General features: G+C 43.5%; 2 protein-coding genes across 2 annotated transcripts in view; one reads left to right on the top strand and one right to left on the bottom strand.

The window, feature by feature from the left end:
• Positions 1-41,890, bottom strand: part of PHR1 (photolyase 1) — a 47,659-nt gene extending 5,769 nt beyond the window's left edge. Inside the window, exons 1-6 of the mRNA XM_087388866.1 lie at positions 41,402-41,890; positions 34,203-34,546; positions 33,856-34,096; positions 23,235-23,392; positions 9,700-9,736; positions 9,535-9,593 (exon numbers count right to left, since the gene is read on the bottom strand). Of these exons, the coding sequence (XP_087244992.1) occupies positions 9,535-9,593; positions 9,700-9,736; positions 23,235-23,392; positions 33,856-34,096; positions 34,203-34,546; positions 41,402-41,875 (1,313 nt within the window). The 5' untranslated portion in view covers positions 41,876-41,890. The remainder of the gene's footprint in view (positions 1-9,534; positions 9,594-9,699; positions 9,737-23,234; positions 23,393-33,855; positions 34,097-34,202; positions 34,547-41,401) is intronic.
• Positions 41,891-66,444: 24,554 nt separating this feature from the next.
• LOC147891770 (Transducin/WD40 repeat-like superfamily protein) lies at positions 66,445-130,686 on the top strand. The gene is made up of 10 exons (XM_087388263.1): positions 66,445-66,919; positions 67,081-67,174; positions 74,521-74,581; positions 84,272-84,567; positions 96,898-97,037; positions 97,137-97,211; positions 121,849-121,939; positions 129,604-129,807; positions 129,889-129,933; positions 130,020-130,686. Exons 1-10 carry the CDS (start codon positions 66,695-66,697, stop codon positions 130,091-130,093), a joined length of 1,305 nt encoding a protein of 434 aa, XP_087244389.1. The 5' UTR covers positions 66,445-66,694; the 3' UTR covers positions 130,094-130,686.
• The last annotated feature ends 13,493 nt before the right edge of the window (positions 130,687-144,179 follow it).

Raw genomic sequence — 144,179 nt, 5'->3', positions numbered from 1 at the left:
CCAAGTTAGGAGGCCTACAAGAACTATGCGCACACAAGCGCGGTGTCCCAAAACCAAACCCTTTCAAAAAATAAATAAAATAAAATCTACCACAAAATTTCATTAGGCAGCTATTTTGACTGCAAAGAGTGCGTATGTTCAACCTACACTACATTCTTGCACATTCAAGCAGGTGACCAGCAAAAATGAGTAAAAACGACTTCAAAACAGGCTCAAAATTGTAAAAACAATACTCTTATGATACAGATTGCTTTTTTTTGTGTGTGCTGACAGTCTATTTCACGTTTGGCACTGAAATTTCACCTTTAAATGGAATTTGGCACATACATCAAGGTATTTCTATGCATTTGTGATACTTTTCAGGCCAGCCTATTCTTGCTGGAAATTCACAAGAAACCTTGGGGTCATAAACAAGGGGCTTTCATATTTTGTGCACTACTATACACATTTCAAAGCAGTTTGAAGCATTATTAAAGGACGTTTGCAATTCAAGGTGACATTTGCAGTTTTAGCAAGTGTGATAGTTTTCTTTTGGTGATTTCAGCAAATCCATACCCAGGTTTTCACCATTCGCGAAAATAATACTGTTATTTTCAGTTACTACAATACTGGACATTGGGGATAGCATTTTCCTGCAAGCATGACTTCAAAAAACATGTCTTGTGTAGACAAAAAGTTGAGTGGCGCTCAAATGTATCATGCGAGGAAAGTTCGTCATTCACAGGAAAGAGCTTGTGGAAGATTGTGGAAGGCACATCCACAAGGCACATCCACAAAGCCACTCATAGATGCCAAGAAAATACAAGCATTTTATGCAAAAAATGGACCGGATTCTTCCTCATTTCTCACATAATGAGAAAGGAGACTTTAGCATAAGCATGGAAAACATTGCAAGATAAATTTGAGCCAAACAATGCAAGCAAAGTATTGCATCTCGAAGAACAAATTCATTCTTTGAGGATGACAAAGGGAAATTCAGCTGACCAAGCTTGAGAACATCACCGAGAAATTGGCAATTATCGGTAATAAGATGAAGACCTTACTTTCAGAACAGCTCACGAAGGACCTTTTGCACAAGAGGATTGCGCACGCCAACCCCAAAAGCCTTTGCACACTGAAAAGGCTTAACACAGTGGATGCTTTTGATCCGGTACAGCCACATATCTCTTTTTGTCAAGGTTGTGTTTATGCAAAGATGCATAGGTTTCCTTTCCGAAGATATGTGAGGGAACACAGCAGCTCTTCTTCATCTTGTGCACACGGACTTGGTTGGGCATGATTGATCTAGCACTTCTTCATTATTTTCTCTGCATTGAGATATGCCAAGAGCCGGACAAGGTTTTTATTTCACTGAAGTATCCTCAAGGATTTTCAAATCAACAATCACAAGAAGGTGGTTACACTGATGCACGTTGGGACTAGACCGAGCAAGGAAGACACAACTCAACTGGTGGATACACGCAAGTATCAACAACTGGTGTGGAGTCTTCTCTTCCTGACCACCAACACCCGACCGGGCATTGCTTTCTTGGGTCGATTATTGAGCTAGTAGCCTGGTTCTCATCACAGCCGAGGAGGAAGACTCACCCGAAGGCTTCTTTGCAGATCTCAAGGGTACCACAATTTATGAGATCATGCACCACACATGAATAGACTTCTATGGGTATACTATGATTCAGATTCGGACCGAAACTGGGATGCTCAACATTCCACGTTTGCCTATTGTTTCTTGCTAAAGTCAAGAGCCATTTCATGGCTCAGGAGGAAGCAGCCAACACTCGCACTCTCATCCACCGAGGTAGAATACAGGACAGTGTGTTTGGCATCATGCAAATCTTTGTGGCTCCTAAAGACATGGAGGTTTTTCAGAAGAAAGCATTGGATATCTATAGCAACACTTAAAGTTGCATTGCAATTGCCAAAAACCCTACATTTTGTGCAAGTACAAAGCGCATTGATGTACAAGATCATTTCAGAAGGGTGCTGATTATAAATGAGGTGATCGGACTAGTTTCCTGCTGCACTAAGGAGAATGCCGCCACTTATTCACCAAGACTCATGGCCAGATAGAGCATATCGTTGGACGCATGGGTCTACACTCACAATAGAGTTAGTAAAAGCAGGTGTTGGATATCACTACCCATCTATGATAGAAGGACAAAAAACAGTAGATCAGGGTTGGTGGGGTAAATGGCAGGTATCTTTTTACAGGTGTAGCAGGCCTCAGTTTGACGCACAATGCTGGCACTTAGGGCTTCAGAATGCAGCAGTTTTTGAGCAGGGAAGAGGGCTGCATAAAGGCCCTAGTCTGGGCCTTTTATAGGCTGGAATAATGTCGACCATTCAGCCTTCTGGTCGGCTGGTAGATTGGCAGGCCAGATCAGACAGGCCCTGCACCCTTCTGGGTCAGCCAGATCAAACCAGGTTGGCCTGGTCTGTGCTTTAGGGCATTCGACTTAAGTTCTTTCACAAGGCACACAGGAGCCCAACAGAACCTTCAGTTCACCCTAGTAGTTCTCAGTTATAGGTAGCCCTCCATTGGCTGTAGCAATCCCAACAGAGGCTGGATGTTGTAGCTCATTTATGAGCATCTTTTAACCAACAGTTGTGGAATCTTTTACTGAATTCCTCGGGCATTCTTTGCTGCTGCTTTTCCTTTGCATGTTTCCAGGTGGTGGATCCTATCAGTGGGTACAATCTCAAGTGAGAACAAAAACAGTTCCACAGGATATTCCGCTGCATGAGTTTGCTACAGAACAGTAGACTCAATTTCTCTGACAAGATTTTTAGGCACAAGATCTACTTTATAAGATTCATCTTGGATCTTGACAATGATCTTGGAGCAGCAAAGAAGCAAAGTACAGTTGATCTATCAACGACTGAATCTGAATATAGAGGAGCAAGAGTGCAACTTGTAAAGCTATATGAGTAAGAAGAAGCACAAATGCGATTGGACTGCTGCAGAAAGGTCCAACTATGCAATATCCTGATAACCAGAGTTCTATGAGATAAGCAAAGAATGCAATAATCCATGCTCGAACTCAGCACAAGAAGTTCAACATCACAAAGTACATGAGAAACTTCTAAGCAATGACATAGATTTAGTATGTCAGCTGACAAAGGATGGAATGGCTGACATCCTAATCAAGCCTCTTGCAAGGGTACATGCAAGAGAAGTTTCTCAATATGATGGGCATAAAGCCAAATCTATTGTTCATCGAGAAAGCGTGTTGGGAATATGAGTGATCAGCTATGGATTAGTAGTGATCAGCTATAGATTAGTTCATTGGTTCACCCTTGAGTGATTAGTGGTTTGGATTATTCAAAGGTTTGATAGAGTAGTGGGTAGACCTTAGGTAGATACTAACCTCAACAATTGTGAGAAAAAAGCCTAAGCTCAACAATTGTGGGAAAAAAGCATCATAAAAGTTAGTATCTATTAAACATCCACCCTCAGTTTCAGAGTTTAAAGACGAACTAAAAGATTGCCAAAACTAAATGAGATCATTAGTGATATGCAGCCTATGACTAACCACGAACATTAGAGAACCTCAAACAATTACATTACATATTCATTCTCCACACGATTTATGCCACACCAAATTTCATGTCAACAGACACTAATGATATTGAACCATTTTAAGAAACAATTTTAAAGGTTCACCTTTAGAACCTTTCTTTGTAAGGGGATAAGAATGTTATGGCCCCAAAGGATGTAACCAAGTCCAACCAAAGGGTAGGTTAATAGCCTAGGTTAAAACTTGGCCTAGCACGAGGTAGTCGATAGAGCGAGCGGGAAAAAGCGAGTGAGGATTTGTTGAAGCAGTAGGAAAATCAAACAAGCAAAGAAAGAACGTAAGTGTCCCATAAAATAATTGCTTCAAGTAGAAAGTATTCAAAAGGGAGTTATGTGTCGCATTTCTTAAAATTGAGTAGTCCAAATTTGAGGACTTTTTTAACGTGACCCCATTTGGGTTTTGGCAATTACCTGGGGAGGTCACTCATAAACATGTAACATAGCACTTTAGTGCACTGAGGGGTATTTTTTTAATAAGGGGACTTACATTCCGTTTATGCGATGAGGGAATCTATAAAATAGCAACTTAACATAATTTATATATGTAGATTTATGGAGGGGTGTCACAATTTTAGGACTGAAAATGTAAATACGTATAGGGGTTTGACCAATTCGTGAGAAAACGCAAAAATCAAGAATAGAGGTAATTCTTAACACATGCTTTATGGGTTTATGAAGAGTGACTCCCCAAGTGCAATCAAAAGGTAGAGGATGTTAAATTTTGGCTTTTTTTTTTCCAAAATAGAAAGTGTCCTCTCACTCCCTATTATGGGAAACCTTGCTTTAAATTTGGTGCAACAAATCGGCAAAAAATTCATAAAATTCATATTCCGATGCACGCATTTTTTTAAATGGTGTAAAAAGGCATGATATTCATCTATTGTTAATTTAATTTGATATGTAACATTATGCCATTTGGATTTGACACTCGAAAGATGCAAGGATGTCAAAAACTCATCTTTTGGGCCAAAACAACCAAATTTTGACAACTTGCAAAGATACAAGGATGTGGAAATGTCATCTTTTGGGCCAAAACTGGGAGCGCGTTAAATTGCAAAGATATAGGGATGTGAAAATGTCAGCTTTTGGGCCAAAACAAGAAGCGCATTAATGCACTCCCAGTTTTGGCCCAAAAGATAATTTTTCACATTCCTGTATCTTTTGATTTACAAGTCGAAATGGGGTCATGTTACATATCAAATCAAATGGCAAGGCATTATTTAGATGATTATCATGTCTTTTTGCACCATCTAGTAAATTTTCATGCACTAAAAAATGAATTTCTGGTCACTTTGTTGCACTAGTTGGATTAGTGGGATGTAAGAGTGAATCATGGGGGAGGGATATTTTTTCATACAAAGAAACATGGGTTTTGTTCCAAGAATGAATAGAGTTAATAAAGCTTAAGCATTTACGTATGCATGGAATGTAGACTAATCCATTCAAGGAGTCCTTGGAAACACCCCACTTGTTTGGAGGGTTGCATTGAGGATCTCAATTACTATGGTGGAAAGAGAACTTGATTGCAATAGGGTTAAGTTTTGATACTAATAATGACTTGGAATGAAACATACCAACTCTCTTATGGGAAAGGTGAAATTAATGTTAGTAGCTTTAAAGTTATATGCATAATTAACAGTCTAGCATTGAGGAAACATATGCAATTTTGAATAAATCATATTTTTTTGCTACTCAAATAGGGGATTTATAAAATCTTTTATTGTTTTGTCTCACTCGCTTTCTTTGACTCGCTCGCTTTTTGGTTATACTATTCTAGCACAAGATGGGGTCTAGACACATACATCATGGCTTTCATAACAATGACATTTTTATTCTATGCACAAATAAGACCCATAGGATAGAACACATCCACAACACAGTATGTATGTATGAATCATCTATCTTGGAGTCCATTACCCGAGAACAATCTAAGTATGAACTAGACCCATTGGACTTTCTTCATTTGGTTTGCTCACTGCAACCTAGATGATGGACTAGTGGTAAATCTGTTTGTCAACTAGCCAAGTGGAGTGCCCCATGTAGGAGCAAATGATAGAAGTGATGTCCATATCTGGACATAACATGGCTAGATTTACAGAAATCAGTTGCACCTAGGGCCATGTAACCTGAACTTCAAGACAAGTAGAACGTGACGTACCTTTGGCAAAGTTACAGTAGTTTAGAGTTGAGACACCTAAGACACCCTATGCCTATATAAGTGTGAAACTCAGCTCATTAGGAGCATTGTTAGCAGTCGGGCACCTTGAGAATTCCCAGCTAGGAAGGAGCCCGCCGTCCAAGTCTATGATTCTCTAACGACCTCAATGGGAGATCACCCACTTAGGGTTTGCCGTACAGCTGGAGCAGCGCCTAGCAGTTTGTACAGTTCTAATTGTGCAGCCCCAGGCTTTGGAAGGTGGCAGCAAATATCTAGATGAATCCAAGGACATGTCCAAACTCATCCTCTGAAAACACAACATAGTGCAGCTTCAACCTCATGATAAGCACTCATAAGGTTGAAAACCATAACTCCATCACGCATAGCAGGGACTAGCTACTACGACATCCCCACTGACGTCATCAGCGCCCAACAGTGGGTGTAGACCATAGTATAAAATATGCTCTCACACATACAACTCTGTACCCACACATACTTGAGCATCCATTTATACAAAGTCTTCGTACTGAGTTTCAGTTGGCACTCCGAAGGTGAAGGGAAGACACAGCCACAACCAGCAAATTGTGGTTGGCTAGCAAAATTTGCATGCAAGTGCATGCTCAAGTAGAGGCTGATAGCGCTTGTGGCTTTGTGGTGACTATTTAGAAGCTGGAAGTGTCAAGGCTCTCTTTAGTTCGTGGCATTGGAAAGTAGTGGCAAAGTAAACAGTAAAAGTTATGGCTGCATACTTTGGGGGCTGATGGCCTAAAAAGGAAAGTGCATGTACTTATTTTTAGGGCTTTGGGCCCAAAAAGAAGGTTCTAGCAGTTGTGAATGCTCAAAGCCTTTACTGTTTCGTCTAGCCTTTGATTTATGTACATGTGTTGCATATTAATCTAAAACGTTGCCATGAGGACTAAACTGGGACTTGCATGCACGTTGTTGGATACTTTATGGCTACATGCATACATGCATGTAGGAATTTTGGCGTGCATGAGTGCTTGCGAGGTTGCATGTATGTTCTAGACCATCCATAGGTACTAGTACTTTTATTTCCCTTTTCCAACACCTAAAATGACTTCTAAAATACAAGTACTTTTCAAGAACTTTCAATCATAACGATTGCCTCTATACTTCAATGAGCCACGTGGCTTGCATGCCATCTCTTTCTAAATTGCACCGTCCCTATTTCAACACTCAGCTATTTTGTCTAGCTTCCTAGCCTCTTTGCCTCTCTTCAACCTCAATCAAGCCAGCTAGCTTTGTGCAAAGCTTTTGCCCTCTACTTTCTACTCGTCTATCCTTTGCTACCCCTTATTCATTAAACTTGCATTTGATTTCCAGCAGCCTCTTCCCCTTCTAAACCACATATTCTTCTCCTTTTTAAAAGGAGTAAGGTGCTACTGCATTTGTGCTCTCCTCTTTTTATCCTTTTTCTCACCCTTGGGATGCACCAGTGCTTTTATACAACAGGACTCTTTTAGAGAATGGACGCCACCTATGGATATTGTTTTCCATACTTTGAAAAGAGCAACTCTTCACGAAAGAGAGAAAATGTGAATTCTTGAAATAGGAACTCACATATCTTCGACACATCATCTCAGTGAATGGTATCCGTATTGTTGACCATCAGGAAGTCAACAAGCTATGTGAGTCCCTGACTTTGAGAACCATTACCAAGGTCAAATCCTTTTTTAAATTTTTGAATTTCTTCCAAAACTTAATCTAGAATTATGCTAAAATAGCATTACCCCTGTCAGACTTGTCTAAAAGGGTGGAAAAAGGAAAGTACAATAAGTACAAACCCATTGTGTGTGGACTAAGGAGTATGATGTGTATTTTAAGAAACTGGAGGTGTGGACCAGCTATGTATGCACTAGGATTGGTTGCATGAAGCCAACCTCCTTAAGAAAATCATGTTTGCTCCTATCGTTGGAGTCCATTGTGCCTGCTAAGATGGATTCATGCATGCATTGGGATTTCGGTTGGGTGATTCTTTCACCCGAAAAAGATTTCCTTTTTGGAAGAAAATTGAACTTTTCTTCATAAATTTGGCATCAACCTGTTGTAGAACTCCTCAGCCTGTTATATACCATGACCTGATCTATTTTGGAGAGGATTTTGTTTTTTGGCATTGTCTAGGTGATCGTTAGATTGTTCAAGTGTCAACCCAAGTCACAGAATAGCAAGCTCCTGTTTGGACTAATCAAAGAATTGATTCCGAGGCTTTAAAGCTTGTGAGAGGCCTTGGTTGGTTGCCCGTGAGCCTGCAGGCAAGCTCTTGTGCAAAAACAATTTGCATGGAGAACGTCCTAATGATTGTAATTGCAGGGCTGAGCCCTAGCAAATTGCGATCTATGGCAGAGATGTTTGCTGATTTGCATTATTGGAAGACAGCCATAAGCTGAGAAGGCATGCACCTAGTTTGATGTCAGATGCACTTTTCAAAGATGAATACATATCAGGCCTGGATAGGCTTTCCATGAACTCAAGAGCCCTTTTCTGGACATGTTTGCTCCAGCAAGAAGCAGTGCGATTTGGGGGCCTGGAGACCTTTTTTTTGCAGCAGTTTCTGCAAACGTCATTTGTCTCTCCAGCATTTTCAGTCCAGAGGGGTAGAATTGGAGTGCTATGGCTTATGACAGGCAATAAACGTGGAGTGTAAGCTTCAAGGAGACACACAACTTTTACCTTGCACAGAAAGCCACGATTGGCCATTTGCATGAAAATTGAGTGACGTTATTGGAGTACGACATCCAAAATTAGCAGTTGACTCAAATCTGGGGGAAGAAGTAAGCTTTAGAGGGAAATTACTATCTAGCACAAGCCTGCTAGTTTTCCAAATTTGTGAATCTGCAACTAGTGTTTTCCTTCCTCACCTGGGCCCATGAGTAGCTAAATTGCAATCATTTTCGTCCTCATTGCCTCCTGCTTGCAATGAATATTGTGATCAGCTTTTCTCTTGAACCATCATAGAGATTGAGGGCTGTGTTTTCTTCAGCTTTCCTCCATGGTTCTCTTGAACCTGCATAGATTGAACCATCATAGAGACTGAGCTGTGTATTCTTCAGCTTTCCTCCTTAGTTCTCTATCGTCTGCTTGCATTCCTATCTGCCTATTAGCCATGAGATGAATTCTTTTCGTTGAATGTGTTGTAAGTAATGATCCTAGCTGAGGTCTCTCCAAAGGAGAATCTCCAAGAGGAGTGTGGGCATTGGGGTATGCATGGGGTCCAAATGATTACAGACAACCCTTTAGTTGGTTGGAACAAGAAAGATAGATGACTGAACCTCTGCCAAGCTCTCTTTCGATTACAACGAGGACAACAAAGATAGTTCAGCCCATGTAAATGGACTTGGTTTCAAGGAACATATTTGACAATGTCATGACCTATAACTGTCCACCCACCACAAAAGAGACGAGCCCCAAAAAGAGCCTATATCTTCTACATATATTAGTATTCATCAGTAGTATTCAGCCTTTGAGATTGATTTATAAAAAAATAGCATGCAGTATTTGAGAAAAGGAAGTGGTTCTAATCTAGCCAAGATTGCTCAGCGCACTCCCAGAAACATCGAATGGGTACAGCAGCCTTTAAAGTGGCTACCATGTACATTCAGAAATTCCTTGAACTTCACTTCAATAATCTTTAAGAATGCTTTATGAGAAAATCAGCTATAAATAAAGCTTAATCTTGGCAGAATAAAACCTGCACATCATATGAATCCTCAACTCCACACAAGGAGATGGATTAAACAAGCGTAAAAAGCTGGATGTAACAAGTACAAAAACAATTTACCTCATAAATCCATGCATTTTTCCAAGATGAACCATCTCCAATTGGGCTGCATTCCAAAGCTTTGAAAAAGCCACAAATGTTAATGTGCTGCTTATCAATGTGAGACATAGATCATTGACATAAATTCTGTTTCTCATACCCTACAGAAATAGGCAAGAGCATTACTTCATCATGTGTTTTTCCCTTCTCCAGCTCCTCCTGCCTGGATAAATCATAAAGCATGTTTAATTTAAAAGAGAGCAAATACCACATTCTCTCATACAAAAATAGGACCATTCCAGCAAAATTCCAAACAAACACCTACTGAAACATTGCCAAACATTAAAAAACACAGTGATGGCAGGCATGACGAATATTATTAGACCACAACCTGAAAGCCTAAAACTGTCTCGACGTTAGTCCTGCCCCAGGAAAAAAAAGAAAAGAACCTTCTATTAGAAGCTTCGAGAAAATACAAATTCAGCAATCCAACGGATACCTTGATCCGTGGTGGCCGTTGGCCAGGTCTGCTGCCGCAGCAGGCTACCCAGATGTGCCATGATGTAATGCTAGAAATCATCTCCCTAGCGCTATCCTCCAGCGTGGCCTCAAGGATGTCTTGACTAATGACCTCTTGCCTGTCGATGAGATAGGCCAGTGAACTCAATGGAGAAAGAGTGCCTTCCCTTTGTCAACCATGCCACCAGTTCTCAGGTGAAAACCTGACAGATCCTCCTCACCTTGGCTAGTATCCTAAGAGAGCCCAACCAAATCCTACGGGCCAAGGGGCAGCTCCACAAGCACTGTATCATATCCACGTTGCATGCGAGTCCTAACTTGCATGGCAGCTTTAGAAGTACATGCATGCAACTCATGCATGACACACACTCTCCGCAAAAATAAAGGCACAAAGTAGAGAGCTTCTAGCAGTCCCAACCGACACTACAGCTTTGAAGGCACACAACCAAAAAAGAAGCACAAGGACTGCTCCAAAGGTATGTAGCCCAGAAAAACAGGTGAATGCAGCCTCTCTTTGCCACAAAATCAGGACAAAGCAGCAATTGGCTGTCCCAACTTCTTTCCTTTACCAGAACAGCACCAATTGAGACTGCACAGACCTGCATACAAGACCAATGCATGCCAGTATCATAAATTCCAAAGCTGTCGCCAAAAACATGCTCCAGACAGCAAATTGTTCATTGTTCCTGCAACAGCTCATAATATCTCAATATAAATCCTGGAGAAGGAGCTCAGCCCTTTGATGCTCTTGGACCATCTCCACCACCAAACATGCAGGTTGTCCAGATAGGCACTCAGGTGCTCCAAAGAGATGCAGAAGTCGCAAACAGCACGTTCTCTTGTTGCAGCGGAGTAAGGCTGGGTGTACCGTGCACCACCGAGTAAGAGCAGCTTATAGACAACTTCATTGATCTCTTCAAGGATCAAGACAAGACCACAAGGTGTTAAGATATTATATACACTTGACCCGTTCACACTATTGAGAATCTTAAGGGATCTCCAAGTAAACCCACTAGCTTTTCAGAGAGAACTTGAGGTGACCGCTTCTAATTAGCATGAAACCGCACTCTAACTTGAGCACGTTTTATGCTTTCCCTTGCAGATTGCAACATATCTTAACCAATCAGCAGCAGTGCCAACCTTGACATTCTGCAAACCAACTATCAGTGGGGCTTGGACTGTATCCATACATCAGCATGAATGGACTGAGTTGGGTGGCTGAATACTTTTTCTCAATAAGACAACCTCTCAGAGACATAAACTCTTAACATATCTTCCACAGTCCAATCGACACTTTCAGTCTCTCCATCCGTTTCAGAATAATCAGCCGAACTCATACTAAGCTGAGTGCCCAGTTTCATGAACACAAATCTCTAGAAATGCCCAGCATCTCTCTCTTTTTTGTAAAATGGTGCACATTGTGGGCTCTTGCTTTGAATGTGGTAAATTTGGGCATATGCAGTCTGAATGCCCGCAAGCGTTACTGAAGCCTCCCCCAGCGGCTGCACGTCCAAATGATAATACTTTGCCATAACCTGCTGTCGCACCATGCCCAGCATCTCTCTCACTAACTATTTCAGCTGATAAGGCATACAGGTTAAACAACTTTTCCACAAACAAGTGGGCAAGCTGAGTGGTGGAAAACTATCTTATAGGAATGAACCGTGGCAATTTGGTGAGTCAATCCACGATTACCTGAATTGCATCATGCCCAATAGAGGTTCGTGGTCATCCTACCACAAAATCCATGGTCTGCCATCTCTTTTCACGTATTTGAAAGGAGGCAACAACCCAACACATCTCAAGCTCTCAGCTTTATTGACTTAGCACTATTGAATTTCGAACATACAGTTCTACATCAACCTTAATCTTAGGCCAAAAGAAAGTTCTTTTGACTAGACATGACACTCCACCAAGATACAAAATCTCATATCTCTCACCCTCAAAACACAATCGTTACCCTTTCAGAAAAGCAAACCATTCCGAACTAAATATTCTCTAATTTTTCTACCAAGAGGAATTAGAACACAAAGATAGGAACACATGTGGTGTAGGCTAGCACATCACCACCCGACCAAAGATCTTTGCAAGGATCACCCCCAAGCTTGAGGTCAAGCACCCCAAACCAATGAACTCCAAATTTAGACCACACATCCTGTACCATGCAGCCAAAGTCAAGTTGAGTGAGTTTTGTGTGTGTCTTAGTCTAGTGTGTCCTACAGATGCCACGTATCATATTGGGAGATATCCCATATGCACTTTGGTATTCTAGTGTCTAGAGTCTAGATTATATGAGGGTGTACTTGTGTTGTGTGTCACATCATAGGAGTCAACATCCAGCTTTCTCAATGTAAGTCTTTCATTGATTTAGTACTTCCATTTCTCTTTCAATTGTTTCCAATTCCATCATCTGTATTCTTTGCCTTTCTTCTTCCTCTTCCTACCCTACCTACTCTCCCTACTCCTCTATCCTCCAACATATGGTATCAGAGCCAGCTCTCCTCTCTTCTTTCCTCCTTGCTTCTCCAAGGGAATGAGGTTGAGGGAGGCCAAGGAAGCTATTCTCCCTCTTTCCTTATAGAGAGTCTACCTTAGCCTCTTCATTTCCTTCTCCTCCTCGTCATACCTGGCCGCCACTTTGCTGCGCCCTCTCCTCCTTCATTGTGACCTCACCTCCCTCTTCCCCTCATGGACGCTCTTCACTTGGCTGCGCAAGCCTCTTCCTCACACTAGCTGTGAGTTTCGCTTCAATGGCTGTTGGCGCCAGTTGTGAGAAGAAGCCGCATTGGAAGCTGATTCATGAGTGCTGCGTGGAGCTGTAAGCATCCATTGGGGTCTGTTTTCACCCTGCTTGTGGCAATCCTGGCATGAGGAAGCTCGAACTACTATACTTCATGGAACTGGTCGCCATTTTAGCTCCTTGATTCAGTCTACTTGCTGAGTTGGCTTCACCAAAATCAGGGACAGAAATTCAGCACTAAGGTCTGCAATATTTCTCCTTTCCTACTTCATCTTTGCTGAAATGGAGTCTTCTAAGTCTAATATTATTACTAAGAAATTCTCTAGCAAGAACTTTCCCACAAGGCAAACCAAGCTGAGGCTTATTCTTATGAAGGAAGGCGCCTAGAATGTTGTTAGTGAAAAAAACAAAAAGCATTTAGTAGATGAGAAGAAAATTCTACAATGGGAAAATCTCAATGACAAAGCTCTTGCTCTTATTGGTTTGGGTTTGGCTGATCAAGTTATTCATCACTTAGATTTTTATTACATTGCACAAGAATTGTGGGACAAGCTGAAACGCTTGTTTGGTAACAAAATTATCAACTCCAAAGTATTTCTTAGACAAGAATTCTTTAAGCTTCAAATGAAGCATGAAGACTCTCTCAATGCTCATCACCCAACTTGCTGTGTTGAAGATCCCTGTTGGGGAAGAAGATCACGTTGTTGTCCTCCTTTCAGCATTGAGGATATTCCTAAATATCGTGACATTATTCCAGCACTTCGTGTGGCACGGGACATGAAATCTGATGAGATAGTTGCAATGCTCATTGATCATGATAGAAAACATAAGGATAACCATATCCATGAGAAGCATACATAATATTTTAAGAATAAATAATAAATTCAAGCCTCTCAAGTGTACGTATTGTAAGAAGCTTGGCCATACAGAGGATCGTTGTTTTCAGAAGCTTGCCAAGCAACAATCTAAGGACCATGCTAGCTTGGTTGCAGTTGCCAATAGTGAAGAAGAAGAAGAAGAAGACATCCTGACACCAACTCATACTCTCATTGCTGAAATCCGCCATCTCTCTCTCCTCAAGAGGTAGATGAGGATGATTAGTTTGCCTTCTAAATTTGTCCATGAGTCATAGGTACTCTTCCCTGGGTACTTTCCCAAAATTGATTGTAATAATCTCATGAGTGTTAGTCTTGTTGAGACAATAAAGGTTCTCAGCCTTGGATAGTCCTCCTAAAATAATGTATTGCTTTGTAATGTGTGGCTCCATGTCACTATTAGTCCCATTTTGGAGCCAAGAGAGGGATGTATTGTGGGAGCCTCTTTGTATTGGTCTTTGATGGGTTTTTAATCAAGCATGGCCGAGTTCTAGGATGGTGGTGTAGCTCTTACGACCTATGAGTTGGTCATGTAGCCATGCTAAGACATGAGCCTCTGGGTCATGTTGAGTCTCAAGCCATGAGAGTGCTTGGATCAACCTCTGAACATGCTTAGATTTTAACCTTTGAGTTACATGGGGTTCATAGATTAGTAGATTCCATCATTACCATGCTTTTTTTAATGGTTCCATTCTAGTAGTCCCTCACCTTTCCTTCATTGGGGAGTGTTAGGAAATGGAGTCAAGTTGAGTGAGTTTTATGTGTGTCTTAGTCTAGTGTGTCCTATGGATGCCACGTGTCATATTGCGAGATATCCCATATGCACTTTGGTATTCTAGTGTCTAGTGTCTAGATTATATGAGGCTGTACTTGTGTTGCAAGATAGTGATGAGGCTGCTCAACATGAGCAAATGCCTTCCACAGTGGGTGCATCCACTGGTGGTACATAGATCCTTACAACTCAGCCTCTCTCTCCTGCATCTCGAGAAGCGCAGATAGCATAGACACAATTCTTGGATACCCTTGCTTCTATGCTCCAAGGTGCTTTCCGCCAAATGGGACATGAGTTCAACCCGCAGCTTGCCACGGCCATGGCTATGCAAGATACGGCTCTTGCCCAAATGGGATAGCAGCTCGAGTAGCAGATTGGCCAGGCTATTTAGGACAAGGGCAAGCAGCCTGCACCCCAGTAAGGGGACCACTCAGACAGTCAAGATGTTTTCTGCTCCATGCAGGGGTTTTATAGTAGATGCCCGCCGTGCCTATGAGCATCAGTCTTCTAGACTGTTACATGTACCCCAGCATGGGGATTATTTGGACTTTGATGATGCATTCTCTGTGCCGTAGAGCACCTTCTTGCAAGATGTCAGACCATCTTTTGGCTCACAGTTTTCTGCATCTATGTAGGCTGAGACGTCTCTTTTGGGCCAATCCGATGGTATGTATTCGGTTAATGCTCCTTTCACCACACCAGCGAGTATACCTGGAGCTGGTTTTTAGGTCATTCCTCTTCTCAGCCCTTTGGCATGCATTCATTTCAGAGAGATGCATTTGGCAGAGAGACCCAGCCAGGGGTTCATGCATCTATCGCCCTGTCAGTGAGCACATACAGCCAGACGCAGCCAGTAAATCAGATGGCAGCAACCACTATGCAGCACAGGGTTAGTGGTGGGCTGCAGGCCATTTTTTATGAGATGCTGTCCAATTCCTTGCAGGCCCTACCTGAGACCATCAAACTTGAGATGTCTTTCTCCGATTATGTGAAACTCAAGCGTGATGATGCCCGCACTTCTGGAGGTTACGCAAACAAGAATTATGCAGCCAAGGATGTCAAGGACAAACTCACAGTGCATAAGTTCAAAGGGGACACTCGCACACCTAATAAGCTAGAGGAGTGGCTTACGAAGCAAGAAGATTATTTCCACTTCTACCCAAAGCAGGATGAGGACCGCATTATCTTTGCAGATATGCACATGCAAGACTATGCACATACTTGGTGGCATTAATAAGAGGGACTCGCCTCAGAGGCTAGCCACATGGAGGTAGTTCAAAGAGTTGATAATCACCACATTTGTATCCCCGCTCATACTCGAGCAATATCTGGCTGAGTTTTATGCATTGCAGTAGACCGGAACAGTCCAAGACTATTTGTAGCGCTTTTGGAGACTATCCTTGTTTGTGCAGGACATTTTAGAGAAGGGAAAGCTGCTGCGTTTTATCCAAGGGTTGCATCCTTCTTTGGCTGCGGATATGAGGGCACATAACCCTCAAACAATTGAGCGTGTAGCCCAATTGGCAGAGGTCTTTGAGCCCAAAATGCTAGCAAGTATAAGATGGCAGCGGGCGGGGCATACCAGAATGCAAATGAGGCTGAGAAGAAGCCTAAGGTGATTGATTGGAATGATAGGAAATCTATAGATAGCACCTTTTCCATGGTTTCCTACTGTTTGAGGGACTAAAATTCCCTATGCTAAGCCACACATGCCATCAGATGCGAAGCCAGGACCAAGCCTACTACTAGAAATGAAAAATCAGCAATTCAGCAGTAGGGCAATAATGGACAGCAGGAAGAAAGCAAACTTGTGCTTTAAGTGTGGCAAGAAATGGATCCCTTAGCATTGTGATGTGTGTAAGATGCGGAACACTGGCTCAGCCAAGCTTAGCATGATCATTGAACTCTTTGATGATGAAGATTTAGTTGATGCCACAAAGTCCTTGGATGCCTCTCATGATAAGATGGCAAGAACACATGATTCGGACAAGGCTTCTGACATCAGAGCCAAAGGGAACTGATTTTCCTTTTGATCCGGGTGGTGGTACTGATCATGATGTTCATGATATGCAATCACTTGACATTCAGCCCACTCCTGGCATGCGACGTCGTAGGCCTACATCTTTTCTTGTGGAGCATCAGGTTGCTATACCATGCCTTCACAGTTGCCCCCAAGGAGAGATGTTGATCATGCCATAGTCTTGGAGCCAGGTAGCAAGACAATTAATAAAGCCCCGTACCGTCTTTCACATAATCTCCTTCTTCAAAAGACAGATACCTCTTGCGTTCATCTACATACTTCTTCTGCTTGGCTTGGGCATCCTGCATATTCTTCTTAGCCAATTGCAAAAGGGCATCCATTCTTTCCAAGTCACTTCTTGCTTGCTGATTTTTCACAGCCACGTCTGAAATAAAAGGCGGCATCCCAACCTTGCATCCATATATTGCTTCAAAAGGGATCATGCCAATAAAAAGGTGTTTAGTATTGTTGTAACAAAATTCAACAAGAGCCAACCACTTACACCAAGACTTTTGTGTATCATGACAAAGGTGCCTCAAGCATTCCTCCACCCATTTGTTAAAGCATTCTGACTGTCCATCCATCTCAGGGTGGTAAGCAGTGCTAGTTGTGAGGAGTACCCACTGTTGAGAATAACCCCTGCCAAAAGCAACCCATAAATTTTACATCTTTGTCATTGACAATTTTCGGAGGGAAGCCATGATGCTTAAAAACATGCTCAATAAATTGCCAAGCAACCTATGATGCTGAATACCGGGTCTTAGTGGGTATGAAGTGAACCTGTTTTGTCATTCTATCCACCACCACATAAATGCTATCCCATCCCCTCTCTGTAGAAGGCAACCCTGTGATGAAATCCATAGCTATGTGAATCCATTTGCCTTCTAGAATAGGTAATGGCTGTAAAAGACCTGCGGGTAGCTGGCTGTCCACCTTACTCTGTTGGCAAGGCAAGCATTCAGTGACATATTGAACCACATCCCACCACATGCATTCCAGATGAAGCTCTGTTTGACCTTTTCATATGTCTTAGTGATACCCACATGTCCTGCCATAGGAGATGAGTGCATTTCGTGCAAAACCAGCAATCAATACTTGGGAGTCTGGCACAACATAAATTCAGTCCTTGCAGTACAACAGCCCATTATGCAGCTTAAATTCAGCATGCCCTTGGCTTGAAGGCTCCTGTAACTCCAAAAAAATGAAAGCTGCATTTGAATTCTGCATATATTCTTCCTCGATCCCATGAATCCACTCTTGCTAGATGGTGGAAATGGCAGATAAACTACAAGCCCACATTCTAGACAAGGCATCAGCAACCATATTTCTTTCCCTTGCTGTACTCAATGTTAACTTTAATCTTTCCACCGTACAGGTAGTGGTGCCATTTCTCGAAAGCATGTAGGATAGCTAACATTTCCTGATCATAAACATGATAGTTCAATTCCTTGACCTCAAATTTTCTACTCTCGAAAGCTATAACTCCATGCTCTTGTCTTAGAACAGCCCCCAGGCCTTTGCCACTTGCATCTGCCTCTACAATGAAGGGGCGTGAAAAATCCGGCATACAAGTACAGGTGCATTACTCAAGGCATCTTTGAGGTCCTCAAAACTAAGTTGTGCTTCTTGTGACCATTTGAAAGCATCCCTCAGTCTTGTTACTCAAGACGTCTTTGAGGTACTTACTCAAGTCAATGAGAGGGGCTGCCCTCTTGGCAAAATGTTCAATAAATCTCCTGTAAAAAGAAGCAAGACCCAAAAAGCCTCTGAGTTGGGTGGGATTCTATGGCTGTGGCCACTCCCTTATACATTTGACCTTGGCTAGATCCACCCGAATTCCATCCCTACTCACAATATGACCAAGATACTCAACCTCTTCTACCATGAAAGTGCACTTACTAGCTTATGCAACCTCAGAAGTTCCAGCACTTTCTTGACATGACTGATGTGTTCCTGCTTATCCTTGCTGTAAATGAGGATTCCATCAAAAAATACCAGCACAAATTTGTAATGAAGGGGCTGCAAAATCTTGTTCATGAGTGCTTGGAAAGTAGACTGTGCATTGGTCAATCCAAAAGGCATCACTTTGAACTCATATAAACCTCTCTCTGTGCGAAAGGCTGTCTTGTGCTCATCTCCTTGTTTCATTTTGATTTGATGGTAGGATGACATCAAATCAATCTTACTGAAAATTTGAGCACCCTTGAGTTCATCCAACAGGTCATCAATCCTGGGGATTGGAAATTTGTTCTTGTAGTGCCCTTATTCAAGTCTCTATAGTCAATGCACATGCGGTATGAGCCGTCTTTTTTCTTTACCAAGAGTACTGGGGATGTAAAAAGGAGAAGTGCTATGAGAGATAAATTTCTTCTCTAGCAATTATCACACCTATGTTGCCACTTCTTTCCGTTCTACCTTAGCATTTACGCCTCCATAAGAACCGTTATGCCTCGCTTAAAGGTAACACCAACACAAAGCTTGCTCACAGGTATTACGGTCCCTACAAGATCATCCGCAAAGTTGGAGAGGTGGCATATGAGTTGGAGCTTCCTAGTACCTCCAAGATTCATAATGTTTTCCAAGTGTCCTTACTGAAGCTGCTATGAGAGATAAAATTCTTCTCTAGCAATTCTCGCACCTGTGTTGCCACTTCTTGCCGTTCTACCTTAGCATTTACACCTCCATAAGAACCATTATGCCTCGCTGAAAGGTAACACCAACACGAAGCTTGCTCACAGGTATTACGGTCCCTAAAAGATCATCCGCAAAGTTGGAGAGGTGGCATGTGAGTTAGAGCTTCCCAGTACCTCCAAGATTCATAATGTTTTCCAAGTGTCCTTGCTGAAGCTGCATGTAGGACAGCATATCCAAGTTCTTTCTGAGCCACAACCTATGGATGAGGAGGGTCACATCCTCTATGTCCCGGGGTGCATCAAGTGGCGGGGACTCCTTGAGGATGAGAATTCATGGCAGCTAGAAAGCATTGTTCAAGAACCCCTATCTCCTATTGGGCTGATTAGTAGTTGTTGTTTGATGTAGATAGCCAGGATGTGAAATTTTGAGGGCAAAATTCTATGGGAAGGGATGGCTGTAATGAAGGGGGAAAGGGGCCAATTTAGAGGCCCTTTACAGGCCTTTCAGGCGGAATATGTGGAGAGACTATGTAAGTCCCCATCCACCCCCTATTGTACACTTTTGATGTCTATCTACTCTCCCACTACTTGCTCCCTATGCTCCCACTACCTGCTCCCTACACTCCACACCTTCTATCCTCCCAACTCTCTCTCTCTCCATCTCTCTCTACCCCTCATCCTTCTCTCTCTTTCTCTCTCTTTCCCCTTCTCCTCTCTTCTCCCCATTCTCTCTCTCCCTTCTGCTATTCTATTCTCCTTCCTCCAAATCTTCCCTACCCCTTTTCTACAGGTTGGCACCCACGATACCAGATCCTACCCAAGTAGAAAGTGGCCTAGGGTCACCCACCCAAAGCTGCAAAGTAGTCCTTTTTGTGCAAGCTAATGGTTTGTGGTCTCACTCCAGGCTCAGAGATTGGAAGCTCCTGCTTCGGAAAGGGCTTCTAAAAAACACCCCCTTGAGAGGACAAGGGCAGCCATCACATAGGTAGATTTTCATGGATGCGTCATTGATAGGGAGGGGTTCTCCCTTTATGAGGATCTTGGTGAGAATCCGTGACACGTATCACCCGGTGTCCCTCACGATAGCCCTCAAAGCAGGGAGGCGATAGCCCTCACTACACTTACTACGAGGGTACACTAGGCCGTGAGAAGTAGGCTGCAAGACAGCCCGTTTTTTCTTAGTGTCTTACAAATAGCTGGCTCTTTGTATTGTTTTTACATGTGTAATAGTTAACATTTTCTTAGGGGGCAAGGAGTGGGGGGGGCCTAAAATTAGGGCTAGGGAGCAACTAAAGAGAAACAAGAGAGACGACGTGTCAGAGGCATGATGGGCTCAATGCCTACTTCTGGACCCACAACATCATGAATGGAGCATCTGCCCCCAGCCAGCTAGCACACTGCAGTAATGTCCACCGCATGATCTGAGAGAGCTAGACCTCTGGCCCCACTCAGAGCACCGCTATGACTAGGCCTAATCCACGTCTGTGTAATGGCAAGAAACCCAACTGGTAGACAGCCGTGTCCCCATGAGTAATCCACAACTTCCTAGCCTTAGGGTCCCAACCACTCCTCCATGAAAGTGGAACATCTGATCCCTTGTCATGAGATCTTCTCCTCTCCTGTATAGCGGCAAGGAGACAACCACCCCAATAAATCCCCCCTTCTTGGGCTGCAAGATCACCACCATCACCTCCAAGGCGTGGAGGTACTCAAATGGAAAATCAAGTTGATTCCCGGGACCAAGCCTCCAGAACTTGCCTATGGAGGGACTATCCGGGACGAGGCCTCAAACTAGGCAAATGGGAAAATGGGACTCTACCTCCACCTGCTTTGTAGAAGCTGCCCCCTGCGTTGGGAGAGGGTCATGCTCTGACTGTGAGGAAGAAGCCTCAAGATGAGAGGAGGAAGCTTAGGCGCTTGAGAAGGTTAAGACTTCGGAAGAGGAGGGGGGGGGGGGGGGGGAGGTGTGTGTGTGTGTGTGCGCGTGTGTGTGGAGATGAAGAGGAGGAGGGGAGGCACAAGTGGTGAGGGTGGCTGTAGTGGGAGGGGCCAAGGGGGCACAGGAAGGCAGGGGGAGGTGGGGAGGATAGGGGGGCCGGGAGGTGGCGTAGTTATAGCCTCCCATAAGGCCTATTGTGGTGTAGAAGCCATCGGCCTACGATGAGGCCCACCGCAAAGCTATGGCCTTTGCCTCTAGTGGGTCCACTGGGAGGTCGAAGAATATCTCACCCTCGCGAGTCCAGGGACATCTCAAGGGAGAGCCATCTAGCCTCTCCCTCTGAGGTGGGAATGCTGCTACCTATTCTGCTCTGCAACCCGTTGTCTCAGTCTATTGCACCATCTACGGTTCTTTGCGGCCTTCTTACTAGGTTTCTTCCTCTCCACCCTAGTCCACGACCCCATATCAAGGCTCCACCCAAAGGGTTTGGGACTCCTGCTACAGTCTAGGAGGACAATGAGCTTTGACCACCCAAGGCTCTCTGTGCCGGTCCTATCTAGCTTGAAGGACAGCCCATTCCTACTCCCTAGGGCAAGCCTATGCCAAATGACCCATTTGTCTACATTAGAGAAATTGACCTAGTAATCCATAGACAATCCTCTGACAGAACTCTCCCCCATCAAGGGTCTCAATAAAAACCTCCTCATGAAGGGACAAACTCTCTACGATCACCCGGAGTTGAGGTGCCCCTTCATATGCGACAATAGAGGCTGCTAAAACTGGTGGGGACTCTTAACACTGTGCCAAAAGCGCATCCTATGGAAGGGAGGATGGGCTGGTACTCCCTCGGGATCCCCAGGAAGCAAAGTGTTACTAGGGAGCAACGTTCATGTCCATGTCCTTGACAGTAAACCCATGATACCAGGGGATGAAGTACACAAGGTGAGGGCCGAGAAAGAGGGTGCTCCACCAAGGCCTGGGTGGTGTCACAGGAACTCAGTGGGAGAAGAAAGACTCCTTTCCCGTGGATGGTAACCTCTTGGATGTAGTCATCCTCTAGTGTCAAACTCGCCTGGATCCAATCACGCACCTGGATCCTCATGAAAGTGAGTCCAACAATCTGCCCACCACTGCTCTGTCCTGAAGTAGCTGGACTGCATTCCGAATCTGCTGATTGTCTACTGGAGAAAGTAGAACATTAACAGCTTGGGGAGTCAAGGGTCCTGCCATGTGAGCCACTCTTGCAGGAAAAAAGGTCCTCCCATAGGCTTGCTGGAAAAGGGCAGCACAGCAAAAAGGAGATCGTAGCAGAGAACAGAAGGCTTGGGCCTTCCAAAACACTGCTGCCAAGCTGATAAAAGGCCAGGCTCATTAGAGCACTAGGCAGAGGGCTCCAAAATAAGCTTGGAAACTGAGGCTTCCCGTAAGCCAGATGCTTTGTGGCCTGTAGCAGCAGTCAAGTGCATGTAGTTGCACTTCTATCAGGTTGTCTTTTTTTACGCTTAGACGGCTCTGCACTTCCCTGACAACATAGGATCATTAGTGGAGCAATCCCCACACATCAGCTAAGATAACCAACATTGCCATTGGAAGTCTAAAAATATCTGGACAGCTGATAATGGAAAGAAAGAAACCAAGATCTCATAGGATAAACAAACCTAAAGAGTATAAATACAAAAAGAACTTATAAGTTCCACTCCGAATTCAACTCATGAGCAGTAGCAGCTCTTGAAGGAACAATCAAGAAAGAAGACTGTGCACCAGATCCTAAGATTAATAATATTGCCGCAGCCATCTATCTGTCCAGAAATGAGGTGATTACTACTTTCGACAGAGCCATCGCAAGCTACAAAGAGCTAATCATTGTACTTGTTGTAAACTCTTAAAACAGTGTCCCAATAACACCATTATCCAGTGTCATCTAGCTGGAGATGTCTGCCAGAATGCATACAGTTAAATTCCAACATGGATTCAAAAGTGCAAAAGTTGTTACAGTCATCTGTACAAAAAGACTCAAACCAGGAATAAAGAACTGCAGAAAAGACTCACAAATGTCAATCATCTTAACACTCCTCTGTATGAAATAAAGATAAATGCACTTGCAGCACATCCTTGTACAAAACAAACTTCTAAAATTGATTCTCCAGAACACTCAAAAGTTTATTTCAACCCAGCAGGCAGGCCCTGGTAATAATGTGAATAATGAGAAATCATTACACTCACACGTAAATATGCTCCCGCTTATCAGTGGCATGATCTAACAATGTTTTGCGTGCCCATTCATAAGCACCTTGAAGGCTGTCATAGTGAGGCTGATAGAAGCAAAAATTATCTGCCAGTTCTCTTCTTACAACCAACTCCTCCAAGAAAGCATCAATAGCCTGAACCACTCCCAAGCCAGTTCAGTTGAAGTTAAAACCTTCAAACAAGCAGGGCTCAAATGACAAATTAATGCAAAGCTTTAAACAACAATAATATGTATTATGTTGTCCCTGTCGGTAAACCCATGTGCTTTGGTTCAAGACAACCCTAGGTAATCATCCTCTTTAGTACAGATGTCATGAAAGATCCATACACAGTTCATGAAGGCACAAAAGAGTAGAGTATCCAAACGCACGCAAGACACCTTCAAAGTAACAAATGGGTTTTGGATTGACAATCCTCTCACCAAGTGAATATCTAATACCCATTTCTCTATAACGAGCTAGGCATTGATAACATACTGGCCCAATCTGCCGAAGTCTCCCCCGCCACCCACAAAAAAAGAGCATGTGCTTTCAGCAATCAACAACAAAATATGCTACATCCTATTTAGTACAGATACACGGATACAGACGTGGACAAATACACCATCTGCGCTCCAACATGTGCGCATGTGAGCGTGTGAGAAAGAGACGAGGAGATTAGTGTGGGACACTGAGAGGAAGCGCAAGTGAGCATGACAAAGCTTTCCCACTCTCTCAGTGGCCTTCATGCAGGCCTCCACGCCTACTTCGTTCCTTGCATCGGCTCTCCCAACAACTGTGCACACGTCACCCTCCTCTCAATGTGCACTTTTTCCTTCCTCCAGCAATTTGTGCGCGTGCGCATGTGTGTGTGTGTGTGTGTGTGCGCGTGCGTGTGTGTGTGTGTGTTTTCCTGAGACTGCATTCCAGGATGGGTCAACAGTTTCCTCAGGCATATATTTTCTTCAGAATGTCCCTTAAGCAGTCTTTACATGACAGTCTTGCTGCAAGGGATTTGGATGCTACTTGCCTTGAAGTGTTCTCTACTTGTTTTTGAGTTCTTCTATCGGGCTCTCTTTCGGAGTTCTTTGCTAGTGTGTGGGAGACTTCCCATATTGTAAATTTATGAGCATATAAATACAATGGATTTTACCAAAAAAAAAAAAAGTGTGTGTGTGTTTTCCTCAATATTGCAAATGCCTATATTGGAATTTGGGATAGATGTGTTATTGCTGCAAGTTGATATTGCCAAGGCTTTTGAAACGGTGCAATGGGATTTCATTTCACAGACTATGCATGCTTTGAGGTTTGGCACAAAAATGCAGAATGTTATTTACCAGCTGTACAATGACAATAAAGCTGCCAATATATTGTCTATGGTGGATATTTCTGAAAATTGGACTGTCTGTTGTTCGGTATGCCAGGGATGTCCACTTAGTGTGTTGTTGTATGCGATAACCACGCATCCAATGCTTCAATACATGGATCATGTGGCTACAGGCATGTTGCATGGATTGGAAATTCATGGAAGTTGCACCATGTTGCTCAAGCATATGCTGATGATTCTTTTTTTACTGCAAAGAGGGATCTTTTTTCCCTTATGCATGCTCTATCATTATATGGCTTGGTTGCTAATCTTCATGTGAATTTTCACAAGTCCAAGCTGTTACCATTGCATTCTAAAGACCGGCATAGGCTTTTATGGCCGGATTGTTCTGCCTATTCAATTAGTTCACCATCTTGTTTACCTTTGGACTGGAGGATTACTCATTGTCAACAAACTAATTGGGTACTTGTAAAATTGAGGAAAAAACTTGCATACTGGAAATGGGTAACTTGGACGTTGCATGTTTGCCTAAGAATAGTCCAATCTAATTTGGTAGCATACATTCAGTTTACTTGCCTTTAATCATGTTTGGCAAGGGAGATCTTATATGCTTTATGTCAGCACGATTCTGGAAACTTTTTGGTGTTCCAAACATGGCCGAAAAAGTTTGAGATTTCTTTCGGTGCAACGTCTCTATTTGCCAAAGATGCATGGGGGTTTAAATATTCTCATTATTACACCTGCATATCCTTGCTCATAAGGGCAAAATGATGCTGCAATTTATGCAAGATGATCAACCTTGGGCTGCCATGATGCGCTCTTTGCTTTTACAAATCACCACCTCTGCTTTTGGTTATTGGCAGCCAACTCAGTCGGATTTTCTATTTGGCTATATTGATGGCAAGAGCAAAGGTTGTCCTTTCGTCTCCAAAATGTTATTTGATTGGAAGCATACTTTCCCACTTGGAATGGCATGGCTGCAACTCTTTGCAAGGCAATTCCTTAAGGGCTACACTGGTCAAAGACCTTTGACCCTCCGTTGTCTTTACAAGAACCAAGGCAAGGAATCTGCTCTATGGCTAATGTGATTCATAATAATGTTACCATGCTATCTTTTCCTTTGGCTGCCAGACAACATGGTTTAGGGATGCATTATCACCCTCCGTGGCAAAACATTGCTCGCATGCTTCAGCGAGCTTCATAATAGGATTATAGATTGGACTCTTCATTCTCCAAGTTCATCGCCCCATCCTTTGAGGCTACCTCACATTACGGTACCTTCCTTGTATAAGGTTTTGTTGCTCCCGCCTTGGGTTTTTGAAAAGGCAAATCAACTCTAGCGCATGAATAGCCCGGCAAAGAGGTGGAGAAAGAGATTGCGGCAGCTTTGGAGATCCCTTTGACAGCAGGCTTTTTTGTGGCGGGTGATGCTATGGGTTTTTCCGTCTATGCAACTCTTGGCACACAGACATATTGCTCCGGCTGTTTGTCACAGACGCTTGGCTCCACAGGAATCTGTGCCTCTCCTTAGGCATTGCCCACACACCCGTGTTTTCTTGGATCTTCTTCGGTAGCATTTGAGAACTAGATTTCCCACTGCTACCTTTGGGAAGCATTTCTGGCTTGTTGGGATTCACCCACGCAGAGAAGGGTTTTAGTTGTTTTTCATTTGGATTCGTTACTGGGCACTTTGGACTCTATGGAAGAATAGAAATCATAGAGTCTTTGGTGATCCTACTTTTCAACTTTCCCTTTCTTCCAATGCTCTCTGCACAGCAATCTTTCTTTGATTGTATGTTGACTCATTACATAAACTATAATGTATACTTGTCATATAGTGAGATCTTCTGTTGATGTACTTTTGAGCCCTCCATTCAAGGGAAGCTACTGTGAAATATACTCATCAAAATCTTCACCACACAAAAAAAGTGTGTGTGTTTTCCTAGGATGTCATTTAGTAGGCAATTTTAATTATTTGGTAGATATGCCTCTAGGCCAAATTAAGATCAGTTCTTTTGTTGCTGTCGTTACTGGGCTTTGTGATCATTATATCATGCTCGAAGCATTCGAATGTACAAGCACTCTCAGTTTTGAGTAGTAGTTGTCTCGTTTTGAGACAGCTAAGAATGTATATTTTTCTAATGAACACTGCTTCTTACAAAAATAGTGTAAGTGTGAGTAAGTGAGAGAATGGAGCCAATATGAGACACACAACAAAGAGTGCAAGAGACAACCTATGTTAATTGAGCTCATAGAAGAGTGTGAGTGTGAGTGTGAGTGTATATGTGTGTGAGCGCATGTGCGAGAGAAGCTTGATATGGATTCCTATGAGCAGAAGGTTCTTGGTGGTCCCTCTGAAATCCTTCACATATTTGGTAAAGCTAAGAAGATGAAAGCTTCAAGTGTCTTGACCTCAAAACTTGGTAATCATTCCTATGATGATTCAGTGGTTCCGCACTTTGCAAACACCAAGGTTTCTCAGAAATTAAGCGTGCATGGGCAGACGCTCCACTGCCTTCTTTCTTCACTAATATTCTTGATTGCTTCCTGAGCAGGAAATTGTTTTGTTCTTCCTGGGTCACTGCATCCGATGTTGGTTCGTGGCTCAAAGCTATGTTATAGGGCAATTGTGTGTGTGGATGCTAAACATTTGATCGTGGGTTCTACATGGTTATCTTCACTGAGAGACAGTACAAGTATTTTGTTACTTGAAAAATCTCCACTGTTTCTTTGGTGCTTGATTGATGCATGTGTATTGATGGTCACCAACTAAGGATTACCAACAGATAATTCTCCATAAATGCCCAATATAGGTGGAGGTGCCAGATATCCCGCTTTATCTTGCTCAAAATTTAGGGAGGGTGGTTTGTCCAATGAGAGTTTTGGGAAACGCACATTGTTTCTGTGCCATGAAGTGTCACCGTGAATGTAACAATATGAATGGCATGGTTTCACAACATGCACATTTTACATCAAATAGGGGAGGTTCGCAGGTCCTTGTTTTTCTTGTGGAGATTTAGTGATATACCATATAAATGCCCTGCAGTTCCATTTCCAGCACTGGCCAATGCTATACCTGCTTCAGAAAATCCTGCTGCTACTAATGTCAACAATGTTCAACCATCCAAAGTGGTGAAGTCCTCTAAACTGCAACCTGTCAATGCTTACGGCCAAGTGTCTGTGTCCAAGGATAAAGACAAGGAGGCTTAGGAATTGAAATCTTGGCAAACCCCTAACAAATTCTTTAAATCTCCATCGGTAAACCAAAGAAATTGGACTGAAAATGTTTCTAGAAATTGGTCAGACACTTTTGCCTCATTCCCGGATGTGGTACGAAGTGTGGTGTAACGTGGGCTGCTGTATTGCATTGGCAATCACATCACATGTATGATGGTGTTGAAGCTGATGCATCTACCAATCATTTCCTCTGAATGAGATGCAAAATGATGCCATTTCAGAATCGTCTCATCCTTGTGCGATCGGATTGGCTCCATATGGACTTTTCACCCCTGTTTTCATGGACATCTCTGTTGTCAATATGTGTATACCACTCATACAGGAGCAGTCTCAGGCCATCCGGGTCCACGCTAATCTTATTCAGGGGCTCAGACAAGAGATCTCACAGCTCCGACAGGAGGTCACTACTATACGTACAGTCCCAAGGAGCACCCCAATTGTAGAGGCACAGATTGCGAGCATGCAATCTACTATCGAGGAGACGTCTAGATAGGTCGACGTAGCCAAACGGGAACTTGCAAGGGTAACCGTTTCGGCTACCTCCTAGAGCAACAGCAGAGAGCCAGCAAGGCTCTCAACATCAGAGTACGTGGGATTCCCCGCACTGAGGCTACCCCGATGGCAGATGCACACGCCTTCGTGACCACTACCCTAGGGGCGACTGAGCACAGGATTGAGAGAGCATGGCGGGTTGGGAGGGACCCCAACCGAGAGCAGCCCCGTATCATACAGTTCCATGATGCCCAGGCACGACTTTCAGCTTTACGTCGTAGGTCAGCCTTACGAGACCAGCCAACGATCTCCATGGACGAGGACCTCACTTCACTACAAGTTGAGGAGAGGTGTTTCCTATTGCAGCAGCGGGATCAGGCCCGCAAAGAGGCGAATTGGGCAGTAGTACGAGATGGACGACACGCTCCCGTCGGGCACCCACATAGGGAGGCGGGGTCTATGAGACCCAGACATCCGAGACCCTATCCTGTACCATCTCGAACTGTAATGGTACCTTATGGTCAGAACTAGGAAACTTCTCGAAATCCTATACAGGTCACGACATAGTCTTTTACAAAGAGACACATCACAGTCCAGAGCACCCACTACCAGTAGTCAGCAGGTATACATGGGAGTCTGCCTACAAAGATGAGACGAGGGATATAGGAGAGGTTCAAGGATCACGAGGAGTCGCAGTCCTTTACAGGTCCACACTTTTGGGGGCCATCTCATGGGAGCAAAGAGATCCACACTCCAGGTTTTCTATGGATCTGGATTCGACACATGGATAGCCGGGATTTGTTTATTGCAATTTGCTACTTCCCCCCCGAGACCTCCCACTTTGCCAGAGATATTCGAGGGGAGGATGAGACATCCCCATTTGCTACTCTCTATCAGTCCACTGTTGACTTCTCTAGCCGCAGGGAAGTCCTCCTAGTTGGGGACTTCAACACGAGAACAGGCGCTTGTCAGGCACCACTCCTCGACTTCAGGGATGATTCCACTCTACTGCCAGACATTGACCTTGAGGAGGCAGATATGCTACGAGTTTCCGCTGACAGACGAGGCTCGCTTACATCCTATGGGCAGGTCCTATTAGACCTCGGTAGGATGCATGATCTCATTAATTATAATGGTCTGGACAGATGGCTTGCATCAGGTGGTTTCACTTGCCTTCCACATGGGGGAGGCTTCAGTGTTGTGGACTACATCTTGGGATCCCCTGCCTTTACATCTCGCATCGCTGACTTTACCGTAGCACCTCTCCCTCCAGGGGCTGATCATACCTATCTCTTCTTTAGCATTTCTACCCCCCGCCGCACAGCACTTTCTACCCCGTTGAGTTCTTACTCCACCTACCATGATATACGCTTTGATCACGATCACTCACCTACTTACTCTGGCCGTCTATACATACTTCTCACATACATTGACTTTATACCCTTATTAGAGGACCGTGCTACCCTAGTCACTCGCTCACTACACGAGACTGCTCTTCACGCCTTCCCCCACACCACCCGCCCACCACCTCCTGGGACCGTACCCTGTAATAGCTGGTACGATAATGAGTGTAAGGCTTTACGCCGTCAGCTTAGATTCGAGACAAAAAACAGCCTTCCGAGCGAACCAAAGATGCTATGCGAGTACCATCATCTAGTACGCAAGAAGAAACTTGACTTCGTGCGTCGGAACGAGGAGGAGCTACTGAACATTCAACAAGAGCCCAAGTATCAGCAGCAGTCACGGATCTCTCCATCTATCACATCATTATCCACTGTGTATGAATATGTTTTTTGGAATGACCATTGATGCTCAGCCACTTCCATGCAAAAGACTCTTGCTGGTGAATAATGCCAATCTTTCACATTCTATGGTCGCTGCAACGATTGAGCCTTTGCAGATGCATGCTATGGTAGACACTGATACATTTTGTGACCCACATGCACCTTATTATGAGAGATTACGGACGTCACTTAATGAGTGTACAAAGATGTTTATTGGCTGATGCAAGTTTTTCAACAGCGAGTCACTCTCGAGAGCTCAATTTTTTGTTCAGAAGAATGATCAAAGGAAATTACTTAAATTGCAATTTAAGCTCGACAAAGACCCTAATGGATAAGGGTTGCTCTTCCAAGGCCTTTTCCAAAAGCCTTCATAGTTCTAGAAGAATGCATGCTCTTCGTAGGCTGAAAAAACCTGATGGTCAGTGGACTAAAAAATCTCTTGAGCTACAATCGCTTTCAGAGCCTCTTTGCTTCACCTGGTTCACCAAATCAGCAGGTCATTGATGTTCAGAATACTATACTTGATCTTGTAAATCCGATTCTCTCTGCTTCCTTAGCACAACTGGAGTCTTCTTTCACCATTAAGGAGTTGTGTTTTGCTTTGCACCCTCTAGGTAGATGGACATGTTGAAAATAGGAGGATAGAACCACTCTCACATCTGGAACCTTCAGCTCCAAGTATAGTCACAAAAACTTGATGAAACACTCACAGATAAAGAACTAGATAGACAGCAAAAGAGAGAGAGAAGCTCAGAGTATGTTCTTCCACAAACTGTGGGTAAACAAGGCTCAGTGTGAACACCAAACAAGCTCCTCAAGGGTGAGGCAAAACTCTGCTGATATCTCTCCTCAATGGACTCCAAGAGGCGCTGTCTGTAGGACTTTAGTGCTGGAGTGAATGAGGAAATGGGGGAGCAGAAGGGGCTTTTTATAGCCCACGACCAGGGCCTCAAAACCGACCAGGGCGACTTTTCCTGCTGTAGCAGCCCTAGAAACCGACCAGGAGTCAGCTCATATGGCCGACCGTGGCTGCCTGACTTCCGGTCTATATAAGGCCCTGGTGTAGGGCCTTTGCGGCCCTATGTGCCAGGTGCCTTTTGCTGCTGTGTATCCCTCCCCAGCCCCTATCATCTACTGCCTCTTGTCCCCTCAAATCAGGGGCTCACAAGTGGGGTCAGTGACTTCTAACAGGACATCCCCAGGTTGGGACAGTCTGAACGTGAAGTTTTTCTACCGTATTTGGATCTTCTAAAAAATCAGCTGTTGTTTATGACCAGTCACCCTTGGGTTTCTGGCTGTTTCCCTTCTTTCTGCTAGAAGGAAGGTTTGCTAAATCAGCTGCTAAAGAAGCGGTTATGTGACCGTTTATCATACTAGCACCGGATCACACTCATACCTATCATCTACAAATTGGTAGCCAAAATGGCTTAAACCCAGGGCAATATGACTTTTTGCACCACACCGACAAATCATGGATAACATTGCAAATGCTTATATGGGTATTGAGTATGCTAAATATGCAAACCAGGATATGCTTATTATGCAAATTGATATTGAAAAGGCTTTTGATAGAATCCATTGGGATTTGTAGCCTTGGTCATGGAAAGGATGAGATTGGGCAATGAAATAAAGAATGTTGCTATTGGCTCTGTAAGGATGGCCAAGCACAGTGCATCATCGAGAATGTTCTTTCCATGTTCTAGAAGATGGGTCATTCTGCTAGACAGGGTTGTCTTCCTAGTGCATCTCTTTATGCTATTGCAGTGCACCTTATGCTATTATACAGAGACAAATTGCTCGAGAATGGCAGCTTGCATGGCATCACTGTAGTTGGATCAAGAGATTTGGTCAATCTAGCATATACAACGACAACTCCTTCCCCAAAAACATCGCCAATAGATCTTCAAAACATCATGGATGCATTACAGTATATGGCTCGGCTGAAGGCTTTTTTGTGAATTTTGATAGATCCACCACTAGAAATCTTGTGACTAGCATACTGTGATTTCACCAGGACAGGTTTTCCCACTTGAAGAAATGCTGAGACTTAGAATATCCTATTGGTTGGCAAATTTCTATTAAGCAAGCGCTGCAATGGGTGCTTCAGAAACTCAGACCAAAAATCGACCACTGGAAGCTATCATAGAAGTATGGAAAATCTCTCCATCTTCACAAAAAGGAGTTGCCTCGCACTCCAAAGATGCAAAGGACTTTAACATACTTGATTCATCTACATCCCATTACTCGGAAAAGCACCCTTGATTTATAATTTTCACATCAACGACAACCTTGGACCATTATGTTTTCTCACTTGGTGACAGTCATGCGAACCATAGATTTTAGGCATTGGTCTATTTCTTCCACTGAAAAAGTTTCAGGAAGGTTCAGAAGATGAATCCCAAGGTGCCTGTATGTCACTAGGCTGATTCAGGACTGGCAAAGCGTTCTGGAATACTTACATTGGCATGAGAGGCAGCAACCAATCGGTAATTCCTTGCGGCTTGAAAGCATTCATTGGAGTAGGGTGTTTCCAAAGTCTCTAGCTGCTTTAGAGCCCCACCAATATTATTTCCTTGATGTGAATGGATTGAGGAGCATAGCTGATGCAGTTGATATGTATGGCATGCTACTCTCCTTCCCTCCTGAAGCGAGGCAGCAACATGGATTTGGTATGCATCATAGACATATTTGGAATACATTGGTGGACTTGCTTGCCCTGTTATAGCATATGCCTCCTCGTCAGAGCACTCCCAATCGGGGTTTTCCTAGCCTGCAGTTGCATTGCAGCACCCGATTGTAGAAGAAACTCTCGAACCAAGGAAACAGCTCCCCACAAATACGGTTTTGGCCCCTCTTGTCACTTGCTGCTGCTTTTTTGGGGGCAAAAAAGATATTTGTATTATACTAACATCAGATCTTCAGAACCTTCTGTTGACTTATATTTGCGTCAAACTGCTGAATGGTCACTTCCTTCTTGATTCCTCAACACTTTTACACATCAAAGTCCCAGGTCGAACATTTGGTCGAGCCTTATGGCTGTTTTCCATGGTGTTGCCACTAGATTATACACCCTTTCCTTACTTGGGGCAAGATTATGGGCTCTCTGGACCATCTATGTGGCCCAGAATCATCTTATTTCTCTTGACCATCTACACGGCCTAGAATCATCTTATTTCACATGCTGCTGATTTCTCTCATCTCACTTGCTTTAAGAGATCTCTTCTTCTATGTGTGTGTGTGTGTGTGTAATAAGAGACTATAATAAAATTGTTTTCCCTTAAAAAAAGAAACAAAAGAACACACGCACACACACACACAGATTCCTACTTTCTGTACATCAACCTTTGTGAGGGAAGTCACAAGATGTTCAGAAAGTGCTGCTAAATCGAGGTATACCAGGAGATCAACATCCAACCATATGTTTACCTGAAGTATAGAAAATTTCGAAATACAGAAGAAAACTGATTTAACACAAAACAGAAATCTTCCACAAGCTGTGCTTAGGGTGTATAATACATTCAAGCCCCTCTGAAGAAGCATTATCATCCAGGGAGAGCTAAATCCTGCAATGACCACAATGAGACTACATGATCCAAGAAGTATGTGACCACTCTGCAATAGTGTGGCAAACAAACATATAGTGCAGCACACGGATAGCTGGCATTGTATCAGTTTTTTTCATAGCCTATAATAGAAGGTCCTTTTTTCCTTTTAAAAAACATTTTTTCCTTTTAAAAAACAAGCAATAGCTACTGTCATCACATAGCTTGACAACAAACCTTTGTATGGGATTTTCTTAACTTGCGGCCCTCCAAAGCACAGCGCTGAGCAGAAATGTGTCCATAATGCAGATAAGGTGATAGGCCTGACAGACCTGACGGCTTTGAAGGATTATTGCGATCATCAGCATAATTCCTAATTCGAATTGTCAAAAACCCATTCTTTTTCCCAAGAAGCACCTCCATTGCAGCATCTTCTCCAGGCTCACACCATTGAATTTCTGGCACATCTGCGCCCTTCCTGTCACAACAAACAGAAATACACAGCAAATTTGAATATGTGTTGAATGGACAGAAAATATAGACTTTTTTTAAACAGAACCAAAAAAAAAAAGACTGAGGCTCACCGTGTGACATCATCTATGAGGGAATCCCAATCAATGGCTTGAGGCTGTTCAGACGTCCATGTTCTGTTAGGAAGCTCAATAGGTGGGTAGTCCACAAGATATTCTGGCAGCTGTCTGTGAATCTTGGTGCGTATCGTACGAGCACCATATTCTAGCTTTTCAGATGAAATCCAAACTGGTACCACGTTGTGGGCATCAACCTCGTAGACAGAAACTGAAGAGGTGACTCTTTCACAAACACCCTCCCGCCATATTCGACCAATTCTCAGGGGAGAAAAGTCCATGACAAGAACTGATGCACCACATCTTTCAAGAAATGCAGGAACAGTTTCCTCAGCTTTTCCCTGCATTCCACAGCAACATGGTGAGTAAGAGATAGTCTTAATTTTCCTCAACAAAAAGCAGCTCAGCATGATTGAATAAAGTGCATATCACAGTGAGATCAAGCAAAGCAAAAGCAGACTAAAGGGCATCTTTTCTTATGACTGGCAACATGCATGATCTGGGAGACAATACCATCAAGTGGTAGGAAAGCTTACACCTGAGGCATTAGCAACTCTCACCCAAGACCTTCGATAATGCATTATGTACCAACCAGTGATCTACTTCAACAGAAAAATGTCCCAACTTTGAGTTTAATTGTCAAAAGAGAAGCACCATGTTCTAACTCAAAGACGAGTAACACAGCTTTTGCCATCGCTTCCAAGATTTCTCCCCCACTGTTTGAACAAGCAAAGAAACAGCAGAAGAGAAACCAGGATGCAAGCTCTCTACATTAGTAACAATCCTAAATGCATCGGGAATGAAGCGCATCATTAGCATCCTAAGGTTACAATTACTTGTTCCTTAGCCAGAATCTACAAAATGGAAACATAACTGTTATCCCCATCATCAAGATAGATCCAAAAGGAAGAAATGGCTCTGATGTTAATAAGCTAGAGGAAGGGTCACATGCTCACAGATGGGCTGTAAATACATAGCCCATCTGGGGTATTTTGGTAAGCCGAATAGGGGAATTTGGACTGGCAACAGCAAGATTTTTGGGCCCAGAAAAGGACATTTTATTGGCCATATCAGGGGCTCACCAAGTAGGCAATCTGGCTGCCTGGAAGGTCAGTTGAGTGAGCACGTCTGCCAACTCCCAGCTGGCAGTTCCAGGGGGGCGACTGCCTACCCCCCACAAAAGGGTCGCATGCTGCGCTCTTCCAATAACCCCATTAAAGCCCTTCCAGAGGCATGCATATAGTGAAGAGAAGCATCAGTTTTTGTCTTCAACTTTGATCAGCACTTTGGCTGATACTTGTGACAGTCCATTGTACTTTCAACGCAGAGTCTAAAGAGCTTATTTGAGGTTCAGATTTGCTATACTTTCTGCTTTACTTGACAGATCTGCATTTGTTTTCTGTGAGGTGGGAGAGAGTTTCAAGGTCTTTTGCTCTTCCATATTCCACTGCGGACTATATATAAGGAAGGAGACACTCTTGTGAGGGTAGGCGCTTCCGCATAAGCCTGACCTCTGACAGGTATCAGAGCTTAATTGATCGTTCCAATTGAAGGGCTTGGTGATTGGGACTGGTTTCTAGGTTCCTAGGATAGTTTCTGTGTGTGGAGTCGCGCCCAGTCTCAATTCACCATGGTGAACACTAAGAAAACTCAAACAGGTCCAACCACGAAAGCAGCACTGGCAGCCAAGAAGACTACCACTACCAAAAGGAAGACCACGAAGCAGAAGGATCCTCCGGTGGTGCAGGAAAGAACAAAAGATGGTACGGTCCAAGAGATTCAACACTTGCTGGCTGCATTCAAGGCTGACATGGAAGCTGATTTTCAGAAGAGATTCTCAGCAATAACCGAGATGCTGCAAGGTTCGACAAGTAAGGAGCAAGCACATAATAAGGAGACAAGGAAACCGGCCCAAAAGGGGGTACGAAATCGGAGTGCTCTAACTTTTACTGGGGTTGAGAATATGCTACCAAATTATGAAGATGAAGAGCAGGGTGACGCACATCAGGGAGAAGAAGAAGATGAGTCAGAAAAGGATGAAGAACCAGCACAACCAAAGAAGAAGATAAAGCTTGGCGAAAAACACGTGCAGATGTCAAAATATAATGGTGACTCTAGGGCCAAGATTTTACTTGGCTGGATTCGGATCCTTGATACGTATCTTGCTCGTGAGGAGACTACAGAGCGGGCAAAGCTGAACTTTGCCTACTCAGTGGGTTTGCCCGTTTGTGGCACCAAAGAGGTCCAAGGAAGAACAACACGGACGTGGGAACAATTCAAGAAGCAGCTGAAAGAGCAATCACTATCACCAAACTTCGACACCGAGATCCTACTGGAATGGGACGATTTCTCCCAGTATGCCTGTGAATCTGTTCGTGAATACACTGATCGCTTTTGGACATTGTTGTTGAAAGTACAGACGATTGAAAAGAAGACCCCTGAAGAGCAAACTCGCAAGTTCCTGAGTGGATTATATGGAACCCTGCGTGGAGAGATTAAGTGCTTCAATCCAAAAACCCAGAAGGAGATCATTCCCCTAGCCAAACGCATTGAAGAAAAGAGAAAGGATGGTAGCCCATTTGGTACGGGAAGAGACCGACCAGAGGCCAGACGAAAGATATGGAGGCCACGGTGGCGAAAACCCAACTTCTCAAGGCATGGGGTCACATCTGTGACAAACCAGCCTTATTCTTGTTCGATCCAGGCTCTACCCATGATATCATCTCTCCCCAGATCGCGTCTTCATTAGGTATTTTTCCGAACTCCGAGGGAGGCCAAGGTGCTTCGGCCACCTTCAAAGATGCTCCAATGAATGTTATCACACCAGTGGGGAGTAAGCTAAGGATTCATCTTCAGAGCTATGTTGATCACATAGACTTCCACGTGGGAGACATTGCTGATGTGGATGTAATACATGGCATTATAGGATGCATCCTATTATTGACTACAGAAGGAAGACAGTCACAATTCAGCATAGGGAGCACCGGATCATCATTCCTGCTGTAGTTCCGTGTCACATGATTCCACTAGTCAGCCACATATAAGCTTGGAAGGTATTTAAAAATCCTGTCCATTCCTATTTTATTTTTGTTCGTGAGTTGGATAAGCTTGGGAATGAAGATGCCTTAACCGTTGAGCGAATAAAATTCCTAGAAGAATTCAAGGACAGCTTCCTCTAGGACTTACCGAAGACTCTTCCACCTGAGAGACCAGAAGACCTCCACATAGACTTGATTCTAGGTAGTTCACCGCCAAATAGACCGCCGTATAGAGTGAGCAAGACACAACAGGAGGATATCCAGAGATAGGTACAGGAGCTTCTAGATCATGCCTTGATTAGGCCCAGTAACTCACCTTTCTGCTCTCCAGTTCTTTTAGCTTTGAAGAAAGATGGGTCTTGGAGGATGTGTGTTGACTACAGGGCACTGAGCAAGATCACTATCAAAAACCATTTCCCCATCCCAAGGATAGATGACATCCTCGATAGCTTAAGAGGGGCCATATTTCTTAGCAGGATTGATCTTAAAAGTGGTTACCATCAAGTGTGAATTGCTCCTCAAGAATCCACAAGACTGCATTCATAACTACTCAGGGCCTCTATGAATATTTGGTAGTACCCTTCGGCTTAAGCAATGCACTAGCTATTTTTAACCGCATGAAGTGAGTTCTTCCTTCCAGAAATCAGATTTTTAAGATACATTGTTTATGAAGGAAAGATCAAGATGGATCCAGACAAATTGAAAGTTATTCAAGAGTGGCCTGACTTTAAGTCAGTCCATGGGGTGCGATCCTTCTTTTGGTTATGCTCCTACTACAGACGGTTCATCCATCACTTCTCCCTTACATGATTTAACAAAGAAAGGCATAATTTTCACTTGGGGTGACAAGGAGAAGTCATCCTTCCAGCTGCTAAAAGTGGCTCTTACGACAGCCCCCGCACTAATCATGCCAGATTTGCAAAAGTTTTTTGTGTTGCAAGCAGATGCTAGTGGTGGATGTATTGGAGCCAATCTTCTACAAGAAGGACATACTGTTGCCTATGAGAGTCGAAGACTTCGGGGATACTGAATTAAGGTATGATGTGTACGAGAAGGAGTTACTTGCAGTCATACATGCTCTGAAGATCTGGAAGCACTATCTCTTGGGAGTTGATTTCTTAATCCAGACCGATCTTCAAAGTGTCAGGTATTTCCTCACCCAGCCCATGGCGCAAGAAAAGCATATGCGATGGGCAAACTTTCTAGCTGCTTTCAACTTTCAAATTCAGCATACACCGGGGAAAGAATATGTGGTTGCCGATGCACTTTCACGGAGACCTCAGGTACATTCCATCACTACAGCACATCATGATGCACTTTCAGCCATGAAGGAACAGTACAAGGATGATCCCGACTTATCCAAGAGATGGGCTGAATTCATCTCTGTCACTGACAATTTCCTGAGGGAAACCATGATGCTTAAAGACATGTTCAATGAATTGCCAAGCAACATGCGATGCTGAATACCGGGTCTTAGTGGTATGAAATGGGCCTGTTTTGTCATTCTATCCACCACAACAAAGATGCTGTCCCATCGCCTCTCTGTAGAAGGCAATCCCAACTCTAGAATACTCAAACGCACTCCTGAAAACTGAGGTACTGATATTTGCATGACTACTGTGAGAGAAAGCATGAATACACTTGCCTCCTCTACTGTAGTGATAACTGCTGACGGTAAAAGCTATGCCACCCCCCTGAATCTGGAACTATGGATGTTTCTCTCAAAAACTAAGAGAAAACTGAAACTGTTGATGCATCCAAAAAGAGCTGGGAGGAGACTGGCACTATGTAGCACACCTCTATGGGATAGACTGCACTGGATGCTGCCCGAAGGAATGGAGGAACTGCTGAGCACCCCTCTAATGAATCCACTAAATGGGATGCTGCCTGAAGATGTCTGGAATTGCTAAAAACACCTCGAATGAAGTAACTGAACTAGATGCATCTAGGGGAAAAAAAACACCTCGAATGAAGTTACTGAACTAGATGCATCTATGAAAAATTGAGAGATGGATGGAATAGATGCTCCTCAGACGAATGAAGAACTAACTAGAACTAAGAATGCCTCTCGGAGAATGGAGACTCGAGACAAGATTGATGAGCACAACTCCGATGAATCAACACAAACTGCTGTCTACACCAAAGGAGCTGTCGGTGTGGACATTAGTCACTGCTACTGCATGTGACTCGGAATCTAATGAAGAGAAAACTGCATGTGATATGCCAACTAAGCTCCACAAGAGGAAGACCAATAGGATTTGGATCTAGTTGATGGAAAGGCGTGATAGGTGGAAGACCTATCACAAATGTCTGCTGAAGTGGGGGTGTCTTCCTTAGTGGAAGCCCCAAAAGAGCCGACAGTGTGAAGTAAATGAGCTCCTCAAGTGGTAGACTCGAGAAACTCATCGAATGCAATTGTTGATAGGACGGAGATGACCCTTGGGATGGAAGACCCGTCAGGAATGACAGTGAAAACCACAAGATCCCCCGAGGAAATTGATGTGGCTGACTGAGCCCCCTGGGTGGAAGACCCATACGAAATAACTGGACGTGAGTGTTTAGGTGCTTCGCTATCTCCAAAACTTACAAGCTTGTCACATGTACCCCTTTGTGAGGTGCATGGTGATACACCGTTGGGCCTAACTCAGACCATGGGAAAGGGTAAAATAGCAGCCGGCGACCAACTTTCTGCAAGATGAGGGCAGAACAGTAGCAAAAGGAGGCGAAGAGCAGCAAAAGGAGGCCAAGGGCAGCAAAAGGAGGCCAAGAGCAGGGCAACACAATTGTCAGACAGGGGCCCTTTAGCTTGACTAGATTGGCTTGACCTGGTCGGTCAACTGTCTGACCTGGTCGGTCAGCTGTCTGACTCAGTCGGGTTAGATCAAGGCTATATAAGGTGCTTGAACCCCCCATTTGAGTCACTAACCTTTAGGGCCAATAGGTTCCAATTCTCCCAGCATGCAGCCGTGCAGTAGGAGCCATGTACGCAGTGTTAGCAGACCCGCATCCTTCATCCTTAATCTCCTAGTCCAACCCAACAGGAAGGTTCCGCATCAGATAGGCCGAGTTTTGCAGTGATATAAGAGGTGCATGATACTCAGATTGGTATCCATTTTGTATGCCGTTTGGCAATCGTGTACAGACAATACTTAGGTTATTTCTGCCAGCATTTATACATGGTTGCATAAGCTGTGGAAATAAGGTTAGCTACATTTACCAGAAAGCCAAGTTCCTCACATGAAGTTGCGATGCCCATGGCTTGACGTTCCACCAAACATTGGTCCTAGAAGTAAATATGCCTACATTATTTGTAATGACTTGATTGACATCATAAGTTCCTACATTATTTGCAATGACATGATTGACGCCCAAGACACCACCGAGTTGTTTCTCAGATGGCGGTAACTGATGTGCGGCATTCCCAAGACCATTTAGATCGAGACTCCAAGTTTACCAATCAATTCTGAAAGACTCTATTTGATAACTTTGGCACCAAACATAGCTTTTCCAGTAGTTTCCATCCACACCTAGGAGATCTACAATCAACTCGCCTTAGACGTAGTGAAGTGTTGTGTCGCCAATTCACAATCTCGATGGGAATAATTTCCCCCTTTGGGCAAGATGCCCTATGTTGGAAGAAGGTTCAAGACCCTTCTCACCGGGACCTCCAGTTCAAGACATGGGGTTCTTCTACCAAAATGGACCTTCAGCATGCGGAGTGTCGTTAGTAAAAGGAGTAATTTTCTCTCAATCGTGTATTTGTTCGCTCAAAAGCCGAAAGTACTATTAACTTTAAAACTAATGGGTAATTTGAAGACTTGAAGTAGATTATATAAAGCAAGCGCTTGAAGGTGGTGGAAAGAGGCAATATAAGTTCTCCCTTTGCTTAATGATGGGGCTCCACGTTGTGAAGTGGATCTCCATTGTAAAATGAGAAGCTCTAATCAGGTCATCGGATGAAAATGAAGGAGGTGATTAGGTCCCTCCAAATATATAATTTACTAGGGGTACAGAAGTGACTCGTGCATGAGTTTGTATCTTCGTGCGAATGTCACGCTGCACTTGAAAATGTTATTAATATAAGCCCGCCCAAAAGCGCAACGAGTCCGCTTCTACAGACAGTAGCCTCTTAAACGTAAATATTGCCATTTCCCATACCTTGAGGAGGAAAAACGGAATGCCCAAAGTCTTGAGATTGCGCTCCACAACGCGTAGCCCTCGTAGCATAAACCCGAAATGGCGAGCCCTAGCCTCCAAAAACTGATCAACCAGGTTAAACACGACCGCCAGAGGAGACCCTTTCTTTCTAGCCTGTTCAGCCGCATACAACAGCGCCCAGTTGTCCCGGGAACGCTGATCTCTGGACATCCAATAAACGACAGGCCCGGAGGATTCTTGCGGGGCGTGCTTCAAGAGGCGGGCGCGGCCGGGGTTAGTGGCGGAGGCGAGGGGGGGGGGTGAAGCTGGCTGAGAGAAGGGGTGATTAGCTGGGGAGGGTTTGGGCGTGGAGGAGGGAGAGGGCTTGATTTTTTTCTTGGAGGGGGGGGTAGGAAGGTCAGAGATGTCGCGTTTGGGGGCGAGCTTGGCCATGGCGAGGGAGCAAGGAGGTGGAGCTCGCAGAGCTTGAAGCATCAACGACAACAGACAACAAACAGTATGAAGAATATGAATGAGCATGCAAGCAAAGAAAACTGCCAACAAACTCTTAGTCTCCCGCCTTCACGCTCGCCACCTCGGCTCCACGTGTCCCATCCTCCCCTTGCCACGTCTCCCCTTTATCCTCACTCTCACTCATCCCGCCCCACCATTCATCACCGCCACATCATCATCACGCTTCTTCTTTAACCTATTAACCATGGACAATGGAAAAAACAAGTTGAATACATTCAAGAGGCCTGCCGGGGCATATTGAAAGGTGAGAAGAAGAAGAAGAAGAAGTGAGAAAGAGAAAGGAGGAGAAAATGATGGGGGCATAAATAGAAATTTAGCTTCAAGTTGAGAGAGAGAGAATGAGAAGACATGTGGGTGGCACCTGGACTTCAAAGAAGGGACAACACGTGCAATTCTAATTTTCATAAAATAAATAAAACAACCATTTTCACTTTGATGACGTGAAACACCAGTTCTTAGGCTTCCACTTTAAAAGTGGCAAGCCAAAAAGCAAGGACACTTGGCAGCTTGGAAGAGAAGAGCTTGCCACGTGTCACAAAGAAGGACCTCTTGGATGGATGTTGGGAGAGGGGAGAAGAGTATGCTCTCTCTCTCTCTCTCTCTCTCTCTCGCAGCAATGCGCAGGTTGCATACTAGTTGAATTTATCGTAGCCCAGAGCCTCTTCGCCCTCGAGTGGCAGTTAAAAGTTGGATGTGAATTTGCTTCATGGATTGGCAACACCACCCACGTATACCTGGCAGTCAAAAAAGTTTCAACTCGCTAATAGACTCTTAGCACCCATTCACAGTCGGGAATCGGCAGCAATGACCGCCCAATCCCTCATTCCAATTCCTCATTGGCTCCCCCTCCCATGCTAGTGATCATGATTTAAGTAAAGATGGCAACTTTATTGGTGTGGACACTCGAGTGCCCTCACATCCAAGCCACACTCTCCAGCAAGAACTCGGTGGCCTTGGTTTGGAAAAGCATGAGAGATTTTAGTAGGGATGACATGACGGATTGAGTGGAGGAAGATGGTTCGTAGCCCACACTAAAAATGATTGTCGCACCCACATTGCTACATTGGATCAACAAAAAAACTATGGATCCAATGTCACACCCAAATGCTGGACGCCACCACCCCTCATTCACATAATCTGAATCACTGTTAGCACCTGCACCCATATACGCGAATCTATGTTGCGAGGAAACATGCCCCTAGTCAATAAGACTAGGCCAAAAAGGCATTCGCCTCGGATGCTCAATTACTCATCAACAATTTTTTCCACTCAACTATTGCTTAGATGAAGGTTTTTCAAGGCGTGCTTAGTCAACCATGGAAAACCATCCCTTTAAAAAAACTAATCACTATTTGGCAACTATTTAATGAGCAATGCCTAGCAAGACACATTGTGATTGCGCATGTTTAAAATAGTAGGCATCGTCCATTGCTAGGAGCAATTGGCTAGCTTTCTATCTTCAATGGCATTCGCATGAACATGGAGAGTTCTCTATGTTGAATGGCATTTGCATGAACATTTATAATATTAATTCTCCCTCTAGCATACCCATTTATGTACTTTGTTTTTGTTTAGTCACCTTGAGTAGGTCATGTACCATGCAAAAACTAAACCCCTATGAAATATTATAATAAATTCTCCCTCTAGCATACCCACTTATGAGCTTTGCTCCTTAGTAAGAACAAAGAAACTAAACCCACATGGCCAAACAAGCTTTCAAAGAAAGGTATGCCCATCATGCTTGTGTTCACCCTTGAAGTATCAAACAAACAAAAATGGACTGATAAGGAAAAGGTATATTTCAAACTTTGATGTAGTAAACAAAAACAAGGACAACAACTTCATTTATTTTTTCTGTCATATCTAACCCATACGCTACGCAATGTGGTGTAATGATGTAGTACATAAGTGATGATTAGCACACACTGTGAAAATGCAGCTTTAAGCATATGTACTACATAAATGATGTAGTACAGAAGTGATGATTAGCACACACTGTGAAAGTGCATCTTTAAGCATATGGATAAAGAGGGGTTAAAACTACAAAATATTCGTGTGGAAGATTCAATGCTTCCTAACCGAGAAGTCTTACATAATAAGCATCAATAGAATCTCATCAAAAGATGCAATGGCCAACGTAAGTGACAAGCGGCATGGTGTGTTGCTAGAAAGCAGAGATTAATGAAGCCACCAACCTCAATAACAAGGCAGGGACTGACAAAATATGAAGAGGGCAAAGGAGAAGAGTGGAGATGAGGAGAGAGGGCACATCTAGAGAGCACACCACAAATGACTAATTGTACACTAGATTTAGTTGAAAATGTAGAATATATACAAACCCATTTAGGATTAGGGTTGGGGCATCTAACCCTTTCCTTTATAGCACACAAAATATGAAGAGGGGAGAGGAGAAGAGTGGAGATGAGGAGAGAGAGCACAGCTAGAGAGCACACCACAAATGACTAACTATACACTAGATTTATTTGAAAATGTAGAATATATACAAACCCATTTAGGGTTAGGGTTAGGGTTAGGGCATCTAACCCTTTCCTTTATAGCACTCTATTGGGTTAGTGCTATGCACATATGATCACATGATGTTGAGTGTGATCTCTCAACACCTTCCCTCAAGATCAACGTCATGAAGTAGGACTTCCCAAGATTGAGCATTACATTCGATCACACCCCTTTAATGGGAATGTCCTTCCTCTGTGTCAAACCAAGAGCTAGTCGGTGTTTCTCGAAAAGCTCTTTACCGAGTGGTTTGGTAAAGATGTCTGCAACATTCTCTTTGCTATCATAATGCTGCAGTGTGATGTCACAAGGTAACACTCTTTTTTTGATGAAGTGCTCTCTGAACAAAGAACATGGGGCATATTTAGCCAAAAGCAACTTCAAGGGATCCAACATGAGCAAGATGAAGTGCAACTTTTGTGGAAAACCTGGACATTTTGAGAAAGAGTGCTATGTAAAGAAGAAATGTTCACCTTGTGGAAGAAGAAGAGAAAGAAGAAGAAGAAGAACCAGAGGATGTTAAAGCTCTGACTGCTTTCACCACCCAAGTCAATCTTGATGAGGGTGATGACCCATATATCTTCTAAGTTGTTTGTGTGTGTGGTCAATAATGGTTCTCTGCCATGGATAGTCCATCCTTAAATTATTGTTAGTCCTTTGTTTGAGGTTTTACCTTGTTGGACCCATGGGTATTTCCATACATAGTCATTGTCCAATCCTCCAGTTGCAAACCAAGAGTCCTAGGAGTGAGTCACAAGTTGGGGCCGTGTGTGTTGCTACATAATGGTGGGCAAGCCATGGAGCATCCCATGTACTACTACTGAGGGATGAGGTCATCAATTTGTGGAAGGGAATGAAGGACAAATTGATGTAATGGGGTGTACCAAGGGTTGTGTGTTGGTTAGTGTGACCAAGTTTGGTTGTAGAAGGTTCTAGGTGTGATTGAGAGATTCATGGAGATGGTGGCATGATTATAGGATCTTGATGGCTTCTACTATGACATCATCTATGATGTTATCTGAATGTATCTTGGTGCTTATATATTGGGCTCTCGACTCTTTAAAAAACAATCTCCATTTTGCTTCATTCCATTGTCTCCTTGTTGTTGTTCCATCAACTTCGCTAGCTTTCTCTGTCCCATCTACCCCCCCCAAAGAAATGTACAAAAGAGTGCATTGATTTGGTTGAAAATCTTTTTGGAGGGAAAACTACTAGAAATGAAGTAAATAACCGATTTAGGATGACTTTCTTCGGGCCAAAGAGGGTTGAAGACCTTGCCACTTGGAGACCTTGTCCCAAATTCTATTCAATACCCAATCCCATATACTTTTGTTGGAGCATTTCAAACCCATGGGAATTCCATGAAGCCTGAATATCTCTCCTTATTTGATCTGCTTGCAACCCTTTTTAACAAGGAGGTCTGGGGGCTCACTCTTTGTTCCATAAAAGCCGGTTTCTTGTGGTTAATCACTTATCCTGAGGCAAGACAAAAGGTCTCTAAACATTGAAGCACAGTGCCGACTCAATCCAAGAGGTGAGATTACTATCATCTACAAATTGTTGGCTAACGATCTATTTCCCCCCTTGTAGCTCAATGCCTTGGATTTCTTGCCTATCTACTCCTACTTGGATAAGCCATCCCAAGGCGTCCGCTACAATGGCAAAGAGCAGAGGGCATAAAGGGCATCCTTGCCTAATTGATCTTCTAAGCTGGAAGGGTGGGGATGAGGAGCCATTGATTTCCACTTGTGCTCTTGTTGGATGAGCAAAACATCCACATAAATCCTGAATCTATGTGCCAGTCCCATCCTTTTTGGGGTGTTTTGAATGAATCCCCATTCCATCTTGTCATAGGCCTTTTCAAAGTCCACCTTGAGGAAATATATGTCTTGCCCTTGCTCATTAGCGTATTCAAGCCCTTCCCAAAGTGTGAGGATTGCTTCTAGGATATGTCTTCCTCTAATGAAACCCTTCCATTCCTCTTTAATACAATCCTACATTTTAGGTTTTAACCTGAGTGCTAAGCCTTATCAAAAATTTAATAGCCCATGTTTAGCATCATTAGGGGACTCCAATTTTCAATTCCCCCTTCTACCCCCCTTTAGGTAAGGGCTTGATCATTCCATTGTTTATTCTTGGGTCAAGGTGTCCTTTTTCTAAGGACTCTTGCCATAGTAGCAAAAGGTAAGGTCCTACCACATCCCAATTCTTCTAGAGACAAGTCTCTGTCGAGGTAGAGGGAGTCAAAGTTAGAGACTGTGGATCTAGCTCTATCACAAAAACTCCTTGCCATCTATTTTTCTGTGGTTCTAACTTTAGGCTCCCCCAAAATACCCTGAAAGTGTTATGACACAACCCTCAAAAGTTTAGTTTCTTTCCTAACTGTCCTCCCCTCAACTAGCGGAGCCTCAATGCTCTCTTCCGCATGTTTCTTTCTGAGAATCTTGAACATCTACTCATTTTTGTTGTCCCCTCTACCAATTCACTAGTGTCTGGTATAGATTTGGGCCTGCTAAGCTTCAATTGAGGCTTCCAGTCTTAGTTGATTTCTGCAATCTATTAGTTTAGCTTGTCCTCCTGTAGAGGCATCAGTTTCCAGTACTTGGATCCTGCCCTCCAAGTTTTTCCTCCTGTTGGTTCACACCCTGTTAGCTCTTTTGGTAATGGCTTTACGAAAGACTTTGGTTCTATCAATTGCCCTTATCCATTTGTCAGTGTACTTGGCTGTACTGCCAAAATCTGAGTGCCAAATTTTGGTTATGTTGTCTTTGATATAGGGAAGCTGAAAGTATAAAGGGTTCGCTTTGAACCATGATTTGCCCCGTTCACCCACACCCTTATCCAATCTAAGAAGAATTGGTTTATGGTTAAAAAAGGGAAGGGAAAAAAAGGCATGTAGCTACTAGGCAAGGTTTAATCCAAGACACTTTTAGACAGATAAAATCTATCATCCTAGCCCTCTTATGTCAGTCTCGCCACATTGGTTGTTGCTCCAACTAAAAGAGGTTTCCACTAAGACATCCACAAGCTCACCATGTTCCTTGCATTCCTCCAAGACTCTTGATTATGTTCCTCTAATAGTGCTACCAATGCCTTTCCATCTATCACTGCACAATTCCACCATTTTGAAATCTCCCATAAGCAATGTCCTTGTACTAATTTGACTTATGTACCAGAGGGGTGTCTTGCCTCAGGTTGAGTTGGGCGTGTAGATGGAGAAGATGTCACAATCTAGCTTCTCATGTCAAAACTCAATGCCAAAAAATACCACTTGCACCTAGCGTGGGGAGGGGGCGACATACAAAGTCTCCTAGGTTGTCTACAACTCCCAATGCAGCTCCCCTTTTACCCTCTTGGTGGTCAGTTATGAATCATATCTATTTGTTGTCAACCTATTTTAACTGCCATCTTAGTTTGTCACCTCCTACTTTTACCTCCTAAAGAGCCAAGAAGTCAGGGTGAGATCCCAAGTTCCTGAGCCATCTCTTTATAATTACCGGTTTCATATCGTTAATGAATCCATGTACATTTATACTAACAAAGGAGAATTTATCTTTGGACTTGCATTGCATCATTATTGAGTGTTTTGATTTCTTTTTTTCTTGAATTTAATGGGGCTTTGCATGGATGACAATCTCTCTACTCTATTGGATTTTCTTCTCCATCTGTGTAGCTTTCTTGCTCTTAATGACCACAACTCAAAGACCTTTGTCCTTTGCATTGGACCAATCTTCCTGAAGTAACTATTCCTCAAAGGTTTGGGTGTCAGGAACAACATCCTCATCCTCATCATTCAATCTAGTGTTACCTAGACTCCTCTCTTAGAGCCTCAAATGAATTTATAGTCTCCATGGCCTTGCCTTTCCCCTTGTCCTCCTCTTTTGTCATCAAGGGCAAAGTCACCTTGACATTGGCCAATATCTCAGTTTTTTGCTTCTCTTACTCCTCCTTAGATTCTTCATTCTTCCTACGGCCCACTCGGGAAGGGAAATCTTTGATGAAGTGCCCTCCAAAACCACACAAGAAACAAGAGTTCGAGATATTCTTATAATATACTTATTGGATTAGCTCACTCCCATCCCCATCAACAACCCTGATGGCTACTAGTGGATCAACATCCAAATCCATAAATACATAGGCTTGGGGATTGCCTCTTAGTCTAATAAACTTTTTGGCTTCCACTCCAAGGAATTGGCCCAAAGGGGCACACAGAGTATCTAACTGTGGAAACATAGACAAGGGAAGGTCAAGAAACTCCACCAAAATAGGGGCTTTGGAAGGAGGTGGCATGTTTGGATTAAAAGTTGGATCCCACATCTGCACTGATTGTGGTTGATTGTCTAAACCATCACACTGGCCATCTCAAGCTTTTCAAACACAAAGACTATGAAACAATTCTGTAAGGAGCAGATGTTGGTTACTACCTATCCTTTCCATCCTTCTAAGAAGACTGTGGGGTGTCTTGGACCGTGAATGTGTGGTTTTCAGGGTCCAAGTAAAAGGATATATATCAGAAGTATCATAAGTCCCACTACCCCATGCGAACTCCTCATTGCATGTGCTGAAGATAATGTTAAGATGAATGGATACAATGAGGAGAGTGACATTCCAGGTCTTTTTGAAACATTCCCAAGATTTACTATTCATCTCAATGAAAATGACCTACGTGACGGCTTGAAGGAGAATGAAGCCCTGAAATGCTTCTTGGCTGATATAGCGAGTGGAAACAAAAGACAAATTCTTTGTCGACGAAGTTTGCAGACCCTAAATGGACCCCTCTTATGCAAAATGGACATCGAGCAAAACACTCAGCTTCTTCCTATGTGCAACCACTTGAGAAAGACAAGCTAAGGAGTAAGCATGTGTGCCAGATGAAAAATAGGACCTTTTACATCAGGACTTTCCAAGGTGGATTTAAGAGCCTCTTACAACAGGGTTGTCCAAGGTGGATTCATGGGAAATGCTTAGCTCCATAGCTTGAAAGATGTTCCAAAAGATCGCGGGAGACAACCAATCTAATCAAGAAGCTATTCGAGTATGGAGCTAAGCATTTCCCATGAATACACCTTGGACAACCCCACTGTAAGAGGCTCTTAAATCCACAACCACACATTCACAATCTCATTGTCTTAAAGCCACTTTATTGTATCATTTAGGATCCCAATGTGAACTTTAACACATGGAATATTACTTGGAATAGGCCCCATACTCAAACAACTTCTTGATTAGCTTGGCTATCTCCCACGATCTTTTGGAACATCTTCCGAGCTATGGAGCTAAGCATTTCCCACGAATCCACCTTGGACAACCCCGCTAGAAGAAGAGGCTCTTAAATCCACCTTGGATAGGCCCGATGTAAGAGGTCCTATTTTGCATCTGGCACATAGGATAACTCCTTAGCTTGTCTTTCGCAAGTGGTTGCACGTAGGATGAAGCTGAGTGTTTTGCTCGATGTCCATTTTGCATAAGAGGAGTCCATTTGTGGTCTGCAATCTTCGTCGAGACAAAGAAGTTTGTCTTTTGTTGCCACTCGCTATATCAGCCAGGAAGCATTTCAAGGCTTCAGTCTCCTTCAAGCCATCACATAGGTCATTTTCATCGAGATGAAGAGTAAATCTTGGGAATGTTTCAAAAAGACCTGGAATGTCACTCTCCTCATTGTATCCATCCATTTCAACGTTAGCTTTAATAGAGAAGATCGCATGGGGTAGTGGTACTTTTGATGCTTCCGATAGATTTACTGGCAGCCCCGTCAGTGGCAGTCTTGTCTCTATCGATTGCAATCTTGTTGTTGTTTGCACTGTTAGGTAGAATAGCAGACCCTTTGGGGGAGGAGATGGCAGGAACCCTTGCTAGAGGAGGCCATCTCACCTCACCCTCCCTTTCCATAAGTTATTTAAAATGTTGCTCTTTTAGTTGCTACTTGAGGCGTATTATTGTAGGAAAACTATAAGACATGCCATGCCATGGAGATTTAATCCTAGCAACCACACAAAAGTGTAATTGTTTTGTGAGCCACACCATATAACCTATACCACCATCAATAATCCATGTACACACATTAGCAATATCAAAAAGCATGGAGGGAGAGGGAAGGGAAAGAGAAGGCAAGAGGAAGGAGAGACTGCATAGAAAAGGAAGAGGGCCTTCATAGCATAATCGAAGAGAAGGTAAGAGGGAGGGCATTTTATAGTCGAATGTCCCTTAGGTAATTGGCATCCCACATGAACAAGATGAATAGGGTATCAATCTTGCAATTGTGTGAGACAACTAGTAGCAACCATTTCTGCAAAAAGACTAAGACCCAATCTCTCAATGGATGACTCACATACTTGGACTTGCCCCCAATATTAGGAAGCACCAATGTCAAATAGGAGAGTAAGTGAAGGGCTAGCGCAAATATTCTTGCCACCTTGCCCTACTTTCCCAATTCTATAATGTTATCACTTACATTATGCACCATCTTCTACATCATGCACTCATGGAGCCATCTAAGTGGAATTGTTGGCAAAAGTCAAGGCACACCTCAACTATGGACCTTTGATTCTCTTGTTGGATATTGCTTTATCCACCTCATCATACAATCAACCATAAGAAAATATGTGGCTAGATTTGTTGCAGAGTGCATTACTATAAGCAAAAGAATTCTGAACTACTATGTGAGTATTTTATGGAAGGAATTTGTTCTTCAAATGCCCACTATAGTATGTCAAAATGATATGATTTGTACTATAATTGATTGCTTTAGTAAGTAGGCATTCTTTATTACATGGAAAAGGAATCTATTAGCTCACATATTAATCAAGCATAATTTTGTACATCATGGCTTGCCAAAAATAATTGTGTGTGGCTCAGATTTTGTAGTACCTTTTGGACATTTAGATTTGAGACATAAGGCACTAAGCCATATATCTCTCAAGCTTTTGATACACTTTATGCGACCATCAAGAGATTGAGTCGGAGGAACATTTCACTTTTATATGCTTGGTATAAGATGAGATCAGAAGTCACTATCATTGTCTTTCAAGAATGTCTTTGGACCCCTATCTAGTCTCTTGTCCTACCCAAATTAGAGATGCTTGACGGCCTTTATCCATGAGGCCATTCAACACACAAAGCATTCACATAAGACACATAAGTGAGTTCAAGGCATACAACTAGGCTCCTCTTTTAGGCTCCTCTTTTAGCATGATCATTGATATCTTCAGGCCAGACAACACTGACCAATAAGGGTAAGAGATGCTAGATCTAAGGACCAGAGTGAGAGACAGCGCAGACCTGGCAGTGTGTTGAGGCACAGATCAAACTCAAGGATCTTACCTCTATGCTTTTGAGGTTGGGAGCATAACTGATGGGAGTGAAATTGGCACCAACTCGATCGTAGGTCCATAGCTAGGAGACCACAATGGACCACACACACTGACGTCATCCAAAAGTCAAGCCTGAGGCTACGGTGGCTAAAGCTTATGATTGGGCACTGACGGGCAGTGCCCAATCATAAGCTTTAGCCACCGTAGCCTCAGGCTTGACTTTTGGATGATGACGTCCAAAATTCAAGCATGAGGCTACGGTGGCTAAAGCTTATGATTGGGCACTGATGCCCGTTAGTGCCCAATCATAAGCTTTAGCCACTGTAGGCTTGTATGAGTTTGCTTTTCTATGTACTTTGTCCCATAGGCACATGAGGCCTCTCGTGGATGTTAATACATCTCTCTCTCTCTCTCTCTCTCTCCAAAAAAGAGTGGATGCCTTAGAGAACACAGTGTCTATCAAAAGGGATGCAAAGAATGTACAAGAAGGGAAGAAATGGACTGAAATAGTGTCTAAGAAAGATGCCAGTGTAGCACATGTTGAAGAACCATCAAAACCAGCTCAAACACTGTCACGTCCATCAACCACAAACCAAGAAGATGCCCATGAACAGAGAGAAAGAGATAAGGGATCTCAAAACATTGTTATCCATGGTCTACTAGAGATGGATAAGGAAACCCCTCTAGCTCTAGCCAAGGAGGTGACTGAATTTTTTTCAGAACACTTTGCGATGCTTGAAGTGACTGTATATGTAGCCCATCATGTAGGGAAAGCACAAGAGGACAAACCCAATAAAAGGGCTATTGTGTGCATTGTAGCAGATCCACAGAAAAGGGAGATTATCTTGGATAGCAGTAAAGTGTATCTTAAAGGCACACCTTTCTATGTCAGTGAAGACCGCACCCCAAAACAGCACCCCAAAACAGCAAGAAGTGCAAAGAAAGCAATACACGAAAAGACTAATGAGACAAGGAAAGCTGCCCCAAACACAAGATGGGGATCAAAATGTGAAATAGGGGCTCACAATCCATGGGACACACAAATGCTTACAAGTCATGTTTTGGAATTGTAGGGGCTTCCCTTAGCATAAAGGGATAAGCATAAATGCCTTCATTCACGATGCAAACATCATCCTTTTAGGAGAAACTTGGGAAAGTGAAACATGCAGGATCCCAGAGATACCGGGATATGTGGTGCACTCAATATACCAATGGCAAGTGGGGAAAAGAGGGCAAGGAGGTGTTGCATGCATGATACAGGAACACATGGCAGAAAAAGTCAGCCTTCATAAAGTGGACAAATACAAAAGATACATGTGGCTGAAAATAGAACTTGGCAAATGCCCTGTCTTTCTTGCAGGTTGCTACATACCTCACCATGAGTCACCCTTTTACAGTAGACATGGAGTGGACCCTAGTGCTGCGTTTGAAGCACTATGTCTTGATGTGGCTGAACTTAGAGAAAAGGGCCAAGTCATAGTGATGGGAGACCTTAACGCAAGAATTGGTCAACTACAGTTTCAGCCCATTACGCATGATGAAATGGATAAAGAAGCAGTCACAGAAGTAGACATCATGTGGCAGAGAGGATCCGAGGACGACACCACCAACACACAAGGCAAAGCACTCCGATGCTTGATTAATGGGTTGCACATGCTAGTCTTGAATGGAATGCAATTATTCCCTAACACCCACAAGATGACGTGTCTCTCAGCCAGTAGAGGATAGAGTGTGGTAGATTATGCCTTGATACATGTGGATACTATACCCATTATCAAAAGCTTCAACATAGGGATGAAATATCCGGAATCAGACCATCTCCCAATATGGATGGATCTTGACATACACCTTGAACATAGGGAGCAAAAATTTTTAGCACATGCAGGAGGTTTCAAAGTAGCAAAGTAGACCCAGACAAACACCAAGTTTATGCAGACACTTTGGATGCAAAGTTGAGAGCAATAACCAACCCCACATGGACACCCTTGCAGGAAGCAATACTTGCCTCAGCCATGCAAACATTTGGAGCAGCAACTACAAGAAAAAAGAAACAGATCAAAGGACTACCACACAAGAAATGGTATGACGAGGAATGCAAACAACTACACCAAGAGCTGAAATACATAGTGGATGTAGATAGGCATAAACAACTGGAGAAGACATACAATGCCCTCACAAGGAAAAAGAAAAGAAAATATATTTTGGAAAGAGAGAAATCTGATTTGGTCACTTTCATAAAAAATCCAAGAAAGGGCTGGAAACAAGTGAAAGGCAGACGGAAACAGGTCATAGGGAATATATCAGATGCAACCATGCTTAATTATGTTACCAAGTTGTACAATCATGCACTTGCTACTGAAATGGGAAAGGAGGATCTATCGATCACATGCACTAGTCCTTTCACCTTTGAAGACATTGAAGTTGGACTAAAGAAGATGGCTAATGGCAAAGCATCAGATCACATGAAGATATAGGCGGAATTTGTGAAATGGACAGGAGACCAAGCAAGAACATGGCTCTCACACATCCTAACACATGCTCTACACCATGGTTTCCCTCAGGAATGGCAAGAAAATTGGGTCCAGCCTTTACACAAAGGTGGAGACAAAAATTCAGTCACAAATTACAGAACTATAATGGTCAGCTCTACATTGGCCAAGCTCTTCAGTACAGTGCTTGAAATGAAAATCAGCTCATGGGCAGAAGAGGCACAGAAAAGAGCCACCAGATAGGCAGGATTTCGCAAGGAGCACAGGACAATCGACCACCTTATTACCTTAAGGGTCCTCATGGATGAATGCAGACTGAGAGGACGCACTCTATTTTGTTGTTTTGTGGATTTCAAGAAAGCATTTGACACAGTTCTAAGAGGAGGATTATGGAAGAGAATGCAAGAAATAGGAGTCCCTTTGGCCTTAAGGGTAGGCATCTCTCGCATTTATGAAAAGGTATTATGCTGACTCAAACAAACACAAGGTATGTCTGATGTATTTGAGAGCAATATGGGAGTGAAGCAAGGCTGCCCTCTATCGCCTACCTTGTTCGGAATATGCATTGACCAACTAGAGGAACTCATCAATGAATTTGCAGTAGAGAAAGGGTTGCAAGGACCGCAATTGGGGCTTTGGACAGTGCTATTGTTGTTATACGCAGATGATGTTGTTCTTTTTGCATACGATCCGGAATCTATGCACAAACTTTTACAAGTGCTTAAGAAATTTTGTAGGGAGAGCAGGCTGCAAGTAAATGTCAGAAAAACAAAGATGATGGTAGTCTATACCAATCAGCCAAAACATCCCCCTGAGATCACCTTTGATGGACAGATCATTGAGTATGTTAGCACCTTCAAATACTTAGGGGTTGATATCCCGACAGATCACAGATGGTGGTAATGTATACATAGAAGAATGGACACTGGTTGGGGGAAGTACTACTAGCTTGAGAATGATTGCAGGCACACCGACACTAGGAACTGGAAAATTCAAAATGTATTGTTTGATGCATATGTAGTGCAGACAATAGTATATGGACTGGAAGTATGGGGAGGCAGCATTTCAGCCTCTACATGGAATGATATTGAGAAAATGCAAAAAGCTTTCTTAAGGAGACGCCTTGGTGTCAAACCCACTACTCCATACTCAATACTTCTATTGGAAACGGGAAGGAGACCGATTGAATTTCATGCATTGATCACAGTTATGCAATACCTAATAGAGGTGCAGCAAATGCAACCTGATAGGCTGCCTCATAAAGCATGGAATGCCAGCACAAAGCTTCAAAAGAACTACAAAAGTAAGGTCATCTACACAGGATGGGCAACCGACATAAGAAAATGGTTCAGCAGATGGAAAGTGGAAGCATATTTGACCATGCCGCCTGAAAAGGTCAACATGCAAGAGTTTCAACTGTCTTTACTGAGCACTTTGCGAAATCACTGGTTGACAAGTGAAAAGAGGGTAAAGCTGGAATATTACCAAGACAACATAAATCCCACATGTTGGACTACATACATGTCCATAAAGACTCATGCTCAGTCTTATATTAGCACACTTATGCCCCTTCTATATCGCAGAAACATTGCCAGGTTCTGTACCAGATCTCATACATTTGCCATTGAGCGGGGAGCTTGGATACACTAGCCCAGACATGCTAGAGTCTGTACCCTTTGTGACATGTAGACAATTGAGACGGAGGCACATGTAGCTCTACAGTGCCCCCAATATGCACATATCAGGGAGGACTACCAGCAGATATTGGGGGACTCCGCTCAGTTGACATCAGTTCTCTTCACTGCCTCTCCGGCAGCATTGGGATCTTTTGTCACTCGTCTTTTTACCTGTCGTCAGGACCTCATAGAATCTTGACCCCTCTCCTTGAGGAGACTCTTTTTATATTGTATCGAGAGGGGTCCCATGCTAATAAATTCTATTTCTACTTCCCTCCCTCCCTCCCTCCCTCCCTCTCTCTCTCTCTCTCTCTCTCTCTCTCTCTCTCTATCTATCTATCTATCTATCTATCTATCTATCTATCTCTATCTCTCTCTCTCTCTTTCTCCCCTCCCCCTCCTATTCCTTCTACAATCTAGAGAAAAAACAAGCATCAAAATAGTTATCCCACGTCATGCAATATCATCTTTTTCTTTCCCCCCTACTCCATGCCTTTTGTAATACACATATGATCAAGTCGTTTTAAAATATCCATTCTAGTTTTCAATATGAGTTATACCTAACTATAGTTGACATTTGGGCACTCTCCATGGATATGTGATATGGACTAAGCTTAAATACCTATCTAATTAACAACGAAAAAATTTTAAAGTGAAGTCACTTCATGACCTAAAAACTGTGTCCGCTCTTATGAAAGTTTGTTGTATATGCTACAAAAGGATAGAGAAAAGACAAAGTTGATAACACATCATCTATGGATGATGTTGTTTGTTCTTCTTCATCCTTTTAAATATAGATAGGTTGCACCCTTGGTCAAAGAGAGAAAGAGAGAGAGAGAGAGAGAGAATGGAGGCGATAGCTAGGATCGCCTAGCATAGATTTGTCCATCCTTTATTTGATTTTGGAGTATTCTTTTACTCTAAATCTAATCTATTTGTCGCCATTTGTTATTTACAAGTATTTGTTCTCATATTTTTGGTGCAGTCAATTGGCAATACCATTAAATGTTTGGGGCTTATTGTGCACTTTGTAGTCAATGGTGCAGTCACTTGTGCAATTTGCAAGATGGATCAGAATGCATTGGATGTGTTAAGGGATTTCTCCTAAGAGGAAATGCTAGGTCAATAAGGCTGAACGCCTTAAGGTAGGATGTCTCCTACACCCATTGGAGGTTCCATCTGGCAAATGGGAAAGCATCTCCATGGACTTTATTGTTGGATTACTTGGGACACAGAGGAGGCATGTCTCTGTGTGGAAAATCATGGATGGATTGACCAAGATGGCTGACTATATCCCAATCAATGAAGAGGTTAGAACTCCAAAATTAGCTAGGCTATGTGTGGAGCATATTTATAGGTTGTATGGGCTACTAGCTAGTATTGTTAGTGACCATGATAGCAAATTTAACAGGCATTTTTTGAGGGTTGTGTTTATGAGGTTGGAACCTTATTTGAATATGAGTACCGTGGATCATCCATAAAGTGATGGTCAAACTGAAAGGGTCAATCAGGTCATTGAGGATAAGCTTCAAGCACATGTAAGTAAATGGAAAACTAATTGAGAACAATGTTTGCCCATATAATAATTTGCATATAACAATGGTAAACATTCAACTGTAGGTTTTAGTCCATTCGTGATGATGTATGGATTTCAACCTAGAGCCCTAGTTGCAGTGGGACACAAAAAAGAGAAGGTTCAAGCAACAAAAGTCTTTCTTGAGGATATGAATCAAATGCTTAATTTAGCTAAAGATAGCATCAGAAGGGCTCAAGATAGAGCAAGAAGCGATGAAAACCCCACCATAGAAGTTTGGAGTTTGAAAAAAATGAGAAAATCTATCTCAGGGTTCCTGAATCTTTAGAATCCTTAAAGATAGGTAAATGTCCAAAGTTGTCTCCTATATTGTGACCCATTCATAATACTTGAGAGAATTGGCTAACTTTCTTAAAAAGTAGCCTTACTAGAGGGATGTGGAGTACCTCTAATTTTTTGTGTGAGGCTCAAAAGAAAGTTAGGAGATGATGATAATCTCATTGAAAATGATGTTCTGGTTGAACTCATTGAACCAGACACTTTTACCACATGAACCAAACAAATTTTAAGACAAACAAGAAAAAAGAACGCAACATACAATGTGGCAAGAATGTTTGGCTAAGTGAAAAGATAGACCTAAAGAGCGTTCAACATGGGAAAGGGTAATCAATCTCCAAAGGAGCTTTCCAATTTTGTTTTTGAGGAAGTAAATCATTCTTAAGTGGAAGGGAATGTTATGTCAATCATAATTATGGAAGCATTCAGCTTGGTTGTTGGTGATGAGAGAAAGCAGAGGGCTCAACAGTGCTTGCATTGATGGGGGCTTAGATGGCTAAAGTCTAGAATTAATCCTAAATTTAAGAATTAATGAAGTGGTGCAAAAGGAAGCCATATCGAGAGGGCTTTAAAGAAAGGGTCTTATAGGACACTTGGCACCAATTACACAAGACAAGTGGCAAGCACTGGGCAAGGGGGAAGACTCTAGAGAGAGAGAGAGATGCATTTGAGAGGTAAAAAGGAACTCGAGGCGAATTCCAAAAAACAAGATGAATATGACGAAGCTCTCTTTCGGGGTTTGAAGGTTGGGTGAACAATGCCGGAAGGAGTCCTCCTTGTTTGTAGACATTGCCACAAAAGACAACCCCAACAAACTCTAGATCCCAATTCTATGTTGCAAATCATTAGGGGCATAGATACTAAGGTACACCCCGGTAAATAACAAATAGATGCCCCTCTAGTAATCTTCTCCAGTTCTGGTTTAACAATGTGGAGGGATCTCACATGACACTAACCCTTCTGCTCAGCATCTCTAGTATGGCATGCAACCTCCTCCTTCAGCATAGTATTTGCATCATCATCCATAAGGGGGGAGAATCCCCCCTGAAGCTTATGGGCCAAGGCATCCGCGTATGAAGGCAATTTTTGACCTACATAAATGGAAGTGAAAGGAACTAAATAAACAAAAAAGAGGGGGGGGGTATAATAATCATAGTGAACTAAATAAATGGAATTAAAAGGAGCCTGTGAATCCATGGTTTCAACTCCCGAGGAGTTGTGAAGTCTAGGTGGTTGGATGAGAACGAACCGTGAGGAGCACGGTCAAGCCTAGTGCAAAAATCAAGATGGGGGGAGGTAGAGCGTAAGGGCGGGTACAACGAGGAGTAGAGAGTTGGCAGCACAGTATTGCGGCTGAGGGAGGAAGAGTAAATTAATGGCTAGTTGGGGACGGGAGGGTCGGGGAGATGAGGGGTCATGGAGAGGTGTGGAGACCGAGGATCTAGAAGCATAACAGTCAGCACAGAATACAAAGTGAGGCATAGATCACGAATCGAATGGACGGAAGTGCGAATCGAGGCACAAATAGAAAGCGCTGCATGTGGGGATTTAGGGGGGTTGTTTAATAAAGAAGGGCATTTATTTAACCAACATAAGTTTGGGAAAAACACTTGGGAGGGTTCGGGTTAAGTTTGGTAGAGCTAGATTAAGAAAAGGAATAAGAAAAAATAAAGAGAAATTAGGAAAAATAAAGAGATGATGAAAAGGAGATTTTTTTTAAAAGAAATATTAAAAAAGGAAAAATAAAATTGAAGAGAGGGGGAGAAGGTAGTTGGATAGGAGGGTAAGAAAAGGAAAAAATGCATACTGTGTTTGGGGGGGGGAAATGTTAGGAAGAAATGGGAATATATTAAAAAGGTATAAACTAGTAAAAAGGAAAGTGAAAGGGAATAATTAGGAGTAAAAATAATAAATTAAAGTAGGAGATAAGGAGGATAGGTTAATAACAAAGTAGAGGTTTTCTAAAAAATAAGAAGGAAAAAGTAGTAATTGAAAATTAATAGAGGAAATTAAAAAGGAAGTTAAAATCGGAAATAAAGAAGAGAAATAAAAAGATTTTAAGGAGATAAAGAGGTAAATTAAAGAGAATTAAAAAAGGGAAAAATAAGGGGAAAAGGTTTGAGGATACAAGGGAAAATTATATTAAAGGAGGAATTTGAGTGGAGATTCAAGGGGGTTTGAGGGTAAAAGGGAAAAAAAAAAGAAAGGGGGTTAAAAAGGGGAAGGGGGGGAGGGGGGGGGGAAGGTAGAGTGAATGTAAAGGGGGAAAGGAATAGGAAGTGTGTGTGTGTGTGTGTGTGTGTGTGTGTGTGTGTAAGACAAGACAACCCCCCCTTTTACATAGTGAAAATACAAAAGAGGTAGTGTAAAGGATATAAAGAGAACATTATAGAATTAAGGAATTATAGAGTTTGAGTATGTAGGTAAAGCACCTATGAAATTGCATTAAAAGTATATAAGAGCTTTGATAAGAAATTACTATAATGTATTTGTAAAAAAAATAATGGAGCTTGGTAAAGTGCTTATAAGCATCTCTTTTATTGAAGAGGAGAGTCTGCATACCTACCACCATCCAACAAGAAAACATGGTAAGAACCAGCTTAACTTTAATTGGGAAGACAGGTGGCATAAACACCCCTCTGTTATTATCAGGGTCACAATAAAAATAGTGGCTTAAACACAAACTTAAACAACTCGATGTGGACTTTAACGGTGTAAAAAAAGGGGCCTAGAGAGAATTTGGAAAAAAGGAAAAAGGATTTAAAAAGTTAGTTTTAAAATTTTAATTTAAAAGATTGGGGGAAAATCAAGTGAAATTAGGGAAACTTATGGGGAAGAAAGGGGAAAATGGGGAAGAAAATAGGAGAAAATTAGTAAAGATGCGGGGGGGCAATGGAAAAAAAGTAAGAGAAGTGCTTGAGTAAGACATGTGATTTTGGATCGATGGGAGCTGTTGGTTTTGCAAGTAACCAGGGGAAAAAAGAGTTTATATGATAGCCATAACATGGATGGAGTGGGCTAATGTGGGATTGTTTGGGGTGGAAGACTTCTTAGAAAGAAAAAAAAAACAAAAGAAAGATAAAATTGCTCAGCGAGCAATGAAGTGAGTCAAAAGGCAATGCCATGATGAATTAAATGTAATAAGTGCAACCATCCAAAGATGCTTGGGGTGAGGGAGAAGGAGCCGGAAGATGGTTGTTGAGAGCTTCTAATTAGAGCAAAACATCCCATGAAAATTTCTGAAAGGAAAACAAGACACAAGTTAGAGAAAGGAGTCAAGAAGCCAAAAAAGGCCTTTATGACTTAAGTGTACTATGTGCAACAGTCCAGAGTTGCAGGGGAAAGGACATGTGTGTGGAAGACAAGACAACCACCCCTTTTGCATAGTGAAAAGACAAAAGAGTTAGGGTAAAGGATAGACAGAGATTCAAGTACCTTGCTCATTCTTCATTTCAGTTATGCATGAAGACTTGCAGTGGTAGATACCAGAACCATAGAGTCTCGCAATTCTTAGACTGGTCGAGCTCTTTTGGTTTCTAGCAAATGGCAATGCTGGATAGGGCGTATGTCACATATTTGTCTTAAAGTATTGGTTGATTTGGAGTTCGAGTAGATACCTTCACTTGGTCATTGTTGACGACTATTTTGGTTTGACCATAGTTATTGGCTGCTAGGTAAAATTCTCGTATGAGCTATTTCCTCCCTATAATGCTCTAGAATCTTTTACAAAGATTTGCATATATATATATATATATATATATATATATACGTACACACACACACACACATACTATTCTCCTTTTTCTTTTGCATCCACTTGATTTTTTAATTTTCCCTTTTCCTATTTTTTCTAATTCCTTTTCCTTCTATCTCATAAACACTCCCTAACTTTTACTGATTCCTCCTAATTCTTTTCGATTTCTTTCTTAAAGCTCTCTCTCTCTCTCTCTCTCTCTCTCTCTCTCTCTCTCTCTCTCTCTCTTTGTGTCCCCCCCTCGGCATCTTTAGCTAATTTTCTCCTATTTTCTTCCCCATTTTTACCCCTTATGTCCCCATAATTTTCCCTAATTTCACTTGATTTTCCCCTAATTTTTTAAGTTAATTTTTTAAAACTAACTTTTAAAATCCTTCTTCCTTTTTTAAAAATTCTCTCTAGGCCCCTTTCTTTACACCTTTAAAGTCCACATCGAGCTGTTTAAGTCTGTGTTTAAGCCACTATTTTATTGTGACCCTACCAGAGAACACTACACAAGTAATATGCCAATAGGCATCAAGAGACCAGGGAACTATACACTTACAATACATCTTTAGTAAAATCGACCTATCAAAGGAAAACCGCCTATTGGTCTGTAGGCAAACTCAAACGTAAATTTGGCCACAATAGTAAGCCAAGGGAGAAGACCTGCATGAGCGATGTGCAAACCGAGAACCAAAGGCTAGATGATTAAAGCTTCCTTAGCTACACGACTCTCCTTAAAACATAAGAACGAGAAACTAACCTGGCCACATTACCCATAAAGCTAACAAGAGCAAAAAGTCAATCACACAACATGGCAAGTGAGCCAGAATATGAAAACTAGGGGACCCAGACCCAACCTTCACATGAATCATTCCACGAATGCACCTTTCTATCCGGATAGAAGATGAATGAATCCTACAATGTGGACCCAAGCTTGCAACTCTAGTCTGTCAGCTTAGAAGGTTGTGTTGCAGCTACATAGCATTGGTGAGATGGAGGGACTACGACTAGAGGTGAGACAACTTGGGCTTGGCAGGGACCTTTAGCAGCTAGAAGTATAACAAAAGATTGCTCTTCTCGTTTCTAGCTGTGGTAATGTTGGATTGGGCGTATGTCAGATTTGTCTTCCAGTATTGGTTGATCTGGAATTTGAGTAAATACCTTTACTTGGTCATTGTTGTTGATGACTGTTTTGGTTTGACCATAGTTATTGGCTGCCTGATGAAATTCTTGTATGAGCTATTTCCTCCCTATAATGCTCTAGAATCTTTTACAAAGCTTTGCATATGTATATCTATATATGTACACACACACACACACACACTTACTATTCTCCATTTTCTTTTGCATCCACTTAATTTCTTAATTTTCCCTTTTCTTGTTTTTTCTAATTCCTTTTCCTTCTATCTCACAAACACTCCCTAACTTTTTCTAATTCCTCCTAATTCTCTCTCCCACCCCCCACCCCATCTTTAGCTAATTTTCTCCTATTTTCTTCCCCATTTTTCCCCTTCCTTCCCCATAATTTTCCCTAATTTCATTTGATTTTCCCCCAATTTTTAAAATGAACTTTTTAAATCCTTTTTTCTTTTTTTCAAATTCTCTCTAGGCCCCTTTCTTTACACCTTTAAAGTCCACATCGAGCTGTTTAAGTCTGTGCTTAAGCCACTATTTTATTGTGACCCTACCAGAGAACACTACATGAGTAATATGCCAATAGGCATCAAGAGACAAGGGAACTATACACTCACGAAACATCTTTGGTAAGACTGATCTATTAAAGAAAAATTGCCTATTGGTCTGTAGGTGAACCCAAACGTAAATTTGGCCACAATAGTAAGCAAAGGAAGAAGACCTGCATGAACGATGTGCAAATTGAGAACCAAAGGCTAGATGATTAAAGCTTCCTTAGCTACATGACTCTCCTTAAAACAGAAGAACGAGAAACTAACCTGGCCACATTACCCATATAGCTAAAAAGAGCAAAGTCAATGACACAACATCGCAAGTGAGCCAGAATATGAAAACTAGGGGACCCAGACCAACACCTTCACATGAATTGTTCCAAGAATGCACCTATCTATCTGGATAGAAGACGAATGAATCCTGCAATGTGGACCTAGGCTTGCAACTCTAGTCCGTCAGCTTAGAAGGTTGTGTTGTACATAGCATTGGCGAGATGGAGGGACTACGACTAGAGGCGAGATGACATGGGCAGGGACCTTTAGCAGCTAGCAGTATAACAAAAGATTGCTTGTAGTAGTAAGATGTTCATAACAATTTTCGTAATGAATGCATGTAGAAGATGTAATACCCCACTCTAAGGAGAAACGGCAGATGACATAGACTAGTATTGAGTTGCACCAGAGAATGCTTGAATATAGAGGTCGCAACCACAAAACAGATCGATAGCTCAGTAAAGAAGAGACTCCACAAGCATGCATGGATACGAATCAGGATTTGAAGATTGAGTTCCTGACATCAACAATCAGAGCCAGGATTCAGTTTGAGAAGAGCCTTTAATACATCCAGATAAGGTTAGAAGGAAGGCACTTTCAGAGCTATTTTGAGGAAGGCCGTAGAGAACCTTTCTAACACAAGACCAGTAGGTTTGTGTGATGACAAAGAGACGATCCACTTGGCTCGTGATAGACATAGGGATGATGTAACTAACAGATCCTTTCGAGCCCCATCCACTCTATGAAGACACTTAAAAATGAGCTACTAGAGAAGCTGATAGAGCATGAGAGAAAGAACGCTTCCTGCAACAGGAAGGGAGTGCTGCAATAGGAAGGGAGTGAAACCGAAAGGTAGGCCAAGAGCTAATGCTACTGGGAGGAATATGAGCCCACAACGGCTCATCAAGAAAGAGATGCCATTATTCGTGGCCACTAACTCGACATACACAAGTCAGATCACATTTCCTTGAGCAAACGAGGTTTTCATGCTCCTTCCCTCTAACTTAATTTTAGCAAATCCATAATGGACATAATGCCAATTCCTTTACCCCAACTTCATCACTTTTACTAGACCAATAACCAGCATTACCCATCTAACTTCTTGAAATTAGCTCAACCACCATAGAACCTCTAGAATAATGAAAGAGAAAACATAAACATCTCTTACAATTACTAAGGAATATAGCCATATACCTTAGAAGGCCAAACTACAAATCCCATTTGCTTTGGAGATCCTACAAATTTAGCTACAAGCTCTCGAGCGACAGGAAGATAAAGCATCCTTTAGACATACTTCTAGACCACCATACACTTAAGCATCCCACAGATGATAGCATAGAAAGAAACAATAAACCCTCATATAACCTATACCAATGCTCCTTTTATTAAACCAAATAGTAAACCTTCATAACACTAAAGTTACAATTCAATAATATTTACGATAAATTATTAGTTAGTAGATAGATGCACTCAATAGTCACAAGTCATACCCATAAGTAGGAAACTATATATGGAATAAACCTATACATAAAAAGGAAAGAGACCGACCTAAATAAAATTTAAAACAATTCATCTAACAAACATTCTTAATTATCCTCATATAGTACCATGCAATCCCTACTATTACCCAATCTATTGCAATCCCCACTATTACCCAATCTATAACAAACTTAACACCAGTAAAATGCCAAAGATAAAAAACATCCGCAAAGCCAATCAAATCCAATCTCCATGTAGTAAAAAGTGGAATAGTAAAGTGTATAGAAATATGAATTAAAAAAGTTCACAACGTATATCATGTGGAAATTATCTGTTGTTCATGTAGTAAGCATGAAGGTTCATAGAACTTTGCAAAGTTTCATAGGGTAGAGTCCGATCCATCACACCCCATGACACACACTCGGTCGTGGTCTTTTGTGGTTGCATTGCCGTCTCCACGTTTTTTATGCATACCAATTTGAAGTTAGTAATATCATGGCATGTCTTTTTGATTTTGATCTTAGCATGCGTGTGCGTGTTGCAAGTGGCATTCATTGAGAGAGGTCCACGTGTCTTAAGATGGTATCAAAGTGGTGGTCCTTCTATGCTCATTGATGATGTTAGAGGACCAACTTTACGTGATGATGATTTAGGATTCAGAGCAAAGCAACACAACAAGTAGACAATATGACCTACACAAGAGAACTACTAGAGCAGCACAATCTGGGCATATCGTTGTCTATAAAATAATTGCCTACATCAGCAACATTATGAGAAATGATGAGGTGTGCTCCTCGTAGTAGATAAATAGTAGATGGCCGCCAGTTCTTGGCAGGCAAACATAGTGCCTTGCAAGGAATATGACACAGCCCTCAAATTTGAAGGGTAGCCTAGAATTTCATTTTGAAGGGCAATTTAAGAGTTATTCTTCTTGTAAGTTACTTTTGAAGGGTGACTTGGCATTTCCTTTGTGATTTTTCCCAAAGCGGTCCTTCTTTTGAAGGTTCATCTCTCTATTTCCCTTTGGGGAAGGGTGTTGAATCCTTCAAATTTGAGGGCTGATATGACATGTTGCATGAGATGCATAAGAGTACATGGATGCAATGATAGCAACACAAATATAGATGGTACCAAAAGGTGGCAAAAATCTTCCAACCCTCGCCCTTGGGGCTCCCCTACCCTATTGATGATAGGTGAGTAGTGGAATAAACCCCACCAAAATCAAGTTATCATCCCTTGTTCCCTGAAGCTTTTGTGAAGTGAGGGTGTTGGAATAATGCCCGTCACCCTGTGAGGACAAGGCCATAGGGCCAAAGGTCCAACATGCAAAAGACTCCCAATTCCCTTTGGTAAGAGCATCCTCACAAGATGGAGTTCACATGGGAGAGTTCTCAAGCTTGCAACGTATTATCCTCTAAACATATATTATACTCTAAACATATGTTTTGATAAGGGTGAGCTTAGGCGTCTTTGTAGGCCTCTTCATTTGGTTATCTTAAAGTGGCTCTAGGCAACAAGTTTTCAGTTGATTAGCAAACTCAAGCTTCAGATCTCTGTCATGCTATCAGCCTTATTGTATTGACGATTGGAGCTTCAGCAATTTACACCAGTAGAACCTTCAAGCTCACCATTGCAATATTTTGTCCCCAGCTTGGAGGAGATCATTGATTCTCCAGCAAATTCACAAGAGTGCACGGAATTTTGTTTAGACGGCAAATTTTTTTGGTGGGCGGTCATTCTTTGCAATGGCAAGCAACGGTCCAATCACCGAGCTTCCTGTTCTCCTAGGAGTATTGTTTTCTGCATTAGCAGGGTTGTTTGCCATTTTTCTATTCTATATTCGTCGCAATCGACATGTCGAGCCAGTCGCCCACGGCGCTTCCTCCTCGCCGGGGTCTGCACAAAGTGTGCCCAAGAAGGCCCCTCCTCCACATTCAAATAAGCGTCGCGCACCTGTTGCTGCTGACAAGGTTTAAAATGCTGTCTTTCAGAATAGTTGCAAGCAACGCCTATCGTGCCAATCTAAACGATCGCACTTAATGGGCACATCTTTATCTGCACACGTCGAAGATCTCCCTGCATTCTCTTCTTGTACGCAAGACGTCTCATTTTGTCTGAATTTGTTGCACAGGTTCATCATCCTCTTCTCCTGAACACCCTGAAGGGTCACACAGATGCAGTCAATGGAATTTGTTTCACATCAAATGGTCGGGGTCTAGCAACAGGTACTTTCTATAAATCAATTAGATAGCAGGATATGTTTTTTTCACATATGCTTTAGCTCAAGTGTTCTAAGTATACCCTACAATCAAATTTACAACTCTTATTTGTTGTTGGACATGAGTGGAATTGTGATAGTGTGTATATGAAATTGACACGAATGTGTGGAGGGGGAACTTTGAGGGCTCTATCTATTAAAATTACCTATTCAACTTCAAATTACCTATTTCCTAGATATATACCAGTGGAGACGGGAATTCTGGCCGTAGCACTGAGTAGACCTTTTTGAAACTCATGTATCTTTTCACAGAAAAGCAGCCAAGTAAACTTATTAAACCCCTATTCTTTTAGACGAGGTATAAGGAGTCAAAAAGCCAACCAAGAAGGGAAGTTTGGCATAATCATAGAGAAAAGACCTTGTCCAAATTTATGTGCTTTTGTCAGAGAGCAGAGGTCAACCAAGACCTCTATTTGAGAGATGAACCAAGAAGAAAGTTGTAGGGCACTCAAGTTCCATGATTTTCTTATCCCACTTGCTAGGATTGGCAATCTCAGGAATAAAAGAGGTGAAGGAAATGAAAACGTATTGCAGAGAGTATTGTCTCACCAGCTCTAAGACAAAACAAGATGAGGGAATCCCATGCAAGAGATGGATTAGCACTCTATGTAACATGTAGGAGGTTGAGATAGATGAGCACTTTGCAAAAATTTCTCATGTACTATGAGATTTAGGGATGGCATCAAATTTTATTCAAGAGCAGAAACAAACTCTGTTGCCATATCCTTTTGCGAGCTGCAGCAACAATTATAAGTGACATTGGTCTCCACTAAATACCCTACTTATTAATTACAAATTTCGTATGGGAGCGACTTAAAAATATAGAGAGAGAAAGAAAGACAGAAAGAAAGATGTATCAATGTCTGGAGAGGCCTCGCAGGCCTATGGGATAAAGTGCGCAGAAAAAGCGAACTCATACAAGCCTCAGTGGGCTGAAGCAAAGGGCGCACTAGGGCCCTTGCTGAGTACTAATCTATGCTATCAAAATCAATCTATCCAAATACAAACTGAGACAAGTCAGTCTAGGAGCTGGGACTCAAAAACCAAAGCCTAGTACAGTAATGGCTCTCTGATGAGCTGTCAAGATACCTTGTATCTCCATTGCGCTGTGGTGGCGGGGGACACGGTCTCCTTGATCTATGAACTCTCTAGGCTATGTCCAGAGTGACTCCTCGCCTCTGTTGATCACCCTTGAGGAATGCTGTGATAGGTCGGACTTGGATAGAATGTACTATTGGGCACTCTCTATCTCGCATGAGGTCTTTGTGTCCCTCTCTTGATGGTACTGTGTCGGCTGCTAATCCATGGGGTTGACTCAAATGTATAGAAATATGTGACGCGTCGCTGTGCCCTGTCAGCCTCTATGTCCTATGGTTTGGCCATCTTCTGTTGCTCTATGATCTGGCACAGCAGTGTCTCCTTGTGCTAGTGCATCTCCATCAGATAGGGCCCAATGCAAACATGGTCATGGAAATGGATCAGTAGTGGTAAGAGGACCGAAGCCACTCCCCTCTAGGTAGAGACAGTGGTAACGCCCCCGGTCTCATAATAGGCTAGGCAAACACAAAGAAAATGCTCCTTTGTCTCAACTGCCCCAGCATACATAGCGTGTAGACTCGTTGCTCTCTGGATATACCTGCGGCTTTCCCTAACTCAATCCTCAACTAATGGGACGAAACCCGCATCTGACCAATGGCAATCCTCAGTGCTCCTCTCTTTGCCCTCAAGATATTGGGGTCTGATGATGAATTTCCTCCTCCAATACTCTCAAGAAGTGGTCATGGTAGAACTGGGTCTTGTTGGGGAGCTCCTGGTCCCCCTCCCCAAGTCCGAGATGTATGAAGCCGGAGGAGGTCTAACCGTATGATACAGTTGATCTCATCTCGTGGGATCGACTCAGGACTCGAAAGTCTCCAGTGAGGTAAGTCTCAAACTCTGTGGATGAAACTCACTGTCTGAAAGATGCACAAACTTAGAGAGGTGTCATGGTGAACTTTGCCTGCACTGTCTCATGGGGGACTTAGGCTTGTATCGAATCATCCTGGACACCATCATCACTTGTAGTCGCTCAAAACCTCTCCAATCTGTCCTCGAAAGATCGCATCCCCAGAAGGGTGCTGCATACATAACAGTCGGTCGTACTTGTGTGTCGAAAAGCCAACCCTTCATCAGTGGATGTGCTTGGAAGCACTGTCGCTCTAGTTGAGCCAAAGCACTACGTCCCCGTGAGTCGTGCCCGAGCTGCATGGGTCATCGTGAAAATGGGGCCTATGAAGACTGCTCCCAAATATGTGTAGGACTGCACTATTAGGAGGTTGCCCAGTAAGGATCCCTCGCCCCCTAGGCGATCTATGAAGGAATTGATCTCATTAATGTAAAGGCCGAAGAGAGTCGGTGAGAGGGGGCAGCCCTGCTTCACCCCAATCGTGCTCTCGACCCAATCTGATAGACCGCGTGGGGCACGGGCTCTACCTCTCTGATTGACTCATATAGGCGCATCAGAGCCCAAATCAACGTCTTTGGTATTTGCATCGTCTGTGGTCTCTTGATCATGCGGGATCGTGGGATAGTGTCGAAGTCCTTTCGAAAGTCCACAAAACATGTGTAGACTTTCGGGTGTCTGGACCTCGCCTCAATGATGAGAGAGAGAGGGAGAGAATTGGTCACTAGCCTGGCGGGTTTACAAGATTAGGTGGCATGCTTTTATTTTTTTATATATATACCTTTGTAAGACAAAATATCCAATTGTTTGGGATTACTCAAAGGGTGCGGTGGGTCAGTGGTTGTAAAACAAGCTGGGTGGGGATTTACTATTTGGCATTTACATTTAAGCGCAATGGTTGTAAAACAAGCACTATTAGGGATTTACATAAAACAAGCTTAGTGGTTGTAAACCCAGCGCGGTGGGTTTGGGATTTCTCCATTTTTCTTGGATAAGTGGAATACATTTTTCTTAGAATGCATTTTCTTGTACCGTCTTAGTCGTCCACTACTCCAAGACACCCCATGATGTGCTCATGTGCGCCTAAATCCATTTTGAAGATACTCTTGCCCTTCTTTTGTCTAGGCAAAGGTTGCAACTGGAACTTAATAGCTCTTACTAGATGAGAGTACACAAATGTTTGTGGACTCTTACGTAACAATTTGTAATTGTGGCCTCTCTTGGATGCTTTTTTGTACCAATTACTACATCCCAAACCAAATGAGTAGAGGGGAAGGGGGTTGTATAGGGTCCCTACCCTGATCTAGTCAGGTAGCCAACTAGCCTAGTTGGCCAGTGTTATACCCACGTCTGGACATAATGTGGCTAGTGTTATGGAGGTCAGATTAACCTAGGGTGATGCAACCTAACCTAGGGACAATTAGGACATAATGTACCTTTGGTACAGCTAGGAAAGTCTTATGGTTGACACCTAAGACACCTTATGCCTATGCAAGTGTGCACCTTACCCAAGTAGGAAGGAACCCGTCTAGGTGTGTGATTCCCTAACGACATCTATGCGCAGAATGGGCTGCGTGGTATGGGACGTGTAGTCTTACCTGGGAGATCATTGGTAGGGGGTTTATGAACTTGAGCTCGAGGTTGATCCTTGCAAGGATCTATGGTTGGGAGGTGAAGCACTAGCCTGCATCATGTGGGTCCTTGTGTCTGTATACTAATCTCTGATAGTGTTTGTAGGTAGCTCCTGGATAGAGGATTGTGTAGAACCCTTAGGTCAACTATTCTACGGATGTTTCACTTGGTATGAGAGCCTACTTTATCTGCTTGCTTTTGTTATGTGCTGAAGATTGCAATTTCGTTTTTGGTTTTTTTGAATTTGTTCAAGGACGGGAAATTCAAATTTCTAACTGCTGCGATTTCACAGCAGTGGATTTGCTCCTTCTTGTCTGTATAATTGTTGTTAGGCTGTGAATTTCTTTTGCTTAGTCTGGGCAGAAATTTACTGGTTGAAGATAGATACGAAATCTGTTTTTGTTTTTTTGTCTTTTGAATTGTGAGTTTTGAATCTTAGATATGAAGTCTTTTAGCTATGGTGTATTGGCCGTAGGCATGTTTAGAATAATTTAACATAAGCTGAATACAAAAGCGGGGAGCTAAATAGCCCGTTTTTCGTTTAGTTTCAAAAGAAAGTTTGATTGAGTATGCATGTGCTTTCTAAGTTAGGAATGTAATTTTGCATCTTTGTAGGAAGCGGTACATAAGTGTAAGGGGTTCATTTAGTTTTTTATGTTATAAATAATTCATTCATTCTGTAAATTCTTTCATTCATTCTCTATATGAATGAGAGAGAGAGAGAGAGAGATTTTATTCCTATTATTGAGAGAGGACACTGAAAGCAAAATTTTCTTGATTCTAGGTACATAAAGCACATCATGAATTCTGAAATTTGTGCCATCTGTGGCTATAAGTACAATCTCACGCTCCAATGCCAGGAAATGAATAGGAAGAATTATTTGCACAAGACACCCTTTTTCCAGCGGGGTGATGGATATATAGAATCAAACAAATATTTCCTGGAAGCGATATGTTTGGTGGCACCACTATCAAAGTACCAATTATTCAATATTTCATTGACATGGAAAGCACATGAATCGTTAGAAGGATCGTAACTGCAAGTCAGAAAAGCATAAGAGTCATTCTCAGATGTGGCTGTAATATCTGGAGCAACCACCTGAAAATCAAGACTGCAAGTCAAAAAGGCATAGTCTTCTTCCACTAAGTTGGCTGAAGCATCACCACCATCATGGGCATGAGGAGATGAATCTGTGACAGCCATACTCGAATCCTTTTTCTTTTCCTTGGCAATTCTTTTCTTGCATTCTCCTATGTAGTGACCCAGATTCTTGCAATAAGGACAAACACCCTTTCTCTTGGGCTTCTCTGCATCATTCTTAGCCTTGTGAGTAGGCTGACGGGAATCAGCTTTATGCTGATGTGAAGGCTGATTTGCATGTTGCTTATCCTGCCCCTTCTCTTTGGGTTTGAATTTTGAAAGCATGGCATGCTCACCAGCCCGTGAAGCCATGTTCTTCGTGGTTTGTTCTTCCTGCAACAAAAGCCCTATCAACTCATGAAAGGTGAGAGGGTTGCCCCCTCCCCTCAAAGACAAGTTCAATGAGGTGTGAAAACCAAGATAAGACCCATGAAGAGAATTCAAAGTGGTAGTGACCATCTCTGAATCTGGAATGATCTAAAATCCTGAAGTTTAGTGAGGTGCTCAGACATAGAGTCACCCTCATCCATATGAGAATGAATCAACTCTCTCTTGAGGAAAGAGATCGTGGCATCATTGTGGGCTGAAAATATACTCTTAAATATCCGAAGCTGCCTTTGAGGTCTTGCATGATCGAATGTGCGGAATAATAAACCTTTTGACAGAAAGGGAGATAGCTGAAAGTGCTTGTGCATCACGTGAATCCCACCTTTTCTGTTCCTGTGTGGGAGCCACCATTGCAGCGGTTGCTACATTTAGCACTTGTCCTACACCTCGAGCTTGTCCTCTACCCCTTCCTCCACCTTGTTGAGGAGGAGTGGCAGGTGCAACCACATTCTCTGGACGTATCTCATTCCCATTGACATAATCCCGCAAGTGTTTTCGAACTAAGATATTGCGTACCATAAAACTTTATAAGGAGTAGTTGGTACCATCCAACTTATCCTCTGGTGGGAGGACTCCAAACACTTCATTGGGATTGTTTTGGGCCATAACTGCCAAAGACAAACAAATTGCAGCAAATGTTACAAGATTATCCATTCCTGGGATTTTAGATGCACAACCTAAAAATGCTAAAAAATCTATCAACAATAACAGCTTACTGTCAAAGTCAATCAAAGGCTCATAATGCACCCAAAAAGTCCTGCAAATGCCCAAAAATTGCCAAAATAACTCTGCAAAGATGGCAAATATCTGCAATGTCGCTCAAACCGAGTCCAAAACTGCCTGCAAAGATGCCAAACAGCTTGTACACTGCCATATTGCATCCGAATGCCAAAAGCCCCAAACGATGATAGATGGAAAATTGATTTCTGGAAGTGAGTGCAAGCTTCATCAGTTATTATTAAGAATTGGGATTGGTTACCGGAATTGAGGTAGGGAAAGTGACATTCTTGCGGGAAATTGCAACCGAAAGAGGGCAAATTTACTGAAAGCCCCAAATTTGCAATTTGCCTGCAAAAGCCCAAAATTTGCAGATTTATTTGCAAGGCCTCCAAATTACTCCATTGCCAAACAATGGCTTAAATGCAAAATAGTTCTGCCCCAAAAAATCAGCCAAGCACTGGCTCACAAAACTGTAGCAAAGTCTTGCTAAAATGGCATCGAAAGTGTGCATAAACGCCAACAATGAGCCTCAAAATGCTTAACACTTGAGCAATACCAAACAATGCAAATGTCTGCCTGTGGGCATACCCAAAAAGAAGTCCCCAAATGCACTCTGCAACTATCACCTTCAAAAGTAAACAGCAGATGGCACGGGCATGAGGAGATGGGCACGGAGCATGCAGATTGTATGGACTGACATGGTACGGCGTTGTACGGTTAGCAGTGGTACAGACGGGTAGTAAGGCAAACAGTCCGTATGGACTGTATGTCAAGTAAGTACATCGATTGTACGGTCAAATGTGTAGGGATGTACGATTCTGCAGGTACGGACAAGTATGGACGATGAACGAAAGTGCATCGTATGATGTACAGTATTGCGTGCTTGTAGGTACAAAATCCGTATGAAAATGTACGGACAGATCGCGGCATGGACTGTACAGGTACCGTACGCTTGTAGGTATGGATGGTTGGTGTGTGTACGATAGGGTGTACCGACGGGAATCAACATTGTGTACGATGAGCTGCTAGTACGGATTCTGGGTTGTGGCAAGGGATTTGTAGGAGGAGAGGCAGGTTCGGGAGCAGAGGCAGGCTCTGATTCCAAATGTGAGAAAACAAGAGAGAGCAAGAGAGCAACCAAACATCTGAATTGAAGAGATAAGATAGAAACATACAAGTGGTGAAGGTTTTGTCTAAGTGACAAAACCTTAACCTATGCACTAACCGGTTACCGTAGTTAGGGATCCTAACTGTAGTTAGGGGGAAAAACCTCTAATGAGGGAAAAGGGCCCCTAACTCACTTATGGACTATACATTGATCACTGCCATGAATTATGGCGATAATTCCAACAGTAAGTACATCTTTTCATCATCAATTGAATTAGGAATCAAAGCTTTGTTTTCATTGTATGTGATTAGCTTTGTTATAATACTTTATCCTAATCCTTTTTCTTTTGTTTAATCATCTTAGCAAGCGGAGATGGAGCCGTGCGTGTTTTCAAATTGGATGATGCATCCAACAAGAATATCAAGTATGTTGCCATCTACTTCATTTATTTCTACTGTTCTTTATTTTCATCATCTCAAAAAGCATGAATTTTAATTTGTAACACGGAAGAAAACACATACAATTGAAAAAGAAAGCATTTGGAGTTTAAAAAAAATCGAATCATGTACATATCTTGATATTATTTTGAGACAAGAAAACACATCATGGATACGTCTGTTGACATTCAATATCATTGATGCTTTGAAGAAGATACTTATATGTGAGTTGCCAAAGGGAAGAAGATGTTTGGAAACATTAAGGTAGTGGTCAATGTTAGGTTAGTGATAAGGTTAGGGGCAATTTTTCCATCATTGATGTTATTCCCCCTTAGCCATTGTTATTGGTTGAGTTAGTGTGTGTTGATGGGTCCTAACCCCTAGTTTTGGTTTAATCCTAGGGTTTAGGCTTTATACCCTTGTACTTCATTTCAGCCTCCTACTCTCAATACAACAATTTAGCGAGTTGTTTCTCCTCCACTGTTGTGCACCTCGCTTCCATTTCTTATGAATCACTATCACAGGAGGTTGCCTCTTGCCCCCTCACACCTCCCCGCCCTCGAGAAGGACTTTTGTCACGAAATACTTCACTTTTGTCCCAAAGAACCTCATTTTCCACCTTGTTTCAGTCAGCCATCACCTCTATAGGCCTAAGTGTTAGAAAATTGAATGTCGTAATAGAGGGTATGTGCTGTGGAAAGACTAATACATCGTCCCAGGAATTCACACAGGGGTGTTCATATGGAATTCACAATTTCTTTCCTTATATGTACTTAACATACATGTGTAGTATGTAAACGAGCAATGTGCAGGAGAGATGTAGAACCAACAAAACTTATATTTCCGTCCACAATGGATACAATACATGTATGCCCAGTGTCTCACCCTTTAGTGGACGGAAATATAAGTTTTGTTGGTTCTACATCTCTCCTGCACATTGGACCCTTGTGTATGCCCAGTGTCTCACCCTTTAGTGGACGGCAACAATTGTTGGTTATGCACAATGGACTTGACCAATACAGCTAGATTTTGCTGGCAGCCACCTCCTATAGGGTCCTTTTACTTGGGCGCCACTTTTAGAGAAGTTCTATTGCTGTTTTGGACTTGGTGGCGGGTTTTGCCATTTGGAGGATTCTTTGCTGATTTCGACCAGCCACCAAGCTGGGCGCCTCTTTGTTAGCACTTTGAGAGCTTCTTTTGGGCTGGGCGACCTCATTTTAGACCCATTATCAGGAAAAACGGTCAGCTGTACCTGTTTTTTGGGGGTTTTACCGCTGAATTTCAGTAACAGCAGTGGTTTTTTGAATGTTTCAAGGTTTTGGAGGAAGCTACATGCACGACCTATTTTTGGAGCTTTTCTTGACTGATTTTTGTGAGCAACAGCTCAGTTGTGAGTTGGACACATATTTTGTGGTATTTTCCAGACTCATTTTACTCTTTTGAAGCTGTCCCATCACTCACGGGACTGTTTAGGAGCTTTTGGAAAATTTTTCTTACTGTTTTGAACACTGTCTCAGGCAATATTGCCCAAGGACAGCTTATATTTTGCACCTCCAAAGTGCATTTTCAGTCCATTCAGTTGGGGACTTGCTGTTTTTTTCAAAACAGAGAAAAAAATCAGTCATTTATTGCTTGCTAAGGCAAGCATATTCGAAGGAAAGCACATATAGTTTGTGTTTTTGGATGCATTTTGTAGCCCATTTGCTTGGGTTTTAGTCTGGTAAACTCAGTTTTGTTACTGGTTGCATGGGAGTTCTTTTCCCTCTCCATTGCTTGTGTTTGTTGGCCCTTGTGCCACTAGGGTTGACAATCAAGCATTAAGTTGGGTTTATACCTTTTTGAGCCAAGATTTGGTTGGTCTTTGAGAGAAAATTCTGAGATTGTAGCACATATCCCAATGCGGGATCTTTCTCGTATATTTGAGGGGCATCCTCAAGCCTAGCATATGCTTTGGCATTGATTTCTATTGCTTGAGCAATGTGTCCATAGCACATGAACTTTGCTGAGATTTCTCTCTCTTTTTGTTTGCTCAAATGGCAGAACAAAATCCAAAGGATGTCTTTTAGTTGCTTGCCCAAGAGGATTAGTTGGATGGCACCAACTATCCTCTTTGGTTTTTTTTGATTCGCAATCTGTTGGTTCCCAAGGGCGTTTAGGATTATGTTACAGGTGATGAGGCACATCTCAGTCCAGGTACTCCTCCACAGCAAGGGAGGGGGGATCGTGGTGGTGGTACATGTTGTGGGAAGCAAGACGGGATTGTCCAGCCTTGTTTTTGGCGCCAAATCCTCTTGGTTTTCCTGTTGCAGTTCCTTGCTTGCCTCCATAGCTCCCTACTCTACCCTCCCTTGCTAAACCCCTTGCTATCCTAGCCTATACCCTCTGCTTCTACACTTCTACTCTCTCCAACCTCTCCAGCCTCTCCTCTAGCCCCAATCCCTCCTCAATCCTCTATCCTCTCCAACCTCTCGTCTCTCCAACCTCTACTTGCCTCTACAACCTCTCTCCTCTCCAACCTCTCGCCTCTCAAACCTCTCCTCTATCCTCTCCAACGACTCTCCTCTCTATCCCATGGCCTCGAGACGTGCCGTTGCAAGCACAAGGCAGGATGTGTGGCAAGATAACATTTTTATTAAGAGATATGGCACATCTGGCACAAGGAGGTTAGTATGCAAGTTTTGTGGTGACACATTGACGGGATCTGCGCCTCGAACTTGAGCGCATTTCTTATGGGAGGGAGGCTAGGGTAAAGGTACTTGCCATGCCATTCCAGAGGGGATCTTCTTGGCATATGGAGGTACCTCTACCAAATTCGTTGAGATTCGACACCTCCTCCATCCTGTGGTCACAAATCAAGTTCTTCAAGCTAAGGTGTCGATTGAGTGGCAGAAGTTGGGCATTGAGGTGATCGTCACATCATCCCAGTCAGATATGGGGATGTGGAGGGTTCGGGTATGTCTCTCACAGTAAGAGGGAGGCCTAGCTACATCGACATCACAGGTGCATGGGAGTGTCTCTGTCGAGCCTCTACATGGCACCACTCCATCGACATCCGTGTCAATTGGGTTGTCCACTATGCCATCAGAGCATCAATATCCGTGTCAGTTGGGCTGTCCACTATGCCATGAACTCCTCCACGGTCTCCTACCAAGAGAACACGTAGTCCTGCAGCTATCATTCTGAGAGTTAGTCCTTTATAGGCTGCTTGGGCACCACGCCTGAAGCAAGAGGCTGAAATTGCAGACTAGTTCTTCTATGCTTGCAATATTCCCTTCAAATTTGCAAGGACTCTTGCCTACAAGAAGTTTTACCATGCACTTGTAGTTGCTGGTAGAGCAGGATCCCTTACACCTGCTAGTTCTGAGACTCTCTGCACCACACGTTTGAAGAAGCAGTGGGATTAATTCAGAAAGATATGGAGGTACTCAAGGAAGCCTAGAGTCGGTATGGATGCACCATAGTCTCCGATGGATGGAATGACACAAAGAGGAGACATATGATTAATATTTTGGTCACTTGTTTTGTGGGCAACATCTTCTTGAGGGTGGTTGATGCTTCACATGCCGGCCTTTACATCACCGGAGAGTGGATATGGGGTCATATTGAGGCAGCCATTAAGGAGGTTGGTGCAAGTCATCACCGACAATGGCTCCAATTGCATGAGACTCCTAAAGGAGAAGTATCCCAAGATAGTATGGACTCCTTATGCTTCACACTCTCTTGACTTGATGATGGAGGATATTGGAAAGCTGCCTTGGGTGTTTCTTGTGATAAAAAAAGCAATGCAGTTAGTGACTTACATCACTCGTAAGCCACATGCACTGGCCCTATTTAGAAGGGAGTGCAGGTGGGAGCTTGTGAGACCCTCGAAGACACGCCTGGGCTACATTTTGAGGCAGCTTTACATCACCGGAGAGTGGATATGGGGTCATATTGAGGCAGCCATTAAGGAGGTTGGTGCAAGTCATCACCGACAATGGCTCCAATTGCATGAGACTCCTAAAGGAGAAGTATCCCAAGATAGTATGGACTCCTTATGCTTCACACTCTCTTGACTTGATGATGGAGGATATTGGAAAGCTGCCTTGGGTGTTTCTTGTGATAAAAAAAGCAATGCAGTTAGTGACTTACATCACTCGTAAGCCACATGCACTGGCCCTATTTAGAAGGGAGTGCAGGTGGGAGCTTGTGAGACCCTCGAAGACACGCCTGGGCTACATTTTCTTGGTTCTTAAATTTGAATCATGAATCATCATTCAAATTTAAATTTATCAAATTGTTGATCGCTTAAAATTGTTTATAATTCTCTCTTGAAAATTTCTTCTTCACCAAGGGCTCACAAAGGGATTTATTTTCATAGGCTGGTTAAGAACAAAGAGAGCCTTCGTTGAATGTTGACCAGTTCAAATTGGTTGGATTGGAATGACTCGAGATTGCCTGCTAGATAGAATGTAGAGAGGATGTTCTTTGACAATCAGTTTTAGCAAGAAGCCCTTTGCATTCAGATGTCCATAGAGCCCTTGTACTTTGTACTTTGACTCTTCGACCATGAGGGTTGTACTATGGACTTGCTATATGAGTTCATGTTGAAGCTTCGAAAGCCACGGAGGTTGTCTCTTGAATTTTCAGAGTGCTCACTGTGTATGTGTGTATCTGAGATATTTATGTTTATGTAATACGTGTATATAATTTATATAAAAAATATATTTATAGGCATTTCTAGACGAAACGCCTGTAAAATTCTAGAAATGTTTCTAGAAAGGCGTTTCTAGAAACGTTTCTTGTGACATTGACTACAACCCTAGCTAAGAATCGGAATGGGATGATGGCAGCTCAGGGGAATCAGCTCGATAGTCCTCCCACCATGTAACAAGCCCCAACTCGAAATCTGAAATTGCAAAGCTCATAAATTTCAGATGTATGCATAGTATGTAAATTGCACTTGAAAGCTAGAAGTTGGTACTATGCGTAATGTATTATGAGTTACTAAAATGTAAAAATTGAAATGAGTTAAGATTAGCTGTCATGCTGTGCATTTGGCCATCTAAACATCCGCTCCTTATTGCAACAATTGGCGAGCTGGTCCTCACTGTCCACTGAGCGTCTAGAGTTGGCGAAATCTCTTGAAGAGTGAGGTTCCATCACCTTTGCATCGCTGTGCACTTGCCTTGTGTTGAAACTTGGGTCCAACATGAACATAGCCGCATGAATGGGAGAGTAATATTGGTTCCACCTATTCACAGACAACTCTTTCAATTCTCTCAACCTTTGGGGATCTTTCTCTAACTCTGATATATCATCAATCATGCGATCCATCCCCTCGTATACCTTGCCAATTAAATGCATATCTCCAACTTTTTTCAACAACTTTAGAATTGTCTTGTACAAAGCAACAAGGTGTGATGTAGCACCCCAAAAATTCATCACTGTCTATAACATGTCATAGCAATATATCCCAAGGATCAACCATGCATCCCACTCTAGCTTGCCACAACTTGTTTACGTGCAGATCTGATTTCAAGGAGTCTTCAAAGCATACAAAATTGTATGCAAACTTTGTCTCTACATACTTCAAAAGCTCCTTACAAACTTGCGGTACAAAGAATGATACCTTCTTCCAGTTTCAATAACATTCTTTACCCAATCCAAATTTGCCAATGTCTTTCAACAAATTATTAAAACAATGTGTACACAAGAACTCCATCGAATATAAGAATACCTTTGCTTCAATAATGAACCTGAAGCCTTGTTTATATTTTCACCATTGAAACAAGCTACACAACATTGGATGGACCTGCATATGCCCACATTTGCATCAAAACATTGGCTGTTTTTTGCTGCACTCCAGACTCTATGGAGTGTATGTAGAGTGCACAATATGCCGAAAATGTCCCAAGTGAGTGACTTAGCACATTACTCCAACCATTTGCACAGGTTGAATTGCTTCATTAACTGCCTTCAAAGTTCACCACATCATTTAGAAGCTTCCCCTCATATTAAAAATGGGAGGGGTATATGTGGCCTAAATGCTGTAATTTCAGATGCCATCTTCTTGAAATAAGCAGATTGTACAACATTGAAACTAATCCCATTTGAGTAAAAAACATGGGCCACAGCTACATCGTGTAAAGGGTCTTTGCCTCCGTGCAGGTGGGAGAGGTGAATGAGGTTCAGCAAGAACTGTAGCCCCAAGAACTTGTGCACTCCTTGAAGAAGAACATGAGGACTTGAAGTCCACTAGTGGATGTCGTGGTCCTTGTCCTCTTCGAGGGAGGTAATGCTGCGACCTCTCGTTGTGTCCTTTCTTTCTCTTCTTGCAGGATTTGCATGCATATTATAATCCCCTCTCTCTTCAATTCTTGAAGCCATGGCCACATGTAGATGTTTGGGCTGAAGGGAAGGAGAGGGTTAGAGTGGAGGCTGAAATTTGAAGGAGGGATTAAGGAGAGAGCTTAAGAAGTGGAGGCCGAACTTTGAAGGAGGGCTGAAGGAGAGAGATAAAGGAGGGCTGAAGGAGAGTTGAAGGAGTGGATGCAATAGCATTGTGTTTCATGCCAAGCACTAAAGGAGAAAGCTAATAAAAATGTAGTCCACATTCTCTTCATTCAAGCTACAACTACTTGTGAAGACTATAGGATTTCATTTTAGTCTCTTCCAAGTAAGCATCTAAGCAAAGAAATTGCTTAGAAAATCTGCCTGATAGGGCACTATACCACTTAAGATAGAAAGAATTTATCCCAATGTCAGCAAGCTGCAACATGGACCAAAGTTGGGGGTTTTCAGATCTAAGAATGTCATGTTGAAGAACTGGGAAATGCAAATACTCCATCCCAAGGAACCATCCAAAGACGGTATTTCTGTAATGTTGTTTAAAAGATCAAAGTTTCAAGGACCCGGGGTCCCTAGAAAGCTCTAAGAGCCCCTATGGAACGGTGGGCCACACATAAGGTTTGGTGGGCTATGGAAACACTCAAGGAAAACTGAGACACATGTCCTCCATTCAAGTACATGGGAGACAAATGGGTGGTCCCTCCATCCACCTCAACATACTTTCTTGCTACTACAATTGGGCTTCCTCTCGCATATCCTTCCACCCTTTCCAAAATCCCACGTTCATCTTCTCAGCCCCAGCTCCCTCCTCAGGTCTAGTTCCCTCCTTGGATGTTTTGTCAGAACATTTATGTGAAATTAGGCCCTTGCTGTTGTATAACACTCCTTGGAGCTGTTGCCATCAGGTTCTACTTTTCATATAGACAGGCTGCCACCCTTCCAGTATAGCATTGAGCTATAGCATTGAGCTCTTGTCCTGTTTCGCGACAACGAGTTCAACCTGCTAATCCGAGAGGCTCTTTTATAGTTACACACATTCAGAATGTGGTTGGCACAGACAGAGCTTCTTGTGAAGCTCAGCTTCTATAAGGACCACTGCTTACGCATCTCCGAGGGGTTTCATTGTTTCGCCAAGGTACACTTAGATCCACCTACCACACTCGCTTAGGATTGCCATTTGGAAGTCCGTGTGTCATCGCACCGACTTTGTATCGAGAGTGGACTAGCAAAGGGGATCCCCAGAGAGAGTCGTATCGGCACACTGTGTGAGCGGCATAAGGTCAAGTCAAAGGAGCACTTCGCCTTCCGTAACCCGTTGCCCAATCTACTACGAGATCCGTGGATGTTACCATTGCCTTTTCAGAGATGGATTTGGGGGCCTTTTCAAACTTCTCTCATACCCAGACCAAAGGTGCCTCGCCACTTTCATTCATGAGGCGGTCCGACATAGAGAGTGTCTCATCAGATCACAGAGACAGGTGCGGGAGGCCTTATCTGACCCATGTGAGAGTGTGATTATAGAGTTCTTCCAACCAGAGCATGCTGCCCCCTTGATCATGGATAGCAGGAGAGGCAGAGACCCTGAAACCGAGACACGACACACTCAACAAAGGACAGATGCACAGATTACACTAAGTGACATCTCATCTATGTTCAGGCATGGGATACGGCCGACATGCGTTACTATGGTGCTTGCTAGGCGTAGAGCAGCTACTAGGAGGGCACAACGGACTACTCCTCTAGATAGTAGACAACAATCTATCACGGGCATCTTGCCTACATTGCCTAGTTGTCACCAGGCGTACCTTGGCGTTTCATGCCATATGTGTGCTGCATTGGTATCGTATTGGATTAGATTGCATCTGTTATGATGATGATGATGCCAGTGAGGACTATGACTATGGTGACATTGATGATGATGGCATTGACTATGTCCTACACAGTTTTCTAGCATGGGTTAGGATGCTCGCTTAGTAGCTCCACCTTGCTCATTTTATCAGGTTTTCTATCAGTCTCATAGACCCATCGGTCTTTAGTAGACTTTAATAAACTTTCTTTCTTTCTTTCTTTCTCTGTCATGTGCATCTTCCATGACTCCTCCAGCCGCTTTACCTCCGCAGATCTCTATTGCTGCAGTCTCTATTCCCATACATCTGCAGATGCACCACAGGATGCTTTCCTGTCCCCCTCTCCTGCTTCTATCATCTGCCATCTCGCTGCTTTGCTGAAGACATCCTGCTCAACCTATTCCTATAACATGGCAACTCATTTGGTGCATTCTTGAAGCTGATTTTTCAATTACAACAGTGCATGTGTACCTTTGTATGAGTTGTACTCTAGGTCATCAATATACAACTTACAGGGGAGGTTTCCTTGTTAATCAAACCTCACAGCATGAAGAAACAGAGAAGAAAGCAACTTCCTTCTGTAAGGAATTTTCTGAGCGTGTGCTGGGTTGGAACTCTCATTACTGCTCTACTTGAGAGCATCTGCCCATGGATCTGAAGAATAGAGGACATCTGTGGGACACTTTTCTAAAGTCTTCGAGGTAGCTTTGTGGCCACATAACTGTTCCAATTGAAGGCCAATCAAATCAGAGATTTGCTGCTCTGGGTCAGAACTATTCTCATTCCCCCTCTTGTCTTTTTTGGAGTCCTTCATGGTGCTGCAACCAGCGACCTGGTATGACCATAGGATGCTAACAAGGAGGCAGCTTGATCATTGTGCATATCGTGTGCATTTTGAGCCAAAAAGTCTCAGTTCGCTTTGCTGAAAACGTATCAGAGGAAGTCAAAGAATTCTTAGACACGTCCTTTGAAGATTTACCACCATGACACATGTTTTGGTCTTTCAAGTCTTCAAACCCCTTCATACATGTCTCTGGCACAAAGCTTGATATAACGGGCATGGCTGCACTCACTGTCCTGCATGTGTCTTGGGTCCCATGTCTTCTTTTTGTGGTGCACAAAGGTGGATTGTGCTGCAATAACAAAGCCCTCCCCCACATGGGCCCCTCAACCAGTGTCGGATTTGAATTTGTTTATTGCGGAATTTTTAAAGCAATTGTAACAATAAATGATAAGAATTTGTTAACCATAAATGATAAGAAATTCTTAGCCATTAATCATAAGATTAAAACCTTAACACAACCCCAAGTGGACAAAGCTGGGCCATCACAGGGTGTTGTTTTTTTGGGGCCTAATCTAGCTCACCAAGATAGGAAAACTTCAGGCAGAGGTGGGGGTGTGTGTGGAAGAGGGGGGGGGGGATGGTTTAGTAAGGGTTTTAACGGTTACTTTTATCCATTGAAATCTTGATGTGTGTTTCCTCCAAAATTTTGGTCACAGGTTTTTACACTTGAATGCGCCAAGTGGTAGTTGTCCCACAGCTGTTGCATTTGGTGAAGGTGCGTCCCAACTCATTGTTGCGACAGAGAACATATCGGGTGCTTCCTTGTGCATGTATGCTGCAGCTGGAGGGAAGGTAGCAGCTGATGCAAAGGCACAAGGCAGGCTGCCTCCTCCAGAAATAAAATGGGAGAAGCATAAGATACACAATCAGAAAAGCATCACAACACTTTCAAGTGCTCCTGCGAACTATGGAAGTGGTGATGGAAGCATCATAGTAGCCTCCTGTTCTGAAGGTAGTTCCTTTTTTCTTCGTGTTGTTTTCTTTAAGTGAAACGGGAGGTCGAGAGAGGCACATTAGGATGTAGGATGTTGGCTCTTTCTTGATGTACTCAAATGCGCAGCTTTTGAAACGTAGGAGAAGAAAAGAACATCTACCATCACATCATCTGTCTTTAAGCTACTGCCATTGCCATGATGATTCTATCGTAAGTGTCTGATGATTTGTATCTGTGCTAGTGCAAGACCTTTTGTCAGCAGGTGTATATTCGTGAACATTGGCTTGTTAGGCGATGTAAGCAGGATTCATTTTCTGAGGGGGTTTCTTTTGTTTTACTTTAGAAGGTTGTGATATGGGTAAATGGCATGGCACAGTAAGTTATGTCATTATAATCTTTGATAGAATATCTGCCCTGCAAGTACATTATGACAAGTATGCTGGTTTTTCCATAGTAGTGGCATTACATGTGCTGAGATGTGTCTGTTAATACTCATGAGTGGGGAGTAGTGGATGTTAGAATTATTGCCATAACTCTAGGCAGTGACCAATGTAATCCATAAGTGAGTCAGGGGCACTTTTCCCTCACTAGAGGTTTCCCCCCCTAACCACAGTTAGTGGGTTAGTGTGGTTTTGTCACTTAGACAAAGCCACCTCCACTCTAGTTTGTATCTTATCTCTTTCTATTGCGTCTACTACGTTTTGCTCTCCAGCTCTTGGCTCCCTGCTTGTCTGCTTCACTCTCTCTCTTACATTTGGTATCAAAGCAAGCAACTCCTGGACCAGCTCCTCTCCATCGTTTTCGTCTGCTCCTCCTAGCTCGCCATTGTTGTCGTCTGCACCAGCCCCCCGTACATTGTACGATCAATCAGCCAGCTCGTTGTACCTGTTTGTACCAGCTCCGTCCCTACATCCGTGCGGGTTCCGTCCGTACAATGCGACAGCGCTGTACGTTCTGTCAGTCCTACGTCGTACGTTGTGTGAGTCCGTACAGGTGGTCGCTCACTTTGTTGTACTGCCGTCATACCACACGTGCGCCATATATCCGCTACCAGATCGCCGTACATCTGTACAGTTCTTCCGTACACTGCCTAACCGTACATCTTGCCATTCATACAGTCACCACACGTGACTGTACCATACAGTGTATAGTGTCTGTACACATCTCCGTGCAACAGTCCGTACATCTTGAATAACTTGTATGGGACTGTTTCTTCATTTGCAAGAGTTGTGGTGAAGAAGGATTTCTGTGTAGGTTCTTTTCTCTGCAGGGTCATCTTGCAGTGCATTTTGCAGGGATAGCCATTGTTTGGCAAACCTATTGAAAGAGAACATTGGGGCAGATTTTCTTGCTTTGCAGATAAATCTGCAAATTTGGGGCTTTTGCAGGCAAATTGCAAAATTTGGGCTTCGGTTGCAATTTTCCGTAAGAATTTGGGGCTTTTGCATTTTGGATGCAATTTGGCAGTGGACAATCACTTTGGGAGAGGCAATTTTGGTCTCAGATTGAGTCACATTGCAGACATTTGCCATTTTTTTGCAGATAGATTTGGCAAATTTTGGGCAAATGTCTGCAATGTGACTCAATCTGAGACCAAAATTGCCTACAAAACTCCCAAAGTGACTGTCCACTGCCAAATTGCATCCAAAATGCAAAAGCCCCAAATTCTTGCAGGAAATTGCAACCGAAAGAGGGCAAATTTACTAAAAGCCCCAAATATTGCAAGACAATGAGGCATTTTAAGCCTTTGATAGGCTGTGACAGCATTTTAGGCAGATTTTTTTGCAGACTTTGGTTGTGCATCTTTGATCTAGGAAGGGATTTCACTTGTCAAATTTGCTGCATTTTTGTTTTATCTGGCAGATATGGCTCAGAACAACCCCAATGAGGTTTTTGGTATCCTCACACTCGCGGATAAGTTGGATGGCACCAACTACTCCTTATGCAGCTTTATGGTTCGCAATATCTTAGTTGGCAAACATCTATGGAATTATGTCAACGGAGATGAGACACGGCCAGAGACTGTGGTTGCACCTGTCACTCCTCCTCAACAAGGTTGAGGAAGGGGTAGAGGTCAAGCAAAAGGTGCATGACAAGTGTTAGGTGCAGCAGCTGCTGCTTTGGTGCCTCCCACACAGGAACGAAAGAGGTGGGATTCATGTGATGCACAAGCTCTTTTAGTTATCTCCCTTTCTGTCAAAAGGTTTATTATTCCGCACATTCGATCATGCAAGACATGAAAGGCGGCTTGGGATATTTTGGAGAGCATGTTTGCAGCCAGAAATGATGCCAGGGTCTCTTTCCTGAAGAGAGAGCTTTCTCGCACACATATTGATGAGGGTGACTCCATGAATGATCTCCTCACCAAGCTTCAGGATTTGAGGGAACAATTGCTGAATATAGATGAGATCATTCCTGATTCAGAGATGATTATCACCACTTTGAATGTAAGAAGAGATTAGCAAAGGAAAAGAAAAAGGATTCGGGTATGGCTATCTCAGATGCATCAGCCCCTAGTGCACATGAAGGAGCGGATGCTACAGCCAACTTTGTGGAAGAAGATTATGCCTTTTTGTCTTGCATTTTAGATTTTCAAGTGACTGGTTCAGATACTACAGCCACTCTTGAGGATGACTCTTATGCTTTTCTGACTTGCAGCTATGACCCTTTGAAGGATGCATGCACTTTCAGTGTGAATTTAATAGTGGTGCATCCAAGCACATCACCTCCAGGAAGAGTCTTTTTGCATCTCTGCATGCACCACCCGCTGGAAAGAGGGTGACTTGTGCAAACAATTCTTCTTATTCAATGTGTGGAGTGGGTGACATTATACTTACCTCCACGGATGGCATAGATTTCAGAATTTCTTATGTTCTTTATGTGCCTATTATCAAGAAGAATTTATTTTAGTATCCTCGCTCAATCGAGGAGGATTTTAGGTCATCTTTGAAGATGCCAAGTGTGCAGTCCAAGACAAAGAAAATGATTATGCTTTGATATTGTCTGACACTTTGTATCGGGGTCTTTTTCAGCTTGATGTTTATGAGAAAAGATCTGATCTTACACTTGCAGTAAACACTCCCACTGCTGCCATGCAGAATGCGGAGTTATGGCATGCCAGATATGGACACATGAGCTATGGCAGCTTGATGACACTTTAGAACAATGCTATGGTTAATGCATTGCCTCCTTTGGAGTCACCTCCTCCTCATGCTTGTGAAGGGTGCATTCTCGGTAAGATGCATAGATTTCCCTTTAAAAAGGATGATGTGGTGCGAGCTGTCCGGAAATTATAGCTCATACATAGTAATGTCTGTGGTCCCATGGGGACACCTGCTTTGGGTGGTTATCTGTATTATGTCACATTTATAGATGACTACACAAATTACACTTGGGTCTATGACTTGAAGAAGAAATTAGATGTGTTTATGCATTTCAAACACTTTGTGGCCAAGGTTGAAAATGAGACAGGAATGAAGGTGCAGACACTTCGCATTAACAGATGGGGGGAGTATATGTCTCATGAATTTGAGGCATTTTTGAAGGAAAAAGGCATCAGACATCAGCTTAGAGTGAGGCTTACCCCTCAGCAAAATGGCAAAGCTGAGCAAAAAAATAGAACTCTCATGGAGATGGATAGATGCATGCTCACTAGCAAGAAGTTGCCTCACAGATTCTGGCTCGAAGGGCTCATGTGTGTCAATTATGTTTTGAATCGGGCTCCCACAAAGGCTTTGAAGACAATCACTCCCTACGAGGCTTGGCATGGGAGAAAGCCTTCAGTGGATCATTTCGTGTCTTTGGATGTGTTGCATATGCCCACATGCCCGTGGAGTTTCGACATAAGTTGTTAGATAAGGCACTGAAGTGTATTTTTGTTGGGTATAGTGCAGAAAGCAAAGGCTATCATCTCTACAATCCTGCCACTCGCAAGATTTTTGTGAGTAGAGATGTAATTCTTTCAGAGAATTCAGCTCATACACATGCTGAATTCATGCTTCTTCAGATGATGTTTTTGTTCTTTTGGTTCCCTAGTTGATACTCATGCTGAAAATCAGCATTTACAGCAGTCTCCTCTTGATCCACATGCCCCGATTCAGCGACTTGCTGATTGTTTCTCCACATGCAGTGGATGATGTTGTCAGGCAAGAGATTCAAGAGATCCATGCAGCAAAAACAATTCCAAACTGGTTGCTACAGACTCTCAGGGAGAGTAGACTTGAGGCACCTTTGCGTGGTAGGACTCGTAGTGCAACAAGGCACGCAAGGGGGGCTCTTTTTGTTGAATCAGCTTATGCAGGTGCTCTTCTTGATGAAGAAGAACCTGATACTTTCGAAGAAGCCAAGGATAATGTGCATTGGATGAATGCGATGCACAATGAATTGCGGTCCATTGAGAAAAATCAGACTTGGGATGTTGTGGATTTACCACCAGGAAAACATGCCATTGGTACAAAATGGGTTTTCAAAGTGAAAAGGAAGCCAAATGGGCCCATTGATTGGTACAAGGCACGGCTGGTTGCCAAAGTATATGCCCTTTTTCCCACCAGGAAAACATGCCATTGGTACAAAATGGGTTTTCAAAGTGAAAAGGAAGCCAGATGGGCCCATTGATTGGTACAAGACACGGCTGGTTGCCAAAGTATATGCTCAGAAAAAGGACATAGATTATGAGGAGACTTTTGCTCCTACATCCCGGATGACAACTATCATATCAGTTATTGCCATGTCTGCAACTTTTGTTTGGAATGTTCATTAGTTGGACATAAAAACAGCTTTCCTTAATGGGGACTTGCAGGAAGAGGTTTATATCAAACAACCTCCTGGCTTTGAAATTTCGGGCAATGCACATCAAGTTTGCAAGCTGAATAAAGCTTTATATGGGCTGAAATAAGCCCACATGCATGGTATGCCAAGATTGATGCCTTCCTGGCAAGCAAGGGGCTGCATAATAGTCTAACTGAAAGCACCCTCTACATCAAGAAGGATGGGGGGGATATTTTAATCATTATTCTTTATGTAGATGACATGTTGCTCACAAGGTCAAATGAGGAAATAATTGCAAATTTCAAGGCTGAATTGAAAGCTGAATTTGACAATGACAGATTTGGGCATGTTAAATTTCTATTTGGGGATCCAGTTCATACAAGACAAGCATGGCATTGTTATGTCTCAATCCAAGTATGTGCAAAAGCTCTTGGATAGATTCAACATGCAAGATTTCAAGCCTACAGCCACTCCCATGGAGCCAGGGCTGAAGCTTACTATGTATGATGCAGGTGAATCAGTAGATGCCACACTCTATAGCTAGGCTATTGGATACCTCATTTATTTGTGCAATACACGGCCCGATATTCAGTTTGCAGTATCATAGGTGAGCAGGTATATGCATAGCCCAAAGACAGCACATTGGCAAGCTGTAAAACACATCTTTCATTACTTGCAAGGCACAAAGTCTTATGGCTTGATGTTTCCCAGGTGGGGTGACTTGCAGATGCATGCTTACAGTGACTCAGATTGGGCTGAGACTATGACACTAGGCAGTCCACAAGTGGTAATTGTTTCTTTTTGGGCAAAGCTTGCATTTCTTGGCCGAGCAAGAAACAATCTACTGTGGCTGCTTCCTCATGTGAAGCTGAGTATAGGGCAGCTTTTACAGCAATAGTTGAATGTGTTTGGTTGCATCTTTTGTTTCCTGATCTTCATCTCTTATTGGAGGGTCCTTCTCCAATTCTCACTGATAGTCAGAGTGCTATAGCAGTGGTAAAGAATCCTGTGTTTCATGCTCGCACGAAGCACATTGAGGTTCATTATCATTATGTTAGAGAGAAGTTGCATGCAGGGGAGATTAGTATGATCTATGTGTCAACACATGACAATGTTGCATACATCTTCACCAAAGCACTTCCATGTGAGAAGTTTGAGGCATTTTGCAGTGCCCTGAACTTATCTTCTTTTGGTGCTTAATCACTTCCTTGTACATCATCACATTGGCACTGCAGGGGGGTGTTAGAAGTATTGCCATAACTCTAGGCAGTGACCAATGTAATCCATGTACCATAAGTGAGTTAGGGGCCCTTTTCCCTCACTAGAGGTTTTTCCCCCTAACCATAGTTAGTGGGTTAGTATGGTTTTGTGACTTAGACAAAACCACCTCCACTCTAGTTTGTATCTTATCTCTTTCTATTGCATCTACTACGTTTTGCTCTCAGTCTTAAGCTGATGTATGGCTGATCACTCTTTCAGACTATTATGTAGGTACTCTAAATAAATTGGGGTTGCTTTTGCACTCCTTGGGAGCTACCATGCGCCCTCTCTAAAGCAGTTGTACTAGAGGGTTTCTTGTTGTCCCATAGACCTTTTGGTCTCGAGTGGACATTAATAGACTTTCTTTCTTTCTCCAGCTCTTGGCTTCTTGCTTGTTTGCTTCACTCTCTCTCTCACACTGCACAGGGGACTTTGTGACATACTGCAGTTGTATCTTCGTTTTCCTAGCTGGAGTAATGATTTTGCTTCTGTTGACTTTAAATTTTCAGGAATCAACTTTATCAAATCCATCTATAAATGATGAAGCTGATGAAGTTTGTGAGATGTTAATTCTATGAATATATCACATGTTGTAGAGATGTTTTTTGAGTGTAAGAGAATTGTGAAGAATTGAAGCTTATAAAGGGTGAAGTGGAAACTTCTTCATCAAAAGCAGGGGGGTAATAAATCCTCACTGATCTAGACGAAGTATGAACACTGAAAATTTGAGACACATGCTCTGGTAGCACTTAGTATCAAGGGCATGTGAAGATAAAGTTTATGTATGAAATGAGCTCCACCAAGTGACAGCCTTTTAGTCTTTCCTCCTTAGTTAATTGCCAGAGATGTGCTATAGTAGAAGTGATTTATTTAATTATTACTCAGAATTCAAATGGGCATAAACTGAATCAAAAACAACAATAATTTTCACAAATTCACACTAAGATTATCAACAGAAAATAAAAAGTGTATGCAGAGAGACAACGAGAGCTTAGCTCTTGACATATTTCTGTGTTCCAATAATGCTTGGTTATTAATGCAATTCTAATCTAGAATTTCGGACAGAACCAAGTCAACCCTAGGAGTGTCTAAATTTATATATAAATGTTTACAATCAACTCTTGACAAAATAGGAGGGAACCAATATGTATTGAGTGAACAATAGATGCCAAAATATGTAGAATATCACTGGAACTCAGTCTGAAAGATAAGTTGAAACAGAGAAACTCAAGAATCGGGAATCAATCATTCATTAAAGCATCGTCACAGTCAATTTACCATGCTGTAGCATCGTATCTTAAATCGAACAAGGGAAACACAAACCAAAACTTTTCTAGAAGATCGGGAAGACCTTAGGTCACAAACAAAAAAGGCTTCTTGAAGCAATTTGCAATTTGCCTAGGACAGATCTTGGTCCTGCTGCCTTGAAACTGCAAAACATAGGTGGCAATTTTCCCTAGGTTTATATGGAAGTCAAACCGGCTATCCTCTGGTGATGTTGATGTGCTCTAGTTTGGAACTAGCAAGATGAACTGGTTTTGTCCTTAAAAAGGGGACAAAATTGATGAAGAGAGGTACATCATTTGTAGTAGTAACACATTGGCTTAGAGGGATTGAGAAACGGAGTCTGGACGAGGAAAATATGTCAAAAAACAGAAATGCAGCACGCTCTGAAGGAAACGGGCTTGGGAGAGTTATGAAACAATTTTGAAAACAGTTTGAAGGGGGCAAGTATACCTTGAGGAGCAGGAGATTAAGGTGGAAGTGCGTTGACAAAATCCAAGCAATGGAAGAATAGGAACTGCATGAAGAACTGCCTAAATAGTGATATTGAAAAAAAAAAAGACGATACTTTCCGCCTCTGTATAGATTGCAGAGCACTGGATACTATCACTGTTAAGCACAGGTATCTGATGGCTCGGATTGACGACTTGCTAGATGCATTACATGGAGCCATAATTTTCAGCAAGATAGATCATAAGTGTGGCTACCATCAAATCCGCATTAGAGCCGAGGATGTGCATAAAACCGCATTTAGAAGCAGGTTTGGACATCATGGATTTTTGGTAATACCGTTTGGAATTGCCAATGCTCCAGCTACAATCGTCATGCTTATGAATGATTTACTACGCTATATATTGGGAAGTTTGTAGTACATTTTATTGACGATATTCTTGTTTTCGGCAAAAGTATTGTTGAGCATCGTCAACACTTAAGAATCGTGTTTAAGTACTTTGAGGAAAGACAATCTGTATGCATTATAAGACTTGAATATTTAGGATTCATTATTACTCCTGAGGGGGTCGAAATGGATCCAAAGAAAGTGTCTGCCATACGGACTTGGCCTATTCCTTAGAGTTTGACCGCTTTGCAATCATTCTTGGGATTTGCCCAATTTTATCGAAGGCATATCAAAGGATATTCTGAGATAGTATCACTATTGACTGATCTGACCTCAGATAAAGTACCTTTTATATGGGGGCAGAATCAACAAGAAAGTTTTAATGCCATAAAGCAAGCTGTGGTCTCAGGACTGGTGTTAAAAATAGTGGATTCCCACAAACCGTTTTTCATGGAAACCGATGCAAGTGGCATAGCAGTAGGAGCAGCTCTCCTCCAAGAGGGAAGGCCAGTAGCCTTTGAAAGCAAGAAATTTTCTCCCTCTCAATGAAATTAGCCAACTCACGAATTAGAGTTGTATGCCGTTGTCCATGCTTTAAAAACATGGAGCCATTATTTGTATGGTTCAAAGTTCTATGTCGATGTTGATCATGTTACTCTGAAACATTTCTGAAAACAACCTGACTTGAGAGGCTGCCAAGCCAGGTGGGCAGAACTCATGCATGAGTTTAACATGACGATTCAGTATCGAAGAGGGAAGGAAAATAAAGTTGCTGATTGGACTGCTATGTTTGAGGCACTAAAATCTGAGTTGGGAATAAGGAGTGGAGATCATCCAGAAACGAATGGTCAGACGGAAATAGTCAACCAAACTTTAGAGGATATGCTTAGATTATACGTTTCATTGAGGCAACATACGTGGGACAAGCGGTTGCCACCATTGAAATCCGCCTACAATGATAGAAAACATGCCTCTACAGGAATGAGTCCCTTTGAGCTGAACCTATGGTTATAGATCAGCAAATTCAACTATGGTTGGGAGACCTCAAAAGGTGCCTAGTGCCGCGAACCATGTGGTTCAGACGTATGGAGATGCTAGCACTTGCGAGAGCTAACATTCGCCAAGCTATGGATAGAGCTAAGGCGTATGTGGATGAAAATAGGTCCGTTAGAGAATTTAAGGAAGGAGAAAAAGTTTTTCTCAGAAATCCTTCACACTAAGTCTTTGACTGTTGGAGAGTGTGCTAAATTGTCACTCCGATATTGTGGGCCGTGGTTAATTCTTAAAAGAATAGGTAAGGGTTGTAAGGTACACCCAGTGTTTCATATTTCACGTTTAAAGAAGTTTTTGCACCCAGGTGACTCACTAATCGAGGGTGTTGTCTTGTCTCAGGAGATAGAGGATAATGCAAGACGCAAACCAACAAGAATCCTGGACCGGTAAACAATGCAAGTACGCTATCGAAAGATATTCATGGTATTGGTTGTATGGCATGGTCTACCTCTATCTAAGCCTAGCTTGGAATCCGTGTACCAGATGCGGAGAGCATTTCTAGATTTCATCATTGAGGACGCTGAGGTCGGAAGAGGGAAGGAATGTTATGTTCAAGCTGAGATAACATGACTTGGGAAGGGTCGGTGGGCATTTTCCTTTAGAGGGCCAACTTGTGTATTATATTTTATTGTTCTTTAAATAAATGGTTAAAGGAATCAATGTCAAGGTCTTCGGTGTGGGTGGTATGGCATAGACTCGACGAATCTAAGGTCGAGGACCTAGGTGCACCTAAATGGGTAAATTGCCAAGGGGAAAATGGAATTAATGGTTATCCCCAGAGAGGGGTAAAAATGGGTGCATGCTAGGGGCTTCAAAATGATTACACATGGCATCTAGATTCGTCTAGGGAGATGAGGGCTTTGCAAAGGCTTGCTTAAACGAATTCACGTAGGATCTATTGTGCTTGTTGTCACGGGGATGTGAAAAGTGATGTAAAGTATCTTTGTAACTCAACCCACGCTTAACCCAAGGTTAACCATGGTTAAGTGTAGTAATTGTTTGGCTGTGAGGGACTGGCGAGGAAGTGCACGCTTTTTAGAAGTTCCTAGGGGCAAAGTCTAGGTGCACCACTAGGTCCTAGGGGCAAGGCACAAAGGCTTTAAAAGAGGGGTCTAAAGGTTTGGGCCCAAGGACAACCAACGTTGTCCTTGGTATGGGCAAAGAAGGAGGTGCCATTTTTTATGCATGTGTATGCATGCCCTTCCCCCACCTTCTCTCTCTCTCACCTCACTCTCCCAAAGGGGCTGGGCGTTAAGCAGAAGCTCCCTGTGTGTTCTTCGTTGCACTTTTGCTGCTCTTGCTCTGGCTGCCCCCCCCCCCCCCCCCCCCCCCCCCCCCCCCCCCGGGTCCCCTTTGGCATGTTTTTAGAGGCAGCTTGGCTGCATGCACACATCCCAAGAGACTGTATGGCTTGTGGCACGAATTTCAAGGCATTTTTCATGTTGTACGGACTGTTTGGCGTGGGATTTGAGGCTCACTGTTGCTGTACAACCTACTAGGGACACACGATTCGAGGCTCTTTGCTGCTGTACGGACTGTAGGAGCACGGAGATCGAGGCATCAGATCCCAGGGTCGAGGTTTTGGGGCATTAAATAAATACCGTAAGGGGCGCCAAGGCATTTGGGGCCAATGGGTGCACTATTTTCATTGAGTAGGGGCATTCTAGCCTCACCTTTGTTGTTGTTGAAGTTTGTTTTTAAGTTGTGCTAAGTGTTTGAAGGGACTGAAGCTTGCATCTTGGGTACTCATGAAGTTTATGACTGCATAGAAGAAGACTTTAGTCACGAAGGCCGGTTTCACTTGCTTTTGACAGAGGTTGGCTGGGCGCAAAATTATGATGCCATCACCCGTGATTGCTTAGTTTTGTGTCTGTACATTTCAACATATATAAAGAGGGTGATGGACATGTACTGACACTTTGCCTTTTTTTCCCTCCTTGTAGCTCTCATGAGGGGGAGTGAGGCACATGATAAGATTATGATCGCACCTATAGATGGACAGATAGATTACTACTATTCCAATGCATCCTACATGTACAGATCGTGCACCTATGTAGACATGAGAGAAGCCAGATCTGATCAGATGTTTTGCATCTACATAGCCCTAGATGTTAGATTGAGCCCCCATCTACACTTCCTATGACTGTAAGTTCTATAGGGACCAGTTTCTTTAGATCATAGAGGTCATTCAGAGTCCTGGATATCATCAGATTCCATATGTCACATGCTGCGAAGATTGCCCTGATTGAGCTCAAACTCTCATCACAAGATTGAGGATTGTCCTCCCAATCAGAGGATACACTTGATATGTGATTCCAAGGGCGTCGAGATTGAGGACCATCCGATCTTCAGGTGGGCCCTACTATGAGACCAAAGGCCAGTTTCATTTTCTTTTAAGAAGGTTTTAGTGACCTGTCTTAGCTCATACCTAGATCAGAGATGTTTGGCTCTTTTTATTTTGGTGATGAGGAGACATAGAGGCCACCTATTGAGAGCTTCCAATTTTACACTGCAGGATACCACAGAAACACAGCAAGATCGTGGGGTGATAGTAAGCATTTAGTTGAGTGTGCATCAGACCTCTGCCTGTATTGTAGCAGATCTAGGTAAGCATACCTTGAACAGTAAGGAGAGCACAAGACAGTCAACAAGCAGAGCTCAACCAGAAGCAGCTACTGAAGCCTGTTAGAGAGGCATGCGGCAGTTTGGAGGGGATCTGCATTAGAGAGTGCGGCAGATGAAGCTCTTACCTCAGCAGAGCTCGTGCCAAGTTTTCGACATCTATATGATATCTTTTATCAGCTGTACATCTACATATTCTTTCTCTCTCCAGTTTTAAAAGTGTTTCTCCTTTGAAGTACGCAGTATGAAGCGAGGTTTGTGAGTGTTGGACTTTAGCAGAATCTTCCGCATTTAGGTGTCTTGTTTTCTCAGTTGGGGACTGCAATGGCATCATACAGCTACACCTAATATTAGCTTTTCTAAATTCCAGGTAAGTGTAGGTGTGTTTGCACCATTGTAGGGATATACTTGGTGAAATCTATAATGCACAAACATACCTCTTGATGTTCCTTTTTCATTCTCTGTGTTCCTGTCTGCGCTTAGAATTTGGATATGGTTTTCTTATTACTATATTATCAACACAGGCACCGATATAAAGCTGTGGTTAGCAGCAGATGGAAAATGTGTAGGAGTTGTAGATACCAATCAGCTGAAGAACACCATGGCAGCACTCTCTCCAAATGGACGGTTTCTTGCCGCGGCAGCTTTCACTGCTGACGTCAAGGTGTGCTAGTTCTAGTGTTGAAACTTTTTTGTTGAAAATATTATTAGGATAGCTTTGACATGACTTTGTATGAAAGTTTAAAGAGACTGATTCATGCAGGTATGGGAAGTAGTCTATGGTAAAGATGGATCAGTCCGGGAGGTTAGCAAGGTTATGCAGCTCAAAGGACATAAGGTAGATTAATTTGCCATTTTCCTGTTCCAAATTGTGTTCCTTGCTGGTGTCTCTGCCCCTAAGTATGCAAAGTTGAGATGTTAAAGAGAAGAGAGAAACATCAAAGCAGTTAAGATAAGCTGTCACATCTCACCATGAAAGGATTCCTGTAAAAGCAGTTAAATAGTTGCTACAAATGTAATAGACTTCTGGAATGCATGTTAAAATGGGGCAGTATTGATTTCTTTGTGAGTTTTCGATAGATTTTTCTTGCAAGAGCATCCCTAGCTTGCTAATGTACCATTAGCATGCATGCGCTTTGACATTGTTACATACGAATCTCCCTAGCCTATATAGAAGACCTACAGGAGCCCAAGACAAGGTTCTCCTCCTGGCCGGATGCCTTCAACGTCACATTGCTGCTGCTTGCATACACCCAGCTTGGGTATAATTCAAACGTCAACTTCATTTACGATTTGCCGTGCAGCTGTAGACCAAAATGTCCCCATGTTCCTAGAAAGCCCCAGGAAAGGAGTGGGCAGCAGAGAAAACGGAATCTCAAAGCAGGCAGCAAACAACGATCTGCCTGGAGATTTCGTTAGAGGGGAGAAAGAAAGAAAGTTTATTAAAGTCTTTGGGAGACCGTGAAGGTCTATGAGACTAAAGATAACTGATACAATGAGCATAACGGTGGCGGTCTCAAAACAGGCCAGCCAACCGTTTCTACAAAAAAGAGGTTATGAAGGACTGTGTGTCTAGTCCTGATACAAAAAACATGTGTCTACCTACAGATGATACAAAAAAGAAGGGGGGGGCACCAAAAATGGAGCAGAGGGGGGAGATACAGTATACATGTGTAGGTGGTGATCGTCAGAGACCAATCATAGAGGGGCCGTCAAATGGGAGGTCGGAAAAAACCCTGCGATAGATGATTGGCCTCTGACGTCACGCGGCCTAGTCGAGCTCGGTCGTCGGGGGCGGCGGGTGGCCCTGTGGATGAGGACAACGGTAACCCCAGTGGGGTGGGCAGAGAGCAGAGACGAGATGTCATGGACCTAGATGTGTGAGTCTGTCCGCTGGCGCAGCTGTCGTGGCTCTGGCTCTCGCTCACGTCCGCGTCGTCGGCTAGACTGAGAAGAGGTATCCTGTGACTGGAAGAAGTCAGTGATAGGCCGCTGGGTGTCCTCACACTGTGTGTGCTGCTCGTGTCGCCGTGCTTGGAGAGAGGTATCTCGGTGGCGAGTCATCTCATGTAAGGAAGCGGCTAGGCATCGCTAATCCGGGAATTGCAGCATGTGTGGGAGGGAGCCGAATCCGTCGCGGAAGAGGCAGTGGTACTGGCCTCGAATGGCATAATAGATAGGACATCTGAAAGCAAAGTGCTCCTTCGACTCGATCTCTTGCAAGTCGCAAAGTGGGCAAAGGCGGTCCTCTCGTGGGATACCCTCTGCGCGTCCGCTCTCGATCCGTAATCGGTGTGACGAGACCCTAAACTGACCGAGGGAGATCCGGAGCGCATGTGGTAGATGAAGCTGTGTGTAACCCGGAGGTGTGATGAAGCCCTCTTGTGAGATCTGGAGGCAGTGTCGGCGGTAGAAGTCGAGCTTCACAGGAAGCTCGGAGTGAAGAAACCATGTCCGCCAGGTGTGGAGCTGGAGCAGATCCGCTCGAATGAGCCGGTTGACCTCCTGGTCAGTGGGGGAGAGGGGAGATGGTGGAGCGTCGAGGCTGTACTGAAAAGGAGGCAACCGGTCTAAGTCGAGGCCTAGTCGGGTGAACCAACTGGAAAGACGACTATACCAGCATCGCTGGTCCCCATCAACAGATAAGGCCATAGAGGAGGATAGGGCTAGCCAAGGTAGGTGGAGGCGACCGTCGGCGGAGGAGCTGAAATCCCTGACTCTGTGGAGATAGGTGATAGCCTGAAAAGCCGCATCAAGCTGTAGGGGTGAGGCGCCGAACTCTGCTAGAATGATCTGGTGTGGTACCGATGGTTTGCTGCAGATCATCCGAGCAAACATCAGTATCTGTAGGTGCTCGACTCGAGCCCACTGTGTGTCTGAAAGGTCGACTCTCCACCAAGGGCTACCGTACATGCCTGCTGGGCGGACCAAAGAATAAAAAAGGAGAGACTTGGTCCGCGGGTCCTGGAAGTGGGAGTGGTAGCACTGTCGCTCCAGCTTGGCAAGAGCAGCGTATCCCCGGCTGATCCTGGCCTGCATGGCCGGGCGCATCGTGAAGATCGGGCCTGAGAAGACAACGCCCAAGTATGTGTAAGAGTCAACCATCTCAACAGGGTCACCGGCGAAGAGGAACTGCTCTCGGTGCATAGCGGGTCTGGAAGTGTTGAAGATCATCGCCTTGGTTTTCCCAAGGTTGACCTTCAAGTCATGTGTATCACAGAAGACCTGAAGTCCATCCAGGTGTCGCTGAAGACCAGTAGTAGAAGAGGATAGTAGTACTACATCGTCTGCGTATAGGAGAATCTGGATGACAGCCTCCGCAAGAGAGCAGCCTGCACCTCCGAGTGTCCTGATGGTGGTCTTGGGCTCGTCGATGTAGAGGCCAAATAGAGTCGGTGACAAGGGACATCCTTGTTTGACTCCGATAGTGCTCGTGATCTCTGGGGTCCAGCTGGTGCCAATCCTGGCCTGCCCCATCACCCGCTCATAGAGAGCTACTACTGTCCAGATAATCACCGAGTCGTAGCCTAACTCCTGCAGATGTCTGATGAGTCGGGCGCGGGGAATGGTGTCGAATGCCTTGCGGAAATCCACAAAGCAACAATATACTCTCTGTCTCCTGTGTCTGGCCTCCTTAATGATCCCTCTAAGTGTAAAAATGTGATCGTAAGTCGAGTGATCCGCCCTGAAGCCAGCCTGTCTGGATGCCCTGAGCCCCTGTACCTCTGCGCGAGCACTGACCTCGCCCTCTAACACTGATGCATAGATCTTGGACATAACATGTCCAACCATGATGGTCCTGTAATTCCCTGGATCCATGGGATCTCCTGCTTTGTGGATGGGTGTGATAGTGTTCAGGGTCTAGGCTCTGGGGAACCCGTGGCAGACAGCTTCATTGAACAGCGTTGCCAGGATGGGGGCTAGAGTTTTGATGCCATAGGCAACAAACTCTGTGCATAGGCCCTCATGATCCTTAGCTCGACCGTTATGAAGCTTATGCGCTGCGTGGGTGACTCCCTGGGTTGTGAAGAGGATACAAGAAGTGGGGCGGGGGGTGGCTGAGAGGTCGGGAGGAGGCTGATCAGGGATATCATAGAGTGTGCATGCGTAGGTGTGCCAGAGGGAAGTGTCTGTGAGGGGGGAGGGGGATCGGCGTTCCAGGAATTTCCTCCAGAAATCCTTGGAGTTGCTACTAAACAGAATGTTCAGTAGCGTATCCTCATTTTGGCGCAGGAAGGCTAGCTTCTTGCGACAGACTAGTCGACGATAATCCCTGGTGAGACGTGGGTTGGCCCTAGCGTTTCGCTGGGTCGTGAGTCGAAGTGTGCGGCGTAATGCTTTGCACTCGTCATCATACCAGCTGTTGCAAGGGGTGGAGCCAGTGGGTGGAGGGCGGGTGGACCGAGTAGTGGAAGGAAAGATGTGGCGGGCTGCATTGTGAAGGGAGTGGGTGATAAGGGTGGCTCGGTGATCTAGAGACGGTATGGTGTCTATGTGTCTGAGGAGGGAGGCTAGGTGGGCTGAGTAATCAGGTGAGAGGTTATGATCGAAGTGTATATCATGATAGGTAGTGTAGTGCGGGGTGTGGCTGGGAGGGGCTCGGGGCACAAGGATATGAAAGAACAGGTAAGTGTGATCGGCTCCTGGGGGTAAGGGTGCAGTGCGGAAGTCAGTGATATGGGGGGCTAAAGCAGGAGATCCCAAAATGTAGTCGACGACACTGGCTCCTCCGCCATGTGGGAAACATGTGAAACCAGAGGAGGTAGGCCACCGGTCTAGTCCTATGTAGATGACCAGATCATGTATACGTCCAAGGTCCAAAAGAGCCTGCCCATACCCAGTAACGGGAGCGCGACTATCAGTCGAGGAGCGGGGGAAGCCCGAGTCCTCTGTGTCCATCTTAGGTAATAGGACCGGATCTGAGTGGAAGTCCAGTAGTGATGTCTGATGTGCACCTGTCCTTGCGTTGAAATCCCCAACTAGGAGGACCTCTCCGCGTCTGGAGAACTCCACAATGTCTGAGTAGAGATCTAGATAGGGGGATACCCACGTATCCTCACAAAGCATTCGTGCGAAATGTGACGTCTCAGGAGGAAAGTAGCAGACTGCAATAAAGAGGTCGCGTGTGGAGGGGCGTCAGAATCGGAGCCATAGGTAACGGGCATGGACATCCCGTCTAACCACGGATGTCAAGCTCGTGAGCGCTGAACGAAGGAGTACTGCAACTCCGCCTGACCCTCGGACCCCCCCAGTATATCTGGTCTCCTCATGGAATACTGACTCCAGGTATAGCCACTGACCGAGGGGAGAGGGCGCTCGGGGCTCTCATGTGTCTCTGTATAGAAAATGATGTCGCGTCCAGTGTATGATTCTGAGAAGTTCCGAGGGTCAGACCATAGGGTACCATTACAGTTCCATATGGTGCATGCCAAGGGTAGCAAGATGGCGAGCGTTGAAGCAGAGGAGCAGCAAGATGGCGAGCTGGAAGGCTATGAGAGAAGGGCTGTTCTGAACTCAGAATTGCGATATAGCAGCCTGAGCTAACGGGTGGTACTAGGTGAGGGCGGGTGGATGGTTGGCTATGCGCACTCATGGACTACGAACTAGAGCATGCGAGATGGCCGCCTGAACAAAGAGCACCATACTCCAGGCTTATAGCAGCCTGCACGCCAAAAAAGCAGACCCCTACTTTTGGTAGGGCTTTTGCTTTTTTAAGCTTTTCAAGCCCAATTTGGAAACAGCTTTCCCCAGCCTGATTCGCGTCCAATCCAGTCCCTCGAGACTGTCATTTGCTGCGCACCTCCATCCTCACTCCAGCCATCAATACCCGCTCCCTAACTCTCATCCTGAAGGTTGCCAGCGGCCTTCCATCCCATCCTTGCTCTCTGCTTTTATTCTGAAACTCGCTCCTACTTATTTCCTGTGTCAACTCCTACAACTAACGAACTGCTCCCAAGCTCTTCCCCTTACATGACGACCTTTCTCATGGCCTCTCTTCCACTCCAGCTTGCTTCTTGCGAATTCACCCTTTCTCTCTGTCTCTCCTTCCTTCTTTCCCTATCTAACCGCCACCCTTAACCATGAACCATAAGGCACGTGCAGGGTAATAAACATGAATTTCGAAATTAGGGCATACCTGGAGGAAAAAATCGTCCAAAATTCTTGGAACAGAAGTTCCTACCTCAGGAGTTGGCTCTGATACCAACTGACACATCCCCAGCACTCCTGAAACCTCTGATTTGCAAGCAAACACAAGAACACACCAACGTGAGGAAACTGAGCAGGCTGCTCACCACCCAACCATGACATCTACGAGATGTGATCCCGAATCAGGAGATGTCCCCTCCGAGCCACGAGCTGAGCTATTGGCATGAACTCCCAACCAGATCCTAACCAGCATGGTGTCCCATACCAGCAGGTGGCGCTGTGAAGCCTGGGATCTGCTACTGGGCCTTGGGCTACGCTATGATGCAGGCGCGCGTCCGCGACTCAATCCAGGATTAGACCTAGCACCTTGGAACAAAACTTGCTCCCATCGACTCTTTGAGAACTGAACCTCTGGGCCCCTTATATAGACACGGGCCTCAAGTGCCAAAAATAGCGAAGACCTCTAATTGGTTCGTACCCTTGCCACTCAACCTGAGAATCAAGCCTGCCTAACTCTAAGCCTTCCCAAGCTACCTGAGCTAGTCTTGTGTACCCAGTACACGTCAGATACCAATCCGTGCACATGACAGGAGCCTCTTGAGAATACCTAGCTAGGTTGAGAGCCCGTCCAAGCCTGTGTCTCACTAACGACATCTATGCGCAGATGGGGCTTTGTGGTATGGGACGTGTTGCCTTACTTGGACTGGACTACAGTCGGAGGTTACCTGACCTCTAGCACGGGGGTGATCCTGAGGAATCTACGGTTGGGTGGTGAGGCACTGGCCAATACCACATGTGTCCCTATGTTTTGTGAAGAGAGTGGGAGAGAAGTAAGGAGTCTCACTTGCAGCTTTCTCACATACATAATGGGGGAATACACACAAAGGTGGAGGTTGAAAATAATTTTCCTCTTCTTAGGTGTGAAAGCCAAAAGAACTCTCTCTTAGTACAAAAGGAATAGGTGAACCCTATATGTGGGTCTCAAATCAAACTCAGCTAACCTAGGTGGCATACTAACTGAGCCACTAACTAGAGTACATAAAGATGTTGGGGTAAAGGCACATTGCCACCCCTTTATTAAAGATATGACACCTATGACTGTCTTAAGACAGTCATAGGGTGAAAAACCTAATCCTAATAAAACTTAAGAGTTTGTGGTGTGGCTCATTACTTCACACCCACATCTTTTGAGTCTCCTCTCTCTCTCACTCTCTCCCCGGTTGTACTTCTCCCTTGTTCCTTCCCTCTCAACTGGTATCAGAGCCTACCCTTCCTTCTCCACTCCGGTCTACCCACTTCCTCTATCTCTACCTATCCCCTCGGGCCTCGAGCCCTCAGTAGATCAGGGCAGCGCACCGGCAGCCCACGCGGGTGAGCAGGGCAGCGCGCACGGGCTACAGCAGGGTATTGCGTAGGCCACGCAGGCAGCGCAGGCAGACAGGCGGCGCGCACGTACACGCAGGCAGCGCGGGGCAGCATTAGCCGCATCAGCACCGTACAGTCGTGTACGGACGTACGGCTATCCGTACAGTCGTGTACGGACGTACGGCTATCCGTACTGTCGTACGGACACTGTACTGGCGTACGCCGCTGTACAAACAGGGAGCTGCGTCAGGAAACTGCGACAGGGAGTTGCAACAGAAAAGTACATTTTTTGAAACTTTTTTTCTGTACCCTGCAGAGGTACAGTAGGTACAGTGGTACTCTGCACAAGTACAGCAGGTACATCAGTTTTTTTTTTGGGGAGAAGAATGAAAAGGAGAGAGAGCACTCTGCTCTTCATTCCCAGATCATTTTCAGTTCTCAAAACTGTGTGTTGAAGGTACAGCAAGTACCTTCGAGTCCCTCGTGCTTGAGGTGACTAGTACCACAGTGTGTGATTGATTGCACAGTTATCTTATTGCGGGAAGGTGGTATCTTCGAGTCCCTTGTGCTTGAGGTGACTAGTACCACAGTGTGTGATTGATTGCACAGTTATCTTATTGCGGGAAGGTAATGCCTTGATTTTGCAGAGGACTTTTATGCTTTTGCTGAGTGCAAATCTCAGCTTTTGGGTGACATTTTTCAAAGGGCTTTTGCCTGGAAGCTTATGCAGTGTATGCCTTGAGGCAGTGTGGAGCCAGGGAGCCCACATTGGTCTTGTTTCCGCAGTGTATTCAGTGACATTTCTGCAGGTCACATTTTGTGTACGACACCTTGGAAAATCTCAGTTGAGCCACGCTTGGCCAGGGCGCATCGAGTTTACTCGGTCCCTAACTGTCCATCGTTGACAGTGCTCAAAAGATTTTCTCTTCAGTGTTTGTACGTTGGGATCTGTGTTGTTATTGTGTACACAGGGCTGTTTATGCATTGCATTGTCAGGTGAAAGTGCCAGTAGAGCGCTGCATTTTGTATGCTACCTCAGTGTTGAGGTGTTTTTCACTTGGTACAGGTGTCAAATCAAGGGGCTTTTGCCCAGATTTTGCTTTAGAGCACTTGGGTTACTGTTTGAGACCTTCAGATGCCTTTTATCCCCTTGGCATAAGGGTGATTGCTTGGGATTTGGCCCATTTTCTGTTGCAGGTTTGTGACAGGCTGAAGTGTCTGGAGCTTCTTTTTCAGTGAACAAAACAGTGTATGACAAGTGGTTTATGCATATAAAATCAGTGCAATACCTCATCTGAGGTGGGAGAAGTGATCAGGACAGCAGTGTTTTGTGCTTCGTCAGCTGATGATGCACTGTTAAAGCACTTGTGGAACAGCTGCAGCATTCTGAAATTACTGTTTTATGCCTATTTGAGCACGGTACAGTGTGTCAGAAGGTACAGTAACTGGAGGGAAATTTTTTTTTTTTTTCTGTTTTGCTGCAGATTTCTTGACAGTAAAAACAGCACTATTGTGAGTGCTCCTGGCTCTTGATAGAGCAGGTTTTTTCTGAGAAATCAGAATTTTATTCAGTCTTTTTTGACTTACAGGGAGTCAGGTACTTTCCTTATCTGATATGGCATCAGGGGGAAGTGAATCATCAATTCTGAACATAAAGAAGTTGGAAGGGGCACACAATTATGCATTATGGGCAGAACAGTGTTTGAATGTACTTCTGCTTAAGAAGATTTCTAAGCCCATAAGGGTGAAGGGTGTCAAGCCATCTGGGATGTCAGATGATGAGTGGGAGGAGCTAGATCTGTCCGCGAGGGCTGCTATCATGCTTACTCTCAGTGATTCTCTTGTGTATAATGTTCAGGCTGAAAAGACCTCTTATGGCGTATGGCAGAGGCTAGCAGAGTTGTATGCCCAAAAGAGTTCAGCTAGTAAGGTGTACTGGTTGAAGAAGCTGGTTGATCTTCGCATGAAGGAAGGTACAGCTATGACCTCACACTTGAGTGAGTTCAATGCCATCTTTACACAGCTGATTGCACAGGGGTTGAACCTTGATGAGGAGTTCAAGGCTACTTTCTTGTTGTGTACCCTCCCTGAGAGTTGGGACACTTTCAAGACCACCCTGTCTAATTCAAATGTCACTCTTATATATGCTGATGTAGAGAGCTCTCTCCTCATGGAGGAGATGAGCAGGAAGAATAATGCGGGCAGCATGCTTTGCAGGTACAGGAAAGAGGCAGGACTCAGCAGAAGGGGAGATATGCTAGTAAGTCCAAATCCCGCAGTCAGTCCCGTGGCAAAAAGGATATTGAATGCTTTTATTGTGGCAAGAAGGGACATGTGAAGTCTAAGTGCTTCAAGTTTATACGGGATCAGAAAGCCAAGAAGGCTGAGGCAAAGGATGCAGGCAGTGGAAGCAAAGGCAAAGGCAAGGCCAAGGTAGATGACTTGGATGCAGTGAATGTTGCAGCAGAGGACAGTGACAGTGACAGACATGATGTTTTATGCTCTTCTGCTGTAATTGCACATACTTTGGTTATTGATGGCCATGACATGCACATCTGGCTCTTGGATTCAGGTGCTTCTTTTCATGTTACTCCTCATAGGGAGTGGTTTACTTCCTACACAGGTACTCATGGAGTTGTTCATCTTGGGAACAACTATGCATGTCAGATTGCAGGGATTGGCAGTATACATATAGTATTCCCTGATGGACGCATATTTATGCTTGATGGTGTTCGCCATGTGCCGCAAATCAAGAAAAATCTGATTAGCACTGGCTTGTTGGATGACAGTGGTTACCACACCACATTTGGGGATTCCAAATGGGTTATTACTGATGGCCAGATTGTAGTGGCTGAGGGTTATAAGAGTGATACCTTGTACCCTCTTTATGTTTCCAGTGTAGGTAATCATGTTGTTGCCATAACCGAGCTGCCAAAGGTTTCATTGTGGCATAGCCGGTTGGGACACATGTCCGTTAAAGGAATGCAAGAACTGTCACGTTTGGGTTATCTGCCGTCTCTTTCATTTTCAGATTTGCCTACTTGAGCATTGCATATTTGGGAAGCATTCTATGACTCCTCATAAGAGGAGAACTCCCCAAAATAGAGCACCACTTGATCTAGTGCACACTGATTTGTGTGAGATGCCACAGCTATCACTAGGGGGTGCAAAGTATTTCATTACTTTTATTGATGATGCCACACGCAAAGTGTGGGTCTATTTCTTGAAGCATAAGAGCGATGCCTTAGATGCTTTCAAGAAGTTTGTCGCTCAGGTTGAGAATTGGACAGGTCGCAGGCTGAAATGCCTCAGATCCGATAATGGGGGTGAGTATGTGTCAAATGCTTTTGTACAGTTTTGCGAAGCTAAGGGCATTAAACAGGAACTCACAGCCCCTCATAATGCATCTCAAAATGGTGTGAGTGAGCGGATGAATCAAACTATTCAGGAGAAGGTTCGATGTATGTTGTCTTATGCTGCATTGCCCCATGGCTTTTGGGCAGAAGCCGTGCAAACAGCAGTTCACATAATTAATAGGTCGCCGAACCAGGCTTTGGAGTTGAAAGTGCCAGAGGAGGTGTGGTCTGGCAAGCCACCTTCATATAAGCACTTGCGTGTGTTTGGCTGCGAGTGTTTTGCTCATATACGCAAAGAACTGCGCACCAAACTGGAGCCAAAGTCTTGCAGATGCATCTTTATGGGTTATGGTGACGAAGGTGAAATGGGGTACAGGTTATGGGATCCCGTTAAACGGAAGATTATACGCAGCAATGATGTCATCTTTAAAGAGGATAGTGTACACAAAGAACCCGTGCAACCTGTGGAATACAGGAGGGTTGTTTATGATGATGTCGGACAGCAAAGAATGCCCATTTATATGCAGCAGCAGGCTGCTGCAGATAACCCTGTTCAAGAGGGTATACAGGCTGAAAATCAGCCAGATAATTTTGCCAATGATGCACCACTGGATATGCCAGCAAATGGGGCTGTAGAACAGCCAGATATGGTGGTACAGCCACCCGTCATGCATGACGAACAGGCTAGACAGCAGCCTAATCCGGAACATTTTGTTAGGAGGAGCACCCGTGTACAACGGCCTCCTGACAGGTTTGTCCCAGGAGCCAATAATGTGGCTGATTTTATTATGCTGACAGATTGTGGTGAGCCTTCCAGCTTCAAGGAAGCTATGGGAAGAACAGAGAAAAGGAAGTGGGAGAAAGCCATGCAGTCAGAACTGGACTCCCTACTTCAAAATGATACATGGGATTTGGTGCAGCTACCTGCAGGCAGAAAGGTTTTGCCATGCAAGTGGGTTTACAAAGTCAAAGTGGATTCAAATGCTTTACCGAGGTATAAGGCCAGATTGGTTGCCAAGGGATTTAAGCAGGAGAAGGGCATTGACTTTGATGAGATCTTTTCCCCTGTAGTCAAGATGACTACTTTGAGAGCAGTGTTAGCTCTTGTTGCTCATGAGGACATGGATTTATGTCAAATGGATGTGAAGACTGCTTTTCTTCACGGAGATCTCCATGATGAGATCTATATGAGTCAGCCAGAGGGATATGCTGTTAAAGGGAAAGAGCAACTTGTGTGTAAGCTCAAGAGGAGCTTGTATGGACTCAAGCAGGCGCCAAGAGAATGGTACAAGAAGTTTGATGCCTTCATGCAGTCCCAAGGGTATCATAGGTGTGAGACCGATCACTGCTTGTACACCCAACGGGCAAAGGATGGCAGTTTGATGCTACTCATTCTATATGTAGATGACATGCTGATTGCCAGCAAATCTCAGCAGGAGATTAGTGCTTTGAAGAAGCAACTGCATAAGTCTTTTGACATGAAAGACTTGGGTAATGCAAATCATATTCTTGGCATGCGGATTACTCGTGATAGGTCCAAGGGAGGGGGGAAGTCTATTAGTACCCCGTTGCCTCCACATTTAAAACTCAGCAGTAAGGACAGCCCCAGATCAGATGATGATAAGGCTGAAATGGCCAAGGTTCCGTATGCATCTGCAGTTGGTTCTTTGATGTATGCCATGGTTGCCACTCGTCCGGATATTGCTTTTGCGGTGGGAGTCATCAGCAGGTATATGGCAAATCCAGGCAAGCGGCACTGGGAAGCAGTGAAAGGTGTCTTGAGGTATCTCAAGGGTACCAAAGACTTGTGCATATGCTATGGTAGGCAGGATGCATTGGTGCATGGTTTTACAGATTCAGACTATGCAGGGAATGCAGATAACCGGAAGTCTACTACCGGTTATATTTTCACATTTGCAGGAGGTGCTATATCATGGGTGTCTCGGTTGCAGAAATGCGTTGCACTGTCAACCATTGAAGCTGAATATGTTGCAGCCACTGAGGCTTGCAAGGAAGCAATATGGCTTACTCGGCTGGTGGGAGATTTGGGCATTACAGGAGATATGCCAATTTTGCATTGTGATAGTCAGAGTGCTATCATGTTGGCAAAGAATCCGGTCTTTCATCAAAAGACCAAGCACATAGATGTGAAATACCATTTCATCAGGGAGGTACTGGAAGACAAGCGACTTGAGCTTGTGAAGGTGCATACTGATGATAATCCTGCAGATTTGCTCACTAAGAGCTTGCCTACAGAGCGGTTTGCACATTGCCGCCACATCATGGGATTAGGATGAGACCATTCTTATTTTATGGTCTTGTATACAGTAACTATATATTGCTGTAATTTTTATTCTTTTCTCCCCTTTAGGCACATTGGCCTTTAGGTGGGAGGTTGTTGGGGTAAAGGCACATTGCCACCCCTTTATTAAAGATATGACACCTATGACTGTCTTAAGACAGTCATAGGGTGAAAAACCTAATCCTAATAAAACTTAAGAGTTTGTGGTGTGGCTCATTACTTCACACCCACATCTTTTGAGTCTCCTCTCTCTCTCCTCTCACTGATAGTGAAAGTAAGATGCAAAAAATGATGGATATCTTCAGCATATTTTGTGCAGAGAGTGGGATGGCTATTAATGTCAACAAAACTAAACTCATGATAGTCAAGACTATACAGCCAAGCAGCCCCCTCCAAATCTTATATAAAGGACAACCCATTGAGACAGTGCACTCATTCAAATACTTGGGTATTGAAATCCCCGCCAATAATAGATGGAACAGCTGTGTGCAACGGAGACTTGATGCAGGATGGGCAAAATACTTCCAATTTGAAAATGAGTGCAACAATAGCAATACGAGAAGGTGGCAAGTACGAAATATGATCTTTGGGGCATATGTGATACAGACAGTACTCTACGGAGTAGAGGTATGGGGTGGGAGTATATCTCCATCAACGTGGAATGAGATAGAGAAAATGCAAAAGTCTTTCATTAGGAGGCACCTGGGCATCAAGGCTACTACACCATACTCTTTGTTACTCCTAGAGACAGGATGTATACCCATAGAGCTACATGCTCTGAAGAGAGTACTCAGATACATCACAAAGGTCAAGTGCATGGATAATGAAAGGCTACCAAAGAGAGCATGGAATGAAAGTCAGAAGCTTCAAAAGACAAACAAGGGCAAGATTTTGACATCCGGATGGGCACAGGATCTAAAAAAATGGTTCAAGAAGTGGGAAGTAGAAGAGTATTTAAACTATGAAGAGGCTTTTCATTATGACCTGCTGAATGCACTACACAGGAAATGGCAAACAGCAGAAAACAAAGATAAATTTGAGTACTATCGCACATATATCAACCCCGAATATTGGTCAATTTATACAGGAAGGGAGACAACAACGCAGAAGTACATATGTACACCTATAGCAGTGCATAAACGGAGGGCTTTAACCTCACTTCGCACCCGATCACACCAGCTGCAAATAGAAACAGGGGGATGGAAAAAGATGCCAAGGGAGAGTAGAATATGCCAACTATGTGATCAAGGTATGGTTGAAACAGAAGAACACATGGTAATGATATGCCCTCACTATGCACACATTAGGGAAGAGTTCAATCACCTCCTTGAGGGACATAACAAACTGGCTGATTTGCTGCATAAAGGGTCACCTTCAGCTTTAGGAACTTTTGTGTATAAGCTCTTCAAGCATAGGAATCCACCTGAATCCTAGAAGGTGGTTTCTCTTTCTACCCTCCCATCTTCGGGAGGAGCTTTCATGTACTTGTGATATTGTATTGCTCAGGTCCCATAGGCCGGTTTTGGTCTTCAGAGGACGATAATATATTCTTCTTCTTCTTCTTCTTCTTCTCTCCCCGGTTGTACTTCTCCCTCGTTCCTTCCCTCTCAAAAGATAGCTGTCATCTAGTTATTATTCATGGGCGGTGTACCAACCGCATTTGCAGCTAACAAGCCGGTGACATAAATGCACAACGGTCACCCTGGCATATCACGAGTGGAGCTCGATATCTCAACACTCCCCCTCGAGCTTCTCTGCGCCCAATTCCTGCATACCAATTCCTGCATACCAAGAAGGTCTCTGAACTTGCACAGCTTCTCTGTGCCCAATGCCTTCGTGAATATGTCAGCTACCTGATCCTCTGTGCTGACTAAACTAGATCAATAAAACCTACTAGAACCTTCTCCCGCACATAGTGATAATGCACCTCAATGTGCTTTGTTCTAGCATGATACTCTGGGTTATTTGCCAAGTGTATACTGCTCATGTTGTCACAATAAATGACAACTAGCCCATCTGTAGACTGATGCATATCATAAAGTAGCTTATGCAACCAAGCTGCTTCACATGCAGTCATTGCTGCACCCATGTACTTAGCCTCTGTGCTCGACAAGGCAAGTGTAGGTTGTTTCTCGCTGCTCCAAGTGACTGCAGCACTCCCAAAAGAGAACACATATCCACTAGTAGATCGTTTATCAGAAATACTACGAGCCCAATCAGCATCAGTGTATCCATGCAACTGTATCTGAACCCTAGTCTCATAAAATAGTCCATACTGCAATGTGGACTTCACATACCTCAATATGCGTCTAGCCACATCCAAATGCGGTTTCCTTGGAGCCTGCATAAACTGACTTACCAACCCAACAGCATAGCTCAAATCTGGCCTAGTAATAGTCATATAAATCAAACTTCCTACTATGTGTCTGTACATAGTAGGGTCTTCCAGAAGCTCACCTGCCTCTGCGCTCAGCTTCACATTCTGCTCCAAAGGAACTGAAATAGGCTTATAGCCTGTCATCCCATATATGGACAGCATGTCCAATCCATACTGCCTCTACAAGAGCCATATCCCACTTGTGGACCTAATCACCTCAATGTCCAAGAAGTAACACAGCTCTCCCAAATCCTTCATCTCAAACTTCTACTTCAATAGCATTTTCACGTGAAGGATATCTTCATCACTATCACCTATGATGATCAAATCATCAACATAAATAACAAGCAGCATAATGCCTTTCTCTGTTTTTCTCACATAAAGTGAGAAATATGCCTTGGAAATCTGAAAGCCAACAGTGACAAGATACTGTCCTATCTTGTCAGACCATGCTCTGGGTGCTTGCTTCAAGCCATACAAGGCTTTCTTCAACCTGCAAACAAACTCAGGATGAACAGCATGAACATAACCTGGTGGCTGCTCCATATAGACCTCTTCTTGCAAATCACCATGAAAGACGGCATTCTTTACATCCATCTGATGTAAAGACCATCCCTTTGATGCAGCCATAGCAATGATTGCTCTTATAGTTGCCATCCTTGCAACCGGACTGAATGTTTCTTCATAATCAATGCCATATGTTTGTGCATACCCCTTGACAACTAATCTTGTCTTGTATCTGCTCACAGAACCATCTGCATTGTGCTTCACCTTATAAACCCACTTGCAGTCAATTGCATTCTTGTCTGTAGGTAAAGGCACCAATTTCCATGTAGCATTTGCTTCCAAGGCATCCATTTCTTCTTCCATGGCTTTCTTCCAGTGGAGAGGCTGTAGAACTGTCTGAATTGGATCCTAAACTTACTGCTGAGACATGTCCTTGGGCCTTGCTTGCTCAAAAGAAGTGGGTTTTGGTTCATGTATCACTTTGACCATATAGGCATAGTGAATGGCTATAAATCCATTATATTTCAGCCTATCCACAGGATACTTAACTCTGGTAGACCTGCGCAAAATAGGCTCACTATCAGGTAGTGAGGGTAGGAAGGATTGTGACTTGATTGAATGTGTTGAGTTAGGAGGTCGATGGAAGCATGTTAACACACTCAAAACATCCCTTGTCTTCCTTACTCCAGGTGTAACAACAGAAGGAATACCCAACTCATCATCAAGGCTCTGTTCTGAGCCACTGGATTCACCATCCACATAAGAGTGACCTGCATTCACATCAACCATGGGCTGATCTACTTTCTCTTCTTCCTTTCGTGATACTTACATACCACTATCTGCATTGCTTTGAGGAGATTCTCATGATCTCAATCTGCCTGTTCATGGCGAAGTATGTGAATCACTGCTAGAGGACACTACAGGTCCACTAATATTTTATGATTGCTGTTGTGAATTCTGTGCAGCATTACCATTTTGTGCATCTACATCATCAATCATATTTACTGGTTTATATCAGTTGCTCATCTCATCAAAAACATCTCTGCTCACTGTAAACTTACGAGTAGAAGGGTTATAGCATCTATACCCTTTCTGTTGCAGAGAATAACCAATAAAGATGCACTTCTCAGCTTTTGGATCCAACTTGGATCTCAACTCATCTGGCACATGAACATAGGCAATGCAACCAAAAACTTTCAAATGAGAAATATCTGGTTTCCTACCAGTATACCTCTCCTCTGGCGTCATGCCATGTATTGTTGCAGTGGGAGTCCTGTTCATTATGTAGACTGTTGTAGCAACTGCTTCAGCCCAATAATAATTTGGCAGGTCTTTTTTGTTGAGCATGGCACGAGATGCCTCTCCAATATGCATGTTTTTTCTTTCTGCAAGTCCATTTTGCTGTGGGGTATGACTGCATGAATATTACTGCTTTATGCCATGCTTCTGCATGAACCTTGCAAACTCATTTGAGAGGTACTCTCCCCCTCCATCTGACCTTAGGCATTTTATTTGCAGGCCTGTTTCTTTCTCAATCATAGCTTTAAAAGCTTTGAAATGCCCAAACACTTCACTTTTCTTTTTCATAAAATACACCCAAACTTTTCTGCTGTAGTCATCAATAAAAGTGACAAAATAATGACAGCCTCCAATAGATGCAGCTTTAGTATTCCACACATCAGAGTGGATTAATTCCAATGGCCTCTTACTCTCTTGAACATGTCTAGGACATTGTTTCCTCGCCTGTTTTCCAAATTGACAGGCTTCACATACCTTATGCATTTCTGCAATCTTAAACTTAGGCAATCCTGCAACAATATGTTGAGCCTGCATTAATTTAAGTCGTTGTATAGGATCTGACCTGCAAGCCCTGCTCAACCATTTGACCAACAGAAATTAGGTTCTTGGTGATATTCGGGACATGAAATACATCAGACAGGTATTTCTTTTTCCCATCTTGCATAGACAAAGGAATTTTACCAATCTGCACAATAGGATATGCAGTATCATCACCAGTCTCCATAAATCCTGGTCTTTCCATTTTCCTTGCATCCTGCATCCATTTTGCATGACCTGCCATGTGGTTTGACGCACCTGAGTCAACATACCACACATCATTTATTTCTTCTGCACTTATCACAGAATTAGTCATGTGCTGTACCATAAACAAATGCTCATTTCTGTCATTACCCTGTCTACTAGAGGATGCATAATTGCCTTGCTGCAATTTTTCAATCATGATGTCATTCTGCTTTTTATAGCAGTCTTTAGCCATATGACCCATTTTATCACAGTAGTAGCATTCAACATGGCTATTTGCATTTTGGCCTCTCTGCCATCCACCACGACTTCTTTGGCTCCCCGTGCCTCTAAAGTTACCACGTCCTCCTCCATAGGACTGGTTTTCTTGAATTTACTGCATATTCTCATTTCTGCCACGGCCTCCAGATCGGCCTGCTCTACCTCTGCCTCTACCTCTTCCAGCATTTGAGTAGAAGACAGTTTCTTTTGAAGTTCCTCTTGAAGAAGATGCACCACCATTTCTCTGCTCTTCAGAAATTAGAAGAGCAATCAACTCCTCAAAATCAGGAAATTTTTCACGGATGGCAATGGATGTCCGGAATTGTGCATAATCTTTTCCTAGACCATTTAAGGTCACAAAAACTAAATCATCATCTTCCACTGGCGACCCAATGGAAGCAAGTGCATTTGCAATCTTCTTCACCTTCATGTGGTAGTCATTGATGCTCATATTTTCTCTCTGCACATTATGTAACTCTTGCTTGAGCTGCATTTTCCTGGCTTGCGTATTTGTGCTATACATTTTTGTCAATGTATCCCACACCTCCTTCGGCGTGCTTGCATCCTGAATATGCACAATCATAAAATCTGAAATACTGATAGACAGCCAGTACATAACTTTTCTGGCTCTCTCATGCCATCCTTTAAATGCCTGCAACTCCTGTTAATTGGGAACATTAGGAATAACTGGTTCTTGTTCAGCTCCAGTAATGAACTCCCAATAGCCTTTTCCCTTAAGGAAATTCGTCATTTTAAACTTCCATGCTTGGAAGTTGTTCGTGTCAAGCTTTTCAGTGACAATATGTGAAAGAGCATCAGACGCCATTATAAAACACTGCAAAATATTCTGTCACTGCAAAAAACACAACTTCTGCCTCACAAGGGCAAATTTGCAAAACTGACGAAAGTGGTATTTGACCACACAGTCACTTCCTAGTAACGATCATGCATCAACAGGCAATAAGAATGATTCTGTCACTCCTAATATCTCTGCGCACAGGCATACCATGATGCAATTTCTGCTGCAACTTTTCACCGACCTGCAGAACAGTTGTCACACAGTAAAAACATGGCACTTTCTTGAGACAGTGCACTCTTGCACTTTCTGGCTGTGCTACTTGCAGAGATTTGCTCCCAAACTCGAAAAAGGAAAGCAACACTGATCCTCTTATCAAGACACCGCGAACTTGGTTTGCTTTCTTGAGCTCCTTACCACGAACCGAGCTCTGATACCATGTGAAGAGAGTGGGAGAGAAGTAAGGAGTCTCGCTTGCAGCTTTCTCACATACACAATGGGGGAATACACACAAAGGTGGAGGCTGAAAACAGTTTTTCTCTTCTTAGTTGTGAAAGCCAAAAGAACTCTCTCTTAGTACAAAAGGAATAGGTGAACCCTATATGTGGGTCTCAAACCAAACTCAGCTAACCTAGGTGGCATACTAACTGAGCCACTAACTAGAGTACATAAAGATAGCTGTCATCCAGCTATTATTCATGGGCGGTGTACCAACTGCATCTGCAGCTAACAAGTCGGTGACATAAATACACAACGGTCACCCTGGCATATCACGAGTGGAGCTCTATATCTCAACATGTTTGTATTCTTATGTTGGTCTATGCTTGCAGGTTAAAACATAGATTTAGGAGATCCTGGATCCCTAGCTTAGGGGTTGTTTTATTTTCTCATCATGGAGCCAAATCTTTGCTATGGAAGTCATCTTGATTAAGCTGGTGGACCTTCGGCTTCACCACAGGTACAAGTGGTTCAGATTGATGCGAATATTCTTCAGGGTTTGTTTAACCAAATGCAAAATACTCAGCAGTAGCTGATATTGTTGCAACAAACTCAAGAAGCTCATAAGAAGCACTATGGCATGCCCTCTTTTTCTCTAGAGATATTCTTAGGAGAGAAAAAAGAGATGATTTCAAAGAATGTGCGTTCATGGTTGAATAGGTAGGGAGCTCACTTCGCCATCATTGATTATCGTGAAAGCATTCATTTAACCCTTGTAGAAATGTATTTACAAGGGAAGGCTTTCACGTGGTGGCGAGAGTTGAAGGCAAAGCCTTCTGCTCCCATTACTTGGTCCGAAATTTGTGAGGCATTCACAAAGGATTTTTTGCAAGAACATGATGAGCATGATGATTTTTGAAAGCTTTAGAACTTGTCAAAGGGTATAAATTCTCTGGAGTCATATGTCCGGGACTTTAGAGAGATTATTATTGCAAAGTTCCCAGACTTCAATTAGCAAACATTGCCCTTGTTCTTTGTGAATAGTTTACCTAAGGATTATCGAGATGAAATCCGAAGGAATAAGTTGCAGACACTTGAGGAGGCTATCAATTTTATGAAGATCTACGACAATACCTATGGACACGAGGAAGTTGGATCTTCATTGGCCGCGCAAATGGCCAGCCTAAGAGAAAAAACAACCGAAAGAACCGTCGAGCTGGCCACTCCAACTCCAAGCCTTAAAAGGCTAACTACAATAAGCTGATGTTAGTGCCTCTTGCAAAGAAGCCTCGCATCAATTCTCCACCATAGGAGGAAGCCCGAGCCAAAGGACTCGGCTTCAAGTGTGGCAAGCCCGGCCAGAGCGAAAGGTAAAGAATCATGTACGCTAGGTAATCCTTGTCACATTGCTTGAAGTCTTTCTTTTGATCTAAATTGTGAGAAATGTCATTTTAACGTCGATGTGTTTGGATCCCATGATTTAATTCACATGGTTGAATATGTCAAGGTGAAGGATCAGATAGGAGAGAGAGTGCAGATAGCAAAGGGTCTCAGATAGAACTCCCGTCACGTCAAACTTAGATTGTCCAAAACTCAAGAGTACAAGGTACAAGTACCTACACCTAGGACTAAGTGTCCTAGGTGTCACATAGGACTAAGTGTCGTATGTGGCCTAAAAGACTCTAACACTATAAGTGTCTTTATTTATGCCTACAAGGCACATACCATGGCCTATAGGGCATCACTAGAACCACCAGAGGATGGCCTACAAACCCACCTCCATGGGATGGGCTGAAGTACTCTGGAAATGTTTTAGAATACCTGGTATTTTCTGGTTATGGTGGCACATGTTCATCCAAAAGGATATAGCCACCTATGAATGTACAAGGGATGTCAGATCATGTAACAAAGGGAACCAAGTGTAAAGCCTGTCGAAAGACTTCGAACTTGGGACGAGGAAGTGCCTTTGTAAACATATCTGCTATGTTGTCCTCTGTGGGAAGGGACAACTCTATGTCTCCTACTGACAACTGCTCCCGAACATAATGATAGTGAACTTCAATATGCTTGGTACGCGCATGAAACACTGGGTTACGCGCAATGGCCAAAGCACTCTGGCTGTCAGTGTAGACAATAGTGGAGGATGTCTAGTGAATACCAAGATCTGTAAGTAACTGTCGAAGCCAAACACACTCTACTATAGCGGTGAAAGCTGCCCTGTACTTAGCCTCACAGCTAGAGGTGGCAACTGTTGGTTGCTTCTTGCTGAGCCAAGAGATACATGAATTGCCAAGCAAAAAACAATTGCCAGTATGTGCACTCTGGTGTCGGAACATCCTGCCCAGTCACTATCCGTGTAAGCATGCATCATGCCTACGATAGAGACTATTCCAACCACCTAGCTTGCTCACTTGCTTGTTGAGAAGTTGTCTAGTCTTTATGGTTTACTGGCTGAAATAGTTAGTGACAGAGATGCTAAGTTTACTGGGCATTTTTGGTGGGCTATATTCAAGAAATTGTCAATAGGAGTCGGCTAACCATGCATAATCGGATAGATAGACTGGGCGGGTTGATGAGACTTTGAAAGATATGCTGTGAGCTTATGTCTCCCTAAGGTAGTCTAATTGGGATGATTATCTTCCTTTGCGGGAATTTACTCACAATAGTGCTAAGCATTCAACAACCCAAAACAGTCCATTCATGTTGATGTTGGATACCAGCCTAGAGGGCCTTGGGTAGTTGGCTTACAAAATGTCAAGGTGAGCTCTGCTGCTGATTGGTTGCAACAGCAACAAGATATGTTGCAGTTAGCAAGGGAAAGCATAGAATTGCTCAAGATAGAGTGCAGTTTTATGCTAACTAGAAGCGAACACCTCGAGTTTCTCAGGAGCTCAGCAGGTTTACTTGATAATCCCAAAAGATTCTCAGGTAATGCGTACTGGCCTGTGTACAAGTTATCTCATCGCTATTGTCGCCCTTAAAAAAAAAAAAAAAAAACATCAATGACGCGGCTTACAAGTGCAATTACTTGACGGAGTTTGGGTACATCCAGTCTTTCATGTCAGCAGATTAAAAGAGGCTTTGGGTGTTGTCGATAACCTTGTCTCAGAAGATGAACTCCTAAGATTGGAAGATCTATCCACTTATGTACCCAATTAGGGACATTTTCGGGAGTGGGGCCTTCTGAGAATACCCAGCTAGGTTGAGAGCCCCTCCAGGCTGTGTCCCCCTAATGACATTTGTGAACAGATGGGCTGTGTGGCGATTTGAAGAAGAGGCTCTTTTGCTGTTTTGGCATGTGAATTCACTTCTATTTGAGAGAGCATAGTTTGGACTTTGCTTGCATGCAATTTTCCTCTACCATACCAGCTGTGATTTGAAGAAGAGATGCTCCTGCTTGATGATTTTGTAGTTTCCTGCACTTTTCAAGTTATCAATTTTCTTCCTCTTTCCCATCAATAAGGTGAAGACAAAATAGTTTTGTCATATTTTTGAGTATGGTACCTGTTTCAGGCCAGCAGCTAGTTGATGAGTTCACTAAGACGAATTGTGATTGTCAAAAACACCTTCCTGATCAATCACGATTTGATTTGAAGCCCTGTTCCAGGGTTTTGGCATTGCTTAAAATCTTGATTGGAGTTTTTTCCTTCTTGGAGCCCTGTTCCCTTTCGGACATAGTTTTTTGCTCTGGAATTGAAGATTTCATGTCAGATCAACTGCTGGTCACTATTGGCTTGATGATTTTGGATTTTAGCACTTTCTTACGTCTTTTGGGTTGATGATATCATTGCTGGTCAGTGCTTTTCACTAGAAATTGATTATGAGATTAAGTTTCTGACTCAAGTTACACGGAAGGTGATTGTGGGATTGGCTGAGATCTGGGCACTTGATAGAGATTCCAGGGTCATCACCACATCTTGGCTACAAGGACTTCATCTGTTGTTATTGCCCTATTTATTGAAACATTGCAATTCCCTCCTACAGTTATAAAGGAGTGGTCTATAGTCTTATATTTTACAGGTTCCGTCTTGAGTTCTGGAATCCTTTTGTATTAAGATTCAGCATTAATGGGATACAAAAATATGCCAGGTGCTTGAGCTTTGTTAGGGGGTGATTCTCATTTGCATCGTTATCAGAGCCTAAGTTCTTCCGTTGATTTATTTGGTTAAACTTGAGATTGTAGCCTTAGGGGATCCTTAGATTGCCTGTGTTGTGTTTGTGTGAAGAAAGTGTTGAGTCAGTGTCTCCTTTGTAGCCATGGTGAATACGTGGAATCGTAGTGCCAAGGGTTCAAAAAGGCCATCTCTTACCTTTAAGAAGTCCATGAACGCATGGCGATGAAGAAGAAAAAGAAGAGATCAGTCTGGGTCATGGATAGGATGAAGCAGGTTGAATCTAATGTTGAGGAGAATTAGTAGTGATGATGTGATACTAGTCTAGGAACAAGAAACTGAAAGTGTGTATGAGCTTCTGGAGTCTTTTAAGGCTGACATGGAAGCTGATTTAGAACAGGAATCTCCCACAATGGTTCAATGCTCTGAGAAGCACTCGGAAATTCGAATAAGAGAGGAAATTCAGGACAGACAGCTAGGACACAAAACTCAGCTAGGAAACAAGAGAAGGAGAAGATCAATGGCAAGCCCTTAGAAAGGATAAGACACTGCAGCCCGAAAGGTTTCAAGGGATTTGAGCATATGCTGCAGCAAGAAAGGGAAAATAAGGTTTCCAATCCCTTGAAGTGATGAGATTCTCAAGAGCTTAAGAGGAGCACGCATTTTCAGTTGCATCGATTTGAAGAATGGCTATCATCAAGTAAGGATAGTATCCTAAAATATTCACAAACCTGCTTTTCGAACATCACATGGTTTGTATGAATATCTGGTAATACCTTTGGTTTCATTAATCGGATGATGAGCCAATATTTCAGAAACATAGATCTTTTGTGAGAACATTCTTTGACGATATCATTATTTTCAGCAAGGATGAAGAGGAACATAGAAGGCATTTGAACTAGGACAGCTGTGAATTACTGTGTTTCACAGGCTGGAACAATGTTACAGAATCAGATCCAAAATTGCTTTACATTCCAGAAATTTGGGCAAGAATCAGGCATTTTATGTCAAATTCAATTGCCTTCGGTGGCCAAGCGTATGGTACTCCAGCTAGTTCTTAATACAAAAAGAGACGTATGCCATAGGTCAAGATTGTCTGCCATTCTGGGTTAAACCGTGCATCTGGAATGTTTTTGCTTAAATCATAAGTGCACATATGGTGGTCTCGAGATCTCATCTTTGTTAATATTGGTGGCAGAATATCTCTGCTTCAAATACAGTGAGCCTGATGTTCAACGATAGTTGTGGAAAATGAACCTACCATATGTTGATAAGCCAAGGGTGTTGATCTTTGCTCTCAACTAAGACCGTTGAATCATTTCTTCGTATTAAAATGTGAACCTTACCATAGTGAGTTTGATTTGATTAAAGTACTAAATCTTTAAGGCAAAGTTTCCAGTTACAGAATAAGCTAGATTATTTACCCCTTGTTAGATGGTCTCATGAGAACTACACAAAAGTATAGCAGACGCTTCACTTATTTTTCAAGGTTTAGAAGTAGACATCCGATCCTCCTAGAAAGCATGAATTATCATTTTGTCTTCTATAACAATTTATGTTGTAGTGTCACAGTGTACATAAATTTTTCTCGTGGGTAATAGACCCTTTGCTGCTCCTTCTAGAAATCATATTAGATATTTGATATCAATTTGGAACTTGTTTAATATTATTGACTGTAATGACAAGCCAAAAAATCATACAGCTCTGACAGTTTGAAGTTAGCCCCACATGGTTCTCACGTTAATAAGCCTTTCCTTATAAATGTGTATACCAGAGTGCAGTTACCTGGTTAAGCTTTACATGGGATTCTGATGGCATCATCACAGCCTCAAAAGATGGCTCAATCAGAGTTTGGAACATTAATGGTAAGAACCTGAAGCTTCAAACAACTGTGTTATTTGTGTTTTCCTTGATGCACTGTCTCTTTGAAAGAAAACTGATTTCTTCTCAAATTAGTCCAGGGATTCCTTACTCGCATATAATAGCTATTCACTTGATTGGATGGTCTGTTTATTTATCTTATCATCTAGATGGTATCTTTTCAAGTTTCACATTGAAGGTATATTTTTAGAACTCTGGCACATGGGAAGATTGCATAAATAACAGGTGTGAGAATTGGTGACCATGTTGATACATTATTAAAATTTCAAATACCCAATGTGGCATGCTTTGTGTTTCAGTTCGTAGTTTTCATTCCATCCTTTGTACAAGAAAGTCTCCTTGAGGAATGCCATCAATCTGCCTTCGATTCTTAGTTTGATACTTGACTGTATACATTGCTACAAAGAGTTCGGGAAAGGACCTGATTGATTCCAACTTCCTATGTAATCTTGATGCAGAAAAAAACACAAGCTTACAACAAAGGGGTTAAGGATATGGCAATGGATCTGATCGATTTCCCAATGGAATGAAATTCAATATTGTAGTTAGGTAATTGTTGTGTCTCCTCTCCATGTTTGAGCACTATCTTCCATTTGTGCACTCTCTCTCGTTCGCTCAGCCCCTGCTCGCTCAGCTCTCCCGCTCGCTCAGCCCCCCTCGCTCAGCCCCCGCTCAGCTCAGCCCCCTTCGCTCAGCTCAGCTCTCCCGCTCGCTCTCCCGCTCAGCTCCCCCTCGCTCAGCTCTCCTGCCAGGCTCCCCCTCGCTCAGCTCTCCCGCTAGAAGAGCTTCTTCCTCCTCTAGCCACTCAGCCCCCCCTCGCTCAGCCGCTCAGCGCCCCCCCCCCCCCCCCCTCGCTCAGCCCCCCCCGCTCAGCCCCCGCTCAGCTCAGCCCCCCTCACTCAGCTCAGCTCTCCCGCTCAGCTCCCCCTCGCTCAGCTCTCCCGCCGCTTGCAGCTCTCCCGCCGCTTGCAGCTCCGACCTCGCTAAGCTCTCCCGCTGCTTGCAGCTCCGAACCCCTTTTTTTTTTTTTGGCCCCCCGCTTGCAGCTCCGACTTTCTCCCCCCCCCCCCCCCCCCCCCCCGCTTGCAGCTTCGACCTCCTGCAATCCCTTCTTTGCCCGCTGCTGCCTCCCCATAATAAGGGAACATGGGGATGAGCGGGAGACCCTTCGGTCCAGATTTACATACGCGAGGAGATGGGGAAGGGGAACGGTGACAAGGGGAAAACATAAAAACAACTCAGTTTGGAGGACTTCAACAAACGCAGCAACCGGAGCGGTTTGATAGTGGACAGCACCGCAGCCCAGAAGACAGGGGCCCACCCAAAGCCCATGCCGCTCACCACATCCTTGACCTCTATGGTTACCACCACTATTTCACCACCATCATTGGCCTCATCATCTACGCCACCTCTCTCCTCCCCCTCTCCTGCATCATCATCACAGGTCTCCTCTCCAGTAGCCTCACCACTGGCCCCACTGGCCACGGCTCAACAGTACTTTCCCCTCGTATCACCTCTACCTCGCAGTCAACCACCCTTCATCACCTCGTCTAGCCTCGCTACTCCTACATACCCACCCTGATCATGCTGTCCCCACCCTCAGTACAACCTCAACAGCCCACCTTCATTCCAACCCCTCTCGAGATCTAGTTCCCACCTGGACCAGGACATCTTAGGCCCCCACCAGATGCTTGGGACTCCCATTGGTTGAGATACACAACATCCGGGCCCGTCAGGCACAGCTGACACATTACACTCAGGAGCAGGCCCGATACACCCAAGAGTAGACCCGCATTATACACACGAGCAGGGCACCCTTATCCAGGGGCTCAGACACGACATCACATAGCTTCGAGAGGAGCTCGAGACCCTCAGAGTAGTGGCTGGAGGGACCCCAGTCACAGAGATGGAGGCACAGATAGCCACGATACAGTCAGCTATAGCAGAGTCTAGATGGGTGGATGTGGTGAAACGGGAGCCCGCAAAGGCAACTGTTTCAGCTGCCATTCAGGCGCAGCAGCAGAGGGCTTCGAAGGCCCTCAACATTCGGATACGAGGGATCATGCGAGACAGCACCAACACCACTACGACGCCCATGGAGGAGGCGATCACCTTTGTGACCACCACCATGGGGGTCCCCGATCATGGCATAGAGGGAGCATGGCGTGTTGGGAGAGACCCCAACCGAGAGCAGCCCCTAGTCATTCGCTTCAGAGATTCACATGCTCGACTAGCGACACTTCGACGTTGAGCCGTTCTATGAGAGCATCCCACCCTCTCCATGGACGAGGATTTGACACCACTACAGATTGAGGAGTGACAAGTTTTTTTGCAGCAGCGGGATGTTGCCTGCAAGGAGAAAAAATGGGCCGTGGTCCGAGATGGTAGGTTGTTAACTGGCACCCGTCGGGCTCCTACCTGTACCCCCTAGGGGGACGGGGCCTATGAGACTCAGGTTTTCGAGACCCTAGCCTGCACCATTTGGAACTGTAATGGTACCTTATGGTCAGACCCAGGGAACTTCTTGGAGTCTTATACAGGACGAGACATAGTCTTTTACATGGAGACACACGAGAGCCCAGAGCGTCCACTACCGATAGTCAGTGGCCACACATGGGAGTCAGCCTTCAGGGATGAGACGAGGGATACAGGAGGAGTCCGAGGATCAAGCGGGGTCACAGTATTGTACAGGTCTTTCCTCGTTGGAGCCATCTCCATTGAGAGGAAGAACGCACACTCCCGATTCATGTGGATCCGGATCCGACGCACAGACACCCGTGACCTTTTCATAGCAATATGCTACTTCCCGTCAGACACATCCCACTTCGCCAGAGTGGCACGAGAGGAGGGTGAGACATTGCCATATGCACCCTTACATCAGGATATCCCAGACCTTTCAGCCCGCGGGAAAGTTCTCCTTGTTGGGGACTTCAACGCCAGGACGAGCACGCGCCAGGCACTCCTGGACTTTCAAGATGACTTTATCGTGCTACCAGACATGGACCTAGACGGAGCATGTATGACCAGGACCTCATCGGACTAACACGGGCCTGTTACACCATATGGACACGCGCTTCTTGATCTGGGCAGGATGCATGATCTCATCATCTACAACGGGCTTGACCTATGGCCCTCCTTAGGTGATTTTACTTGCTTCCCACACGAGGGGGGGCACTAGTGTAGTAGATTATATCATGGGATCCCCTACCTTCACTTCATGTATCACCGACTTCACCGTAGCACCACTCCCTCCAAGAGCTGATCACACATACCTATTCTTCACTATCGCCACCCCACGCTCAGCCACACCACACACACCACATAGGAAGCACGACACCTACCACGACATACACTTTGATCACAGCCTCTCACCGGCCTACTCTGGATGCCTAAACAGACTCCTAACCTACATCGATCACATACCACTCATAGAGGACCGTGCTGCCCTGATTAGTGGCACACTCCACGAGGCTGCCCTCCAAATCTTTCCCCACACCACACGGTCCACTAGACCACCACCTCTTGGGCTGTACCCTGCAACAACTGGTACGATGCGGAGTGCAAGGCTTATCGCCGACAGCTCCGACTTGAAACCAGATGTCACCTCCTGCACACACCAAACACGGTACGGAAGTACCGACGTCTCGTACGTCGGAAGAAGCAGGCATTTCTTCGTCGAAATGAGGAGCTGCTGAACATCTTGTACAGCAACAACTCTAAGGATTTTTGGCGGAGATTTCTTAAGCGTAGGTCTCCATCACCCCTCACTGACACGAGAGTCTGGCACACGTATGCACACCATCTTTATGATGTCCCACACCAGCCCACTCCAGATCTCATACACACACCTCGCTCCACCACTTGCACGTTGTTTACCAGAGGGGGAGTCAAGGACGCGACATTGAAACTGCACAATGGCCGAGCTAAGGATCACGAGGGGCTATGCACTGAGTTTATCGCATATGGAATTGACACATTAGCCCCGATCCTAGCAAAGCTATTCAATGACGTTGTTTGCCTTGGCTTCCCCCGCACTTGGACACTCAACACCATCACCCCCATTCACAAGGCAGGGGATCCCATGGACCCGAGTAACTACAGGACTATCATGATTGGACATGTGATGTCCAAGATCTATGCAGCTGTATTGGATGCGTCGGTCAGCTTGTTCGCAGAGATGAGAGGGCTCAGAGCAGAGGGTCAGGCCAGTTTCAGGCGAGACCATGGGACTATGGATCACATACTCACACTCAGGAGTGTCATTGAGGAGGCCAGATCACGGAAGGAGAGGGTATATTGCTGCTTTGTGGATTTTCGTAAAGCCTTTGACACAATACCTCGAGCTCGTCTCATCACACCCCTATAGACGCTAGGATTTGATCAGGAGATCATCTGGGCAGTCATGGCACTTTATGAGCGAGTCTTAGTCTGAGTTCGGACAGACGCATGTTGGACAAATGAGATCTTGAGTACCATAGGGGTCAAATAGGGTTGTCTCTTATCACCAACCCTGTTTGGCCTCTACATCGATGAGCTTGAGACTTTCATGGGGGCGTTTGGAGGGACCGGTTGCTCACTTGCCGGGATCATCATCAGGATTCTTCTTTATGCAAATGACGTGGCACTCTTGTTGTCCACACCCGAGGGGCTCCAGCGACACCTGGATGCACTGCAGGCTTTTTGTTTATCCCATGATTTGGAGGTCAACCTTGGTAAGACCAAGGTCATGATCTTTAACACCTCTCGAGCAAACATGCAACGGAAGCAGTTCACTTTCGGTGGGTCACCAATTGAGATCGTATCCTCATTCACTTACTTGGGGGTCATCTTCTTCGGCTTGATCTTCACAATGAGACTAGCGATGTAGGCCAGACTGAGTAGGGGATACGCCTCACTGGCTCAGCTAGAGAGACAATGCTTCCACTCCCACTTCCAGGACCCTCGGACCGACTCCTTGGTCCGACCAGCCGGTATGTATGACAGCCCTTGTTGGGGACCTGACATGTCAGAGATAGAGTGGACACGGGTGGAGCGCCTGCAGATCCTCATGCTCTCACGGATGATCCGGGAAAAACCGTCTGTACCACATCACATCATGCAGGCTGAGTTTGGTGCTTCTCCACTCTAGCTAGATGTAGCCTTTCAGACCATCACATATCTACACCGAGTTAGATCATATGGGGACTACACATCAAGGAGACATAGGTTGCCATGGTTGGCTCTCGATTCCTCCATGAGGTTGGCAGCAGAGGAAGACGAGCGATGCTGGTATGCACGGACTCACAGATGGTTTGTGAGACAAGGGTTTCACATCGATAGGATACCTCCTTTTCAGTACAGTTTAGATGCCCCTCCGGTACTCCCACCCACCATCCCGATCGGGCCACACACCAACTAGGTCATTCGAGAGGATCTCTTGCAGCTACACACCTTTAGGACTTGGTTGGAGCCAAGGGAGGTTCCAGTGAAGCTGAGTTTCTACATAGATTACTATCTTTGTATTTTGGAGGAGGGATTCATCACACCACCGAGGTACACTGAGCTTCATATGCCTCACTCACTATGGATCTCCAGCGGACAGTTTCGGGTATCATCACACCACCTCCACATAGAGAGCGGATCCCTAGGGAGCATCACTTATGCATATTGTGTCAGGAGGTTGAGTCGGAGGAGCATTTTATTTTCAGGTGCCCAGTGTACAACGAGATTTGAGGTCGCTACCACTGTCTCTTCAGAGATGGCTCCGGGCTCCTTTCTAGATTTCTCGCCTACCCAGATCAGAGATGCCTCGCGGCCTTCATTCACGAGGGGGTCCGACACAGAGAGTACTTACTCAGGCGACGGGGCTTGGCCACATCATCAGACACCTCTCAGAGCAGGATCACAGAGTTCTTCCCATCGAGTGACATTGATCGTCCAATCTCTAGCCACAGACGTGACAAAGACCGCGACTCGACGATCGCAGCACGACACATGAGACATCGAGGGGACACACAGAGAGTACTTACTGAGGTGACGGGGCTTGGCCACATCATCAAACACCTCTCGGAGCAGGATCACAGAGTTCTTCCCATTGAGTGACATTGATTGTCCAGTCTCTAGCCGCAGATGTGACAGAGACCCCAACCCGACAACCGCAGCACGACACACGAGACATCGAGGGGACACACAGATCACTCTGGGGGACCTCCCATCATTGTTTAGACCTAGGATACGTCCCACGAGTCATGGTGGCTCTGGTCTTGCGTCGAGCCTCGTCCAGGAGACCGAGACACACAACACCCCTTGACGGGCACCAGCGTCCCATCACCAGCTATGCACTAGCGAGGGCGACATGACATACGGAGGATTCCGCTCCGCTCCAGTCTTTTTCTTTTCATTGTTACATCCAGATGTATTTGATTATGTACGATCAGACTTAGGATTCAGCACAAGTGATGATGCTCGTTTCAGTAGCTCCACCCTTATTGTGATTTGTATCAGGTTTTCTTTCATTCTCATAGACCCATTGGTCTTCCGAAGACTCTAATAAAATTTCTTTCTTTTTTTCTTGCCTGTGAAAAAACAGAAGCTTAGCAAAGGTGTTGGAGAAAACTTGGTTTTCACATGAATGAGTGGTCAATGCAGGGACCCCCCTCCTGTCAAGGAACTTTATTGAGATACAAAATTATAGACCACAATATCAAGAGCAGTCAATCGTCAAATTGGTCATAGATTCTTGGAGCAAAAGATAATGAACCTTTGAGGACATAAACATTTCATATAGGGTTGATTTATATGCAGTTACAATAAAGAAGATAGCTTTTGAGTCTTTCTCAGAAAGTATTTTGATGTTGGTTAACTTAGTCTGAGATCTCCTACCCAACATGTTAGTTGAAAATATTCTTCATGCATTGAAAGGGGTGTAGGACCAGTAGGAGTAGGGGAGAGAAAACGAATCCATGTTGTTGACGTGCTATGCATTTCAATTAGAGCATTAGTATGCTGTAATTACTTCCAACCTGCAACTGTATGAGGGCTCAATCTGCAAGACGTCTTCATGTGTGAAAATCTGCATAATACTTACTGTTTCCGTGTCTTGTTAAGGGCTGCTCAAGAAGCTTAACTGGTTTCTTGGTATACAGTGATAGGGAAAGGGGTGTAGAACAAGTAGGGTAGGGGAGAGAAAAATAATCTATGTTCTTGACTTGCTGGGCATTTCAATTACATCATGTATATGCTGTAATTACGTCAACCTGAACTGTATGAGGGTTTAACCTGCAAGTCATTCTTATGTTAGAAAATCTGCATAATACTGTACTGTTTTGTAAAATAAGGCATGTTCAAGGAGCATTCATTTCAAGCATATCCCCCAATGCATTATCCATTTGTACATGCTTTGTACCAGCCCTTTTGTTTACTCGATTTTATTACCATTTGAGGCAGGCTTTTTGTATCCATGTTGGCACGTGTATTGATTAATGTGCATTGATTAATGGATGTGTTCACATAGTGCTTTGGGTAACATACATGTTTCAGCCAATAGAAGAAGTGGGAAAGAGGGGGGGGGCGGGAGGGCGGGAAAGTTGCAAGTTTCTGTAATTCCTTTCTCTGTACGTGCATGGGAAGAATGAGTGAGAGAAGTTTGAGCTGTTTCTTTTGTTGGCAGTCAGATATAATCTGGATGAGGATCCTAAGTGCATGAAGGTGCTTCCAATACTGCTGCGTGATATAAAAGGTGCTACGGCTCATTATGACAGACTGGCAGTATCTCCTGATAATAAAACACTAGCTGTCAGTCAGGGTTCAACTTTACAATGGCTCAGTTTGGAGTCTGGTGCCACTTTGGATTCTGTTGAGAATGCACATGATGGTGAGCTGATTTGACTTTTCTGGACACCCTTTTGAATCTCAGTATTATTGTTTTCCCTTATGTCTTGATGTATGGATACAGGATTTATAACTTGGGTAGCCTGGGCTCCTGACCTTGTTCCTACGGGTATGTAATCTTCAGCATATTTAAATGTATAGTGTTAGATATTCTGTATCGCTTTGATCTAGCCTACTATTGGGTGTGTTTAACAGAGAAGGGACGAGCTGCAATTTTGGCAACTGCCAGCGTCGATAAGAAAGTTAAACTTTGGTTTCCTCCTCAATGATGTCGGGTGTCTCTTTAACAAATTGTTTTCAAGATGCTGTATTGTTTATCCTTCAAGGGGAACAAAGGAAATTGGAGAGTTTTTAGAGCAGGTCCAGCGACAAAAGTTTTGTTTGTTTCTCCACAATCATGACATCACCAGGAGCAGGACAATTTTGTTCATCATGATAGAAGGAATTGTTGAGAGCCCTTTGCTCCCAATTCAAACATCTGTAAAACATAGTTTGTAGGAGTGCTTACACTGAATCCCAAAAGTAGCTCTCTTTTCTCACTTAAAACATTATATGAAGTTTGAAGGTTAATGCATTTGTTGATTTATTGGTGTTTCTGAAATATCGAGTACTTTATAGATATCATTCTACGAGACAACTTGGTGTAAGGTGTTGGAAGCAGACGAGCCTTCAAATTTGCTGAAGTATAGATAATCAAAGCTTAGTTCCTGATGATGGTGCTGGCATTTACTCAGCTTATTCAAATTATACCAAGAGGCAGGTCTTGCATTATGATTGAGTTGCCATTGCCAAGATAAAAATGGCTTGCACATGAAAGTAGCAATCACTTTCAAACATTCACGAGTACCTTTGACGCATATATTATGTGAATATTAGGCAAGCTACAAATGGGCATTGTCTTCTTTTAATGTAAAGTTGAATATCAGAGACACTGTATGTTTTTCTTGAAGAATTGAGCACTAGCTGTTATACACTACATTCAAATGAACAAAAATGGTGATGTAAACATGCAAAGTTCAAATCACTTCTGGTCAGGGTTAGTTTTTATGACTCTCTAGTGTATACATATAGTGAATACTATTCATGGAGAATTTTTCTTGCCAACGGAAACGGTCTTGGAGGCAGCTGAAACTAGGAAAGGAGGGGAGAGGACGGAGGAGAGGAGTGTGCACACATGGCTAATTGTATACTACATTCAAATGAACCAAATGGCGTTTTACATTCAGATGAACTGAATGGTGTAGATTTCGGGAATATTTTTTCTGGCATTCGGATCTTCTACAATGTTTTTTGGGGCTTGTTTTTTCTATACTTTGTTTTGAAGATTTCACCATTTCTTTGGAGGCCTCGTTTTATCTTGAATGCTTCTTCTGCTCCTCCTTGAGTTGTAAGTTGGCTTCCCAAGCTGGTTACAGTTCGTGTAACCAGCTTGGGAAGCAAAGGATACCAAAGTCGCTTCATGCATTGGCCTGAACATTACTAAAGGTGTTCTTTAGGATGCAAATTGGGAGACCAGTACCAGTCTGTGAAATGGGCAGAGAACAAATATCAGAAGAAGTCAGAGGTGGAGATACTTCACTTGCATCGCTCAATCAATTGAAATACATTAATGGGGAAGATTTGAAGAAGCATGTTGAGTAGATGAAACATTTGTTCGATCGATTGGAAGGAGCTAGCAATGCATACAAAGTAAAGCGCTGGTGGCACAAGTGTACCCCTATGACAACACTTGGGAAGCAGTTGTAGCAAGCACTCAATGAAGAGATAATGCATATTGACTTAGGTCGACGGCCAGGTGTTGACAAGGTGGCATTGGTCTCCAATAATGGAGCAAATGGTTCCATGTCAGAGAGAACAAAGCATGGCACTGCTGCCAACAAATGTGCTCTAGCAGAGGTCACAAGTTTGAATATGCTTTATTTATTGATTCTGGTTCCACAACATACGCCAAGGAAAAATAATTGTTTTGTTAATTGCAATTTCAAGAAAACGATTCAGTTTTGTGAGAATTCAGAGATTTTAAAGAGTGGGGAACCAATCAATTACAGAAAAGCAATGCGAGTCTAAGACCCTCAGCAGTGGGCGAAGGCAATGCAAGAAGAGTTTGCATCTATTATGAAATAGAGACATGGGAATTGGTGTCATTACCCAAGGATTAAAAAACCAAATGGCCATACAAATATAAATACGCCCGGTTAGTGGCCGTGGAATAGGTTATAATGACAGTACTGGAGATAACAACTATCAGCAGTCTATTTGCATTGGCAACTAATTATGATCTAGATGTGCATCATCTAGATGGCTTTTTTGCATGGATACATGGAACAAAAATTGTACGTGCATCAGCCCAAAGGTTTACGGAATGCAGAACATTTGGTTTGCAAACTGAGAAAATCCTCATATGGACTAAAAACAAGCTACACACCCCTGGTTCAAGGAATGGATGCTTGAAGGAGGTTGGGATCGTTGCCTCATTCGCAGTATACATTAAGGGAAGAAAACTGGAAAAAAGGTGAGTTACTGATGTTGGGGCTGTATGTATGTAATATGATACTCTTGAGAGAGGGTGTGGACAAGTTGAATGCTTGAATGGTTCAGCTACATGCTAGATTTGAAACAGCGGATTTGGAAGACCTGCTTTTTTGCCTGGCAATGGCATGGGAACACAGTCACAAGAAACGTTTCTAGATTTTTACAGGCGTTTCGTCTAGAAACGCCTAAAAATACTTATTTTATAGAAGTTATATATATAATATACTTCATAAATAATTGTCTTGAGATTCTCTCTCTCTCTCTCTCTCTCTCTCTCTCTCTCAAAAGAGCTCTCAGATATCCATATTGTGCACACAATGCACACATATTACACAGTTGAAAGAGTAAAAAGATGTGTCACACAGCCTATGGATTGAGGTTTACAAAGACACAGATCTTCCAGTTTACAAATTACTATTAACTAATTAGTTGCAAGTGCATATGGCTGCTAGCATATGCCATGGCCCATAGTTCAAACAATAAACTTTTAACTTTATAATTGAAATTTCAGAATCAAATTTCAAGATTCAAGATTCAATATTCAAAATATAACAAAATGTATTATGTATTACTGTTTACATCATACATGTAACATGCCATAATGATATACTGGTAACTGTATGGTGTAAACTGTATACATAATCAAAGCCCGTCGCCTGCAAGCTAGCTGCTAACAACTGCAGTGTACATAGTACACTCTAGAGTCTAGTCTCGACTCTCTAGAGCTAGGGACCGTTGCCCTCTCCAAGATCTGTTGCCTCATCACTGTCATCAGCAGCACTGGAATCAGCAAATGGATCTACATCCTCTGTGGAGAAAGAGGAAGTGCCACCCTCGAACCAAGTAGGGGCTCGCAACTGATCTTGCACTGTCTACCAATGCCGCCTCCTCCTCTGGCTCTGCCTGGACGTCCTCGAGACGACGATGCAAGAACAGATACCTGTGATCCTCCTCGTGAGGCTCGTGCTCGACGTTGATAACCATGAATTTGGGGTGTCCCTGTATTCTTTGCAACAGTAGCAACACGTACTCGTGGTGCATGAGCTCGAGCCATCGAACGTGTCTGACGTTGGAATCGAAGCATATCCTGTCGTAGGAACTCGTAAGCATCGTCATTCTCTCGATTGTGCTGGATGATGAATATGTCGACAGGTTCTAGCTTGATCTTGTCAGGATTGACTTGCTTGGGCTTCCACTCGATGCTACCGGTACCATCTGCAGACCTGTACTTCTTAAGTAGACGTAGGTTGGCATTGACATATACCAACCTATTGAGCTGCTCCAACCTGACATAGTTTACAAAGCATAAAGAAGTCGATTCTCACGACTTAAGAATTGTTTTTCAAAATGTTACAAGCTTGACGCTATACTATATAGCCTATAAATAAGAACTATGAGAAGTTAGAACGAACTTGTTTCTCTTCCTGGTGCAGACATATGCTCCATATCCTCTCAGCTGGACCTGATGTGCAATCTTGCGAAAGGATGCGGAGAGCTAAGTTCTGCACTGAGGGATTCAAAATCCCAAATTTCTCCCACCAAGTAAGAGCCAACAGCCTATTGTCTCTTTCCTTGGCAATTGCACGGGAGAAATGACCCATGTCATTGTGGAACTCCACTATGTCCTCTTCAATGCTATTGCAATTTGCAATACAGAAGAAGACAATATAAATAATTAGATAAATCATAAATAATAATACAAAGTTGAAAGCACTTAGAAGTTAGTAGTGAGCAGGTTGCAAACTTGTACGCCATGCTACCTCACCTATTCTGGACCGATGAGTCGCATACTTTCTCCAAGTATTGGGTCCATCCGTTCACAAGCACTCGATCATTCCATTTAGCAGGCTCCTTCCACAAGGGATGGAGCATATGTGCAACAGTGTGGATTGGCCTATGAAACCAATCCCATCAATTCCTCCAAATTTCTAATATGTCATCCTTTCTAAAAATTTACCAAAAGGAATCAAGTTAGAGGCTAGACTCTAGAGCTAGGAGAACTGAGTATTAAACTTACAAGTTTCAACTTATATGTACCTGCTCTGGTTGAGGATCTCAATAGGATAATCCTCTGTTGCTTTTCGAAGCTTCAGCATGAACTCGTATAGCAAGGCCATAGTACAATCCTCATGGTCAAAGAGTCGAAGCACGAAGTACAAGGGCTCTATGGACATCTGAATGCAATGGGCTTCCTACCAAAACTGATTGTCAAAGACAATCCCCTGGACATTCTGTCCAGCAGGCAATCTCGAGTCACTCCAATCCAGTCAATCTGAACTGGTCATCATGCGACGAAGGCTCTCTTTGGTCTTAACCAGCCTACAAATGATAAAGTTTAAACAAATTTAAACAATGAATAATTTGAGGAATTGATCTTTAAATGATGAAAATTGAATCATGATTCATGAATCATGCCTGCTAAGAACCAGGAAGATGTAGCCAAAGCGTGTCTTTAAGGGTCTCAATAGCTCCCACTTACACTCCCTTCTGAATAGGGCCAGTGCATGTGCCTTACGAGTGATATAAGTCACTAGTTGCATTGCTTTTTCGACCACACTAGACACCCAAGGCAACTTTCTAATATCCTCCATCATCAAATCAAGAGAGTGTGAGGCACAAGGTGTCCATACTATCTTGGGATACTTCTCCTCAAGAAGACTTCCCATTCTCTTGCAGTTGGAGCCATTATCGGTGATGACTTGCACCACATTGTCCTCACCAACCTCCTTGATGGCTGCCTCAATATGACCCCATATCCACTCTTCGGTGATGTGAAGGCCGGCATGTGAGGCACCAACCACCCTCAAGAATATGCTTCCCACACAACTAGTGACCAAGATATTAATCATGTGTCTCCTCTTCGTGTCACTCCATCCATCGGAGACTATGGTGCATCCATACCGACTCCAAGCTTCCTTGAGTCCCTCCATGTCTTTCTTGATTAATCCCACGTGCTTCTTCAAACGTGTGGTACAGAGAGTCTCAGAACTAGCAGGTGCAAGGGATGATGCTCCTTCTCTACCAGTAACTACAAGTGCATGATAAAACTTCTTGTAGGCAGGAGTCCTTGCAACATTGAAGGGAATATTGCAAGCGTAAAAAAACTCCTCCTCTGCAATTGCAGCCTCTTGCTTTAGGCGTGGTGCCCAAGCAGCCTATATAGGAGTAACTCTCGGAGTGATAGCTGTTGGACCACATGGCCTCTTAGCAGGAGGCCGTGGAGGAGTTGATGGCATAGCGGACAGCCCAACTGATATGGATGCCGATGGAGTGGTGCCATGTAGAGGCTGAGTAGAGGCACTCCCATGAACTTGTGATGTCGATGTAGATGGAGTATACCCATGCCCCTCCTGTTGTGAGTGAGAACACTCCACATTCCTAGTATCTGACTAGGATGATGTGAGAGTGACGGTTGCCTCTATGCCCAACTTGTGCTGCTCAACCAACACATTAGCTTGAAGAACTTGATCTGTGATCACGTGATAGAGGAGGGGTCGAATCTCAGCGAATTTGGATGAGGTACCTCCATATGCCAAGAAGATCCCCTCTGGAATGGCATGGCAAGCACTCTTACCCTGGCCTCCGATCCATAAAAAATGTGCTCGAATTTGAGGGGCAGAGCCCATCAAAGTGTCACCACAAAACTTGCATACTGACCTCCTCATGCCAGATGTGCCATATCTCTTTATAAAAACGATATCCTACCATACATCCCGTTTTGTGCTTCCACTCAGTCCATCGGCATGTCTTGAGGCCATGGTATGGGAGTAGAGAGTAGAGTAGAGTAGATTGTAGAGGGTAGAGTCTAGACCGTATAGGGTAGAATCTAGACTCTAGAGTAGAGGGTAGAGTAGAGAGTAGAGGCTAGAGGAGAGTAGAGGGTAGAGTAGAGGGTAGAGTAGAGTAGAGTAGAGTAGAGGGTAGGGTAGAGTAGAGGGTAGACCATAGAGAAAAGTAGAGGGTAGACCGTAGAAACTAGAGTAGAGGGTAGAGTAGAGTAGAGTAGAGGCCCGAGGGTAGAGTAGAGAGTAGAGAGTAGAGGAGAGTAGAAGGTGGAGTAGAGGGTAGAGTAGATGGTAGGCACTAGGAGCAAGGCAAGCAATGGAGCGGCGCGGGAGAGGAGCGAAAAAATGAAAACGGCAGCCCAAAACCAAAAAGAAACCCATCGTGGTGGATTTTTGGACAGGCAGATGTTTTGCCCTAACTACGCGTTTCGGGTGTTTCTAAAAAACGTTTCGTCTAGAAACGTTTCTTCGCGTTTCGGTGCCCCGAAACACATTTTTTGGTGACACTGCATGGGAATAGAGCTAGTTGCACTATTCATCTGAGTCAAGCAAAGTATATCTGAGATTTGCATGAGAACTATGTAGTAATTCTATATTCATTCCAATGGAAATGGGTGTTGTTGCTGCCTTTCATATTGCACTATTCATCTTGGTCAAGCAAAGTATATCTGAGATTTGCATGAGAACTATGTAGTAATTCTATATTCATTCCAATGGAAATGGGTGTTGTTGCTGCCTTTCATATGATCCAGAAGTCAAAGCCTATGAAACAGTTTATGGAGGGCTGTATCAGAGTTTAATTTGGTAGCTAACTCAATATAATGATATGTTTCAGGCCAAACATTGTGTATGCTTTTCATTGCTTTGAACCAATATTGTTCAAAGTAATAAATGTCTACAAAGAGAGTGTGAAGTCATTTAATCGGCACTAAAGATTATTGTATAAGCTATCAAGGATGTCCAAACCAGTTGCAGCTAGTAGTATATGTTGATGCTATCCGGTTCACATTGAAGTCTGATTCTAAATCAACTGTGGGCTGTTGTATATGCTGGCCAAAGTGTGATAGGCTGGTGCAGCAGAATCAATGAAGAAAGCATTAGTAGTGCCTCCACACATTCCTTTGGATTTTCCCTTCCCATCTCAAATCTATAGCTCCTTCCAATGAATCTATGCAACTGACCAAGCGTGGGCGTTATGAAGAAAGCATTAGTAGTGCCTCCACACATTCTTTTGGATTTCCCCTTCCCATCTCAAATCTATAGCTCCTTCCAATGAATCTGTGCAACTGACCAAGCGTGGGCGTTACCATGTCTATGTAAGATTGGGAATCGATATGAGTATCAATCAGACAACAACTCTACACATCACAATGACACTTTATTGGTTAATAGGCATGATTGGAGATGGAAATGGAGGCGAGAGAAGGTGAGAGAATGGAGCTGAAGCATGCTAAAATGAATTTGCAGCAACTACAAATGAACTACAAAGCTAGGGTAGCCATAGAGATTGCTTTAGGAAATATAAATATTCCTAACCCCCTTGTCGGGATAATGTCGCAATAACAAGGTAAACACGGATATACGTTTGAAGCTTTGTGAAAAGCCTCAAACTTTGGATGAGGTAATGCTTTGGTGAAGATCTGCCACATTCTTTTGTGTGCCAAGCCGTGCATGTAGCCTCTTCTTGACATAATGATATTTCAATGTGTTTCGTTCGACAAGATTCAGCACCACTGCAATGGCACTCTAACTATTAGTGAGAATCGGAGTAGGCTTCTCCAATGATACATGAAGATCACCAACAAGCGCCTCAGCCAAATACAAGCCAAATACACTCATTTGTGGTTGTGAAGGTTGTCCTATACATAGCTTCAAATGATGCATATGTTCCCACCTGTTATTGAAAAATATGAAATTTTGATTAATTAACCTTCTGCAAATCACCATTGCAAAATTCAACTAAGCTACTTGCCTCCTAATCAAAAATGATTTTCCCTAAAAGTCTTGCAGTCGTTGCCATCCATCGCTAGTGCTCTGTGAAATATCTTGTTGCTTTGAGAAATATCTCCTCCCTTGCTCGCTCGCTCCCTTGGTCGTTACGAGGGAGAGACAGTTAGGATGGTGTGGGGACTCTGGATGTCAAGGGTGAGGGTTTTCACGTGGCAAACAGAGAGCTTCGCCAAATTGGAGGTAGGCTGAGCAGAAGAAGGGAGAGAAGCAGGCTAAGGTGGAGGGAGGTAGTGAGGGCTGAGCAGAGGAAGGGAGAGAGACTGAGGAGAGAGAGACATTGAGGAACGAGGGGGAGGGAGAGACTCAACACAATGAGAGAAGTGAGAGGGAAGAGAGGGGGAGAGGGGTGGAGAGGGAGAGGCGGAGAGAGGGGAGGCTTGAAAGGAGGAAGAGAAGAGGAGAAGACATTGAGGGAGTTGAAAGAGTGAGGGGAGGACGAGAGGAGGGAGGATGAGCAAAGGGAGAGGGAGCACAGGGAAGGGGAGAGACAATGAGGCAGAGGAGAGGGGGGGCAGGGAATGTCGGTGAGGGGGCAGATAGCTTAGGTTAATAACATCTCTTGCTTAGCCAAGAAATGCATGAGTGTCCAAGAACGAAACAATTATCACTAGTAATGGTCAACTATCAAAATTCACAGCCCAATCCAAATTGCTGTAAGCATGTAAGTGAAAGTCACTATCCTTGGAAAACAGTAAACCAAGAGTGGATGCCTTGCAAATACACATGCGTCACACTTCTTTGGGTTGTGTAAAAACCAGCCCAGTTGGGACATTGCATACTAAATCTCAAGACGTGTGTTGCATAAATAAATAATGCATCCCATCCCAAATAGTAGTGAAGCAACCCCAAATCTATCTTCTTAAATGTTTGCTATGAATCAGCCTTAAATTCCACAATATTTACATCATTAGTACCATTGAGTAGCATGCTATTGACATAGAGAACAATAATGAGTGAATCCCTAGCTTTCTTCTTGACACATAGGGTGCTCTCATGCGGACTATTTTGCATTCCCTGGCTAGTAAAAAAGGCATCTATCTTTGCATGCCACGCAAGCTTGAGGAGCTTGCTTCAAGCCATACAAAGCCTTTCTCAACTTGCATATTGTCTTCTTTGCCAGGCTTCACAAATCCAATGTGTTGAGAAACATAGACCTCCTCCTGAAGGTCCCCATTCAACAATGTAGTTTTGATGTCCAATTGATGGATCTTTCATCCATGAAATGCGATGAGGACCTATCAAGAGCTATAAGAGGGTACACCTCTCCTCCACTTGAAGGGTTGTAAGCTCCTCATCTAAGTAGATCTCTGGGTGGATACGCAAGGATAAGCATCTCCGTAGTGCCACAAGGTTTGCATGGGTGTCTTTGAAGTGAATGATAAGAGGTTTCTCTCGTTTGGGGCTCCCAATGAATGCACGTGATCCCATTCTCTTGAACCCCCAGGGTGGAAGTCATGAAGCTGATTGCATCATCCATGGGAGTGTAGCTGTGTGCGGAATGCCATGTACTTTGAAATTAAGATCCTTACTAGCCCTCTTCTATTGCTTCGATGGTGGCTAAAATAATGGCCTTTGCAGGCTCTTGTTTCATGACATCCACCCACTTGGAAGTCTTGACAATAGATGACTACATGATGGCTATCGGTGCCTCAACTACCTCAATTGTTGGCTTATTGCATGGGTCATCATTATGGAGCTGTGATATCTTCTAGCTTAGGCTATGGATGAGACGGTCCTACTTTAGCTCTCATTTACAAAGGTGGTCTATCTCTAGGAGAACGTGGTCCTAGGAGTCCCATGGGATCATGTGACCATGAAGCGTGAATGGTTGTGGTGTGAATGGGATTGGATGATGGGGGTGGGAGTTAATAATGACACTTGGAGTGCGGTCATGGCAAGATCGACTGAGGAGGGAAAAGGTCATTGGATGAGGGGTAAGGGTGATAGAAAGGAGGCATACTATGGAGGGGGGCATCGTGAGCTAGCTAAGATGAGGTCCCCCTAATCCAAACATTGATGATGATGATGCTGCAAAGTCTGGCACTACCCCTGACACTGTCACACCCAAGGATAGTGGTATTGTCACCTCCAAAGATGATGTAGAGGATTAAGTGATGATGATGGTGATCCTAATGATGATGATGATTATGTTGAGGCTGATTTGGAGGTTGAAGCAGTTCAGGCGGAGGCCTTGTTGGATTCCTTCTGTGTGGCAGTGCTATCAACCTGTAGGCCACTACGGTTCGCTTGCTCACATCTTTGATGGTGATTTGTTTCTATTGCTTCTCCATATTCTTGAGTTTCTATTTCTCCTTATCCCCTTTATCCCCTCCATTGTCTCTTCTACTTTCCTTTTTATCTCTTTTCTTTTTTGCTTGTCAGAAAATATTTTCTTTCTGAAAGTTATCGAGGGAGAAAGGTGTAAGACCTTCCTCCCTTCCATTATTTGCATGGAAATGATCTACTTTCAGGCAAGCATGTGCAATGTTTGCTTCCCACACTTGAGCCCATGTCTCTCACCAGAATACAACCCGAGGTCTTAAGCTGCATGTATACTACAATGATAATGACAATGACAACAACACATATATATGTAGGTGATAAAAAGACTCAAAACCCTTCACACACGGCACATCTTGCGAATGCCATGGAAAAGTGACAACATTTTGGTGCCATTGCCTAGAAGACTAGCATCTTAAGATAAAACTAGATTTGCATAAGCATGCATGAAAAGAACAACCCTCAAGAGAACTTTATTTTCATATCACTCAAGGGCTAGGATAGCTAAAATATTTCCAACTCTGGACAAAAATAAGAAGCCCAAGATGAAGCCTTTGGCTCCTAGCTTAAGGTATTTTATTTTTCTTAGAAATAGCCACTTAAAGAACAAATCAAGCCATGATATGGACACCAATGCATAGAGCTAAAAGTTTTGAACATTTCTCCTTTTTATAGGAAATGGATCCGACATATCCATGAAATGCTACGGGAATTGAAAGGTTAAGTTGTACATGCCCCTAACCCCTCTCCACATGAAAAAAGGGAAATTTAAAAATCCAATTTATCCTATTATCCAAACGTGGACAATTTTGGAGGGTGCACAAGTGTTAACTAAATCCATTCCTATAAAAGTACACTCACCTCCTTCATTTTTCTTGCTCTTCATTTGGCCTCCCACCTCTTCCAAATTCATAAGCCCCATGCAAGACCTTCCTTCCTCTAGCTCAAACACCACTTTACTCTCATCCTCATCTATAAAATAATACATCGAGCCCCTCTTGCAATAATGACCTAGCCATCTGCCCACCATCCATTGTTTTCCTCGACCATTCTGAAACATTGACAAAGTCTTTGGAGAGTGCTTGACAGTGATCATCTCCCCCTTACTCCCATCCTCATCTATCAAACACCGCCTTACTCCCTCCACACCCATTGAGCTATACATTGAGCCCTTCTCATAGCATTGACCTAGCCATCGACCCACCATCCATTATTTTCCTTATTAATCTTGAAACATTGATAGAGTCTTTGGAGAGTGCTTGAAGGTGATTATCTCCCCCTTCCACCTTTGTTTCCATGAAGTTTTGATTTTTTTGTAATTCCTTTTTCTTTTGTCCATTTTCTCCTCCCCTCTCCCTCCTCCATCTCTCTTCCATCCCACCCCCTTCCAGTCTCCTCCACTGCCTCATCCAACTCTCTTCAATCCCACACCCCTCCATGCCCCTTCTATCCCCTCTCTCTACCACCATTCTTCTTGTCCCCCTCCGTCCATCACCTCTCTCTCTCTCTCTCTCTCTCTCTCTCTCTCTCTCGGGCTCAGCGGTGGTGCTATGCCTTGATGCTCGTGCCAAGAGCAATTCAAACTTAACCAAACCTTGAGTTAATCGAATCATAGTGAGTTCAATTTTAACCATAGCTTAAACAAATTAAGGTTAACCTAAAGTTAGTCCCCAAATCAACTTAACAGTAAAGTCCCTACACACACACATTAAAGTCTAAAGGAACCTAATATTCACCCTAACTTTGACGAGCAATAACTTAATCAATTGGATCCCAAATTGAGCCTCGTTTAAACCAAGATTTCACATAAGGAAGTATCACACTACATGGTATTTTTCTAGCTATAGATGTAGCACTCTACAAGGTATATTTCTAGCCCATTATGCACCATTTTGGCATCCCCAATACTCGTTAATTTGCACCCCCGTGTGGGCTATTTTTTGCACTAATTCACACATAATTTCACTGGTGATCTCAAATTGATGATCCATTTGCACCAGCACATTCCCACTCTCAAGGGGGACACTACTAGACACATTTTATAACACGATGCTCCCCAAATTAGTAACACATCCCTAACCCCCACAACATTCATGATTCAAATTCTGGACTAGAGGATGTACTCCTGGGATGCTAAGCTCCTTTTCAATCAGTCTTTTGACGATATAATTTTTTTGATTATGATAGACAATATATTTTACTCCATGTTCACTTATTGTGTCCTCTCAGTGAAGTTGACAAGAGAACCTAAATCAGGATTCTAAAGCTGAAGGGGACTACATTTCATGATTTATGTGAATGAATCCACTTGACTAGTATTCATTGGGCGCATGATTGATTTATTGATTGATTAAAGGCAACTCACGATTAATTGGACATGCCACCAGACTGCCATGTGATTAATTTGAAGGCCACTTTGATTGTTTGAAGGCCACTGATGGTTTTTTAGACATGCAAACTAGTCAAATGCCACATGTTCAATTAGTTGTTAATACACATTGAAGTTAGTATGACTGATAGGTACTTCATATTGCCAATTGTGTGTGAAAAAGTTAGCTTCAAATCATTTATCATTGCCTTCATTTTTTATTTGATTTTATTAGAACTCACTTTTATCCACTTGTTTTGTAGAGATTGCATTGAATTTTCTCTCTTTGAATTTGCTCATATACAAAATTATGAAAGTTCATAGAATCTTTGCTCTTTAAATGTGCTCATATATAAAACTATGAAAGCTCATAGAATTTTCTCTCTTTAAATGTGCTCATTTGCTATTGTATTGTCTTTGTTTGAATGTGCTCACATACAAAATTTATGAAAGATCATATATTTATTTATATTTGTATTTATATTGACACAATGATCTAATTTCACTTGCATTTCTTTTTTATTATTTAGTAAGGTCATTTAGAAGACTCTGGAATAACAAATTCTTGATTTATGGGACATCAAATCCAAAAACATAACTAAATTGAATAGAAAAAATAATGGATGGTAGCAAGAATGGAACATAGTGCACACTTACATTTGTCTTTTCTATATAATATTTGGAGCTATGAATGGTTACATCCACGTTCAACATTGAATGTCTCATATAATCATCACCCTTTTGTCTCTGATTGTACTTGTAATCCTCACAATCTGTGTACATCATTTGTGGATTTGTTAAAGGTTTCCATGCATAGATATCAAATCATCTTCCATAGTAGGGACACCTTTAAATGGATAAAAAATCCTTTTGCTACATCTAGAATTTCAGACTCATGATTTTGTTTGGGTATTAAAAATATTCCACATATCAATTTATGACTACTTGGATTTGAAGACATCCCTAGCACTATCCTAGTGCCCTTTGTGGACACTAGGATAACGCCAATATATATCTATATTAGTAAATAAGCAATCAAAAAATAGATAAAGACATTTCAATAAGCCTAAAAGTGAAACAAAAGGTGACATCCTAACTCTTTCAACCTTATAAACATCATGTTATTTATCTTTCCATGTTAACAACTTAAAAAAACTTGATTCTAATAAACTTGGGTTGATAACAACTTATGAACTAAGCTATAAAATGCACTAAAATGTCTCTAATTTATTAAAATAATTCATTGAATTTCATCTATATAGCACAAATCATGTAATTCAAAATATTATAACAAAAATTATAAAGTAGCACCAGAGAAGCACCAGTAAGAGAGAAACTAGATGTTTAACAAAAGGATTGCTTATCTGTGCTCTAAATGTG

This window comes from Dipteris shenzhenensis, chromosome 17 (genome assembly GCF_047967505.1).
Source record: "Dipteris shenzhenensis isolate YYH24624 ecotype China chromosome 17, Dip_SZ_1.0, whole genome shotgun sequence".
Lineage (NCBI taxonomy): Eukaryota > Viridiplantae > Streptophyta > Polypodiopsida > Gleicheniales > Dipteridaceae > Dipteris > Dipteris shenzhenensis.
Note: the sequence above shows the minus strand (reverse complement) of the source record. Positions and strands in the feature narration are given on the sequence as shown.

What these genes read in the sequence shown, in the direction of transcription:
- LOC147891770 (XM_087388263.1), top strand. Translation starts at nt 66,695, where the DNA reads ATGGCAAGCAACGGTCCAATCACCGAGCTTCCTGTTCTCCTAGGAGTA. An exon ending in CACCTGTTGCTGCTGACAAG is followed by an intron (nt 66,920 to 67,080) that starts GTTTAAAATGCT and finishes TTTGTTGCACAG; the next exon opens with GTTCATCATCCTCTTCTCCT. An exon ending in TGCAGCTCAAAGGACATAAG is followed by an intron (nt 97,212 to 121,848) that starts GTAGATTAATTT and finishes TGTGTATACCAG; the next exon opens with AGTGCAGTTACCTGGTTAAG.